At 42.6% G+C, this 144,179-nt stretch overlaps 7 protein-coding genes, 1 non-coding gene and 1 pseudogene across 8 annotated transcripts; 4 read left to right on the top strand and 5 right to left on the bottom strand.

Annotated features, from left to right (window-relative positions):
- Positions 1 to 9,767: 9,767 nt before the first annotated feature.
- LOC122032315 lies at positions 9,768 to 11,441 on the bottom strand. Its single transcript, XM_042591597.1, has 4 exons — positions 11,165 to 11,441; positions 10,555 to 11,079; positions 10,414 to 10,485; positions 9,768 to 10,335 (listed from the first exon to the last, which is right to left on the bottom strand). Exons 1-4 carry the CDS (start codon positions 11,307 to 11,309, stop codon positions 9,986 to 9,988), a joined length of 1,092 nt encoding a protein of 363 aa, XP_042447531.1. The 5' UTR covers positions 11,310 to 11,441; the 3' UTR covers positions 9,768 to 9,985.
- A 1,302-nt stretch (positions 11,442 to 12,743) lies between these two features.
- Positions 12,744 to 12,816, top strand: TRNAA-CGC. Its single transcript has one exon. It is a non-coding gene; the product is annotated as a tRNA-Ala (tRNA).
- Positions 12,817 to 28,116: 15,300 nt separating this feature from the next.
- On the bottom strand, positions 28,117 to 40,558 carry LOC122032110 (cysteine proteinase inhibitor 12-like). Its single transcript, XM_042591358.1, has 4 exons — positions 40,338 to 40,558; positions 38,338 to 38,557; positions 29,090 to 29,235; positions 28,117 to 28,431 (listed from the first exon to the last, which is right to left on the bottom strand). The coding sequence occupies exons 1-4, from the start codon at positions 40,545 to 40,547 to the stop codon at positions 28,294 to 28,296; spliced, it is 714 nt and encodes a 237-aa protein (XP_042447292.1). The 5' UTR covers positions 40,548 to 40,558; the 3' UTR covers positions 28,117 to 28,293.
- A 27,855-nt stretch (positions 40,559 to 68,413) lies between these two features.
- LOC122032109 (E3 ubiquitin-protein ligase SGR9, amyloplastic-like) lies at positions 68,414 to 69,625 on the top strand. The gene has a single exon (XM_042591357.1). It carries the CDS (start codon positions 68,478 to 68,480, stop codon positions 69,306 to 69,308), a length of 831 nt encoding a protein of 276 aa, XP_042447291.1. The 5' UTR covers positions 68,414 to 68,477; the 3' UTR covers positions 69,309 to 69,625.
- Positions 69,626 to 70,081: 456 nt separating this feature from the next.
- LOC122031497 lies at positions 70,082 to 71,092 on the bottom strand (annotated as a pseudogene).
- A 27,855-nt stretch (positions 71,093 to 98,947) lies between these two features.
- On the top strand, positions 98,948 to 100,276 carry LOC122031496. Its single transcript, XM_042590605.1, has 2 exons — positions 98,948 to 99,221; positions 99,358 to 100,276. Exons 1-2 carry the CDS (start codon positions 99,211 to 99,213, stop codon positions 100,274 to 100,276), a joined length of 930 nt encoding a protein of 309 aa, XP_042446539.1. The 5' UTR covers positions 98,948 to 99,210.
- Positions 100,277 to 133,745: 33,469 nt separating this feature from the next.
- On the top strand, positions 133,746 to 134,129 carry LOC122031495. Its single transcript, XM_042590604.1, has one exon. It carries the CDS (start codon positions 133,746 to 133,748, stop codon positions 134,127 to 134,129), a length of 384 nt encoding a protein of 127 aa, XP_042446538.1.
- Positions 134,130 to 134,406: 277 nt separating this feature from the next.
- On the bottom strand, positions 134,407 to 135,108 carry LOC122031494 (protein DMP2-like). The gene is made up of 2 exons (XM_042590603.1): positions 134,866 to 135,108; positions 134,407 to 134,761 (listed from the first exon to the last, which is right to left on the bottom strand). The coding sequence occupies exons 1-2, from the start codon at positions 135,090 to 135,092 to the stop codon at positions 134,545 to 134,547; spliced, it is 444 nt and encodes a 147-aa protein (XP_042446537.1). The 5' UTR covers positions 135,093 to 135,108; the 3' UTR covers positions 134,407 to 134,544.
- A 1,418-nt stretch (positions 135,109 to 136,526) lies between these two features.
- On the bottom strand, positions 136,527 to 140,534 carry LOC122031850 (BTB/POZ and MATH domain-containing protein 2-like). The gene is made up of 4 exons (XM_042591035.1): positions 139,944 to 140,534; positions 139,220 to 139,568; positions 137,275 to 137,551; positions 136,527 to 137,133 (listed from the first exon to the last, which is right to left on the bottom strand). Exons 1-4 carry the CDS (start codon positions 140,387 to 140,389, stop codon positions 136,958 to 136,960), a joined length of 1,248 nt encoding a protein of 415 aa, XP_042446969.1. The 5' UTR covers positions 140,390 to 140,534; the 3' UTR covers positions 136,527 to 136,957.
- Between the last annotated feature and the right edge of the window lie 3,645 nt (positions 140,535 to 144,179).

The following is a 144,179-nucleotide window of genomic DNA, read 5'->3' as shown; positions in this document are numbered from 1 at the left end:
AGCGGCAGCGTTCGCACGATGATCAACGAGATAAGGAGATCAAGACGGCGACCACTAAGCTCCAGCCATCTATGATATGGACCTGCGAGGATGAAGGTGGAATCCGGGGGTCAACGGCAGCAACGATCAAGATCGGATGCTGCGCTTGGGAGAGAGGCCGTACACGGCGATCTCAAGATTTGATGGAGACTTGAAGGATCTCGAGCATGCCAGTGGCGATGCTTCACGCCCGCGCTCAGAATATCAAGAGAGAGTCGGCGTTCTGCTGGCGTGGACAAGTGAGGCGATTCCTATCTCGAGATTTAGAAGAGAGTTCTGATCCGACAAGATATCCTCACTTCGAAAGAAGCGATCAATGGTGCTGGATTACAAAGAGACAGTACTATCACCGTAGAAATGGCCATCCCTCGGAAGGACCTCACCGGCCAGTGATGGTGCCATCACTCTCTTTTTGACTTTGATACCGAGGTGAAGTTTTCCTGTGTGAACTTTTTGTGTATTCTCCACTCCTCAACTTTTGGTTCACCCGCATAATAGATAATCTTTGTGTCCAACTCGACCATTTGGCGAAGGAAATTTTCTCCCCTTCGCTTGCTTTGGCATCCGCCAAATGTTCTCTAAAACTCTTAGCTCGGCACCGGCTTCCTTTACAGACATATGTCAATTGTTTTTAATGTATTTTATCATATCGGCCGACGACCGCGCATTAACGGTGCGAAAGCTGCTATCTTTTAACTTCTACGACCAACTTTTGGCTGGCTGCCTACCCCGAAAGGTTTTAGTACCGACACTTGATAATGCGCTCGTGCCTGGCTTGGGTACCCGGCGTGACTTGTACCGAAGCATGACCTCGAAGTAAGTCGGAGCTGTATTGCGACAGCCCCTCCACGCCGGATGTTTATAGACCATCGCGATCTCTCTCGATATTTATAGGATGGCGCCTCTCTCGGATGTTTAGCGGGCGTATGACTGGTTTCGATCGGCGTGCGGTTACTGCTTGATGTTTATAGATCAGTGCGGGCCTCGATATTCCTCGACGCGTCTTCCACCGGATGTTTATAGGCAAGCATGCCCTCCTAGGATGTTTACCATAATTATATTTACGGAGCTGTCCTCGTCGGATATTATAATAAACCATTTCATGTCGTGGGCCTGTTACCTGCGACCGTGTATTTACGGCAGGCGATCCCAAGTGATATTTTGGCTTTCGTTTATAGTATGCGTCGAACTCTCGTCGCCTGGATGTTTATAGACGATCGTAGCGATCTCGATATTTGGAGAGCTCGGCGATCTTCCGCTCGATGTTTATAGACCAGCGATGCATGCCTCGATATTTGATATTTAACGGCTTGCCGAGCTCGACGGTCTTCGCTCACCTCGGATGTTTATAGCGAGCGATATCGCGGCGGCGTCCTCTCGATATTCGTGGGCTCGCGGTCTTCTCGGATGTTTATAGCAAACGATCGACAGGATGTTTATAGGCTGATATTTAACGCCTGACTCGACGATATCACACACCTTCGGATGTTTATAGATCGACGATCGCGCCCTCTTGATATTTAACGAGCTTTCCGACTGATGATCGATTTCATTATAGGCTTGCACTACGATCTCACTTCACGCCGTCTTCCATGTTTATAGAGCGATCACTGTATTGTCCGCGCACCTTCAGACACGTGAACGGCGCTCGATATTCGCCTGGATGTTTATACTATCGACTCGGAGCTCGTCTTCCGGTCTCGAGCGTGCCGGGCTTATGACTAACTGGATGTTTATAGATCGCTCCTCGCGTGGATTTTAGCCGGAGTTCTGTCTTCCGCCGGACGGAGAACATCGTCGTCTGGTCACGATGTTTATAGCGCATCTGAGGGGCGGTCAGCCGCGCTTCCGGATGTTTAGATCTCGTAGCCCATTCAATTTAGCATCGTCACCCGCCTTCCGGACGGGAGCCTATATTTAACGACTCGACTCGATTTATAGACTCCGGGATGCGCGTCTCTCGATATTAACGCTTGACCGTTTCTTCTTAACTCTCTGTCTCGGTAACCGCGTAACCTTGCCATCCTTTGAATTAACTCTGCATGACCATTACAAGGACACGGCGACTAGCATATACAAAATTACATTCTGCACCTTTCATCCGCAGGAGATATATGTACTCCGCGAGCATCCCGAGCCGATCCTCTTCCGCCGACAACGGCTCGCCTTCTGGCTTGAGATAACATACTCCAACCATAACGAGCGACTCTATCTTCCTTCGCCATCACATCCGTAGTCCTGAATGCGTACAGCGTCTTCCTCGCTGCGTTTGGCTCCTAATATTATACCTTCTGAATGGCTTGGGCGCTGCGCCGTTTCGAGCCTTTGGCTCCGATGATATACGCCCGGCTGCGGAAAATTATGATGAATTCTATGCTAGAAAGAACTATATCTGGAAAACTAACGAATGTAAATAAGATCTAACTAATTTCTCAACTCCTAATACTGACCCGGGGCGGATACAATGTAAATTTATCAAGGCCGGAGGATGGCGAAACTCCCGTGGTCCGGTCCCCATGGTCGCCTTCGCCAGGCCACCCCACCGGAGGTGGCGGCATGCTATCCTTTACTTGATCGCGCCTCCGCTGCTTCCCAGCCGAGCCTTCTTCCTTGAGCGCTCTTGCAGCTGGATGAGCATTTATACCTCTCGATTTAGAGAACTTTCTGGCCATCGGCGTCATCTGGTCTATGAACATCTGCTCAATTTAGCGCGGCCTCTACGTGCCGAATCTACTTGCCTTTGCATCGGCCGCTGGATCTTATACTACCGTGAAGATAACCGCGTCAGCGGCCAAATTTGCAAATCGCACATTATAACATTTTGCCTTCTACATTTCAAATATACAACCAAACGGAAAATATACAACACATATTCTATTGGTGCACCTTTCACCCCGCCCCGGATAGGCTGGAGATAATTTGCACTTCATGGTGGATCCAAGTGTCAATCCATCTTCATCCGCTCGGCAGCTCGTCCACCCAACTCCCTCGTATGCGATCGATTCATCGCCTGACATCAAACTCCCGCTCTTGAGGTTCCAAAAGGAGGGACTTGCTATAAGTTGAATTCGGGAGATGAAGTATCTGCTTTTGAGGGAAATGGGGTATGGCGATCAGCAGCGGTCCGGTGCTAAGGATAAGCGCCCCACGGGGAGGCCTTGCCTTTTTTGGTCCCAGTGGTGTGGCTATTTCATCTCGACTCGAAGATCCCAATCGATTGCGATCATGCCCCCTGGGAATAGGGCACCTGTGACGTGCCAGTTGTGGTATTTCGCGACCACGGTGTGCGACCTGTTCCCTTTCCGTGCATTTAGCGCTATTATCGCTACCACGAACTTGGCGGCCCTATCTCGATCGCCGAGCGAGTTCCTCGCTTAATGCCACGGTGGCAGCCCATAGGTCCGCATGGTACGATCTGTCCATTCCATGGCCGGTGCAGAGCGCTGATCCGATGGAATCTGATCAAGATCGAACGCCGAAGATGAGGAACCAAAGATAGGGCGTGGAGCACTCTAGTCAAGGTGTGTAGGCCTCTGGTGTGCATGTCCCCGACGAATCTCAGAACTGAGCCTTGCGATGTAGGTCGGCCTGGGAAGGGTTCTCGTGACCTCTCTGACAGTTCGAATGATGTGGCGAGTGGTGGAAAAGTGGCTCCAAAGGCTTCAGTAGAATGCATTCTGCATTCCCACAACTGAACTCTTTATATAGAAGCGTGAAAGAGCCTCACACACGCCTCTGACAGAGGCCGCCGTCATTCCATGTATGCCCCATGTACTTGTTGGAGCTTACTCGATGTCATCTGCACCTATATCCGCCATCGCTTGATGGGACAACAAGAATCCTGCTTGTCGACTAGGTGTAAGGCTAGCCGCCATATGACAGCAGCGGTTGTCGAAAGGTTCTTCCTTACACACCCTTGCCAGACAGTGCCGACACCGAGCTGGGACCATCGTCCTGGACGGCCTATCATCTCATCCGCGCGTCCGACGTCACGGTCGTCCCCGTCGCATGCTTATATGCTGACATCTTGTGGCGTCAGTCGTCAGCTGCCTTCGCGCTCTTAGATATTGTTTCATTGGGCCTGAACCCAACTTTTGAGCTTATTGCCTCAGCCTATTCACCATAGATTTTATGTCGGCCATTCCGGGCCAGCATTTTGCTCTCTGCCGCGCACTGGTGAGACCCCTCGAGGAATGGGGGGGTCCCCTGATCTAGTTCGCGGGCGGCGAAAAGACTGGTGAAGCGTCGATACTAAAAAGACCGATCGAGCCGAGCAGAAGCCGAGTCAAGTCGCCGACACAAAACAACCTTGGCCACCACTCTAAAACACTGGTCATTTTCGATTTAGAAAGAAGAAACGATGGAGGGCTCTGGGCAACAGGTACAGGTCTGCAGTCAAGGTAAAGGAGTTGAGAATGATAGTGGAATTGGTGGGTCGCTCGGCCGACGCCACCAAGCATAAGGACGAGCTGACCACTTTGCAGGAATCCCTCGCTGCATCTCAATTGGCCTTCAAAGAGTACCAAGAGGTCGAGCCGAGTCGGGTTGCTGCTCTGAGATAGGGCTACATCCGCTCTCCCGAATTCTAGGAGAAAATCTGCGAGCGGATGTACACAGCTTTCGACTTGGCTATGATTGCCACCATGACATATCTGAAGTCTCAGGGCCTTCTTCCTGAGTCCACTACTATTCCGGCCGACGATCAGGTGGCGCTTCTGGATAACATCCCCAAGACCCTTTATGATTACATTGAGTATACGTCGATAGATGTAGTTAGGCCGCTAGGCCAAAAAGTGATCTTTTTTGTACTTAGGCCGCTCGGCCTAAAGTTTTAATTTTAATGCAACATTTCCCTTTCGCGTACTGTCCTTTTACTAGTTAATGTGTGTTGTACGCTCGCCTATTATGAGATGCAAGTATTTGGCGTTGCCCTTCCGCTCGGCTAAATATGTAATATTTCCAATATGCAACATTCCGCTTTGATAGCAGAGATCGCTCATTAGACACTGATGAAGTACCTTACCACGGGAGCTGGCGACGGTGAGAACGCGTGGGGCAGTGGCGACGAGCGATATGACACATTTTCTTGGACAATTGCATTCTTTTATATTGACCTCTTCCCGGAGGGTTTATCGCGCGCGGCTACCTCCTCTCGATATTTAACGCTGCTGGAACTCGGGCTTACTCGGAGGGTTTATTTAGCGTCGGAGCGGCCTCTCGTCCGATTTACTCGCACGGCGGTATGACCGGAAAGTTTATAGCGATTTCATCGTCCGTTCCCGTCCTGCCTACCGGACGAGCTCGTGTCTTCCACGTTGCCGGAAGTTTATAAGCTACGTCTCGCCTTCGATATTTAGATGCTTCGACGTCGGCTCTTCCCTCAAGTTTATACGCCCAAGATTACTCCTCACGCTCCGACAGTTCATGATCCGGCTCTCGGCGGTCTTCTTCTTCGGAAGTTTATAGGCGTTTATAGACGCCACTCTCTCGAGTTTAACGTCCGGGCTCTACGGACGTTTGGCTCCGTCTCGCTCGCCACCGCCGAAGTTTATAGGCGCTTTCTTCGATATTGCTCTCGACGTATTCTTATCGGCTCCGGCGGTCATTGTCCTCGGAGGTTACACAGCTCGAGAGCTCACCGCCTTCTCTTATCGGAGGAGGGTAGCGGCTGTCGCCTGAGCCTTCGGCCCGGCCCGTCCGCTTTGCCGGCATAGATCAAGTTTAACGCTCCGGCCCTGCCTGCTCGACCGCCTCCGCCTAAGTTTATAGACTAAACCCTATTTAACGCTCGATATTTATAGGTTGGCGTCCGGCCTGTGCCGCCGGAAGTTTATAGGCACTGGCCGACCTGCATGCGTATTTAACGTCGAGACGGCTCGATGAATAAGCGGCTTTTAACGTCTCGCTATCGAGCTCGAAGTTTATAGATTGCTTTCTCTCCGATCATTTAACGCCTATACTTCATCGATTTACGCTCAAGTTTAGCTCGATAGACGCCGCCTCGGCAGACTCCTCCTTCTCGCTACGGAAAACGACTGACGCAGTCTCGTCTCGATATTTTAACGGCGGTGGCGCGGGTAAGTTTATAGACTCGCGCCCGGCCGTCGTGCCGAGCTCCGCTCTCGCCGTCCCGAAAGTTTATAGATCTCACTTTCGCTCTCGATTTTGCGGGCAAGCTCACGTTCTTCTTTATAGGCGAGGCCGCCGTCGTCCGAGTCGACAACCGTCGAGAAGTTTATAAACGTAGGTAACTATATTTAACGAGCTCCGGATTTAAAGTCCTACCTAAGTAAACATAGGCAGCTCCGGCTCCGCTCATCTTTATTTAACGCCGGCTATCGGACGTTCCTGAGCGAACGGAAGTTTATACCGTGCAAGCTAATCGAGCGTCTCGATCGCCGAGCGACGGTCTTCCAGCACCGGGCGAAGTTTATAGGCAACAGCACACTGTCCCTCGATATTTAACGCCTGGGAGCTCGTAGTCTTCCGCCGGAAGTTTATAGCCGCTCATCTCGATATTTAACGGAACCGTACGCCGGTCTCCTTTCGAGTTTATGACAGAGATAGACCGCCGGCTCTCACTTGCCGAGATTACGGTACTCGCCGTTTATGATCGAAAAGTCGTCTCTCCGATATTTAACGAGTCTGTCGTTCTTCGGTCCGGGTTTATAACCGCCTCTCTTGTCGCCTTCTATTTAACGCGGGGGTCATGATCCTTCTCTGCGTACATGACAGGTCGGATCACTGCCTGCTTTAGACGTCGGGCCCCACCTTTCCTCGCATAGACCCGCTTCGAGAGGCCTGCGGCGGCTCGTCTCTCGACACGCGGCCTTTAGGGTTCTCGGGGAGTCTCTGTCGTCTCAAGGTAGTCGGCGTCCGGAGCTAACTCGTCTTCGAGTCGACGGTCCGCCGGATATTTGACGCCGGTTCGCTACCGCTGATACGGTCCTGGAAGTGGTCTTCCGGTCGGAGTCAACTTCCTGATATTTAACGTCCGAACTCGGAAGTCTCACGTTTCGATTATCGGATGACTGGACGCCTCGATATTTGTCTGACTTTCGTAATGCCAGCCTAAACTGGCGGTCTTCCGCTCGGACGGTCTGCCTCCGCCGAAGTGAGCGCTTATGTCGGAACCGCTCTCGATATCATTGTCATCGTCGGATATTTAACACCGGAAATTACATATTGGACCCTCACGCCCGAGCTCGAGGGTTTATAGACGCCTTCTCAGGATTTGCCATACGGCTTGAGCATCGATATTTGATCGTGCCGTCAGTTCTGTGTGGCTGTTGCGCGGTCATCGATCATTATATGTCCACCATTTAAACATATTGGTGCACCTTTCACCCTGCCCGAGATAATTTGCGCTCATGGTCGATCCAAGTCCCAATCCATCTTCATCCGCTCAGGGCTCCCCTGAATGCCAGGCTGATCATTGTCCGGGAGGCGTCGCGGGGATCATTGCCTCCTGCCACACCGATGACATTGTTTGTTGCTTCACCGCTCACCATGAGATTCTCTTTCGTGTTCCACGAGCTTAGCCGCTCTTGCCTTGATTAGAGCGTCGAGCTCCTTCGCGGAGAGCATCACCGCGCGGTCATGTCGAAACCGCCCATCGCTCGGCTGACGCAGAGCTGCCCCACGCACGGCGCCCCGATCCCCGGGTCCGAATGTCGAACCAACGACGCCAGGCACGCGAGCCGGGCCGACGCGGATCTTCGATTGGTTGCACGAAGCTCCTACACCCGTAGAAGTCGGGCGGGAAGGGGTTTCGGTGGTGACCTCCTCTCACGCTGTCGGGCAAGAGTAGTGAAAAAAGTGGATCCAAAGGTGTACTACAAGCATGAGGCTCTTTATATAGAGCGTGAAAGAGCTCCTGCACATCCACCGAGGCGCATACGTGTCCGTAGCCCATACCTTATATGTCTGTCAAATCTACTACGGCGCCGTACGACCGCCAAGATTCCCGTCTCCAAAATGGGACACCCGCTGTCGACTTGGAGTAATGGCCTAGCCATAGGACTTGGCCACTGTTAGAAGATGTTCTTGTCCTTCTCTACGACCACGTGCTAGGGCGTACAGTCCGTGAGCGGAGGATGGGAGTACCGACTCGGCGATACGTCCGACCTCATCTTCCCTGACGACCCTCGTCGCTACAGGAGGACACTCACATCACGTCCTGTATCCATCGCTATCTGGGATATTTTGGTGCTGCTATGTAAGACATTAGCAGTATGTCACATGATGCTTTGGCCGAGCGTGCAGCCCGATCGACCCTGCGATCTTGTCCGCTGAGCGCCGGAACCCTGACTTTCGACAGGGCGCCTTTAACCATCAACTGGACACCGACCGGAGATTCTAGGTCGGTCGAACCCACCCTTTTCCGGCCGACCACCTGCCACTTTGACTTCCACGTGGCGTTGACCCCACCGGACGGGGGGCCTTTGTTCTTACAACCGGATCAGGAGGAAAACCTAGGTTTTCTTTTAAAACCCCGGCTTTATTATTAACTACTCCTTAAATATGTTTTTCTTCCTATTAGGTTAACAAAACAAGCGTAGCTCGGCTGGTCGGATGCGTCCGGTTAGGTTGGGTTTGACCCGAGGTCACGGGTTCGAGCCTCGCCTTCAACGATTTTTGTCAAAACTTCTTTCTTTTTGTAAACATACTAAACGACCTCCAAAAATTACGTAAAAATACTCTAAAAATTTCTAAAAATCTCTAGAACAATTTAAAAGCATTTCCAAATATTTTTGAGGACATTTAGAACTCGAAATAAGGAAAATTGGGTCGTTACATGAAAAGTCCAAGCAGGTCCAAGGTGACTGAATGCTTGGCAGAAATCATGGAGGAGTGAACCATATGTGGTGAAAAGTTTAAGCAGGTCAAGAGTGTCCAGATGCTTAATGAAATCTTGGGGGAGTGAACTTTAGGTGGTGAAAAAGTCTTAAAGTACAGAAGCAGGTCAATAACGACTAGATGCTTGAGGGAAAGCTCGGAGTAGGTCATTATTGACTGGCTTCAGTCCTTTAAGACTTTACACCACCTGGAGGAGTGAACCCTAAGTGGTTAAAGGGCTAAGTAGATCGAGGGTGACCGGATGCTCGACGGAAATTATGGGGGAGTGAACCCTAGATGGTGAAAAATCTTAAGGAATAGAACAGATCAATAGTGATCGGATACTTGAGGGGAGGCCCGAAGCAAGTTAATAGTGACAAGATGTTTGAGAAGAAGTTAAGAGCAGGTCAAGAGTAATTGGATGCTTGAAGAAAGGCTTAGATCATGAGAATAATGACAGTCCTTCGTTTAAGGGGAGAATTGTTGGGAATACAATCAAAGTTCAACATTGAAAATACATGGAAAAGATTATGATTTATAAGATGAAAAATATCTTCATTAGTATAAGATCTTTTAAGTAGAAACTAAAAATAAATCTATAAGGTTTTAATCTAAATGGACAATATCATATTATTATTATAGAGATATATAATTTTTTTTTTTTCTGAATGAAACTAAGAGCTAATTTGGATAAAAATTAAATCAACCATAACAAATATTAAATTTTGTTTTATGCTTTAACCGAATTAAAAGTTTTTAAACCGAATTAATTCTCAAAATAATTATTTTTTTTAAGAAAATGGAAATTCTGAAATGACCTAATTAAAATTTTAAATTAGGTTTAATGATTAATTCGATTTAACTCTTGTATATAGATAAGACAGGAGAAGTAATATTTCACTTGAAATTTTATTCATAGATCCATTTTCATCAATTAAAAAAAAAATTACATTCTGCAATATTCACATCCAATAAGTGCTCAAGCAATTCATTTGGGTGCATGCAACTATAGAAGCGGAGTCTCTTCTATGTACCTGTATTTATTTTCCTCTATATTTGTAGGACTAATTTTAGAGGGCCGCTGATGTGACGATTCCATTTTTTTTTTTTAGAAGCGGAGCCTCTTCCTGCGAGTAGGCGACGACAGCTTACGGTTCCAGCCGAGAAGCTCCACGACAAGCTCCTCCACCAACTCGCCCAGCAACTGGGCCTCCACCCAAGCCTCCACCCGGCCCAACTCCCACCTCTCTTTCCCCACCCCCTCCCCCCACACCTCTTCCACGCTCTCCACCATCGCCCGGCTCGCGCTCCTCCTCCTCCTCCTCCTGGCTAGCCACCACGGCCGCAGACCGCCCAAGTCCTCCACCCTGGCCTGATCGCCACTCGGCATTGGTTCCATTATTATCCGGCGTCGTGTGGCCTCGTGCGCCTTCTTTTGATTTGTATTGATATCGTCGTCTGCACTAAGTAGGAAGTAAATATGTGACTATATATGTCGCTGATAAGCCTCAGAAAGTGCGAGTGTATTAGACTTACCCGTACAAAGAACGGCTATGCGGGATGGCTTCAGGATCCTACTACATTCGTCGGCAGGGCTTCCTTGGCTATCTGCATTAAGATTCGTGATAATACCGGTTCGCGACGGGAACAAATTCATCTCCGCAGACTGCTACGTACCGTCCGGGGAACGTTTCGACCGGGACCGATTCCGAGGCGACGACAACGCGTCCAGCACCGATACGGGGCTCGGCTGCTCCCCGTTACACTCGTTCTTGGCGGCTCCGCAGTTCGTCTCGATTTCGAGCAGCCGCTCGGCCGTCTTCCCGGCGGTGGAGACGACCGTATCGGCTCGGATCTCCTCCGAGCGGATCGCCTCGATGATCCGACTGAGCGCCTGGAGGTCCTCGTCGCACTTCTCCAACGCGCGCAGCAATTCCCGCCGCTTGCCCGCCGCCACCCCCTGGGGTGGCGAGTCGTCGAGACCCATCAGCCGCGCCACCAGCGCCGGAGGGGTGTGGGGACTGTACGGCGACGCGGCCGGCGGCTTCTTCCGCCTGATCTCTTGCGGGATCACTGGAATCCGTGGCGTCTCGCTGGAGCGCCGCATTTTCTTGGAGTCCTCGACAGCGGCCTCCGGCGGCGGCGAAGTCGTTAATCGCCTCAGAGTCAGAGGATGCGCGGCAGGGCTCTCCTTCCTTTTAACTGCAGCATAAAGGCGAATTACATATTTAAGAAGGAGCCAGAAGAAGAAGAGAGGAGAAGAGGAGAACGTGCTGGGCGCAGTTACCGGAGGTGATGCGCTTGCGAGATCGGTTGTGGTGATTGGAAAGGAAATGAAAGACGCCGGACATGCAACCGATGCTCTTGGAGAGGTTTCCCGGTCCGACTTCACGGCGAGACGACGACGTACGGGCCGTTTCCACGTTTCCCATCGGCGCCTGGTCTCGCTCTCCCTCTTAATTCGTCAGCTCAGAACTGAGGGGAAGGGAAGGGAAGGGAAGGAGGGAGCTAGCCGTGGAAGCTGGCTTTTATGCTAGGAGCGTCATAAATTACAGAAACGCCATTCTAATAAACATCGCAAATTCCAACGGCGAAATTGCCGTCCGGAATTCAATAAGAATGAATCAATCCGGACGACCGAAACAAAACGAACGGCGAGGATGTGGCGTCCAGCTTAGCTTTGTTGTCGCCTTCAATGGAGGGTGATTATACGTTCTAGTCCTTTCAGATTTTAGTAACTGAACAGTGAATGAAGTGCGGAGGTGACATGGCTCAGGTAGCATCCGATGACAGATATGCTTTATTTATTTACGCCTCTCCAACGGTTATGTTTTTTGTTAAGTAAACATCCAATAGAGAAGGATCGCTTTAATTAAAATGTCCGACCTCCACTTCGATGCCGATTGTATCACAAAGATCGAGCCTGAGATTGAGGAGCGAGGTGAACAAATGAGAGAAGGAAATCATTTTATTATATTACTTTTAGTCTGCAACTGTCGTCAACTGTGGAATTCAGTTTTCTTTTGGCCCCAGGCAACGTCCAAAGGGCAAAAGGTTAGGAGGCATCTAATCTAGTTGATTTATGATGAGCAAAAATCCTTATCCTTAATACTCGATCCATCCTCTACGGAGGAGAGAGATTGAGAAGGAAATTTGAAAGGTCAGAGAGCGTGAAGGACATCAATATTTGATTCCTGACGTCCACTAAATTTTGCCGAGAACAGAAGATGAAGGTGAGCGAGGAGATGAAGCTCACGTGCAATGATCTGTGATGAAAGGTAAAAGCTGTACAATAAAAGATGCGAGGAGCAACAAGGCATGCTACAAGTGAATGATGAGGCCTGAGGGCACAAAGATACAGAACATGCATGCATGTTTTCAGTTCTGTGGCATATGGATGCATAATTCACACTGGCAGTACGTACGTAGTGTGAGCTTTTGCCATAATGCAACTGCAAAGTAGTCCTTGTATGTTGTCGAGCATCACAAACTTGGAAGGTTCCTCGTGCTGAAACAAGCACATCCCAAAATTCCTGACTCATTGAAGCTAGATGCCAGAGGAGAGAGCTTCCATGAATTAGCATACCAGTTCAAAAGTTTAGAATTATTGACGGCTTGTGCGAAAGAGTTCCTCTTCGCGTCCATGTTTACGTGGCATTCACAGTTCATGGATGATCACACTGAAGAGCTAGCAAATGTGTGCAGGCTCAGCTATGAAGGTTGTCTCATGGACAACTCTCGTTTGCCAAAACTCTAGCAATGGCTTTACATTCCTTTATTGTCTACGTCAATGCCAGAGTATACCGATGTTTTATAAAAAGCAAAAAACTATTTGAATTATTAATAATTAAAGCAAAATATCAATTGGGGGTGTAGCTCATATGGTAGAGCGCTCGCTTCGCATGCGAGAGGCACGGGGTTCGATTCCCCGCACCTCCATTTTGAAAATCCGATTCAAAATGTTTTTTTTTTTACTATTTTTTTCTTGTGTATCAATTTGTAAGCTTGAATGAGACCAACTTGAGCTAGGGATTGGTCAAGCATAATTGGTGTTTTATTGTAAGCTTTTATTTTCCCCGTAGAAGTTTTCAACAGAAATAGTTGCTAATCAATCAAGGAAGAACAACCTTGTGCGTGGTAATGGGACTGGATTTTCCAAAGAAAGTAAAAATTCATTTTGGTCTGATGTTTTGACGAAATCATGATGAAATTTATAAAGCATTACCTTCTTAATATAGATAGTGTATCATTACATAAGGTTCTTCTTTATGAATTTTTAAACATAAATACAAGAAAAGAACTTAGAACATCATAGGAAATACATCAAAGGGAATAGAACAAAGCAACAAAGTAGAGAGAAGAACCACTGATTACATTGTCCCCAAGGATCAAAATAGATAACAAGTCCAACAAAGCTGAATGCCACATACAAACTTAGAGACTAATCATGATGAAATTTATAAAGCATTACCTTCTTAATATAAATAGTGTATCATTACATAAGGTTCGTCTTTATGAATTTTTAAAAATAAATACAAGAAAAGAACTTAGAACATCATAGGAAGTAGAACAAACCAAGTTTCAGTTCACTAAAGCCATTCCATTGCTTATTTAATTGCAATGAACAATGCAACTCAAGAAATCATACAACACATTGAACGAAATGATATTAATGATGATCCTGTGATATCAACTTAGCCAACTTAAGCTTTTACAAAATGATATTAATATAACACCACTGCATTTAAATTTTAATGGCCTACAACACTTGATTCTTATCAAGAACATCAGTATAATATTACTATACATACATCACTGCATTCTAACTTTCACAAAATGATAATAATGTTGATCTTGTGAGACCAAAAAAAATCCGTATCAACTCCTGTTGTTTCTCCACTTGCACTGCTTGCAAGAACTGCATTTCCAGCTTACATTATATTGCTGGTTCCTATAACATTATTTAGGCAATTTAAATTAGTAACATGTACGCAAACAAGAAGCGGTACTGGATGTAAACAAGAAGAAGTAATGTATTCAAGCATCCTGTATACAGAAAAAACTAATCCTAGAGCATATAGAAGTGATCCTTTTGGAGTCTCATCCACTGCACATTCTTCTGTAATTTGCTGACATACTTGATCAGTAAGTTCTCAGCCAACAGGTCATGAGCCAATATCTCACAATTCAAAATACAGTATGCAAGCATCGTGACATCAACAATCTTGAACTTTAGAATTCAAAATCACAACCCGCTTCTTATAGAGACAGAAGGAACATATATAATATGCAAGCATCCTAACATCCTAGCGTATGTTATTAGAACCTACAACAATAAAGCTAATTTATTAATTTAATTTTCTCAATAAACTACTATAATTTAACAAATTATAACTTTGATAGTACTAGCTATAGATCCCAAATCTAGTTCATATGTGTCGTCAACACTGTTATGATTATTATTTTCAGTTGATCTTCTAATTGACACATTGTCATATTTACAACATGTAATAAAATAAATTTGTGTTTATAAGTAAACTTATAATAGAAATGCATAATGACACGTACACTTGTTGTAAATTTAGACAGTTACGTTTGTCATGTGACACTCCTCGATATCTGCATCCATGTCAAAGCCTCAAATTTGAGGTTGTTTTCTCCTTTAATGATTTTAATCTCTTCTCACATCCCTTAGTTCTTACCGTAAAAGGATCAATAATATCAAGGCTCTCATCACTGGATTTTGTTCTTTGACTTCTATCACTGCATATTCTACTAGTATTCATCTCTTGAATTTTGTTGTAGATATAATCGAATTATTCATCCAAGAAGGTTGCCCCCTCATTAGTCAAAGATGCATCATCAACTAATACTGAAACTTTATAGGATAACCTCGAGTGTCTTGACATCAAAAATCTTTCTGAATCTGGATCATCAATGAAATTTTGCTCCCTAAAACATATATTGTTCCAACTTTTGTATCTCGTGTCGATCGTTTAAGTATATATGTATCAGGCAAATAAAACACTTGATTGATACAAAAAAAAAAACTAATATATGCCTGCATGGAATGCCTATGCCCTCAAACTCAAATTTCGTGTAGCTACACGATATGTAGTCCCTTTGTTTGTCATGTGTGAACACTCTTTATTTTGAGAAAGGACTTTGAAATTTCATCACATGGTAAACCACTAAAGCAACTCCTGTAAATGTCTGTTGCACAAAATAACTATGACTCTCGATTATTTCACTTTGAAACTTCAGTCATTTTTTTTGTGTACATCTTAACCATTTGAGTTTCCATTAGTCAAGTAATATTAACCTTGGAATGCTCATTTATATCAATATGGACCACAACTAATCCATTGTGTCTTTGGTGTCTCAGTGCTCTATTAAAATGGGGGATAAAATCCATTAATGAATTCTTATTTGAGACATTTTTCTAAAAGAAAATGCATGTAAACCTTCAGATATTTGACTACTTGACATTCCTACAGAAAATAGGCTAAAATATGTTGGCACCCATCTGTGTAATAATTCATACATCAAGGACAACCAATCATTTTTCTATAGGTTAACACACTTGATAGTCTCTTCCCATGACTTTTCAAAATCATCAAGTGTTGTAGAATTTGCAATATCATTCTTTATGCTGTGATAGTGGTTTCGAAAAGTTAAAGGGTCTAATTTATCTAAAAATTTGTTCAATATGTGTCATAAACAATATCAATGTACTCTTTAAGGAAAAACTTGTGCAATGATTTTTATCATAGTAGGATCCTAATCAGTGATAATAATAATTGGTGCACCTTTAAGTATGACTTATAAGAACTTTATAAGGAACCAAACAAAAGACTCAGTTTTCTCATCACTTATAAACTCACAACCAAAAAGAATTATCTGATGATGATGATTAACTCCTACAAATGATGCAAAAATCAAGTCATTTTTATTGGTGTTATATGTTATATCAAATACAACTGCATTATTAAATACACTGTATACCCTTCTTGATACATGATCAGCTCAAAAACAACTACTAAATATGTTATCTGAATTAGTCTCGTAATCAAAGAAAAAAGTAGAATTCTTCTCTTGCTCAGATGTAAATAACTCAATCAGTGTTTCGGCATCAATACCCTTTTGTTTATCCCTTAGATTGCTCTCAAAGTTTCTAATATCTTTTTCTGTGCAACCAACCCCCTTAGGGCCTTCATTCTCTATCTCTAATAATCGCATTTATTGACAAGTTGGTACATTGACCTCTAAAAATTATTTTGTCAATATTTTCTTTGTTGTCAAAATATTACGATGTGAACATAGGAAATGCACCTTTTATTGGTACGCCGTGGTTGTTTTGATGTGGTCAACCAAATTAAGTTAGGTCATATGTATTTGATCCTTGTGTCCAAGTGTGTAGGAGCTTAGGAACACAAGAAGTCGAGCGGATGACGCAACTAGCGAGAAGGATGGCACGGGAAGGGAGTTGATGGACTCGATGCATCTGAGGGACGAGGAGCTACAGAAGAGTAGACCGGTGGACGAGAAGGACGTGTGTGATGTTCGAGAGACGAGAAGTTGGGAAGGAAGCCTACTCGAGGAGAAAACTAGAAGATGGGTCCAGATGAGCCCAATTCATGATAGACGAAATCACCCAAGCGAACGGAACAGCGGAAGAGCAAAACAGAGCTGCTGGAGGCGCCTCCAACGCTGCTGGAAGTGCCTTCGCGCCTTTCTAGTGGAAGGTGACTCCAAACTATTAAAGACACCTTCAAGCCTTCATGGAAGGCGCCTTCAATCACTTAAAGGCGCCTTAGACTGGGCAAAAAGTGGTCGTTGGCGAGGATAAAGTCTTATCCTCACTTGCCTCGCTGGAGGCGCCTTCCAGCTTGTTGGAGGTACCTTCCAGCCTTGGATAGAATTTTCCAGGGCTATAAAAAGACCCCTCGAGTTAGGAAATCAACAACAACTCCAGTATTCATTTCTTAGCACATTTCTGAACGTTTAACGAGTGTAATTGGCTTCTCCGCCTATACGAAAGAGATCTTTTCAGTGCTCTGTTCTATCTTGGATTAACAACCACCTAGGTTATAACAAAGTAACTCCTTAGTGTCTTTAATTTATTAGTTGTTTAATTTCCTTTTTATAAAGTGTGCTACTAATATGAGTTGGGAGATTGAGAAAGGTTCACGTTATTTTTTAACAGGCAATTCACTCCCTTCTTGCCAGCCGCATGAGTCCTAACAAGTGGGTATCAGAGCAAGGATGTCTCAAAAGGATTAACCATCGACTAAAGCAACGAAACGATGGGCAGTGCAAGCATTCATCCACCAAAGTTCGAGGGAGATTTCGCGCAATGGAAACGCCGAATGGAGGTATATTTTAAAATGGACTTTGAGATTCTGTTAATTATGAAATATGATTTTGTAGCCCCTAAATACCAACGTGGAGCTAGAAAGGAAGAGTATTTATGGACAAAGAAAGAACAAGCTGACTTCGTGGCGAATAGTAAAGCAGAGTTTCATCTGGTGAGCGTCCTTCCGCCCCAGGAGGTCAATCGAATCAGCAGCTATGACTCCACTAAAAAGCTCTGGGAGAAATTCCTGGAACTCCATGAAAGTACTTCGAAAGCAAAGGTAGCAGAGCGAGACATCCTCCGAACCCAGCTATCAAACTTGTAGATGAACAATGGAGAAAAGATAGCACAATTCCAAGCACGAATCAAAGAACTCATGACCTAACTCAACAATCTCGGAGAATCGGTAACAAACCGAGATTCAATCCGATACGCACTCAACACTTTCCCGAGAACTCCAGAATGATCATCCTTAGTAGATGTATACTACATCTCTAGGGACTTCGTACACTAGAGAATTTGTTTTCTACTTTTGAACTTCACGAAACTCGATGTGCAGATTCTAAGGAAATTGAAAAGTCAAACAACAATCTTACCTTGAAAGCCAAGAAGGAAGATCTAGACTCCGAAGCATCAATCGATGAAGATGAAGCAACTCTAATGGTAATAAAATTCAATAAATTTATTAAATCTAATACATTTAATAAGTCACAAGCAAAGAAACAAACTCAGAGCAAAAGGAAAGTCCAGTGTTACAACTACAATGAAGAATGACACATCAAGGACGACTGCCTTAAACTGAAGAACAAAGGCAAAAGACCAACAAAATCGAAACTCAAGACCCTGAAGGTGACATGTGATGAAACGTCATCATCAGAATCCAAAGTTGAAGAATACACCGCACTAGCCCTATTGGCAGACCATCAAAGAGAAGAGGAAAGCAGCTCAGCAATGAGCCGATGAAGGGAGAGGATCTTTAGAAGAAAGCTCCAATGAAGGGGGAGCTTCTTCAGAAGAAAGAGTGATGAAGAGGGAGCATCAGAACACAAGGCAAGTGAGATACGTGTACTATCTCCCAAGTAATCTTTTGAGTTTATCAAAATACTTTTTAAAAATATGTACAAATTGGAAAAAAAAATTGATTTGAAATGACAATTAGCTAATGTATGCCCATTAGACTTGTTTGATAATCTAAAATTAGAAAATGAAAAATTGAAAACATAAATAGAAAAATTGAAAGATAACCATGCATGCTCTAACTCCTATAAGAAAACAAGATTTAAAAATTATGATAAAATTAACTGGTACATTAGAAATCACCGAGAAAAAATTAGAAAAATCCTTAGAAGTTATGTACCAACCAAATTTTTAGTAAATCTAGTAGATAGGAACCTATACTAGGTTCCAAGATTATATTTAGATTAAATTGATATTTTTTTCCTAGAAGTCTCAGAAAGAAAATTAAATATTTATTTTCTTTAAAATGCTTTGTCTAGAAATGGTTGTTGTTCCAATACCCAAGAAGATTTAGTGTCTCACCACAGCCTAGAAACTAATTATTGAAATTAATATTTAATTGTCTAACTGTTAAAATGGTTATAAAATTTTTTTAAGAAACCCCTAGAAAAGTGTTTCATATTTTTTCATATGATCAAAGGGGGAGATAAGTATAAGTTAAGGGGGAGTAAGCATATTTTTTACTATTATTCAAATTTTTACAATTTTTATTAACTTGGTTAATTCTCTATATTGCAAGATTTTTTTTTACAACTTATTATTATTCTGTTAGACCCTAGCTTTAACTTGGGTTGATGCATATAAAAAAAGGGGAGATTATTAGTACCCCATGATTGTTTTGATGTGGTCAACCAAGTTAAGTTAGGTCATATGTATTTGATCCTTATGTCTAAGTGTGTAGAAGCTTAGGAACATAAGAAGTCAAGCGGAAGACGCAGCTAGCGAGAAAGATGACACGGGAAGGAAGCCGACGGGCTCGGTTCATCTGAGGGACGAGGTACTGTAGAAGAGTATACTGATGGACGAGAAGGATATGCGTGACATTCGAGAGACGAGAAGTCGGGGAGGAAGCCTGCTCGAGGAGAAAATCGGAAGATGGGTCTGGTGTTGGTGCAACCTTAGGTCAAGGTTGACCTGGGTAACCCGACTCGAGGTATATTTTGATGTTTGACAAGAATAGAGAAGTTGTATTTTGATGTTTGACAAGAATAGAGAAGTTATATTTTGATGTTTGACAAGAATAAAAACTTGGGGGATTGTGGGTGCAACCTTTGGTCAAGGTTGATCTGGTTGACCCGACTTGTCACGAGGAAAGTCCAAGTATGGAGACTTAGCAACGGAAAAGCAGGGAGCTTGGCACGGGAAAAGTCCAAGTATGGAGACTTGGCATTGAAAAGTCCAAGGGAGCTTGGCACGGGAAAAGTCCAAGTATGGAGACTTGGCACGGTGGCACGGAAAAGTCCAAGCAGGGAGCTTGGCACGGGAAAAGTCCAAGTATGGAAGCTTGGCATGGGAGGTCGGAGAGGGCTCGGTGGCTCGCTTCTCCTGACTAGGTCGAGAGGACTGTAGTCGCTCTTGGATCGGGTGGAGAGGAGAGCCTCTGCCATTAGCTGCTCCGCGGAGGGCCTGGAAGTTCTGCTAGCCTGCTCCGGCGACGGGGTAGGGGGAGTCAAGCTGCTCTGGCGAGCCAGGCCGAGTTCTCAGCTCGCCTCCGGACCTGATGAAGCCTCTCGCTCGCTCTAGGCTTCGGCCAGGGCTCGCTCGCTCTTTGGACCCGGATATGCTCGGTCTCAGCTTCCACTCTAGGTCGAGAGGCCCAGATTTTGTTCTCTCGACCAGAAGGCTTTAGGTTTAGTGCCGGAGCTCTAAACCACATGGGCATCGGACGGCCTGATGATCGATCTGAGGATCGATGTGGCTGGTCAGTCACCGATCAGATCCAAGAACAAGAGCGCTTCGGTCCTGGAGAAAGGAGAGGAGGGATCAGTGACCGATCACGCAATGCGACTGGCTGAGATCAGTTTAGCGGCCCGATCGTCCCCGACAGGAATCCGATCGGTGGATCCTCTGGATCCGAGTCTATCGGTTCAGCTCAGCCGAGCACAACGGCTGATTGCTCGTCTGTCTTCTTCGCAGTTCATATAAGAGGGCCACGTAAGGAAGCGATTTTTATTCTTCCTCCTTGCTATCCGAGCTTGTTGAGCTCTCCGCAAGCTTCATGTGAGCTTCCTCTCCGGACTCAAATCGATTAGTCGCTGTTGTTGGCATCCGTGAAGTGGTTGCTTCATCACCATCGAGAAGGCAAGCAAACTAGTGTTTTACATTCATATTGTTCTTGGCTTCTTGCTTTATCTTTGTATCCGATCTTGCTTTGTAAGAGAGATGTAAGGTTTCTCCACCCGGAGTTTTTATTAGCGATTTTTGGGTCTCATCCACGACGGATTGATAGGATTCCTCCACCTTACTTAGACACGAGGTAGGAGTATCATCTCGAACCTCATTATATCGCTTTGAGGTTTGATATTCTCCTGCTTCGTTTATCTTTTCCGCTAACTCAAATTGTAGGAAGAAACGAGAATTTGGGGTCGGCTATTCACACCCCCCCCTCTCTAGCCGCGATCCGAAGATCCTAACAAGTGGTATTAGAGCGAGGTTGCTCTTCGTCGGATTAACACCCGGGGGAGCACAAGCTAAAGAATGGATCGACTTGGAGAAGACGTCACGATTCCACTCTTCTATGATCGCGATGACTTCGCGTATTGGAAGGTAAGAATGAAATATTTTCTTATGACTAACCTAGTAAATTAGAAGTGTGTACAAGTAGGTTTTATTCCTCCGGTGGATAAAGAAGGAGAACCTCTCGAGAAGAAGAAGTGGACGAAGGAACAAATCCACCAATCCATAATCAACGACGAGGTAACGAAAATCTTTGAATTTTCATTACCTAATGATATCTTGTGTAAGATAGGTGGATACAACAATGCCAAGGAGTTGTGAAATAACTTGGCTAAGTTCCATGAGGAGAGCTCCAATTCAAGTCATGAAAAGGAGTCAAGTGAGCCAAGTAGCTCACATCATGGAGATATGGAATTAGAAGTTGAGGGCTACTCAACATCTAAGGAAGAAGAGGAGGAGAGTTCTTCTTCAAGATTGGGGCAAGAAGAAGAAGCCTCTACCTCCGGAAGGGATGAAGGAGAGAGCTTATATCCATCCTCAACCCTAGGTAACTCAAGCAACTTAATCTTAAGTAAATTACATATAATGTGCTTTGAGTGTAGGGATTATGGGCATTACAAAAGTAAATGTCCAAAGAGGATTAGGAAGACTCCACCGGCACCAAAAGTCAAGGAAGCCGGAGTCCCGATACGCAAGGGCAAGGAGCACGTGGTGTGCTTCCAATGCAAGCAAAGGGGACATTATAGGAGTCAATGTCCAAGGGGGAGGCAACCTCACAAGGACAAGAGACCAAGCACATCTATGGGGGGAGCTAAGGCAAACCCTAAGGTATCCTTTAAGGCACATTATTGCAATTCTAATAAGACACATGCTAGTAGTTTTATTGCAATTGTAAATAATGATAAACATAGAAACCGATACATGTGCTTAGGTGTCAAACATGTTAGCCTAGATAAGGACAATGCTAGAAATGCCAACTCTAAAGTTAACTCTTCTAAGGTTAAGGAAAACCTAGATAGGAATCCCAAAACAACTAGACATATGCCTAGGAATACCTCAAAGAAAAATGGAAAATTAAAGCTTGAGGTATTAAAGAAGGAAAATCAAGTCTTAAGGTCAAGACTTGACACTTTAGAAAAGGCTCTTAAGAATTTGGAGAAGTCAACTCTAGGGTCTAAGGGTCAAAAATCAAAGCCCAAGGACATGAGAGGTTTGGGTCACAAACCTAAGTCTCAAGTGGTCAAGCCCGCTTATCATAATGTTCCATTCGATTATGGAACAAGACCTAGGGCTAAGAAGACCATCACCAAGGTCACAAGGGGAGTCTCCCCTAGAGTTGATCTTGATGAGTCCCAAATGACCAAGGCTTTAAAGCCTAGGAGGGTCATTAGGAGGGTTGCTAGGGAAGTCATCCCTAGTGAATATTTAGTGAACCCAATGAGCTCAAATAGGTATTGGGTTCCTAGGAGCGTGATTCCTTCACGCTAGATGGTTTAGGGTGTGCCAACCTTAATTGGATAGGTAGTTAACCTACTCATGGAAAAAGGTGGCATTTTAGGAATTTTCAAGGTGTAATCAAGCCTTGAAAATTAAATTAAAAATTATTCCTAAGGTGATTAGAATGTGCCAACCACATTTGAGGAGTTTTCTAGGGTCAATCTAATTGGCACATAGTGATCTAAAAATCTTTAGTATATGATTTTAGGTCTATTACACTTAAAAATATAGAATTTATGGTAAAATGATCAAAATTATCAAAAATGGCAACTAAGGCTAGAATTAGGTATTTTCTATACCGTTATATGTTATTTGTCATACATTGTTTGTCATATGTCATGTCATGACATCATATTTATTTTATTATCATTTGAAATGTCATAATAATGCTTAGGTTAGTTATATGTCATGCCTTATTTAAGTTTCATACTTGATGACATGACATCATGACATTGGCACATGTTTCCACTTATGATATTATTTTATGTCATGTCATCATCTCTTGCATTTATGATCAATTAATTTGATTTAAGGGTAGAAACACAATTTGATATGGAGATCAAATTGTTGTTTAGAAAATACATGAGAACTTAGCTTAAGATGACCTAAACCCATATCTCACATCAAAATTGACTTGGATGTGTTTGATACACCTTAGATGTGTGTGAGATATTAGGATTATGAGTTAGGATCAAGGTGCATAGTTCTTGTACCTAGATGAGCCTAATTCGAATTTGAGGATCATAGGAAAAACTTGTGTACAAGTCATGTACATTTAGCCCTAAGATTATGGTCCTAAATTGAATGGTTTAAGATCATTTCAAAATTGATTTGAAAAACCTTGATGAAGCTTTTCTAGTGATAGCATTCATCATTGAGCAAGTTGATACAAAGATGGATTAACCTTGAGCTATTTCAAAGTCTTTCAAACTTTTTATCAAGATTAAAAATTGGGAGTTATTTTCATGGAAAACTATTTTTCCATGATAATATATGTTATGAGGAATGTATCCTAAAAATTTTACAATTTTTGGAATTTTCTATAATTTTTTAGGGGTTTCTGAATTTCGGGAGAAAAATCGTAAATTTTATCGAGGTGAGATTGATCGGAGAAGATTCGAGGAGTCTGGATCGCCATCGGATCCAGTAGTGTGGATCGGTCCGGGTGACATCGTAGATCCGTCGGTGCGGTGACCGATCGTAGCGCTAAAAATGATTTTCAAATGTCAAATTTTAGCTATGGAAGTTGGTGCTTAGATTTCTAAAGGGTTGAAACTCCAAGACATTATTGGTGCAATGGTCAAGGAGGAGTTGACCTTTAGGGGAGTTTCACCTAATGGTCAAGGAGGAGTTGACCTTTAGGGGAGTTTTATCTATCGCCAAGGGGAGTTGACTTTAGGGGAGTTTTACCTACAAGATTTCGAGGATGAGTGATATGGGATTATCACTGTTGATTGTGGATTTTAGTATCAAGGGGAAATTATGGGTTTCAATGAAAGGTATGGGACTTTCATTAGGAAGAAACTCTTGACCTTGATTCACTCTTTTTGATGTGTGTCAAAAGGAGGAGAATGTACAAGAATGTTCAAGGAAGAACATGGAAGAACATCGAGTTTGGGGAGAATGTTCAGAATGTTCGAGGAAGAACATCGAGAACTATTGAAAACCCTGAGTTAGGTTATCGGGTTAACCTAACTTGATTATGGTTTTTGTCAAACATCAAAAGGAGAGATTGTTGGCAACCTTAGGTCAAGGTTGACCAGGACCCGACGAGTTGACCGACTCGAGGTATATTTTGATGTTTAACAAGAATAGAGAAGTTGTATTTTGATGTTTGACAAGAATAGAGAAGTTATATTTTGATGTTTGACAAGAATAGAAACTGGGGGATTGTGGGCAAACTTTGGTCAAGGTTGATCCGTTGACCCGACTTAAGTTGACTCGATTCGAAAAGTCCAAGTATGGAGACTTAGCACGAAAAGGTCCAAAGCTTGGATCCAAGTATGGAGACTTGGCAGGAAGTCCAAGCAGGAGCTTCAGCAAAGTCAGCAGAAAAGTCCAAGCAGAGCTTGGCAAGGGAAAAGTCAGGTCCAAGGAGAAAAGTCCAAGTATGGAAGCTTGGCATGGGAGGCCTGAGAGGGCCTGAACTCATTCTCCTGACTAGGCCGAGAGGGCTAGAGGGCTCGCTCTACCCGGATGGATGGAGTCGGGGCTCAGAGGTGCTCTCCTGACCAGAGCCGAGAGCCGGCCTCTCTGAGCTCGAGAGGGCCTGACGTCGGCCAGCTCGCTCTCTCTGGACTAGGTCAAAGAGGGCTCGTAGCTCGCTCTCCGATCGATGCTGCGTCAGTCTCTGAGTAGCCTCGGCAGAGGGCCTAGCCGAGAGGGCCACGCTGGACCGATATGGAAGTCGGAGAGGGCTCTGGCATCGCCGCTTTCAGAGAGGGTGAGCTCGCTCGTCTCCGCTTTAGGTTTAGGTCAGTGAAATCCACATGGGCATCGGATCGAGTTGACCGATCCAGCGATAGGATATCTCGATCGTCCACCGATCGACTGGCAACCAAAAACGAGGGTCGGTTCGGAGGAGAGAGGGATCGGTCTCGACCGATCCCATCGGCCGACGATCCACAAACCGATCAGGCCTCCAAACCAACTCTCTGAGAGTTGGGATCGGGACCGAGCATAGGGACTGATCGGTCGACCGATCAGATCCGGCCCCGATCGATCGTGGAGTTGATCGTCGTCACCAGGATCAGATTGTCCAGATTGTCTTCTTCTTCAGTGTCATATAAGAGGCCACCATAGGAAGCGATTTTTATTCTTCCTCCTTGCTATCCGAGCTTTGTTGAGCTCTCCACTCAAAGCTTCGTGAGGTTACTCCAAATTCATCGTCGTCATTGGCATCCGTGAAGTGGTTGCTTCATCAACAGTCGACGAGAAGGCAAGCAAACTAGTGTTTTTACATTCATATTGTTCTTGGCTTCTTGCTTTATCTTTGTACTCCGATCTTGCTGTTGCAAGAGAGATTGTGGCGAGGTTTCTCCACCCAGAAGGAGTTTTTATTAGCCGGTTTTCCGGGGTCTCATCCACCGACGGATTGATAGGATTCGTCCACCTTACGGACACACCGAGGAGTAGGAGTATCATCTCCGAACCTCGTTATATCGTCGCGTTTGAGGTTTGATATTCTCCTGTTTTGTTTCTATCTTTTATTTCCGCTGCGCTAACTCAAATTGTAGGAAGAAACGAGAATTTGGGGTCGGCTATTCACACCCCCCCTCTCTAGCCGCGATCCAATGATCCTAACATCTGGGTGAGGCCAATTCCAGATGGATGAAATAACCCAAGCGAACGGAATAGCGGAAGAGCAAAACGGAACTACTAGAGCTGCTGGAGGCGCCCTTGCGCCTTTCTGGTGGAAGGTGCCTTCAAACTATTGAAGGCACCTTCAAGCCTTCATGGAAAGTGCCTTCAATCACTTGAAGGCGCCTTAGACTGGCAAAAAGTGGCGTTGGAGAGGACAAAATCTTATACTCACTTACCTCGCTGGAGGCGCCTTCCAGCTTGTTGGAGGCGCATTCCAACCTCGGATAGAATTTTTCAGGGGCTATAAAAAGACCCCTGGAGCTAGGAAATCAACAACAGCAACTCCAGTATTCATTATTTCCTAACACATTTCTGTGCATTTAACGAGTGTAATAGGCTTCTCCACCTACACGAAGGAAATCTTTTCAGTGCTCTTTTCTGTCTTGGATTAACAACCACCTATGTTGTAACCAAGTAATTCCTTAGTGTCTTTAATTTATTAGTTGTTTAATTTTCTTTTTATAAAGTGTGCTACTAATATGAGTTGGGAGATCAAGAAAGGTTCACATTGTTTTTTAATAAGCAATTCACCCCCTCTTGCCTGTCGCAGGGGTCCCAACACCTTTGATGGAGTCGAGAGTGGATAATTATGAGTTTCTATGAAGTTACTGACAACCTAATTAGGTCCCATCTATTTCTTAGCAAATGCAATATTTGACTTACAACCTATTCTAATTATGTCACATGCTCATTCCCTTGTTAGTTGATCAGCGTTTGCATGTTTATTATTCTACATTAGATCTGTATGCCTTTTTTTAAAGCATACATTTTGTTTCCACGTTATTTCATTTGTCAGCATGTTTTTCCTGCTCGTGTTATTCTTTGAACTAAATCCGGCTTCTCATGCGCATTGGTTATAGAATGAATATGCATCCTCTAGTGATGCAAATTCCATTTCAATTTTTTACTTTCGATCATCTGCAACTTGAGGAATGAATTCCTGATCAATTCTATTTTCTTTTATTTCTGGGTGTCCTCGCATTATATTTTACAATAGATAAATAAATACTACATTTTATTTCAAATAAACAACAAACTTACGTTTTCTAATTAACTTGACAGAGACGCTAAACTCTAAACTTGATTGAACAAGTCATATAATTTCTAAAGCAATATAAATCATGCAATTTCTAAAGTAAAATAACAGAAGTAAAATAATCTATTTTCTGTCAGTATAAAATAGAAAAAATAGAAAAAAAATATCTGAAAAAGAAAATAAGGGGCATCATTAGGAACATAAAAAATTTCATGCATAAAAAACTAACAAACCTGAAAAAAAAGTTAAACAAGACATGATCAAGGACATTTTAAAAAATAGGACAAGGATTGATAATTCCAAAAAACGATTAACTTCTCTTGATATTTGTCCACTAAAATTTGGCCCTTTTATTTAACTCAGATCAAACAAATTCTAAAAATATTTCCTTTTCATTCCAAACAATATATATGTTAGGATTTCAATTACATTCCCATCCAAAAAAAAAAAATACAAATTTTGAAAATTCTAAACAATACTCATACAGCTAAGACTAATGTATCAAATATTTATTGAAATTTATAAAGTCATAATAAATACTTAACAAATTATATCAAGCTTACCATTTTAGGGAATAGTGTTGTCAACTTTTGTGAAATCTTCAACCACTGTTAAGTTTATGTTTGTAGTTGCAGCGAAACATCAATTTCTATTGTAAGCAAGGCGTGACCTACAACCCTGTCCAACTTGGAGAATTTAAGGACAACCTGATAGGATGTAGCGGTGGGAAGGAGATGAGCATGTCGCGGCGAGAGAGCTTGCGGGGAGGACAGGATCGCGTCGTTACGAGAGAGTTTACGACGAAGGAGCTCGTCGTGCAGAAGGAGCTCATCGCACATCACGACAGTGCGAGGCTAGGAACGTCGCGCATCGCGAGAGAGGGAGCAGTTGCGAAACCCTAGTTCAACAAGAGAGGGAGGCGACGGGCAAGCAAACCCTAGCTTCGACAAAGAGGAAGGAACACGTCATCAGCGAGAGAGGGAGTGACAGAAAACATTAGGTCACGGAGAGAAGTGACAGAAAACCTAGCTCGTGACGAGAGAGGTGAAGAAATGGTGCAGCACAATTTTTATTTTTATTTTTTTGGCTTTAACACATTTTACGCGGCGCGTCCAAATCAACAACACCGCACGATTCTGCATGGAGCATTTCGCAGGAGAGCAATTTTATATATATATAATTGCATATTTTATTAGAAAATTTTCTAGAAATGTTTATTGATGAAAAGGATCAAATTTGTAGAAACTATTCATTCAATTAAAAGTCGGTATACTAGGTTGCCACAACCATCAAATAATATAACAGCAAACTTAATAAAAGCACTTACTTAACAGAGCTGTCTTATTATTGTTGATTGTATTACTTCTCACTTTGTACCAGCAGTTTATTAAGGCATTCAGAAATATACACAACTATCAAAGAGTTAATATACACAACTATCAGTAGTTAAGGCTTGCTCATTTTTGGACTCCTAACCCACCGGCATCTGCATCTGACTCAGAAGAAAATTACCTTCCAGATTCTTGTGGACCTCGACCTTGAATTCCTCCACCTTGCTTCCTCTCTTCACTTTAAGAAGCATGTCAAATTTAGCAGTTTCTTCAATCACCTATTAGTTGAAAAGAAACAAGGATAAATCCATATAATCAAGGTAGTGATTGTTGTGTAAAGGATTTTTCTTTATAAGGGGAGAAATGCAAATTCAAATTATGTCAAGGCTCAGTAAATGAGATTTTTCTTTTTGGAAAAAGAGAACGCTCGATTCAAGCATTTCAAAAGTCTTGAAACAAAGATCGAGGGGGCTGTGTTCCTCGGTTCAGCTCAAGAAAGGTTGAGCTCCAAAAAAAAAGCAAATACTAAACTAAAAGAAATCAGGGCAGGGAATGTTTTAAGAGAAACAAACATACATAAAAATTACAAGAACTAAAGCATAGTAGGCAAGGTCACTGAAGGGATCCTCTGGTCCGCATTTAGCAGACCAGTTCAGTGACAGGTGGATTTAATGGACACCTCCTGCTAATCCACCTATCACTGTCCTTGATCCAGGAGCGGATCTGCCCTGGCAGGCGGGACCAGAGGATCCCGCCTGCTGCTAAATATAAGTACTGTTGAGTTGCTCTATCCCCTAAGCAAAGTCAACTTCTTAAAATTAATAAATATTCAGAATAACAGAAATTTGAAATCTTCCCTTTTTTTTCTCTTCGTAACTACATCTGCAACAATTTAAAAGTAGTAGGTAATCAAAACATAGAGAGAAGATTCCAGACCTCTGCCCTTGCTTGGAGGATATCCAACAGTTCGTAAGGAAACAGGGAATTGGACCTTCCATGAATGATCTTCAAAGCATGCTTTGCTGCCTCTTTGACTACAGGATCATTTGTAGGAACAGTACGCCAACCAGACCCAAGCTCCTCTGTCAAACAATAATTCTCAATCAGAAATGTGGAGCCATTCTAACAGTAGTTGATAGACAAATTAGCTATAAGGTGGCAAACGAAGATGATTGTATTAAGACTACTGGTACCCGTACTCCGTACAACTGCAAATTGTATTCCAAAAGAGCGACGAGATATAGAAGTGCATTTGGATACAAAGTCTATAAAATGAAGGCTGAATATGAACATTTGGATATTTTTTATGCCACAATTAAATTGCAAAAAAGGAGAAACATGAAAACAAAGACATGGAGTACAAGCGGATGACAAAAAGGAACAATAAATAGTTTGTTGTCTTCATGGTAGACAAAAATGAGTACTACCAGAGTTAGTGTTGCTGCAATATATACTGTTGCAATGGGAAGGATTGTCTTAGCTTTTGAAATAGAACTATCTGTAAAATAACGCACCAAAGCAATTGAATAAAATTCATGTTGTGTTAGAATCCCGATTCCTGATTAGAGGAACAATTGTAGGATTAAGGATTGGGATTAACATACGACCTTAATACAGAACGAATTAGTTAAATACCTAAATTGGAAAGATCCAAGAGACCCAACAGAAGAACCATGATATAAGCTCATATGTAATAGAAAGAAACCATATTGCTTAACCTAAAAAGACTTGAGTTTGTGAGAATCATGGGTTACTGTCAAGAAAAAGGGAAAGATTACTGAGATAAGTGTACAATCATACATGTATATGCACCAAAAGGATTGCATAAAATTCATGTTGTTCTAACACCCCAGTTCCCAACTAGAGGAACAGATGTATGACTGCCAATTGGAATTTACCTAAGATTTTTATTCAGAATAAATTAGCTTGGTACTCAAATTAGAAAGATCGAAGACACCCAATGGAAGAACCGTAATATAACCTCGGCAAAGCCATTAAGTGTTGCCACAATGAGGTCTGGAGTTCGAATCTCGGCAAAGTCGAGATAAATACCTCCCTTATGTGCTAGTCACTATTCCAAAGGCTAGTAGCCGCCCGTGATTTACCTCCTCCGTGTTGACCTTGGGACGGGTTGGCGGGGGAGCTGGGGACGAGCGTATTCGCCTTTTGCCACAAAGTAATATAACCTCATATTGGTTAACCTAAAAAGACTTGAGTTTTGTGAGATGTCACATATACAGTCAAGAAAAGGAGATTTTGAGTGTGTTGTTGGGACCTTGATGCCCAGCTAGAGGAGGGTGAATAGTCGATCATCCAAATCATCATTTCCTACGCTTGTTAGTGCACAGCGGAAATACAAAACAAAATTAACAAATAGAAAGTTAAACCTAGAGGCAACGACCAAGACAATCAAACCTCTAACATTTTTATGTAACGTAATTCGGAGATCACTTACTCCTAGTCCACGGCTGTCCATAAGGTGGATGATTTCAATCCGTCGGTGGATGATTCCCAGAAAAACTTCCGGCTAGCTCGCGTAGCACCTTGTGGGTGGAGAAACCTCACCACAACTCGCACAAAGACCACACTAAATTACTTGAGCACTTGGAAACTCTAATTAGGCTTAATCACCACTAATTTTGTCAACCATGCTCAAGCACTTCGAGTTTTATTAAATAGAGCTCGAGAGGAAAACACCATCCTGTTTTCTTGCCATCAGTCGACTGGTACAACCACCAGTCAACTGGTCCTAAGTGAAATTCGACCATTACAAGTTAATGGTCGGCAACCAGTCGACTTATGAAAACACCAGTCGACCGCTACACTACAATAACCTGGAATTTTACCCAAGTACCGTTTCTCATGCACTCGTCCTTGCTCGCACAACCTAGACCTATCATTCTAACCTCCTCCATCAGTCTCGTGTCCCTTGGAATGTGGTGGATCCAGGAATTCAAGCATGGAGGGGCGATTTTTACATGGAACAAGGGACGGTATCCTATATCTCCACCAGTGGAACCCCATAATACTAGGGGTTCCACCGCCGACATGGGGGGGGGGAACCCCCGATGCCGCCCCTCAGTTGGATCCGCGATGTCTCCCCATTCTTCACGCCTTGCTTTCTAGAGCTTCTATCAGTTTTGTCATTGTTATCGGGTCTTCCCTTGCCAAGAGGTTGCGCCTCCGGGACTTCATCCATTGCCAAGTCACACTTAGACTTACGTTGCCAAAACTACATGCTTGAACTTACACCGCCAAGACTCACCCTTGAGCTTTCCTCCTTTACCAAGATCACACCTGGACTCTCCTTGTTGTACCTGTATCCTACATGCTCACAATGTATATCAAATATAACAACAAACTTAACTTAAACCTTTGCCCAAAAATCAAAACCTAGGGCACTAGATTGCTCCAACAATCTCCCCATTTTTTATGTTTAGCAACCCGTTGAGATTAGGAAAACCTAAATGCAATTATAATGCAAATAAACATGCATATATACTCATGCATAAGTCATGAAACCTAAGCCTAGGCTCCCCCTTCACCTAAACTCCCACTTGAGCTAATATTTCCCGTAAAGTTAAACTTCTCCCCCTTTGCCAATAAATGAGCAATTGCTCTCCCTTCACTTAAGCTCCCTCTTGAACTAGGATTTCTTGCAAGGGTGTGCAACTTTCCTATTTAAACCCAACACTTCTCCCCCCTTGCCGTACATCAAAAAAAGCTCCAATAATATCCCAATTATTGGACTATTTAACCTTTAATGATCATAAACATCATATATTAATCTCCCATACATGTTCACCACTCTTTTGGTCATTTCCTAGTGCTAAAACATATTTTCAGACTGTATCAGTCGACTGTCATTAACCTCAGTCGACTACCCTCTTCAAAAAGAACTTACAGAGACATTATATGCTGACTGGTAACTGTATCAATCGACTGATACATTATTTTAGCCAAAAATAGGACTTCTGACCCAACTTCAGAAATGCACTAGAAATTCCACCTTCAAAAATTCCCAAATTCTATACAAAGATTTATTTTACCAATGTCTAGTTGGGAAAAATATATAAAAAAATATATTTATGATAAATCTCAAGATTGATATAAAATTCAAAACTAGCTAAATGGTTCATGACCTAAAGTCCTAGTTTTAGCTTCCTCTTGATGTATCCGCCCATACTAAACCATAATACATCCTTAACATTAATTTATATGATATCTATACATCAAAAATTAATTTTTATGCAATATGAACCTAAATCATATTTTCATACATGAAACTCAACCCAATTGTGTCAATTTTCTAAATTTGAGACTCAAGTCCGTCTCTAAAACTCTTTGGCACATTCCATAACTCTTCTAAACTCCCAAGTAATATCGACTTGAGATCCATTTACCAAATGTCCCAAAGACTCTTTGAGCTCCCCCTAGAGCTCTTAACCTTAGCTACCTCCCTAGGTAACTCATCCACTAAGACTAGGTCACTTCGGTGCACCTCAAGTGACACTTGACTTACAAAACTTACCTCTTTAACCCTAGATACTTGTCTTTAGTTAATTTCTTCTTGTCCTTAACTTTGGATACCTCATCCTTACTATAAACATATGCAATCCTATCATATTTCTTCTCATTGGCCTTAGATGATTTTTCCTTGTCCTTGGTCACTCCTCCTTTACCAATGTCATGTGTCACCTTAGCACTTGACCTCCTTTTGGTCTTGGAGGAACCCAATTTGACATTTTTGGGTTTTTGACCACCCAAACACATGTCAAGTCATTTAGGTCCAATAATGAACCTATCTAGGACTTTCTCCATTTCCTCAAGCCTTGACTTCAAGGCTTGATTTTCCAACTCTAGAGTTTTAACCCTAGAGTCAACTTGTCTACCTTGGACATTCCTAGACCTATCCACCTTCCTAGGTATATGTCTCCCCTTCTTGGGATTAATGCCTAGGTTTTCAACCACCTTCCTCTCCTTAGGCAAGGTAGGTTGTTTCATGTTAGGGCTAACCTTACATGATTTCCTAGAGTTATCTACCATATTAACACTATTTCTATCATTGTACCTAAATCCATAATTATGCATGGGTATATAATTTTCAATATTCTTAACAAGCATGAAGGAATTTGAACTTAGATTAAACTTCAAAATAGGGATTACCTTCCCTTTTACCTTTGAAGCTCCTACTTGACTTAAGCTCTTCTTCTTTTCCCATTTCTTCAAGTGCCCAAGAGCTCTGCTCTCCGGGCACTTCGTGGTAGTGTCCCACCACATGTAGCATGTGCTAATGCCTTCTTCTCCTTAAGTTCATCCCTACAACCCACGTTAGTTCTTAAAACAACTTTATCAAGTAATTACCTCCTTTACCTTTTCGAGCTAAGGACACCCATTCTTAGTGCCCCATCTTACCACACTTGATGAATATTCTTCTTGGTTCTTGTGTGCTATATGTTATGAATATCATTCTCCCGCACAAATTTTGTATGTCCAAGTCCTCATTTACTAACAACCTATTGTGTTCTTTATTAAATAATCGCAAACTAACCTAATTTAACTTAACTTATTCTTAGTGATTTAGACTTGATCGCAAACGACGCTAACATTATGATCCAACCCATGTTACAATCAATTAAATATTAATTCCTGCCTGTTTAAACCGAAAATCTAGGCCCTTAGGTACGGAAGCATCCACCACTTCCTAGACAAAGCCTTTCAATGAATATCCTTTTTATAACCCTAGATTTAACTAAAAGAACAATCTAACTTTCACAAATCAAAACACAAACAAACTCGAATCACAAATTCAAAATTACTAGAATCATATGCCTCTTATGGTATTTCAAAACTATACAAAGAAAACTAGTATGCGAAAACAATTACTAGTTATATCTTTCTTTATAATTGATTTTCTATAACCTCTGATTTTCATCGTATTCTCTTCTTATCTCAGGCAACATCTACCGAGATGAGAATCTACCACCGCTCCTTCTTCCTTCCTCCAAGTTTCAGCACCTTCCAAGACATTTCTACCACCAACCAAGCTCCAAGGGATGCAAGAAAAGCTCTCCTTTCTCTCTTTCTTCCACCACCACAAGAACTCCAAAAATGCACCGCCACTAAGAAGAAGAGAAGAGAGAGAAGAATAGGGTTAAATTACACACCAAGGAAGAGAGGGAAATTATAGAAGATATATTGTGGTGAAACACCTCACTCTCTTTATATTCCTTGGTTCTTGGCATATAAGGAAATTTAATTATAATTAAAATTCCCTTATTCTCTCGCTATTAGTTAATAAATAAAATTTAATTAAAATTTTAACCCTATTTTACCTTTACACGACATATACCTCCAATAAGACAAGTTTTAAACACAAAAAAACTTCCTTTATTTGTTTCTTAAGAAATAAAAATTTTCTCTAATAATTTTTCCCTTCACGGTCAAGTTAATAGGAAATTTTATAAATTAAAATCTCTCTATTAGAACACGTGGATGATTTCCAAAAAGGAAAGTTATCTTTAAAATTAAAATCTTTTTCTCAATCTACAAATAAAAAACATCAAATATTATTTTTAATCAGAAACTATAATAGGAAAGATTTAATATCAAAAGGAAAACACCAAAATTAAATCCTTATGCTACACAAAAGACATCCTTTCTTATCGAACTGGATCTATTCCTTACTATAAAAGGAAAGACTTTTGAGCTATCTTTTAGAAACCGTCTATCATCGGAAGATATTTAGGATATACGAAAGATAAAAACTATCCACATTTACATGGGCTCCATGCTGGCTATGTCCAACAGCTGTCTCGAAAGCACGGACCAGTCGAAAGTTGAAGATGGTTGCTACGGTGGTTGATGGCTATGTAAGGTGGAGTAAGTGTAAGCAAATTGACATGATCACCGAGCATGAGGACCAGGTGATTAATCAGTCATATTAATAATAATTTCGAATTATCTAAGAATTATTGTACCTACCAACTTATAATTTCGGCCCTTCCGTGATCGGACTTAAGCTTTCCGGGTTTAGATCAGCAATTCCAATGCTTAATAGTCTCGCCTGATCGTGCGACTCCTTATAAGTATGGGACTACCAAGTCTAAGTCTAAGTTAATTCAATATTTCCGAGCTTTAATGACTAGATTACTATTCTGAACTACCGATGCGTGATAATGTTTGGCCTTGCTAGCACCTATAACCAACCCCGTTGACAAGAAGATCTGCTATAATGAATCTAACTGCTCGAGGGAAACACTCCATGAGATAGATATACGTGCTTGTTATTATTTATCGTCGAAATATAGACACCACACACGCGAATTTATAATTCCACTCGACATGTCCAATTTTGAAGTTAAGAAGTTACAATCAATAATTATTATCCGATAGCTCGTCTTCTTCTTTCATTCCATTATGACTGACTACCGCTTGCTTTTATAATTTATGGATAACGAATGAACGATTCCTGTAGCACGACATGACCATGCGGTTATTATCTTGAATATAAATTAATCAACAACAACTAACAGCTTATAAGAGATATTCGACTACGACTTACAGTTCTTATTTAAGATAGATGAACGTTTATCTAAGTAGCTCTTAGGCTATACATTCCAACACACGAGTCGGAGGGCTTGAGGAGCTCTTTCTTCCTTTCCTCTTCTTGGACGACGACAGACTTCACACTTCTTCTTCCTTCAATACGTGGATGATGATACCTTCCGTTTCTCCTCCTTCCTAAAGGGATGGATTGATACCGCGTGTCATCTTCCTCTCCTCTCGGATGTCAGATGTCCTTCGAGTGAGTTGAGTTCGCTTCCGAACCTGAGTGATCCTCGACATGCACCTTACTCTAAAGGCCTTAAGACCGCACTGAAGCCATTCGAGAGGTAATCACCTTACTCTAAAGCTCATTTAAGCACCTCACCTCACCCCCGCTACATATCAGGAGGTAGGTAATAAATTAATTAAAATTTAATTACCCTTCCTTGGAGTCCGGGCTGAATGGCAATGGTTCATTGTGGTAGTTCGATCAACTTGCTTGGATCCAATACCCGTCAAGAAGGTCGCTTAATGATAATGTGGATGTGGACACATCCCGGTTCATCATCCATTCGACTTCGATCCCAAGCTTTCTAATTAGGAAAGACCATATGAGCGGCGAGCGAGCGAGCGATGTCCATCCGCGCTACTAAGGAAGGGGTGAAGGTCCGATATCATCATCCTTATTGCGTTTACCAGCTCGCTTCGTTAGCAGGCGGTAGCATATATAAATACAACACAAACTAATAAATAGCCCAGACCCCAAGACACTTGTTGGGACACTATCACCTTACACACGGCTTCGTAGTAGGCCAAATCGTTGCGCCCTGGTTAGTACTTTCGGACCCACTGGCGCGTAGTAGGGGACCTCACCATAACTCACTCAGACACATGAACTAGATCTATTTCCTGAGCACTTGGAGACATGGTTCGAGATCACTTTCTATCTCTAACGATGGATTAGGAAAGCGACCCCGGCCGTTCTGTAGGAAAGAAATGGTCGATACGAACACCGATATCCTGACATACACCTAATTTGAGAATATCAGATCAAATAATAAAACATATATCATCTATAGTAGACACTATAGTATATAGTAATCACTATAGCGCTTAACTGATAGGTAACCAATTTTACCTGTAGTAAATTCCTTATAGTCGACCTTGTCTCCTACACACACAACTAGCTTCGGGTCCACCTGCGTCCCTGAATGTCTCCCATGTCGTGGTCCCGTGCTCGCCCTGAGCTTCTCATCATGCAGCTGTGTCTTGACTGCTCATGCGGTCGCAGCACTTCGTTATTGCCAGTCACACTTAACTACGTTCCTCAGACTATATGCTTGACTTACACCACCAAGACTAGAGCTTTCCTTCCCTCGCGCCACTTGTTGTACCTGTATCATGCACGCTCACATTGCATATCAAATATAATAATAAACCTAACTTAAATCTTTGCCCAAACATCAAAACCTATGACACTTAAATTGCTCCAACATGTGTGTGTGTATGAGGAAAAAAAATGATAATCCCAATTAGCCTCATTAACTATCACTAGGGGTGACCGACCCGGCCTCACGGAAATTTTCCACCGGCCACAAGGATAAATCGGGAAGCGCATGTGGTGGCCAGCTCAGAAGCCCAGCATCCTTTGGTTGCGCCCCCCATGTGTGTGTGTGTGAGTGAGAGAGAGAGAGAGAGAGAGAAAGAATTAGGGAAGATAGGATGTAAGCGAGGAAGAAAGACTAATTTTGTTCATTCATGTCATTTAATAGGGAAAGAAAGGAAATAATAGAGAATGCAAATTCTATGTTGTCGGATTGCCCAAATGCAAAGAGCAGATGAAGTTTCTGGTCAGATGGGGAACATAGTGTTGTAAATCACTTTTTCACTTTTCTTCACAGTTCTCATATTAGAGATGATTCAAAGATATTAGTCTTACTTATCCGTCTTTCTATTCCACTAAATTCTCTCTAAATAAATAAGATATATTTTTTGTCACCTCACCCACTCTCTCCTATTATTTGTTTTCCTTCTCATCTTTCTCGCCTATGTATAGTGCAATGAAAGCAGGGGGGAAATCAACCAGTCACCATCTTGAATAAGGTCAAAAGGCTGCCAAAATCAACCAGTTTACAACCGCTACACATAAGCATGACTGACCCAAACGTAGTAAAAGATTGTTTGACCGACCTCTAATGAAGTAAAAGATTATTTGTCCTTCATGCATATCTGCTATCAGACATTGAGGCATACACAGGGTCCCGACTTTTTGTCCATATTTCATGTGCATAACACACCTTGTGCAGATCTCTTCCTTTTATAAATTATAGGGTAGGCCTGGGCCTTTCTTTTCCTCAAAGCAAAAAAGGGAGGTCTATATCATGAGCCCAAAGGTCAGGCGAGAAAGTGGAGGTACGTAGTGTGATAAGACTCAAGATCAAAAAAATTCATCTAAAATGGAAGTAGTTGCAGAAAAAGTGGACTTGGATTCTCTAAGCAACCAGACCATACAAAACAAAATAGGGAAATTTGCAGTGACAAGGGTTGGAAAAATTAAACCTTCTGATCACTATAGGCTGCAGCCATCATACATAGAACACCGATGTACTTCAGAATTAGGCACTATATATTATTACCTCGTTTAGCACCTAGGTCTGCACCAGTAAAGTAAGGAGAGTCCCCGACATGCTTAAATTCCTGCAGCTCTTTGAAGTGCAGCCATGGTTTGACCCATACCTTCGCTTCATACAACTTCTTCTTCCCTGCTTCAATTACCTCCAAGGTCAAGTGATGAAGTGTTCCAGCAACAACTTGCTCTTTTGCCTTTACGACACGTGCAAACTCCAGAAGTCCATTCTGTGTGAGCAGGAGGCAAAATTACCAAAACAAGTGTTAGTATTGCAAAAAATGCTCTTCCGTACTATCCAATTAGAGAGTGTGAATGACAAGCTTCTATCGATTATATTGGTTTCCAATTCTCCCCTTTTCACTTGGAACATTTCGTTTGAATGAAACAGGAATGTTGTGATCTCCATTAAAATTCAGTAGCAAACATTGAAATGTTATTTCATGATCTATTATTATTTTTGTTTGATTTCTCTCTTTTTATTAACTTTTGAGGTTTTCTTAGCCTAGCCATTTCCTCATTTTCCTTGTGATGAGAGTAGTAAAATAACCAAACAACTGTAACTTGAAAAGGAGAGCTCTTCAACAGGAATACATTATAAGGAATACATTATAAAACTATACAGAGTAATAATATCCGCTTAATTCCACAAGAAACTAGAACCTAGATATGACAAGAAAAGAAATCACACCGACCCAAAAATCTTCTTTGTAATGTGAAATAATCTAGCATTAACAGAATATAATCAACTTATTCATGTTTTATTTCCTTCTCTTCAGACTTGAAAAAAAAATACATTTAATCCAGAATAAAGTATTTTCTTTTACAAAAAAATGGATCTTGGAGCCCCATATGAGCAAGTAACTGTCATAGAGACTCAAATTATATACCTAAGGAGAAATTCAATAAATTTTAATAGGACTGTTGGCTTAAGGTTTCAATCCACATGCTAGCATCTTAATCTCTAATTGCATACAAAATTTTGGAGATAGCAAAATATCATTCAATTGATATTTAATTGTACCTGGAACATACATAGATGAAAAATCTAGATACAAGACATGCAACTGATTCTAACAATTGAGAATAATTCTATCCAAAAATATGGAAGTGCATATCATACAATTAAGCAATAGTTCCAACAGGATGATGACTTCTGACAATTTCTCAGCTGCAATTTTTGTTCATATCCCCCTCAAACTAATAGTGAGAGGGTACCAATTTGCAAATGTAAAATTCATGAAGTTGTTTGTTTGAGACAATTAAAATCAGCCAGTGGCTCCTTAAAATCCTAGATAAAACACCATAGTGAATCGGGCAGGTTCCACTAGAATCCTTCCTTTGATACCCTCCCTCAAGTTGAAAGAGTTGCAAGTAACTTAAATTTGCATCGAACACGATAATAATGATTGGAAATTGCAACTGCTTACAGATTAACTAAAGTCAAATTAGACACTATGACTGACCCAAAGATGATTTGCACAGCTTCAGGATTACAGATGTCTAAAGCACATCCACCAATACAAGAGATCTAATTAAACGTGTAATGCCATACTGAAAAAAGCCATCTAGCCTTATAGATGATTCCAAAGGTCCAGGATTACAGGATGGCCATAACACATCCACCACAACAACGGATTTGCAATTTTCACGAGATTATAATATGACTAAATATGAATACAAGAATTTTACATTATTGACCCTAGATCAAAATAACATCCCAGCCTATAAATGTCTAAGCATCCCTACAGGAGTACAGAATGACTAACAGAGATTAACATGCAATTCTTCAATTCAAGAGGAAAAATGATGAGATAGCTCGAGGATAGTTACTCCTTGGTCAACAAAGGTAGTAATAAGCAATAACAAGAAAGAACATGAGGAAGGAGACAACGAATCAGGTGAGAACCACTAAAAAGATCATTTAAGTCAAACAGTGACAAGAAACTTTAACAAAATAAGGAAATAAGCATAAGCTATGTCCAACCAAAGAGAAAAACACAAAGCGACCTCTTTTTTGTTGTGCTCGTCGACGGCGAAGCGGCCGAGCTCCTCGATGCCTGCGCTGTTCTGCGCCCCCTCCGTCTCTCTCACGTCTCCAACCATGGACGCAATCGCCAGCGAGAAGATCGGGGAAACGAAGATCAAAATGAGGGCGAGAAGAAGAGGGCTTCGCCGAGTGGGAAGAGAAGGAGACGCCATGTTTCGACGCAAGCCCATGACCACGACAATTCTTTTTCACACGTGTCACACAAGTTGATGCAATTGTAGCCGTCGGATCGACAGATCCGAAGTCGGTGCAAAATATCTGGAGAGTTAAGAGACACAAAATGGCTTTGTTTCCTGATTTTTTTTTTTTTTTGAAAAACAGCAATTTAGGACAGGCTTGGAAGTTAAGCAACTGACCATGGTGTTTTCCTGATAAAAAATGGTTATTTACTGAACTAATAACTTTAAAATTATAAATGATAATATTTAGAAAGAGACAATTGTTAATTATAATAATTATAAATCTATAGATTATTTTAAAGAGATTGTTTGAACATGTCTATTTGAATATCATAGTCCTTTAAAATAGCTTTATTTTCTTATATTTGTTTTTTTATGTGTTAATTTATATAAAATATGTGGAACAATGGACCAGTTGATATCTTCTTATAATAAAATTAGGATAGACAAAATAATTTTCTAAGATTCTTGCTTGAGCTTGAATATATATATTTAAAATTTCTCTAATGATAAAGCATATTGTGTGCATATGTATATATATATATATATATATATATAAGAGTGAATTTTGCATATTTCTTCATAAAAGATATTATATATATAAAAGAGTGAATTTTCCATATTTCTTCTTAAAAGATATTCTACATTATGTCTTCATATGCAATAATTATTGCACTGAGATATCTTATGATATCTTTTTGGTTGGGTAAAAATAAGATACAAAGTGCCCCTTTAAGAAAATTACTTAATGTTATTGTAGATAACGCTAAGCTATTATAATTTTATTCTCTTGAATGATGAAAATCGAAAAGGTTATAAATAAAAGAGGTTCAGTGATTTCATTATAGTGTTTTTTTTTTCTGGCGTCGATTAATTTTAAGAGGGTTGAATCAGTCCTATAGAAATTTATTATTTATCATTAGGATAAATTAGGAGATGTTCATAATAATATATTATCTACTATTTATGGGAGAAAAAATCCCTTATAATTTACCGTAGCCGAATATATCCATATTTAAAGATCTAATCACTACTTAATCCTGGGTGATACAACAACTAAAGTAGACCCCTAAAGTGAGGATTGAAATCAAGGAAGATAGTTGATGTGATGGTCAAAATTAAGGAGATGTCAACATTCGAGGCTAGCATGGCCACATTGTCGGCTTAGCAGCCGATCAAATCTTTGGTCCGATTGGATTCCGAGTTGAGGGCCGGTCAAGTATTTAAGTTAATCGGATCTTTCGTCTGATTGGATTCCGAGTCCTCTCGGCATGATTGAAGCTTCTAGCATATGGTCCTACCGGACTCCTTGTCCGAGAGGAGGCCGAGTCCTCAAAGAGGCCAAGTCCTCAAGATGGTCAATAATCCTTATCTGACTCAACCCTGTCCGAGAACAAGGTTCGACCAAACAATAGAGGGGACTCGGCCGGCTCACCATTAAAAGCATATTCATAATCCATCAATCTAACGGTCTAATATCCCTTTTTGGCATTTTATGTAACCGTTGTCAGAGAATCAAGGAAATATGCCCTGTGTAATTCGTACAGCGAAAGCTTCTACCCTGCAAAGCACAGAAATAGTGGGTCTATATTGGGAAAGTTGTCAGAGGGTAAGAATGATTGGATTTGTTTCAGTAATGCATCAATATTCATGCAAAGGGAAAAAATAACACTATATATGGGGTTCTTCATTTATAGGTGCAGATATACTTCGCTATCATATCTCACAATGTATCATTGTTGTTCTTCATTTCTTTTTTGAAGTTCTCGGTCTGACTTGAGTATCTGAATGCCTGTGTCAGAGACTCCTGGCCTGGTCACTGATGTTTTATTCCCTCTACATTTCATTTTTATATGTAGGATCACTCGGTGCCATCTTCCTCCAGCTCATAATCTTCTCACGATCAATTTTGAAAGTCATTCAACCTGTCGGTCATCTTCTTCGATTCTAGATATATCATTGGGGATAGTGTTTTTAATTATAGGTATTGCAATCAAGGTAATAGATGAATTTCTCTAACTGTCATTGATCCTGTCTGAGATCTGTGAGGATGAGCACTGGTTCCGATCGATGACAATGACCTTCGATGAAGATGAATTTCGACGATCTGAAGAAACTCCTCCACGCTCCTACGCACAATAAGACGAGCCAACAAAGCGTTAGCGACCTAAGACTGGGGTGGGGATCCCTGGCTAGGCCCTCCTACGCTCAAGTTAGTTCCTCTCACCGATGGAAGAAGAAGAAGAATAGTAATTGAAGTGAAAACATTGTTAAGATGCTAGAACTTGCGTACCTTGCCAACGAAGAAGATCCCCCTTTTTATACCACCTCACATGACCTCACATGACCTATGATCCGATGATAATCCAGGAGGACCCACCTCCAAGGAAGTTCAATGCTTAGGTGGTCGTCAAAGTCAAGAGGTGGTCAGCTAAGGGACTAGCCGAGCCGAAGTCCCTACAAGCCGGTCGGCCAGGCGGGCCGAATCTAAGGTGGGCCGGGGAAAGAGATACTCATGCCGATCAGAATAGAGATACCCGTCGAAGACCAAAGAGTGAGTCGGCCGGATAGACCCAAGGAAGTGACATCAGATTAACGGCTGACATTTAAGAAGGGAAATATGTCTTAACATCCTTTTGGGAGTCGATGCCGCCGGCTGACGACGCGAATGGACAGGAAATCGTACGGGAGAAGATTCCACCGCCTTGACAGGCTGCGGTTAAGCGTTATAGTAAGACATCAGGGATTTCCGATTGATCGATTGAATCTGGCGTCTTACGTCACAATGCCAATACACCACCAAGCTACTATATAAGGAGGAGGCGCCATGCGTGGATAGCGCATAAGTCCATCTTGCACCACCACCATTCACTTCGCTTCCTTCCTCTATTTTCTGATGATTTCTGTGACTTGAGACTCGGAGCCGTGTCACGGTTCTAACGAGCAAAGGGGAGGCCTCACTGCACAGCGCGCTCCCAGCGTATTATTTGGACCTTTCAAGACTAGAATTGCCAGTTCATGCTCGCACGTGCGTGGCACAAATGACTTGGTAGTGATTGTAAGACTCGTCGTTATGCGGTGGATCTGAGAATTGGAAATAGATTCAAGCAGGTTCAAGTGGCGGATGAACGAACACGAAATCCCCAACAAATGAAACACCCAAAACTGGCATCGTGATGAGCAGCGCTACCCGGGAGTCGGCGCCGAAGAAGACCATGGTTGACCAGAGGGGTCAAGAAAAAGTGTCGACACTGAGACACATACGAACAACAGCCGCTGTTCTTCACCTACCCTGGAAGAAGGAGGCCTAGGGTGGCACAGGCCTCAGGGCTCTCATCATATGAGGGCGAGAAAGGAAAGGGATGCTAGGAAAAGGGGATTCGGCACGCGAGGAGGATACCGAGATCAACGGAGGATCATCATTCTCAAGAATCACGAGAGGGATCCCCACCCCGACACCCGACACTACACTCCATTGTGAGAATATACGGGACACATCCGATCACTTCACAGAAAATCGACGATAACTTACGCGTGGGGTTATCTAGGTGTTAATTACAATGGTCTGGGGTTAACTCCGGATGGTTTACCATCGATACGTGAAGCGGTGCCATAACTCTAACTTTGATTTTTTCATGCGAGTCGACGTACCGTAAACAAGTGTCAACTTGTTCCCACAACAGGCGCGAATAATCCGCTGAGCATTCCAAATTCAGCAAGATCAGATGATGGCGGGCATGGGGGCCGGTCAATACGCATTCACCTGGACCTGTAAGGCGGCTTTTTTTAGATCACTCATCTCCATGATGAGACAGAGTTTCCATCTCCTGTATATCATGGAAGTACGTTCTGACAGGAAGCGCAGAGCCGAGCTGCTGCAAGAACAAATGAGATAGAGATAAGCGTGACAGCGCGCCACATGTGGGCCTTAAGGGACTTATGTGGTGCATGTGGCTGCTGGGCTCCAGCATGTGAGATCGCAGAAAAAATCCACAATGTTATAAATTCACGGGACGAATTCCAACACACTCGGTGACCCGTGGTTCAAGCCCAGGAATCGACATAGGCATAGCATCAAGCAAAAGGCCGATCCATGAGAGGGTCAGGTCAAGGTCATACCTGGCGAAGACTGACTCCCGCGGAGAGTGACGAAACCCGCTTACAGCCCGAGTTTAGAATCGAAGGAGGAAAAGATAAGAAACGTCACAGCCAGAGATGGAATGATCTCGGGCGCCCGGCCGATCCGACCGGACGAGGACTCCGATGGGCCGTAGAAGAAGAAGCATCACACCAGATGATACGATACGTGAAGCAAGCGTAATGGGCGTAATTACCACCCAAAAAAGAACTTGGAGTGGAGGAGGTGGGTTCTCTCGACGACGGCTTCATCAGCGCGGTGATTCTTGAACCTATCTCATGTTCGTTGCCGGACTTGTCTACGGGAGCCCGAATATCATTTTTAAACATTTAATTTATTATCGATTAGGTTGATCGGTGACCCACCTCGAGAGCTCTCTCAGCTATAGCTATGGCTTCGACCGCAATGCTTCGTCCCGTGAGCTGGGCTAGCTATCCCACTTGAGAAAGAAGCCTTTGGTTGCGCACGCGCACTGAATCAATAATATCGTCACATATGCTCATCCTCACACCACTGGTCGGCCAATTCGGGCACCTGCCACTGGGTCAAGTAGTATCTTAGTATCTGTAGTATCTCACCACAAGATCACCCGGGGATTCGTCTCGAGGACACTTTGGGGACAGGGCGGCAGCGCGAGGACAGATAAGATTCACGTGGTCGGAAGCAAAGGTCAAATGCGTAGCCAGAAATAACCCAGGGTCCGTAAAGAGCTCTCCAATCCGCGGCGAGCAGCGAGTGGAGTGGCTTACGATATAGCAGACGGCAGGAAGATCAAAGCGGTGTTCTCCTTGCCAGGCGTAAGAGGGGTTGACGATGTCTCGACCCAATGTTGATCGCATGTGTCTGCAACGGCAGCCGAGGAGGGCGGCCGATCGGCGAAACAGACACGATCATCAGCATCATCCGGCAGATAGTGGTCGGCTTCGGCACACGGGAGCTTCGGCCGGTTAATAAATTATTGCTGAGGGCGTTGACCTACGTTCATCTACCTACATCACAGGACCTCGTCAGTGACTGATGTCGTATGGCCTGACGTGGACGGCATGCCTATCAAGACGCCAGTTTTCTATTGCTTGACCGCGCGAATATTCGCGTTCATACTTCCCTTATACTAAGAACGAGTCGCCATCGTTCGGATTACCAACGTGGCTGTGGAATATGAAGATGATCGTCGTAAACGATCGGGCCCAAGTAGTTGAAGTCCATCTCATTAAGTCAACTGGTGTAAACCTGAGAACATCGGAGGATCAGGATCAAACTCGACAGATCCGTAACATTAAGCCCAGCGTTTCGCGTCTCTCCAAGAAGCGAGGACGAACGCGGCGTTTTCACAAGCGAGGACTAAGCCAACTCCAACGTTTAATTGATTTTATTTAAAGGTGGGAGGTTGATCTAGGATCATCAAGATTTATCTCCAATCATCCGACGATGAGTCCGTCTGCGAGGCAGCACACCAAGTTCCATGATGGGGTGACTGGGGCTGTGAAGGCGACTGAAGAACTCACCTTGGTTCTATTTTAGCCAAGTCGAGAGCTCCTCCGCGGATTTATTTATCATCCACGAGATTGGAGTCGGCATTTACTAGTTCGCAGCAGGAAGAGGAAGAATACAACGGTGTGCACTACTTTTGCTTTGAGCCACATATTAAAAGATGAAGTCACATATCGCGTAATCGGTAACGCTAAACATGCAGTTCCGCCGCGACTTACGGCTCTGCCTTGTTCACTTCCAATTCAGCCACTCAGACTCGCCTGAGGTGTGGGTGTATTGCTTAACACAGGGCATCGAATCGTCTCAATCAAGGGACTAATGGGAAGGGCCATGTGGTGATTACTGACGGTCGGCCATGTCTGGGCCGGCTGGCCTGCACTTGCCCGGGAATCGTGTCAGCCAGTCAAACATGTGTCTTTGGCATGCGGAGATATGGATCTGCCAAATGTCAGAATTGGAAGCAATTGGCATCTACTATCTTCCATCCACTTTTCCCAACATGGCCATCTGGTGCCGTACGCTTTCATGGTGCAGTTTGTTCGGTGCCATACTTCCAGGTGCCACAAGGTCATTCGTGGCCAGGTCCTCACATTCATACCATGCTGCTCAGACCATACCTTCAAGAATGTTATGTCGTGCTATCGGCACTGCGGGGGGCTCGAGGCCTCTCAAGGGAGATGAGAGGTTAGACGATCAAAAATTGGCTGTAGTGCCATTTAACTAGACGTCCAAATCGGTCTGAGTCTCCCGTGCGTTACCATGACGATGAGGAGGATACTATCAAAGATGAAAGATTGGGCATCATCATTGGAAGTTCCGCCGATCGACTCAGCGTCGAGTACTCTGACATTCTCGGCCCCCGTAAGACAATTACAATCCTTCATAAATGCATCGAAGCCCTCTCAAGCTCCACGGCATCCGCCATGCGGAGGTTCAGGCGCCCAAGCAGGACTGAGCCGCAGGAAGCGACGATTATTCCAGTGCACCAACGTGGCTGCCGGTATCAATCACACAATGGCGCGTCTCGTCGCGCTTAAATTTGACGCGTAGTCCATGCAAAAGAAAAATCAAGCGTGGATAAGCCCTTTTCATGCAGCAACCCAACTGCGATAGCGGGATTATTTCAGTGGTGGACACTCAAAGGTCATGGATGGGTGGATATGATAGGCGAGATGGAAGGCGATGAGGAAGAAGTTAAAGTGGCCTATGGATTCATCGCATATCATATCATGCGAATCTCTCGGGGCATGTCCGGAAGCCAAGGCACGGATCGGGGACGTCGGGCATGTGAGCCCGTTACGACAAGCAAGCAAACTTTTTATCTCGTGGGTATCCAGTAATGGGCGGTGCCGAGGTCACCAACCAAGTCCTCACTACGCAAGCTACTCGAGCGGCTCGACCATCTAGTAGGTAGTGTAAGGAAGATGCCAGACATGGCCGGCCCCCAAGAGCAGGAGCTTACTCCTTTCCATCACGGAGTGTATATGGAGGAAATTGTCCCGTGATGCGGCCGCGGTCGTGGTGCATATGCAATGCGGAGGAAGGATGCATAGAAGAAACCGATGATCGATCGAAACTGGCACACATAGAATCGGAAAGCATCGAACGAAGACGGCAGAATAATAATTGTCCATGAGCGAGTAAAATCCCGGATGCATCTTAGTTGGGCCATCTAGTCTGGAAAGGTTAAACCCGTTCCGATGAGATGTCCAAAAAGTATAAAAGTCGAGGAGACAATCAAGGCAATGCTAAAGAGAAGATAGATCACATGGGCGTAACCTCACCTGGAACTGAGGAATGTAGTAAATGAATACTAAATGGAATGTGCATGTGTGGAACCGCATGTATTCTTGTGGAGAAAGATAATTTGATTCCCGGCTTCTCTTTACGTCGAAGGAGCCCGTCATGTAAATGATCCATCGGTACGGGATAGGGCCTTAAGAAAGCCACTGAAGGCCAGTGGTGGTATAGGCCATGCTGACTCAACTCATAACATCGCTAATTTAACATGACTCACATCGTTTATAACGCCGTCGTCTGAAGTTGGCATCGCACACTTACGGCACTAAACGGCTAATTGATGTACCTACATAGTCTAGTTCATCAGCATCAATGCAACCGAGTCAGGCTCACATGATGGATCGACGCCAGGACAAGACGATCGACCACCAATATCAAGAAAATTAAAAGACCATCGAATACGAAGAAGATCTATAGATTAAAACAGCATCAATAACAGTTTAACCGAAGTCGACACACTAAAAGCACAAAAGCAAGCCAACAGCAGAAACTTCAAAGGGTTCAATCAATAAGTGGGGCATCGTTGGGGATAAGTCATGATCACACACATCAATCGTAACCACAGACTCTGTGTGCTGCCCCTTATGAGCCAGTGATCAAAATGGGCAAAAAATTGAGAACCGCAAGCAACAAACTTATCCAGTAGTAAGTTGAAGGACGGTAAGCCACCTAAGCTCTTCGCTTTAGCTAGTCCAGCAGGCAGGCCTTCGAAATTCGTCGGAATAGAGCGCAGTCTGACTTTATAGTATTAGCAGAGATGTCGTCGGCCGCTTAGGATTTTCTTGTGCTGCCGCCCAGATTGGACGTGGAAGGATGCCTGCAACACCATCGCTTCAACTTTGGCACACTTTAGTGACGACTACTGTTGGAGCACTTTTGATTTTCCTTCTGATTCAGCGATCCCTCCCCTAAGGAAGGTCCGAGCCCTTTTTTGTAATCCTCAATTGCATGGCTAGAGTGCCTGGGTCCTAGAGTAATATTTGCCCTCAGAGTCCAATCTGAATTTCGGCCAGAGAATGCTGCTGTTGGCATAGTTCACCCTACCTGGCCTTTCTTGCCTCCGCACCCTGTCACTTGTCACCATGAACTGAGGCAAGAGGACTGATGTCGCTTAGTTTCTTGCACACCGCTGAAAGCCGTTCTCATAAGGCGAGCCTGTGCTGCAGTGTCGCACCACCAAAATCGTCATAGGACAAGGATCAAAAACAAGGCCAAATTAACGCATGGCATAAGCTAAAAAACGCTGTACTATCTTATGCTCACATTTACATGGGGTAGTGGAGAGGCCAGATCTAATATCCTCGCCAAATGGCCACCTCAATGATGATCCTGTTTAGTCGACTCACGAGCCAGCACAGAGATCTTTCGTAAGAAAGGGTGTGTATGTATAGGCTAACGTTGCGCAGGTCGCGACCAAATGGGAAGAGGCTCATTAGGCATAGCGGCGCGGAAGAGAGCATGGGGGTGATGCTAGCACACTCAGGCACCGAAGCCGATCTAGCTTAAAAGGCCGCAAGCGGAGGCGGAGCGAGGCCTCAGTTTGGCGATCGGCGGCCTACAACGTCGCTCTGATCGACGCCGACTGGGCACGGAAGCCCATGCAAGGCTCGCGGGCCCCTCGCACCGTTGTGATCGAAGCTGGGAAGGCTCCGGGTCTCTTTGCCGATGAACACGAAGGTGCTGCTCACCGATCTGACGAGTCCCACCGACCCCTCTCGGTCGAGTGGCAGGATCACTGCTCCACTGACTTATTACGACTTCAACCACCACCTTGTCAACACTCCTACGAGAAGTTGCTGATTATTTCCGAGCAAGCACACGCGCTAAGCATCATGATGTCCTAAACAAGGATCGAAAGATAAAGAAGAAAGGTAAATTAACGTGTGTACCCAGGTTGATCTCGGGTTGATCGGACTACAAGACGTGCCACCTTCCAACGGCACTTGTGTTGAACCTGCGCCTACGGCAGTAAAGGCAGCAGGTGGAGGCGTGAAGTGTGTGAGTGGTGCCCATGAGGCCCCCGAGTAGTGCCGTGATTCAGGAGGGCTCTCTAGAATCGAGAGGAAGCTTAAAAAGGATTGGGCTCCGAAAAAGGGGACTCAAGCACCTGGCGGCGGATCGAGACTCCAGCTGAGCTGGTAATAAAGTGCCCGGCCGGATAAGGTGTTTATGCGTAGACTTGGCATAAAAAGTAGGGTTGGAAAGATAGGAGTAAGACCAACAACATCAATGGCGATGAGGAGCAACAGATTGCTCGGATATTCTGTTAAAATGTCTATGTATACGTATAATACACGTCGGTACTGGAGGAAGGCGGCTGGAAGGCGATCAAAGAAGCAGAAGGACATCTGTACGAGGGAGGATTGGCTGCTGGGTTCTCATCCTCGTCGAACTGGACTACCTACCAGTGGCCAGGGCCAAGGACTCTGTCGCGGCTGGCAGGCTGCGATGGATGTGAAGCCGCCCAGAGTGAAAAGCAAAGAAGCGTCGGAAAAGGGCAGAAAAGCTCACGCGGAAAATGGGAGGAGAGAAGAAGAAGAAGATAGAGTATTTCGTAGGCAATAGGCAGATTAGGAGCAAGGGACAAGCAAAGCAAAGTTTATTGGCGAGAGGGATCACGAGGAGAACGCAGGAGAACACGGGGAAATTAGAAACACGCTGATGGATGATACATGCCGGATAAGAGGACGCGAACGCAAGCGGAAAGCGGACAGGCAACGGCCAACAGCAGGCTTATAAACATCAGAAGACCTTAATCGATCGGGTGTCGGCCCGTCAGCCATATAATGGTCAAAATTCAAATAACCCAAGGTCAATACCACTTATACGTAGTCGACACGTCGCGTGTAGCTGCTGATACTGAAGGCAAAGACAATATACGTTCAAAGGGAAGGCGCGGGTTCCATAACACAACCAAACCAACAAGGATAGAAAGTCAAATTAATCCAGCTTAGACGTGCATGCTCACCGGCGGCTCATGTCTGGACCACGTAGCTCGCCTAAAGAAAAGGAGAAGGTGGGCATAGTGGAGGCCGGCCCATGGCACGATGAAATCACATCTTGGCAACAACAATTGCCATGTGTTACCTCCGACTAGATTTAAAGGGGCATGTGGTCCTGATAATCCAGGGAGGAGGACCCAAGGAAGTTCAATTTAGGCACAGATGAGTCGTCCACGAAAGTCAGGCACCATTTGGCCAGACCTGAGGACATTCCGTAGATCCAGGTCAAGCTGTGGCTAGTGTGGGCTGCGAACTCTCAACAACGCCGCCAGAAATTAAAAGGTGGTTGGACTACGCAAAGGAAAGGACGCCACTGTGAATACTATGGAATCGGAATTGAATCGTGTGTGTCATCAGTTCAGTGCTGACTAATGGACAACATGAGATGGGGATCATAACATCCTTTGGGGTCGGAGTATGGTGGCGACGGCCGTGACGCCAGGCTCGACGCTTATTCCACCGACCTCTATTTAGCATCCTTTCAATGTTAGCTTTAGGAAGTTTTTGCAGTTTGCAGAGGTATGTGCACAATCTATATAAGGGAGAGGCTATCATAGATGATGCGTCTTCACCTATTCTCTTTCCTTTCCTTTTCCTCTCTCCAATGTCACCAGGCCGTAATCAGCAGATCTAACCTTGCTTGGCATGACCAACGACTCTAACGACTTGTGATTGAGAGGCACCCTCACGTGAGGTGACCCATCGGCCCGTGCTCCTAATGACTATCTACTCAGACCCAGAAAAGGTCTGCAATATGTGATTTATGCCGTATACGAGAGAATCATAAAAGTGTCCTTGATTCACCGGAGGGACACTTATGAATAAGAGCTGATGAAGTCAAGTGAGAAAAGTAGCACAAACCACCATCAATGGGCTAATGAAAGAAGTGTTTGGCTATTCTTTAACCCAACAACAAAAGTCAGAAAATTTGATGTTGATCACGGTACTCGGCTACAAAACTGGATGCTCTTACAAAAAGGTTTGAGAATATAGGAGCTAGCTCAAGTACGGTCAATGCCATTGTGTCTTCTTGTAAAGTATGTGGAAGTTCTGAACATTCAAACGACTCATGTCCATTGGGGGCTATCACTGCACAAATCAATCAATTAGAGTAATGTGATGCAATCATGGTTTTCAATCAAAGGTAGAACAACTCATACTGAAATACCTACGACCCTGGATGGAAAAGTCATCCCAATTTTTCCTATAGAAATAATCAAGATCAAGGATCATCCATGGAGGCAAGGCCTAATTGTAACAACCACCCTTCTTACTACTACTACTACTCTCTAAGAGTGACCGTTACTTATCTACTAACTCTACTTAACCGGTTTATTAAAAATCTCTAGGAAAACCCTACTGAAAAATTTCGACAGAGTCTCCCCTGTACCGGTGACCATTTCCCATAATACAAACAAATAATAAACCATCAGCCACATGCGGCTGGTATAAATACTTCACAACCACGCAGTAATAATATCACAAATAAAAGAAAGAAACTACCCTATCAATAGCAACCATCAATATCACTCCATCAATAGAACCCAACTACAAACGCGGAATAAACTTAAATACAATATTGACTCATAATAGCATTAAAAGAAAACTAAAGAACTCTAAACAGAAATGTCTTAATAATTCCTTAGCAAACACTTGATCTCCCCATAGTCCAGCCATCACACACCTTCATCACCACCACCTTGTCGCCTTCCTTGCTAAATCTTTTCTTTTCCTTTATCTGCAGTAGGAGGAAGTGCAGTCTATAAGCATAAACTCGATATGCATGTATATAAATAAAAACATGCTAAAACTAAATGCTAACATATAAAACTACTCATGCTCATATATAGTAAAGGAATCATGCTAACTGAAATACTAAACATTTGTAGTTCATCATGCTCATAAACCAATAAAAGAAGCATACTAACTGAAATACTAAACATGTATTGTTTATCATGCTTATAAACCAATAAAAGAAGCATACTAAACATGTAAAGCTACTAAACATGTAAAACTAAACATGCTGGATAATCTAGTAGCAAGAAACAAATAAAACTATTACTGCATGCTTCAAATAACAAGAAACTAAACTTTCTAATTCTAAACATATTTGAAGCTTGTTTCCTTTGTTTCAAAACTTATACTTTAATACTTCAAAATAATAATAAACTTCTTTTGGGCCCAGCATTGTACCACTTTGCGCGCATTCTTAATAAGAATCGAGGTAGCTAATCCCGAAACTACTAAGATACTTCTAGGCCTTGTGCCTAGCCTAGGAGCCCATCCCTTGGACCTTGTGTCCGGTACATGCCCTTTAAAAGTAAAATACTTTTTATCTTAATTACTTCTTCTTTAAATGCCTTGGCATTTTAATAGACACCTTGTGTGCCAAAAATCCCTAAAATATTGACTTTGGGATTTACTTAAGGCCTTGACCTTACTCTTTCTTTTCTTTTTCTTTCTTTTACTTGTTAATACTTTTAAAAGTATTTAATAGGATTCTCATTTTTCTACTAGAATACATGGCTGTTCATGCATATTAAAATAGCAAATGAAAACAACTTTGAGCTTACTAATCATGCTATAAAATAGAGCAAAAGAAAGTAACTTTGAACTTACTAATCCTGCTATAAAATAGAGCAAAAGAAAGCTAACTTGGACTTTCTAAACATGCTGTAAAATAGAGCAAAAGAAAGCTAACTTGGACTTTCTAAACATGCTGTAAAATAGAGCAAAAGAAAGCTAACTTTGAGTTTCCTATACATGCTGTAAAATAGGGAAAGAAAAATGCAACTTCCAGCTACATTAATCCTAGCTAATGCAAGCCACATAAGCTAAACCAAACCTGCCATACTTCTTCTACTTATATAGGTTATTCCTGTCCGAAGAAATAAACCTGTCCAATCTGAAAAGCTATTCATGCTAATTGAACAGCAAAGAGAGGAATTGAGCAGCAATGTTAAATACACAGCTACTCATGCTAATTGAATGGCAAGGAACTAACACTGCATGTGTTATAATTGAACTATATGTTAAATACACAGTTACTCATGCTAATTAGAGGGTTGTTCGGCTGTTATAATTGAACTATTGAAGCATGTCTAACACGTGAACTATATGCTAGAATTAGAGGGCTGTTACTGCTAGTTAATTGCGAAGGAACATCTAACTACAATGCTAATCATACTAACATAATAAGAATATATTCACGCTTGTTAAACTAGCAAACTTCTTAAACTATCTACTCAGAATAAGGGGATGTTCATGTATGGTAATTAGCAAGGAGAAATCATAAGAAATCAAGTTTGCTAAACTGAAGCATAATAAACTAAGCTGCTGAGTTGAAACCTAGTAATCCAAGCTTGCCGAATTGAAACCTAACTATTTGCCAAACCCAATGAAACCCTATCCGATCAAAACCCCCCTCTTCCTTCTTTGATTCACGGCAGCAAGCACAACCAACCGGCTGCACACAATGACCCGAAAGCAGAGAAAGCAAGAAAGAAAGGCTCCAGCATAAACTCTTATTCGGCACAGTAAAATCCGAAAGCAAGGAAAGAAAATCGAAGCTCGGAGCAACTCCTACTGCAGGTGAGAAGCAACTCACCGACGATTCTTGGACTTACAACCGAGTGTTAGGGTGTCCTCCTCAACAAGGTGACCTTGCTTCTTCGCTGCCGTCGCCTGAGAGGAGGAGCCCTAGCCTTGGCTGCGCCTTCGCCCGAGAGGAATCGCTTGGAGAAGGAACACGGCGCCGTCGCGGGAGGAGAAGGGAATTTTGAGAGAAATTTTAGGTTTTCCGGAAAATAAAAACCTAATTTCTTTTCTTATACTCGAGTTATAATTATAACTATGCTTTAAATCAATTGATTCTATATTCGATTAATCGGTCGGGCCGAGTTCTGCTTGGGCCGAAGAGCTGGGTTCGAACCCCAGCTTCTACCAACTTATTTTTCTTTTATTTTATTTTATTTTTTTAAAACTTCTTCCTCTGGGTAAAAATACCAAACGAACTCCAAAAATTGCATAAAAATATTCTAAAAATTCCTAAAAATATCTAGAATATTTTAAAAGCATTTCCAAATATTTTTAAGGATATTTAGAACTCAAAATAGGGAAAATTGGGTCGTTACACTAATTTTCTGTCCGGGTAGCAGAATTTTCAGCAACAATCTTCTCAAGGCTTTCCTATGTCTAAAATTGAAAAGATGTTTGAAGAAATTATGTCCACTCAGAATGAAATGAAACAAGACATTTTAAAGCTCACTCAGAGAATGGATAATTCTGATAGACATCACAAGATTTTGGAAAGTCAGATTGCCCAACTAGCTTCCTCATCTTCTAAAGCACCAGGACAATTACCTGGCAAGCCTGATGTCAATTCCATAGAGCACTGTAACAGAATTGAGCTTAGGAGCGGACGGACCTTGGGAGATCTCCAAGTGACTGCTCCAAAAGGGATGCACACTGAAGAAGAGCTCTCTCCTCCAATACCAAATCAGATTCAAGATAATGAGGAGAGTACCATTAAGGTTGAAGAGACTCTTCCACTTAACCATCAAAGTATAGCAACCCCTTTTCCCCAAAGACTTATAATTTAAAGAAGGATGAAGAGTTTGGCAAATTCTTGGAGAAGGTAAAAGAAATATGTGTTGAAGTACCACTCATTGATGCAATTATTCAAATGCCCAAGTTTGCCAAATTCCTGAAGGACATCATGTCGAATAAGAGAAGGAAAGGAGATATAGAGACCATTGCACTTACAGAGGAATGCAGCGCTCTTTTTGAAAAGAATACTTCCCCAGAGTTAAAAGACCCTGGAAGATTTTATATTCCTTGCAATATAGGAACTGAATTTATTGAGAAAGTTTTTTGTGATTTGGGGGCAAGTGTTAGCCTCATTCCTTATTCTATTTGTAATAAATTAGGTCTCAAAAACTTTAAACTTACTACCATGGCATTGCAACTTGCTGATCATTCCTGCAGGTACCCTATGGATATCATAGAAGATGTGCCGGTAGAAGTGGGTGGGAGTATAATTCCCACCGATTTTATGGTTTTAGACATGGAGGAGGACCCAAAAATTCCTATCATATTGGGAAGACCATTCTTTGCTACAGCTGGAGCTATCATAGATGTTAAGAATCATAAACTTTCTTTGGTAATCGATAAGGAACGGTTGGAATATGATTTATCTAATGCCTCTAACCATGTCTCTTCTCTTTTAAATGCTTATTGTAGCGCATTTCCTTCAGGTATGACGGTGTTACGGAAACATACAAACATATTAATCTATTTCTAAGCAGCGGAAGGATTTATTTCAATATTAATAATCAAGGTGTGTGGAGCTAAAGACCTAAGCGCTTCTTGAAGGCAAGGGTTCTTTTTAATTAGTTTCATTTCATGTTTCTATTGTTCATTAATAGTGTTTTTACTTGAATTTTGCTTTGTTTTCAGGTTGAAATTCACTTCCATGAGTTGGCCATGACTTCTTCATGGGCATGGAAGTGTTGGAAGAGCTAGAAAGGAGAAATTTCATCAAGTGGAGCAAAACAGAGCATGGTCGTGTGCTGTACACGGCCAGACTTATGGTGCAGAGAAGGGAGATGCTTGTGGCCGTGTGGAGTCTCCAGAGAAGAAAAGGTGCATGGTCGTGTCCCAGACACGACCGTGTGAAGAATCCAGAGGAGGAGAACTTCTTGGCCGTGTCTCACACACGGTTGTGCGAAGGAACCAGTGCAGAAGCATGCACTGGTCGTGTCATCTGAAACGACCGTGTGCTGATTCCAGAGAAGGAAGCTGGTGAGGTCGTGTCCCAAGCACGACTGTGCAAAGATAGCCAAGAGGAAGAAGGATATGGTCGTGCCAATTGGCATGACCATGTGACTCAACCCGAGAAGGAGAAGGCAGGGTCGTGTAGATCTACACGGCCCGTGTGGAGAAATCTTACCAGGCCATGTCGCCTATACACGGCCAGATTCAGGCCATGTCCCCCACACACCCTCTTCATCTCAACACCCTCTTCTCTCCAAAACTCCTTTCTTCTTCAACCTTTCTTCTTCAACCTTTCTTCCAAGTCTTCTCAGATCTAGGTCTAAAATTCTTTCTTCTCCATAAACTTCATCTAGATATAGATTCTTCTCTTCTCCTAGATCCAAGATCTTCACTTTCATAACCCTAAGATCTATTTCCTCAAGATCTAGTAACTCCAACCCTAAACAGTACCCTTCCCCACTCAAGCATGACAATATGTCCAACCTATTGAAGAGACTTCACAAGGGTGGTGGTGGATCTAGTCGTGGAGACAAAGGGTAAGAGCCATCCAAAGACAAAGGGAAACAACTGGTGCAAGGCAAAGGAAAGAGGACCTCACGCAACGAAGGTAATGACAACGAATTCAATATTGTGTTTAGAAATGATGATCAAATAACTAGATTTGCAATTCTTGTCAATAGAAAGATCGTATGTACTAGGTATATGGACCCAACCATTTTAGATATGATGGGAATTAGGGATGACATAGATTGGATGATTGGATTTTTGGATTGGAGTGATATGTTGTACACACATCTACTTACTTATCCTAGCCTTGTTTTGGAGTTTCTAAGTTCACTAGATGTCTATTTTGTCAATGAGGATGATTATGTTGGCAAGATAACCTTTAGATTAATGAATCAAGAATTTCAATAGACATTTAGTGATTTCAACACTTGTTTTGGATTGTCTTTCGGTAGCTCTCGGAGGTTTGACTCTAGGTTTAATTGGAACAATTTTTGGAATTCTATCACCGTATTAGATCATCCCTATGAGCCCTCTAGAGCCAAGGCTTCTCACATGCAAAACCCTGTTTTTAGATATTTGCATCCAGTCATAAGCAAAACTATTTTTGGTAGAGGGGAAAGTGATGGAGTCGTTAAGAAAGTAGAACTCTATGCTCTATGGGTTATGTTGCATAAGGTCGATTTTGATTCCGATTTTCATTTTCTGCAAACCTTAGTGAGAGCTGCGAGGGCGTCTTCGAGATCAATAGTTCTTGGTGGGTTGATTACTCAAATAGCAATTAACTTGGAACTTGATTTAGATGGGTTGGAAGTTATTCATGGCAATGGTATAATCGATATGGATGCATGTCTTGCTATGAAAATAATTATTCGGGATGAGAACGGTTTTGCATTTCCTAAGAGGAATGGTTTTCCTTTACCTCTTCCTTGTCCTGATCGAATTTCAGTTCGCAACCCAGTTAATTGGGTAATCACTGATGTAGACCCTGAAAATGTCCCCTCCATATCCGGAGACACAGAGCCACACATTGAGCCCTCGACATCTGGATACCCGTAACCTTCCGGACACCCAGATCCTGCTAGGCATTCTTTTGCCTATGGTACGGGTTCCTCTAGATTTGACTTTTCTGATTTTCGTACTTCTCTAGAATCGCTTCATGAGAAGCATGATGCCCAACGAAGAATGTTGGAAGGTCACTTCTCTTTATCAGATAATCAGTATAGAGAAGTACAAGAGCACTTTCGATTCACGAGGAATTTTCAAGGTCAAGTGGTTGAATTTGTGCAGGATTATGATACGGATCAAGCTAGAATGAGAGATTTTATACAAGCATGAGTGTCACTAACCAACAAGTAGATGCTTTGTTTGAGTATCATATAATCCTGAGTGAAACTCCAGGATTCCCTAGTTTTTCCATTGGCCAACCACGTCGTAGGCATCCTTTTCCTCGTCCTCCTCCACCCCCACCTCCTCCACCATATTGATTTCATCGCGATGATGAAAAGTTTAAGTCTGGGAGGTGTCGAACTTTATTTTTCTTTTTACATTCTAGTTTTCAGTTTTTGCTTGTTTTCTGCATGTTTAATTTTTGTTCTGCATTTTATTTTGATTGTCTTGCTTGATTGCTTGTTTTGATAGTCACTTGACTATCCTTTGAAAATCTTGTGGCATACATTTTGAGAACATCAAAACTTCACTTATATGCTTTCTTGTCTTCAAGATTAAATGTTAGCACGTTCATTATCTAGATTCATGATGTTTTAAGTGATGCTAGTAGTATGCTTAATGTACTTTTTTTTCTCTATCTTGGGTAGCATGAAATAAGCTAAGTATCTTATGGAGATGAATTTTAGTCTTAGCTTGACCTTAAGGATCTTATCTTCACTACACCTATACTTGATACTTGAATGGTTGATATCATTGAAATAGTCATGATTCATCTTGTTTGTTTAGTACTTGGTTTCCATGGTGATTTCTCAAACTTCATTTTGGTTACTGGATGAGGCTCAACTCATGCAAGCTCATTGGAAAAATCAAAATATCCCAACATTTGTGCTAAAAATACATTTGTGAATAAGATTTGCACAATGCAAATCCTTATGGAAAAAAAAGAAGAGTGTGAAAGAAAAAAAAAGTAAATAAGGGATATAAAAAAAACAGTTGTCGTGAGTGGAATCTAGTAAGTCACCCCTTTGAGACCGAGTTTGGTTACTGGGGAAATGACTGCTTAGCTTCTCTTGAGATTGAGCACGCCTTTGAGATCTTGGGTTGATTGAGAAATATGAACCAAGTATGTGGCAAGTAAGTGTCTATCACTAGTTACTTGTCTATCACTGGAAACATTAGGAATTCAAACTTGATGACGACTTGACTAGGACATAGATTGAAACTTGAAGAGTTTTGAGTTATTTTTGCACTGTGCATAGGGTACTTATGCTTGAGCCAAATAAATTTGTTTTCATGATCATGCTTACTAATGAAACCTTTTGATAGAGTTAGGAGAATACATTAGGGATATGAGAGCATTGTAGAACATATGAATTTAGATTGCAGCATTTGAGGACAAGCAAAGGTTTAAGTCTGGGGGTGTGATGTGCATAGATTGTATGCACCTGTTTAGCATGTTTTGACGCACATTCACATACTTTGTACATGCTTTATCTATGCACTTTCGTACTTCTAGCTTTCCTTTTGAGCATATTTACTCTTTTTGTTCGGAGATATACTTTTGTGCATTTTGTGTACACAGGAGTAGAATTTGGAGAATATTTTGACACTTGAACAAGGAAGGAAGGCACAAGCCCTGTGAGCCACACGACCCTGCTATGGGGGGTTGCCCAGGTCGTGTGGATGCAGTAGAGATGGAAGTTGCCATGGCCGTGTGAACCTCACACGGCCGTGCAACAATTCCAGAGGCCAAGGATGCCCTGGTCGTGTGCTTCACACGACCCGTGCAGGGGTTCCAGAGTCGGAGGCAACGCAGGCTGTGTGGATCTACACGGCCGTGCAAGGAGTGCAGTGGCAGAGCCAGACATGGTCGTGTCTCACACACGGCCGTGTGAGACAAGCAAAGAGGGAAGTGAGCCTGGCCGTGTCCCACACACGGCCAGGTCCTGGGGTCGTGTGGCGCCCGATTTTCCCCCTCTATATAAAGGTTTCTTCTTCATTTCAAAGGGGATATTCTCCCTTTTGGGGGAGGATTCAAGATTTGGGTGTTCCTCCACCTTCTTGGAGGGATTCCGACAATTCTAAGGGTGGATCTTCAACGGTTCGACTCCGGGGAGCGAGGATTGGATCCGAAGACGGTCTTCATCATAGATAAGCTTTTCTTCCCTATCTTTCTTGGATTTGGGATCAAAATGTTTGTTTTTTTTTATTCTTTGGGATTCTTTTCTTGTTCCATGGATTAGATCTAATGTTCTAGGATGAAGGAAGTATTTATAATGGAAATTTGATGTAAACTCTTGTGGATTTGCCAACATTTCTATTTCTATGATTTTGCCATGTTTGTATCTATTCTTTCTTGTGTGGATGGTTGTGATTAGGGCATAATTACCATGCTTGATTGAATATTTGAATATCTCATAGATCTTGTAAAGGTAATTCCTCATTCGATTTTTCGAGGGACGTTCGTGAAAAAAACATGCCCGTGTAAGGACGTTTGAGGGGTAATCTTGAAGGTGAAATTAGGTATTTTAAGAGGGTAGGATAGATTGTATGCATTAATCTTTATATCTTAATGAAGTTGAGAAGTAGTGGATTTCTATGTTGATTTTCCGAGGGGCACACGTGACAGGCAAGCCCATGTAAGGACAACATAGGGTTCATTCCTAATTAATCGCATTTAGATATATTTTAGTCCTAGACCGATTGTCTATTGCAAGAGGAAACTAGCAACCTTCTACAAGCGGTGGACAATTGAGAAATAAGATTTGGTAGATAATTACATTGAATAACATTACAAAGAAACCAAAACTCCTAGAACATACCTTTATCATTGCCCTTATTCTTGTTTCCTATTCTTTTATTTCTTTGTTTACCTTTCATAGTTACACTTAGATTTTGTAAATCAATTGATTGGTGGTTTAGCTAACTCGCTTTGAGACATCTTTAGTGCTTATTCCAGTCCCTGTGGATTCGATATCTTTTATTATTACTTGCGACATATCCGTACACTTGCGAAGGTCAACAGTAGTCATCGGGTTTCCTGGAACCCCTGCAATGAATTACAAATATGATCAGTGGCTCCCATATCTACACACCAGTTACCGGTAGATAACATCGCTAAACATGTTTCAACAACTAATGAATAAGATACACCTTTATTGTTCTCCACTATTGCGAGGATAGTCCAAGATTTGTTTTCAATCAATGTAATAGGGACCAGTAAGTTTGTTCTCTCGATGTTACAGCAAGACATAGAAGTCAAAATGTAACACTGCGCCATCTCATCTGCCTTGACCCATTTCCTATGTCTCTCTATCTCCTCTTCACTAGAATCCTTATCAGGCATGCTAGGACAGACCTCAAGAAGTATAAACTTGTATTCTTCAGCAGTTAAGACAATGTCCAAGTTTCGTTTCCAATCAATATAATTTGGACCAGTAAGCTTGTTTTCTTTTAAAATAACAGCAAGAGGATTGAAAGCCATTTTGAAATCCTGAGAATCACAAAATAAAATATTTGAACAAAACTTTATAATTTAAAATAATATTGATTCTCGAACAATATAATTTAAATTCACCAACACCTCAAAACATCGTGAATTTCGTATGCCATGATAGTATGGACGTATACTAATTCAAATATTTATAAGAGGAGATTTTACCCATTAATTTTATTATCTTGTCAACCTAACTTTATGACAAATAAAATTAATAGTTGATTCATCTTTGGTCACACAAATAATAACAGTGACTCTAATGGGGAGGATACTATTCAATGCGCTTAAGTATATACCATTACTTGATACTTAGTCTATTAATTAGGATTGTACCCCTTCAGATGGAGAAGATCACACATACCTAAATAATTTCCTATAATCATCCATAAAGGAAGTTTGATTTAGTGATCCGCAAACAAACTCATCCGATATGGAGGAAGACGCTTAAAGCCAACGCGCAAGTTTGAATGTACCACTTACAACCAGTAATGGAGACTGTGGAATTTATTTAAATAATCTCTCTCCTATTTAGTTATTTAAATTGAAGAATTTTAATCATGAACACACATCACAGCACATAAAAACAGCATATAAGGCAATAAACATGAAAATAAAATTTTCAACTATTATGGTCTCAGCCAATGTTGTCCTCCAATATGTCATCAATGGATCGTTGTCCTCTAATGTGTCACTGATGGATCAAGCCATCGCGTTTATCTCACTTCCTTCTCCGCCGCGCCTCTGGTCCTCAAAATAGCACCACGCATAGCAAGGATACAAGTCGCAACAAAAATAAAATTTTATATTTATCGATCATATATTCCATAATGGAATTTATATGTAATATAGATCGAACAGAATGTAAAACAACAATAATAATAATACGGCAACCGCTATATTTAATTATTATAATCATGCACACACAACAATCTCGATATGCCTGAGGATTGAAATCACACACAAGCACACAAAAAGCCATAATAGTTAGATCTAAGATGCCTGCAACTACAGAGTTAATCTATCGAGCACATCCTACTATTATCCGGCCTAAACTTATGTATGAGTAGTGCATAATTTAATCAAAAACCAATCACACAATACCAAATACCAAAATCCCCTGTACAAAAATTTGTACAGGCATAGAACTTTTCCTAACAACCCACATGCTCGATCAGACATGTGTTTGATCAATCAATCAAGTTCTTGATTGATCAAAGCGCACCTTGATCAAAGCGCACCTTTTTCGTAGCTAAAGACCTCTTGATCTTCTGTCATATTCCTCTCCTCTTCTTGGGCGTCGTGTGGGCGACGATCTACTAAGACAAAACACCCGAACCTCTTCTTCCTTTCCAAGCCGCCTACCACCAAAGAATGCAAAGCAAAATGAAGCGCTTCCTTCTTCTTTTCCTCCAAACCGTCAGCCACCTAGGTGCTTCTTCTCTTCTTTTTCTTCTCCTCCAAGCCCCGGCCACCAAGGGGAAATGGAGCGCTGGCCCTAGAGGAAAGAAAGGGATGTGGGGTGCCAGCCCTAGAGGAAAGAAAAGGATAAAGAAGGATGTGGGGCGCCGGCCCTAGAGAAAAAGAGAGGGTTGTTGAGTTGTGGAGAAAAACAAAACTTATCACTTATGTTTTTGTGGCACAACCTCCTCTCCTTTTATAACCCTTGGTGCCAGATAAAAATGGAGAAAAATTAATAGATTTTTTTAGAATTCTGTTGAAAAAAAAATCTCCCTTTTATAACTCCCCTTTTTTTCTTTTTCCTTTTTTTATCTGGCATTGTTTTAGGCACCAAGCAAGGCTTGGCTTATTTTTGGGCAACAAACAAGGCTTGGTGTCCCTTGCTTGAGTAAGAAATGTGGCTGGCCTTCTTGGTAGGAAGCAAAACAAAATGAGTGAATGCGAGACCTGATAGAGAGGCTATAATGGAATGAGGAGGAATTAGTTTTGACCTCCTGATGGACTTGAGCTTCCTGTGTTCGATCCGAACTCCCAACTCAAGTTCATCAATAATAATCCATACCACTAAAGGGTCATTATTGAACTATCGCACCAATCCCATATTACAATATGAGCTCCTACTTATCATGAGTGCGTTAATCTCCCCGTGTTTAAGATATCGTATGTCCGTTAATTAAATGAGTTACTGACAACTCAATTAATTAACATCTGATTTCAAGAGTAGTACCACTCAACTTTATTATCATGCCGGACTAAGTCCACCTGCAAGGTTTACATGATAATCCTTATGAGTTCCTCAAGGGGACATCATCAACCTAACTAATTATGACACAGATTCCTTCTATAATCAACAATACATCATATAAATAGTACTATTTCCCAACTCATCGGACCTATTGATTTAACGAATAAATCTCACTCATTGATAAGTTAAAGAAATAAATACTAAGTATACGTGCTTGTTATTATATAGGGATTAAAAGGGTGTACATCCATAATAACAGAGGTTCTGTTCTTTTATATAGTCAGTATAAATCGAACAACCTCAAATGGTCCTGCTCAATACACACATAGTGTACTAGTGTAATTTTATAATCAAGACAGACAAATACCAAATTATACTACAACCGTTCCAATGGTTTGTCTTAATCCATTTTGGTTGTGAACTACTATTTATAATTTATAAGGAACCGATAACATGATCTTCTGTGTGGCACCACACACCATATTATCTATAATATAAATTAAATAGACAACTACATTGTCATATATATAAATATAAAATGCAGACATTTAACCAAAGTGATTCTCATTTCAAAATATTTCAAAACAGATGTTCATACAAAAGCTAGACTTATAGTATACATCCCAACATCAAGAGCATCACCCACTCGAGCTGAGGCATGCCACACTATCACGTGCTATAGTACTCAGGTGCTATGGTACCCAAGAAGCTATGGTGCTTGGGGATGTTACACACTTGGGCTCGACCATACAGGGATGTTACTATACCGGGATATTACAATGCTTAGAGATGCTAAGCACTCAAGAATGTCATCCCACTTAGGTATATGATCACTGTTGGAGGATCGGGCCAGAAGGGGTTGAATGGAGGCGTCAATATTAGTACGAAAGTATACAAATACAAATTAATTACTAACACTAAAGCTAAAGACAAAGAAAAGAACAAGCAAACCAATACGTCGATGTAACGTGGTTCGGGATGATGATGCTCCACTCCCTGTCCGTAAGGTGGACGATCCCTATCCGGTGGGATTAGTCCCAAACTCTTAGCTCAACTTCCTCAGGGTGAAGAAACCTCACCACAACTCTCCAAAAACACTTGGACACAAGGGAACCTTTGAGCACTTAGTGACTACTAATTAGGCTTTAAAGTCTAATTTCGTCCTTTGTCGGCCATACCAAGCTCCATTATAGGCAGAGTGAGGATGAGCTCCTGTAGGCGATCGGGTATCGCACGTCGACGATGCCACACTAACGGGTTGCGGCTAGATACACGATCCGTGGCCATACCACCGTCCAAGCTACCGATTGCCATAAGGTCAAAACAAGAAACCCAAAACTAGGATTTTACCCGAGTACAATCTCTGCACCCCCATCACGACTCATTTGACTCTTCTGCGACCTTGCCTTCAAGCCTACTTCCCTTCTCGCCCTCGGATGCATCCCTGCCTCCATCTCAATGCCTCATCGCGGCTCTCGAGTCCCCTGAAGTCCCTTCTGCGGATGTCCATCCTTCACGGATTCTCCGTCATGTCACAGTGTCCCGGCAACTTAAGATACACACATATCAAATAACAACCTAACTAACCCTTCGCCTAAACACCAAACACATGGTCCCAGAACTATGGATTGCTCCAACACCCTTGGTGTTTGGCAATACGCTTAAGTTAGGGAAAACAAATAGCAAATAAACATGCTAATACAATGGACTCGAATGCCAAGGCACTAGAGACTTCATTCACCGAATGGATTCTCGCCGCGGCCACATGAATCATGTATCGAAACCTATCCTAAGGCTCCCCTACACCGCTCCTCCAATGAGCTAGGATTTTTACAACGGCTTTTAAGAACCTATCCTCCCTCCACACAAAGGTACTAAAGGTTTTCCCAACTAAACCTTAATTCTCCCCTTTGCCTAACATCCAAAAAGTTCTCCAACAATATCCCAATTATTGAAAACTTGTCATCTAAATTGATCCTAAACTCATGTATTAATCCCCGGATCCCATACATCTAAGCGAGTTGACATGGTCACAAATAGTGCTAAAACACTTCTCGGTATCGGGATGCGCCTCTTCGCCAGACCTCACGTACATTCTGTCTGACCGTGAAACCAGATACCTCGTCTTGCGGTTTTGCATAATCTGTCTGTGCTCAAAAAATAATTACGCTCAGAATCATTCCGTGTATTCGCACCGACCGGACCGGTACTGATCCCTTAATGGCAAAATCAGCCTTTTCAACTTCATGCACTGAAATTCCCTAGACCTCCAAAATTCCCAAATTTTGTGGAGAGGTCTATTGTCTACTTGGGAAAAATATATTACAAAATATATCTATCACCAATCCCAAGATTGACACAAAATCCAAAACTAGCTAAAAGTTCAATTGAACCTTGACCTAAAGTCCTAGTTTTGGCTTCCCCATACCAACCCACAATGCATCCCTAGCATTGGTTTATATGACATCTATACATCCAAACCATTTATCATGCTATATGAATCAAAATGTCATATTTGCATGAAAACACAAACCTAAAGAATATGCTGAGACTCAATCCATCTCCAAACCTTGACACTCCATGGCTCCTCTAGACTCCCAAGTAGTATCCACCTGAGATCCATTTGCCATGGGTCCCAATTGACTCTTAGAGCTCCCCTCTCCTTCGCTTAGCCACCCGCCAGCTAGGTGACTCATCCAAATGACCAGCCACAACGGTGCACCTTACACATCATCCTTGCATGCCAACATGCTCTCTCTCAGTAGTCCACTGCTCCGTCGTCTCTCCGTTGACGGACCACGGTTGGACCTTGCGAATGAGGATCCTCTGCAATAAATTTCCAGAAGAAATGCAATGCTCTGTAACGCTAGTTCGCTCCACAGATTCTAGGTGATTAAGGTGATACAAAACAAATACTATGCAAGGCTAAGGAAAAAAAATACCAATACACTGTCCGTATGGTTAGAGGATGATGTCAACGCAGGTCTAGTGTGTGATCTATTGGTGGATTAGGTCCTCTGGAGGGTCAGGCAGGCTCCTCAGTGGAGAAACTCACACCACTCGAAACACTTGGACACAAGCAACACTTCATTAGACTACTGGCTGGTCAGGCTCAAGAGAGTCGTTCGCCTCGTCATATAGCTAGAGCTCTTGGTTACATATCAGAGGCTCGGCCGATCGCAATTTGACGCACTACCGCCTCCAGCTCCAACGCGGAGTTGTGACGCAACCGAATCGGCATTCAAGAATCTTGTCGTTACGATTGCACGACAGCTCCTACGGTTGGGATTTTAATTTTACCGACGTTTACCACTCCGAGTCATGCACTGTACCTGCCGCATCGCCTCATTGACACTGTGCCATGGCACCGCACCTGACGCCGACCTCTGAGCTCAAGACCCGATCATTCTTCTGCATCTTGAGCTGGCTGACTCTCGATTCGGAATCATGCTCATCGTCCACAGGCCCTATAATTGATGCAACTTGCCTCGCTTGCAACTCTCGTCGTGTCATGCATCGCCGTTACAACTTCCAGGGTTATATCCCAAGGGTCTCAAGGTACTGATCTGCAAGGGTAAACCTGACTGTCCACGTACACATATCGACCAATAACAGGGTAAACCAATCCTTGACAAGCTTCACATGATTGCTTGATTGCCGTCCAGCACTCCCTGTGGGAACAGGTAGCGTCCGTGCTAAGCTTCCGGGGCCTGGGAGCCAAGTCGGCAGGCTCGGGCATCATTGGGGCTTGGGCATACTATGGGTTGCATAATACAATATCTTGATCGATGAATTTATTCTGCATTTTAACCGCTCGAATTTATTACGGTTGCTTGCGAATTTATTCTGCGACTCATGAACTTACTTGTTTGAATTGATACTTTTTTTAATAGTCATCAGATTGAAATCTCCTATCAAAGAATATTAAGAATATCTTACTATTGACTTGACATTCAAAAATGAATCTTGATTTAGATTTTCTTTTACTTGATTATGGAGAGACCATTTAACGGTTCTTACCTAGATGATAATTGATTGACAGATCACGCCATTTCTTAATTTAATACTAACTTGATAGAAAATTAGACATTCGGACGATTGCTGACATACATTACATGAATTAATATATCATTAGATTTATTTTTTTCTATGGGTTTATATCAGAAATCATATTTAGATGCCATAAGCATGGAGGAGAAGATGCTAGAAAATAAATAAATAAATAAATAAAATGTTAATTGTTTGGTCGCTGAATGCTACTCTCCATTCCCCACGTCCATATATATTTGTCGATAGCATATTTGGTAGACCGCCAATCAGTAGCCCTGTTACGATCCCAATAATGGACTTCGCTTCCGCAACCACCACCACCGTCGTTTCCGCCGGCGAAGTCATAATGGCCGCCCTCCTCCGCCTTCCCGTCCACTCCTTCTCCGACCTCACGCGCTCCCTTGCTGACAATCTCGATCTTCACCGCCGCCGCCTCACGTTCCTCCTCCTCTCCCCCCTCCACTTCGCCCTCACCCTCTCCCACCTCCGATCTCTCTCGCTCCACGAGAAGACCCTCCTCCTCGCCCGCCTCCTCCTCTCCTCCCTCCACCTACTCCTCCCCACCGCCGCCTCACCGCACCCCCACCGCCTCAGCCTCCGCGACCTCGACGCCGCGCTCCTCCTCGTGGCTATGTGCGACTCCCATGACCCCTCCGCCCCCATCGACTCCTGGCGCGCCACCGTGTCCCGCCACGTTCTCCATCAGGCGCTCAGCCCCTCCGGTCTCGGAGACGGCCCGTGGCCCGTCTTGTGCCACCACGTCGACGCCGCCGCGAAGTGCCGGCGGCTGATGGAAACCATGGCAGGCGGAGGGAAGGAGAGATCGGAAGTGGCGGCGTCGGTGGCCTCAGTGGTGGCGCTCCCGTGGGTGGATCACGGAGGAGCATCCGGGGAGTGCGTCGTGTGCAGGGAGGAGATGGGGGAAGCGGGAGGGAGGATGGTGTGCGAGCTTCCATGCAGTCACCGGTTGCACTGGGGGTGCGCGCTGGGGTGGCTCCGGCGGCGGCACACCTGCCCGTGCTGCCGGCACGAGCTACCGACAGAGAACGTGGCGTGCGAGATGGGACGGATGTGGAGGGCAGCGGTCAGGTCAGGCAGCGATCACAAGCAGAGACCACTGTGAAGAAGGGAAAAAAAAAAGTAGACATCAATCATCCCGCGCAAGTGCGAGAGGCTACCCGCGAGATCGAATCGTCGTTATCTGTTTAGCAACCTCCTTACTTACATGGTTACATGTACTGTGTTTCATTCCATGGGAGCAGACAGTGACTTCAGTTCATGTGGCTTCAATTATTTCATGCTCTAGCACAAAACGGGGAGGTGCAATTGGCCACATCTCATGAAAATTATATAATTCGGATTGGAGAAGCTTGTTCGTTTTGCTATGTGCACGAAAATGTATGCCTCGTTTCTATTTTAATAATAAGATCAGTTATTCAATTCTCATAGGGAAAAGGCACTTCGATTTGTAACCTAGCAAGCATGCAATTAATCGATTTAAAAACAGGGGAGCAGTCGGCTGGAGGATGAGATCGATTTGTAATTTAGCAAACAAAATTGAAGTGACTAAGGAAAAGGAGGAGGCAGGGGAGCATGCTGCACGTTGTGGTAATTAGCCAAGTTGTAGTGTTGCGTGTGACCCATGAAGAAAATAATGTAAATTGAGCCCTGCCCTTCCTTGGCACGGTACTCCGTGGGGGAGACAAAGCATCTGGGAGAAAAATCGCATTCATACCCGCATCAATAAAATAACTAGTTCTAGAAAAGCAAAGGAATAGATTTTCCATGGTCGTAAATATTTTCTAAGTATGTTGTTTGTGAATAAATCAATCAATGAATCTGATGTACATGAGTTGTTTGTTTTTTCTTCTTTGTCTTTTATCTTATTTGGATGCGTTATGAGTTCGTCGCGCTCGCTCTAGTTCGATCCTGCAGTGGCGTAGCCGATCCAGCAATTAGCCTCGCCACTCGGGGCACTGGTCGAGGGGGCGCATCCTCTGTGACGAGCCCCTGGACCAGGCGACTTGGCACTACTCCCTGGCCAACCGCGGCCAGCTGCAGAGGTACGGTTCCCCAGAGCTGGTTGTAGCTCAGGTCCACCACCGGGATGGCCACGTCGTCCTGCGGGGGAACCAGCGGACCGGAGAAGGCGTTGCGCTGTAGGTGGAGCGCCGCAACCGGAGCGCTGTAGGTGGATCGGTCCCTCTAGGAAATTCGAGCTTAGATCGAGGAAATTCAACCGGATTCGCCGAGGAAGCACGGCTTCGACTCTGACGGTGAGTGCGTTGGAACCGAGCGAGAGGTACCGGAGCGAAGGAGGAAGCGGCGGCACTGGACCAGATAGCTGGTTGTGCTTGAGGTCGAGACGGAGGAGCGGGGAGGAGGCCGGGAATGGAGGGATGGAGCCGGAGAGTTGGTTGTGGCAGAGGATAAGATTGGAGAGTTTCAGCAATGAGAGACGATAGACGCCGGGAACGAGCCGGAGAGCTGGTTGTAGCTGAGATCAAGGGTACGAAGGCAGGGGAGACCACCGAGGCTAGTGTGGACGGAGCCAGAGAGGAGGTTTTTACTGAGAGCGAGGAAGCGGAGCTCAGAGCAGCCGGAAAAGGCGTCAGGAATGGGACCAGTCACGCGGCCAGGGACGAGGGAGAGCTCTACAAGCTCAGAGAGGCGGCCGAGGCGCAGGATCAAGGCGTCCCTCGAGACCCGGCGCACTGGCACGTGGATCTCCAAGCACCAGCGCTACCACATGATCCCGGCGAAGAACACGCCGGGGAAGGTGCAGGGATCGGCGGTGAAGTCCCAAGCGGATAAGAAGTCAGAGTCGGGCTTGTCCCTCAGGCCCTTCCGGATGGCCTGCAGAGCTAAGAAATCAAGTGGGTCCAGAAACGCCGTGTCACGCCGTTTAAATCAAACGATGCCAGATACGAAAGACCCTGTAAATTTATGTACAATGAATGAATAGAGGTTCAAAACTGATTATAGATGATTCAGAAATTGATCACCCAAGAGCATCTTAGAAAAACAATTCATTTGGACATTCGGTTTTCATTAATGGATATTTTATTAATTATAATTTATATATAAAATTTTTAAAATACTATATTATAGTAATAGTTATAAATAATGATGTGGATATGCTATAAGGGTAGGGGAGCAAATAATAGAAAAGAGAGGGGCATGTTGGTCATTCCACTGTAGCAGCCCTATTAGGGCACTGTTCACACCCAAGCGAGGGGAGGTTTTTCCTGGGTTTTGGGCTTCCGTCGCCAGGGAAGAAGAGAGCCAACTTCTCTCCCCCGCGCACAGCTCCTCGCCGGCGTCGGCTATCGACTCCTCACACGAGCTCTCCTCTTCCTCCTCCTCGCGACACCGGCGATGACCGCCTCTCCTCCTTCTCTCTCCCCGCGGCCAGCACAACCACCGGTCCTCTATTCTCCTCGCACCGTCACCACTGGACCGTCCCCGCATCTCCAAACACCTCTCGTCGTCGGTCGCCATCTCCTTCCTTCTCCTCGCTGACGCTGGCTTCCCCTCCTATTCCTCATCTCCTCTGCCCTTCTCCTCTCGTCTCCAACTTCTCCCGTTGTCGCCTTTGCCAGAGATGCCAACGTCGCCTCCCTCTCCTTACACGCGATGGCACAACATACATCTCTCTGTGCCTTTGTCCACAACCGTCGTCGGTAGTCTTCACGGTGTCGGTAGTCCATGCACCGACTCCGGGCCGGTTCCGATTTTGTGTCATTGTAAGCCGACCCCTGTGTCGATCCAATTTGTGTGTCGTGTTCCAGAATTTAGGTCGTCATTGTGTTCCAGCCCATGATTCGCGGTCGTATGTCGGACTGTGTGTCTTGGGTCTAGTCTTCTTGTTGTTGTTATTTCTCGACCAGTGTGCCAATCTTTTATCCCGACCTGCGTGCCAAAGTCATATCCCAGCCTGCGTGTCGAAGTCATATCCCGACCTGCAGCTCATCTTCCGGTTCCGTGCCGCGTCCGGCTCCGCGTCGTCAGATTCGGCTCTTCATCTAGCTCAGAGTCATCTACTCTTCCGGGTCGCGACAACTCGAGCAGCGTCCCACCTGAGGGCGCCCCCTTGGACCAGAGTACGTTTTCCGTACTCTTCCCTCATTTATTTCACTATTATATTATTAGCTTGTTACTTATATATTCGTCGGATCTGCCTCAAGCCTCGAGGTACCAGAGACCAGGGCGACCCGATCGCTGGCTGCAGGTAGCGTTGACCAGAGGACTTTTGAAAACTTGGTTAACACGGGAGTCATCTCAGCACACCCCCACCCCCTCCGAGACGTCGCGATTGTTAGAGTGTATACTGAAAGCCTAAGCTTTTGTAAACATTTATTTTGAATAAAGAATCACATTTGGTCAAATTGTCTACTGATCCTGTCCGAATCGCTGAACTAGCGGACGCTGGGCACGTGGTGCTCTCCTAGTTGATGACGCGGGCCTCTGCTGACCGCTGGAGCCCGACTCAAGAAGAAGTCGGGCCGGAAGGGTTCCCCATGACGACCCTCAGTCGTGCTGCAAAAAAGTGGTTTCAATATGAGAAGTCACTCTAAGTCCAGGAACTCTTATATAGAGTGAGGAAGTTTCAAGACACCAATCGAGATGTACACGTCTGTGGGCTACACCGGTACGACTTGTCGGATGACCTTGCTTGACGCCTACATCGCTCAGTCTGACCACCTTCCGATGGGACATGAGGACATTCTCATCCCAGGCCGCCTATCACATGTCCTCTGACTATACTTCCCTGCCGTAGGATGTCATTGCTTCCGCTTCTGAGCGCCCCGCCGATCGGCAATCCCATTCCACCCGCACTTAAATGCTAGTGCCTGGGAGAATTTTGGTCGCGGTGGCCGGCTCCTATTCAATCGCTTTTCATGTCCTTGTTTATCAGGAGCATCTGAACCACACCCTCTATGCTTCTCCGCTATGCTCGGTCGTCACTTCTAATACCCGATCGGTCGCCTTCCCCAATCGGCCTATGGCCCCGGTCCTCGAACATGCCCTGTCGCCAGTCATGGGTTACTAAGATGACGTAATCTGCTGTCCCATACTTTTTTGACTTCCTTCCCGGATCGACCATCAAGCTTTCGCCGTAATATTCCGCCTTTGTCCGCGAGCGTAGGTCATCCGGAAGAAGGTTTTGCTTGCCGCCGCCGTTCCGGCCTCATTGCCTTCGGCACCATTCCGCTCGCCCCAAGATGCTGCTCGCCCGCATGACTGCCTCGCCCGCATGCTTCATTATTTCGCCCGCATGCTTCCGCTCGTCCTCGGCCGCGGGCCTCATCCTTTCCGTTCGCCCGCATGCCTGCTCGCCTGCATCCTCCGCCTTCCCGTTACATCGCCCGAATGCTTGGGGTTGAACTCCACTTGTTTTTTTGACCTCCCTCATGAGGGGTCCTGTCCTTACCACGTATCATCTACATTTAGTTGTAGTTGTTCAATTAATTTATATCAGAGATAACATAGTACGTGGTGTCACATACGGAAGATGATGTTATCAAGACTTTATAAATTATAACAGTAGCTCACGACCAAAATGGAAAGGAACAAACCATTGGAAGGTCGTAGTGTAATTAGGGATTAGTTTATCTTAACTATATACTTAGACTAGTACACTTGAGTGTATCGTAGATTCATTGAGTCGCTTTATAATCGACTTTATAAATGAACAAAGACCTCAGACATGAAGTGTGTGTACTTAATCTCATTATAATAACAAGCACATATTTGATATTTATTTTTAATTCATCATGAGATTTAGTTCGATGAATCAATAAGCCCGATAAGTTGGGAAATGATATCACTTATAGTGTGTGTTGATTGATTATAGAAGGAAACTGTCCTAGTAATCTAGGTTGATAATGTCCCTGGATTTAGCTCATAAGGATTGTCATGTTAAACCCTGCAGGTGGACTTAGTCCGATATGATGATAAGGTTAAGTGGTACTATTCTTGGATTAAGATATTAATTAAATGAGTTGTTAGTAACTCACTTAATTAGTAGACATTCGATATCTTAAACACAGGGAGACTAACACACTCATAATAAGGTTTCCAAAAATGTAATTTGGGATTGGTGTAGTTCAATAATAGTTCTCAGTGGAATGAATTATTGATAAAATTAAGTAATGTGTTCGAACACGGGATGTTTAATTTTATCGAGACCAAAACCAATTCCTCCTCTCCTCCCTATCGTAGTCCCTATTTATAGTAAGTACTATATCCACCTACACCCCATACTCTTTCATGATATAAATGGCCAAGCCAGCTTGTGGATCAAGCCAGGGTCGGGCTAAGTCTTGGTTCATGGTCATTTAGTTTCAACCTGCTTAGGTGGTCGGCCCCCATTAAATTAAAAAAGATTTTAATTTTAAATTTTCTTATGAAGATATAATTTATTGGAGAGATTAAAAATTAAAATATCTCTTTTAAAAGGATCTACAAAAGATTAAAGAAAGAGATTACATCTCTTTCCTTATTTGTAGATTGGAAAGATATTTTATTTTTCTTCTTTGTAAATTATTCACATTTTAAAAAATTAAAATTATAGAAATTTATTTTTATCAACCATGAAGGGATTTTAAAGGAAAATTTTATTTTTTAAAATTTCCGAAGACAAATAAGGAGTTTTAAATTGTTGATTGAAATTGCCTTGTTTGCTCTTAATGATGTGGCCGACCATGATATGTCTAATTGGGAAATTTTATTTTATTTTTCTTAATTAATTCATGTCAAGGAAAGTTAAGGAAATTTTATTGTAATTAAATTTCCTAATTTACCAAAGCTAAGGATTATAAAAGAGGGGTGACAATGACACACTTTATATTATTCTCTTCTCTTTCTTCCTGGTGGTGTGTCGCGGCCACTCTTCTTCTTCTCATCTTTACTGAGCCTCTTCTTCCTTGGAGATCAAGTGGTGGATTCTAGCTTAGAGAAGAAGGAGAGAAGGAGCTTGGCTGGTGGAAAAAGATCTTCATCTTTGGAAGCATGGCTAAGAATCTTGAAGAAAAGAGAAGAATGGTGCTGGTGGTTTCATCTCGTAGAAGATCGAGTCCCGTCAGTCAGAGGTTAGAAGAGGAATATGGTAGAAGATCAAGAGGTCTTTCTAAAGGTATAACTAGTATTTTTTCCTTTCCGCAGCGTCATACTAGTTATTTTTGGAAATAATACCAAATAAAAGAGGCATGCGATTCTAGTTTTTTTTTGTTGATGTTGTGTTCTTTTTTTTTTCTTTTTCCTTGTGATTTGATTGTTCTTTTGGTTGACCTAAAGTTATTTAAGGAATTAAATATTAACTTTCCTTAAAAAGGCTTTGTCTAGTAGGCGATGGTGGTTGTTCTCATATCCAAGAAGGTCATGTGCCTCGCCATTCAGTCCTGGAAGCCAATTTGGAAACTAATATTTAATGAAATTAATAACCTATGTGATTTGGATCAAACGTGTTCCGCAGGAGATCCAAGTCAAACCTAAAAGAACAAATAGATTAAACTTTGAATCAAACTAAGTTCCGCAGAAGATCCAAGTTTAATTTAAAAGAACACATGGTAGCTAGTAAAGGTTTGACCTTTATACAAATTTTTTGTATGTAGTCGTGGAACAATTAGGGTTTTCGAGAAAGCAACCATGTAGCTACCAACATTCCAGCTCACCCTCACGGCCACCGGCCGGTCCATTCTGACTTCGATTCCGTGTATAAGATCAATTTACTGCAATCTTGATGGGAACCTTCTCCATGTTGCAGGAGAACAGTGAAGATGGACGACGACGACCGAGGGTTCTACGCCGATTATCAAAGTCTCAGGATCGTGATTAACTATCTCTCACCCTCACGTGGTTGATGAGGTTGAGGAACTGAGTTGACCGGTACAGGTGAGTTAGTTTTTCCATTACATGTTTTCCCTGACTCTCCACGGGTATTCGGGAGTCAAGGGATCGAGACCAACCCTCAACCGGTTGGCACGACTCCTCGATCAGGTACACTATGAGATCTGCTATAGCCCCCTGATAAGAGAGTAAGATCCTAGTTCCTTGATCAAAGACTAGAGTCTTCGATTTTGATCGGACACTAGAATGGGGCCGAGAATTGGCCTTTCGCATACACTAGGGACGATGCTCACTGTACACACTACACTAGGGACATAGGCTCCGCTCTTACTGCTAGGCTCTTACCGGCTCGATCATTACGACTTTCCGATCATGATCTGGGGTCTCGCTGATTACGCATGCTTAATCGTGACCTGTGTGGACCAAAAGCTCAGCAGCTATTTCCGTGTATTAGGCTCTCACACCCCTTCACACCATGAGGCCATCCTCTTCTTACTACATCACCATGGGGCTCAAGCATTCTCTCGCAACAACTTCACCATTAGGTCTTTCTTACTACTATAGGCACTTTATTACTATTATAAGCTACCATCCTCCAGCTACCATATTGCATCCTCCATGCTTGCTTCCTGCCTTACACAACTCCGTCGCTCGAGTTCGGACTGTTTCACTATACTGGGCTTCACTCGCTTGGCGGATCAAGGTTGATTATTCTCTCACACGACACACTCATTGAGAGTCAAGGGATCACTACTATTTCCTCCCACCTTGGTACCGTAAGCAAGATGCTGGGATTCGAGTTAGCCGTGACATCCTACGATCGACGTAGTGATAAAGTTTGTCCTTGTGAGGCCATACGTGGGCAGGCACTTATCCTCCCGAAATACGTGGTCGGGTGAGGTGGTAGCCATCTGCCATTATCACATCGGCCGGATCGGAGTATAGCCAATGATCTTTTGCCTGCACGTGCTTCGCCCAGCACTCGAGGTGTCAGGCTCGTTCTGGCGAGTTTCATCAAGATCCGCCGGATCCGGGTTGATCTGAGATCAATTCCTAGTCCGCCTAGTCTTGTCGACTCCGTATCTTGAGGACCTAACCGACCTCGAGACATCCGAGGAACCAGATTTTAGGTCAAGTGCTTGAGGACAGACCATTTCCTCACGGTCAAGGGCGCGCATTATAAGTGAACCAAACCTTTCTCCTCTTGGCTGGGTCTAGCCGGTGAGAGGGCATTGCTCATGCACTTTCCGGAGACCTTGGTTGGGTCCCGACGGTGCAGATGATAAGGAAAGCAAGAGTTATAAATGCATGCTCACTCACCCTTAGAGACTTAGCACTAGGCAAGTATAAATGAGCATGCCACTCGGCTAAGAGGTCCCGCACTTGCACTACTCTCCACTGCTCCCAAGATCTCGAGTTATAAGTGAAAGGTTATAGGTAAGCTAACCACCTCCTCCTTGCGAAGTGTCTCGCCGCAGGTGCCATGGTGACCTAACGTAGCCTTAGCTAACCTACAGTACCCAACCGTCACTGACGGTGCTACTACCTACGGATGTGGCTGGCTTGCTCCGCCCCTATGCTCGCACCTCATTCGGTCGCCGCATGCACTCATCATGGCTCAAGCTTCAAGACTACTTGCCGGGAGTCCGGGTCCACTCGCCGTGCGAGGCCGATTCACGCCCACTGTCGTCGTCCCTCAAGGGTTTGTGTTCTCGCCTCGATCTCATTGGCTCCATGCTCGCGTCACGAGGGCTCGCTTCGTTACATTACTACTTCATTTTCGACCATTAGTATCCATCAACCTCTTGGTTCACCACGACGATTGTCTCTTTACCCGTAGACATTTTTAGCCATTGTTATTACGTCATATAGTATGGCTGCACATACCGGCGCTGACCGACGAATTTTCACGGTATTTCATTCTACTCGTCCCGGCATTATCGTTGTTTCCCGGTCATTATTTTCTGGTTCATTACACATTGATACGTTCACCGACCCACGACTTCGACCCACCAAGATCAAGATCGATTACTAGATCGACATTCGATGGCCGATCGGCGATTTTATTGTCGATATTTTCCTATGTGCAACCCAGCCGCGGTTTACGTGTTGATCCATCTCTATTGCCTAGTTGCAATTGTCGGTGCCACTCGGTTCACTGATCTACACCGTCCGCTAATTACACAATCTCTATTTGCTTGGGTCACAATTCCATCGTCATTATTCGGTAAGACTCGGTCGACGATCATGACATTCACATCATTCTCTGCTGGTTGCATCAAGACACGCTCGCCACCAAGCTGCTCACACGATCATGGCATTGCTAGTCCATCATCTCTCTCTCTATGTCAGTGTCAGAGTCCGCGAGTTGTTGATCGTCATTTTTGGCTGCATCACGATCTGGCATTGCTCCATCATTCTCTTTGTTGCTGTCACGACCGCTTGCCGCTGTCGGCGAAGACACTAAGACCGCTGATTAAGGTTTTCAAGCTTTCGCATGGCGGCTCACTACCATGTACATTACTATTACAGACAGGTCCTAGGTAGCGATGGTTGGATTTCATGTCTGACCGGGTACTACTATTGGCTGATGATGGCAGGTGGGTACTTTCGTCTCATCTTGCCTATTCATGGACTATTCCTCGTTGCGATCAGTTTATTTTATTTTGGAGGTATGCCGCGCGCATGCATGACATGGCCATTCCATAGTTTCAGTGATCGATCATCTTCGCTTCTCGCGACTGCATGTCACTGCGCGCCTCATCCGTCGCCTGCTCTTGTCGCATTGTGTTTGATTATCGCTTTCGTCCTCCTAGCTGAGGCCATTGTTTTACTAGTCATTTGCATAATCACCAATCACTCTTGCCGCTCACTCAGCATCTTCTCGATATCACTCACCCTCATTTGACGCTTGCTCGCGCCCCTACTATTCTCTCATCCTGCCGACCAAACGACTACTATTGAATCACTTGTTGGCACATGCCAAGCCATGATACTGTCACTCGACCGGGATAAAGGCCCGTGATTAATGATTCTGATTCCGTGCGAAACAGCTGCCTCGCTTTCTGGTCGGGACTGCTGCCTTGTCTCGCCTCCTTGCCTCTTCACTACTTGAGTGGAAGCTTGCTTGAGGCTTGTGTCAGATGTCGTGCTTTGAGGGGCATAATAATAGAAGGAGAGGCATGTTGCATCATTCCAACATGTACAGTAGCATCCCTATTACTGCGCTGCTTCCTTGATGGAAAGAGGGGAGGGAGGTTGGGCTGGGCTGGCCTACCATGCCAGGAGGAAGAAGACCCAGCGGCATCAGCAACCCTCCTCACACACCTCACCAATTCTCCTCTCTGACGCTGCACCAAGGTTGTGCTTCTCTCCTCTCCTTTTCTCCATGACAAGACGCCGCTGCACTGTCTCCGCTGCCGTCCAGAGCAAGCCTCATGCCGACTGCCTCTTTCGCCCCCTGCTGACCGCGGCATCCTATCCTTTCACTCCGCCGGCCCTCCTCCTGGCCCCTCCTGTTCTTCCTCACTCTCTCCCTCGTCTCCTTGCTCTCGCCTCTTTGCCCGAGTTGTCCCACGCCGCCCCCTTCGCCTACCTCCTCTGCCAATCTGTCGTAGCAGCTTGCAATTCTATCGTTCTTCCGTCCCACTCATCGCGCATTCACTTAGCAGGAGCACATACGCTCAGAGCCCTGCCTAACGCTTTCAAGATGGGGCTTCAAGTCAGCCAACCCGCCCGCGGCCTCCACGCATAAGCCCTGCGAACTTGTACAGACGTGCGCTTACCCCCTTGAAATCGGACTGTGATCCGGTGCGATGTCTGTTTCAGACTCTCGAGACACAGCCGAGGTCGTGAGCTTCAGCGCTTATAATCATGGCTTGCTAATCGTGGTAGTCCTGTAAAGACCGCGTTATCATATCCCTATATCGTTGGGTGTCAGCGCAAAGTCTCGTCGCAACGAAGTCGACTCGTGCAGAAGCTCTTTAAATCGGGTTAGACTCCTCACACAAGGCTGACTTTATCCGTTCGAGTCGTTGGGTTATCAAATTTCACCCACATCATTCAGAAACTTTCGTCACTTGGGGTCCGAGAGCGGTGCACAGGGGGTGTCGGCCTCTATCACTTCATCGACTCATTTCCTCATCCCTCACTTACTACTTATTATTGTCCGGTATTATTCTGATGTGGATGCGGTTGGCGGACCGATTGGACCCTGTCGGGTGGTCAGTCACCGACTGCTTTTAAAGGCTTTAAAGGTGACACGGTCATTCGTGCGGATCGTCGATGATTCACACCCTTCACTTATTCTACTCGCCACACCTGATCCATTTATGTTTCAAACATGATCAAATAATATATTAGTAAAATTTATTTAAAACATAAGGAACTATTATTATAATTTTATATAAAAATCACTAGCCTTGGAATAAGATTGAGTTGATTGAAACATAATTGTTATTATAAGATAAAATCTTAAATCTCAACAAAGTAAAAAAATATATATCCTCTTCGTATTAATCAACTATATTTTTTTCAATTTATCTTTTCATTAATCAACTATAACTTTTCGATTAATTTTATCTAACTCACAAATGACCCTAGGTCGATAGCCTAAGGCCCAGGGACAGCTGCCCCCTTGCCTCATAGTGGAGCCGCCCCGCCGTCGAGAATCCCACAAACGAGGGCACCCAATCCCCTCCATCATCGCCGCTTCTCTGCTTTTGATTGTCGTCCTGCTTGTCGTTGCTCTCGAGGTTTAAAAAAAGGGTGGCGACCATGGAGTGAGTGTTGATTCCTGTGAAAGGTGGGGAGGCGAACACAGCTAGCCTTGCTCACTCTCATTCTCGTGGGGAAGTGAGTGAGCGCTTTGATGGCGTAAAGAGAGAAATAATGAGATCACTGAGAAAGAGAGAGGAAGAAGATCTAAGGAAGAAGCTTAGCTCTCGCCTTCTCGAGCACTTCTCCTCCTCTTGTTGCCATTGGCATTCGATGTTCGTCTTTTATGAGGTGATCATTGTCCCAGATTAATTATTTTTTCGATATTCACCCATCAAAGAGGGAGCGGAGGGGTGGTCGGTGAGTGATCTATTTATGGGCCGCATTTACCTTTTATAATTTTTTGGGGGTTCAGGCTGGGTAACGGCTTTACGAGTCATATGCTTCGGTGATAAGGTGGGACCAGGATTGCAAACGGGTCCCAGACGAAACTTGTGGAAAGGTTCATGAATCATGCGTGACAGAGTCAGCGAAGGAGGGTAGTGAGGTGGATAGATGAGAATTGTTTTTCATTTTTTATCATTTTGAAAGGAATTTACCTTTTAAAAGGGAAAAACAAATATAGGGCAATTTAACCAATAATGTTCATCGGATAAAAATTGCATCAAATCTCTTTCCTATTTTTTTCTCTTCCCTCACTGACATGCGTACCTGCAATAAAAAGAAAATATATCCAACATAAACTATGAATCTTTTTATTTTGTTTTTTAGTGTTCATCAAGAAAATTTGGAATCTCTCTCATTGTTATTATCCATAAAAAAAAAATTCTGAATCACATTTTATCGCATTACTGATTTTTAAAAATAAATAACTTGATTTGAAGTTCAAGTTATTTATCGTATTACTTCTTAATATTGATGTTGCTGGAAATCAACAACACAGCGAAAAACTGATGCTACTAATTTTTATAAATCAATAATATATGGTTAATTTTCTGTGTTATTATGTTGTTGATTTATTATATTATGGATTTAATGCACAACAATATAGAAAATCAACCATGTGTTCTTGTATTTCAAAAATCAGTAATATAGTAGTGTTGATTTAAAAAATCAACACTATTGTGCTACTTAATTTTAAAAATTAACTATATAGTGGTGTTGATTTTTGAAATTTAGCAACACAATCCAATAGTGTTGATTTTCAAGAAATCAGTAATAAAGTTGTTGCTGATTTAAACTTTGAGAAATCATAATTTTTTACTAGTATTGAACCACAATGTTGGTACAACCTTAGGTCAAGGTTGACCTGGTTGAGACGGACTGACGTCACTGACGGACAGTGCTTGCTCCTCGATTGTTTCGTTTTTTGTTTGCTTCGTGTTTTGAGCTGTTATGTTTGACAATGACACGGAGCGATGTTGTGATCTTGATGTTTTTACAAGGATACAAACTTGAGAGATTGGCGGTGCATGCTCAGACTGAGGTACTCGGAAGTAAGACCAAATGAGACGTGCAGCTGGTCAAAAGCCATTCATTGTCATGGGAAAAGCAGCAGGAGCGGGTTTCATGGTGAAAAGTCCAAGTCAAGCAGCGGGTGCGACACGCGCGGGAGCTTAAGCATCAAGGGAAGGAGCACAAGGAGGAAGGTCCAGTACAGCTGAGGAAGCTGCTCCTGGATGCCGTCCTCCTGTGGTGATGCCTGGTGAGATGTCAGGGAGCCTGGCCCGTCAGGAGAGAGTGGCTCATGCTGGTAAGTAAGTGCAGCTCTCCGCCTCCGAGCGGATATGTGGAATCCTGGTGAGTGAAGCGACGCGGGCCTGGACTGGAGTGTGGAGGTGCTGAGTCGTAAGGCGGAGGCTCTAAGGCGGTCGTACGTCCCGGGCAAAAATCTGTTCACAGTGGAGAAAAGCGAAGAAACCTAGCGCCAGTGAAGGTGGGGAAAAGATGGTGACGGTTTGTGCGCAGAAAACATGAAGCTAGGTCTGGTGAGGCGGTAGCGGGCGATTATCATGAGGGTGCTTGTGTGATGACGAGATCTGGGCGGGACGGGCGAGGATGATCCATAGGTAGACGATCAAGTACACGATACTGACACGAAGAAGGGAAAATGGATCCAAGAGAGAGTGACCGTGACATACTTGCGGGCTAGGGTAGTACTTACCTGACACTGTGACGCCACCACTGATGAGTGACTATTTGGGCAAGAGAAGATTAGAGAAGAACATCCCGATCGGTCTGGGTTTCGGAGTGTCATCGCAGGCTGACCGCTTGTGAAGTTTACGGTGCTTCGTCGGTTATCAACCGGGAACTGGTGTTCTCTGTGATCCGATGCCTCTGCCCGCACGGGGACTGGTGCATGACACCGATGAACTTCGGTACTCGTGGGCGACCGAAGAAGAGGCACCGGGGTGGCAGACGCATCGAACAGTTCGGGCAGGCCGTCTCCATGGCCGATGAACTGTTGTGAATCGCGCTACCAGGTTAGCGTTCGCACTCAATTAATTTCCGTTATTTCCAGGTTAAGACGTCGTTAAAGGTTAAGGAGATACAACTTCGGCAGTTAAGGTCATATTCGTCCATATCACGTGATCGCCTTTTTGTTCTGCAAGTCAAGCTGTCATCAGTCTTCGCCTAAACTGACGTCGAAAGCTTCTTGCGAAGATGTGCTGTTCTACGACGAATGACCGTAAGCAGACGATCAAGCTCTGTGATTACCATACGAGACCTGCACCCAAGACGCAGGTTGTTACATTCATCTATATCTATATACAGACTCAAGAGTTGTCAGTACGAAGAGTGCTTGGAAGTGTATAGTGAGAGTAGCCGATCACGAAGGACTCGACTGTCCGATAGGACCATCCCAGTTTGACTGGACTTATCCATCGCCGAGTAGAGTTTCATCATGTACATCGCCGAGTTCAAGTTCGAGGTTTGATCTTTCCTTTTGCGTTATTCTATAGTTATTTCCGCGCTGCGCCTAACCTATTAGGAGGCGAAGAAGAATATCGACTTCAACACCTCTCCCGATCAAGTGGTATCGAGGCAAGGTTGCGATTAACACCCTAGGACACGAGCTAGAGAATGGAGTTATTTGGAGAAGACGTCACGATTCCACCCTTCTACGAGGCGCTTTGGAAGGTAAGAATGAAGTACTTTCTTATGATTAACCTTGAAAATTGGAGTTGCAATTATGTTTTACTCCTCCATTGGATAAAGAAGGAGAACTTTTGGAGAAGAAGAAGTGGACGAAGGAGCAAATCCACCAATCAACCATCAATGATGAGGTAGCGAAAATCATTGAATTTTCTTTACCTAATGATGTTTTGTGTAGGATAGGTGGATATAACGATGCCAAGGAGTTGTGGAAGAACTTGGCAAAGTTCCATGAGGAGAACTCCACTTCAAGTCATGAAGAGGAGTCAAGTGAGCCAAGTAGCTCACATCATGGAGGCATGGATTTAGAGGTTGAGGGCTACTCAACATCTAAGGAAGAAGAGGAGGAGAGTTCCTCTTCAAGATCGGAGCAAGAAGAAGAAGCCTCAACCATCCTCAACCTAGGTAACTCAAGCCATTTAATTTCAAATAAATTACACATATAATGTGCTTTGAGTGTAGATTGGCATTAGGTAAGTGTCCAAGGATGGAGGAGAAGACTCGGCAAAGGTCAAGCATGGGTACATACGGTAGGTGACGTAAGGCCGGGGCTTCCACAAAGGGACACTATAGGAGCCAATGTGGTAGGTAATAACAGGGATGAGGAGCAAACTACGTCACGTATAGGGAGTCGAGGGCAACCCTAAGGTAACCTTTAAGGCACATTATCAATTTGAATAAGACACATGTTAATAGTAGTTTTGTTGCAATTGTCAATAAAGATAGGCACGATAACAATAGAAACCAATACATGTGCTTAGGTGCCAAGCATGTTAGTCTAGGTAAGGACAACATTAGAAATACCAACCCTAGGATTAATTCATCTAAGGTTAAGGAAAATCTAGGTAGAAACCCCAAAACAACTAGACACATGCCTAGGAATACCTCAAAGAAAAATGAAAAATTAAAAATTGAGGTATTAGAGAAGGAGAATCAAGTCTTGAGGTCAAGACTTGATACTTTGGAAAAGGCTCTTAAGAACTTGGAGAAGTCATCTCTAGGGTTTAAGGGTCAAAAACCAATGTCCAAGGACAAGAAAGGTTTGGGTCACAAACCTAAGTCCCAAGTGGTCAAGCCCACTTATCATAATGTTCCATTCGATTATGGAACAAAATCTAGGGCTAGGAAGACCATCACCAAGGTCACAAGGGTAGTCACCCCTAGAGTGGATCTTGATGAGTCCCAAATGACCAAGGCTTTAAAGCCTAGGAGGGTCATTAGGAGGGTTGCTAGGGAAGACATCCCTAGTGAATATTTAGTGAACCCAATGAGCTTTCATCACGCTAGATGAGTTAGGGTGTGCCAACTTACTTGAATAGGTAGTTAACCTAATCATGGCAAAAGGTGGCACTTTAGGAATTCTCAAGGTGTAATCAAGCCTAAAATTATTCCTAAGATGATCAGGATGTGCCAACCACATTTGAGGAATTTTTCTAGAGTCAATCTAGTTGGCACATAGTGATCTAAAAGTCTTGAGGATATGATTTTAGGTCTATTACACTTAGGAATATAGAATTTATGGTAAAATGATCAAAACTATAAAAAATGGCAATTAAGGCTAGAATTAGGTATCTTTTATACCTTTACATGTTATTTGCCATATATTGTTTGCCATATGCCATGTCATGACATCATATTTAATTTAGTATCATTTGAAATGTCATGATAATGCTTAGGTTATTTAGATGTCATGCCTTATTTAAGTTTCATACTTTATGCCATGACATTGGCACATGTTTTTACTTATGATATCATTATATGTCATGTCATCATCTTTTGCATTTATAATCAATTAATTTGATTTAAGGACAAAAACACAACTTGATATGGAGATTAGAGAAGCGCGAATCTAGTTTAAATCCAATATCTCATTGACTTGGGGTAGCAGATACACCTTAGATGTGTGAATGAGTAGTGAGGATCAATTAAATTGGATCATAGTAGGTTGTGTACAAGTCATGCATTTAGCCCCAAGATTGTGGTCCCCAAATTAAAGGGTTTAAAATCATTTTAAATTGATTTGAAAAACTTGATGAAGCTTTCTAGTGATAGCATTCATCATTGAGTATGAGTTAACTTTAAGCTATTTCAAAGACTTGTGAACTTTTCAAGATTGAAAATATAGAATATTCTATGAAATAATTTTATGATAGAATTATGCAGATGTGTATCCTCAAAAGTTTACAATTTTAATTTTCGAAATTTTGACGGAAATTTCAATTTCAATTTGAGTCGATATGGACCGATATCGAGGAAGGATATACCGAGTATCAGATATCGACGGTGATTACGTCCATCAGGGAGGATCTGAGGAAAAAGATCCGGTAATGGGGGGATGCGGTGGCAGTGACTGGATGGTGCCGCTAGGTGAATTCGAGTTCTGGTATGAAGTTCACGGCCGTGTAGTTCTTGAAATGGTGCGTCAGCTCGGGAATCAGTGTTATGCACTTGTTGAAGACCAATGGTCAGGGGTTTGAGTTGACGTGTCGTCAAGGAGGAGTTTGAAACCTCTCAAGGTCATATCGTACCTAGTTGAGTGGGGTTTACCTATTGGTCGACCTTTGTTGTCGAAATAGGTGATATAGGGATTAGAACTCTCTTTGACTATTGACAACTAGTCGGAGGTGTGTTGAGGATGAGAAGGTATGGGACCTTCACATTGAAAACTCTTGACTTTAATTCCTCTTCTTTGACTGTGTCAGATTCACTCTTTTTGTGTCGAAAGGGAATTATAGCGAATGTTCGAAACGATTATGAGGTTTGCTAAAGACACGGTCCAGAACTTTGTTGTTTGATACTAATGAGCGTTATTGATTTGATGACGCGATGAAAGTCTTGACAATTGATGTTACAAGGGGCATGGTTGGTTGGGGTCACAAGTGAGTCGACCCGGTTGGACGACTGTCTTGAAGGTCAACGCAGGAGAAAGAAGACGTCGTTCCTACGGTGAGGAGGGAAAAGCAGCAGTGTGTACGCGTGGTGGATGGAGAGTCACATGTGTGCACGAAAGTCCAGTAGTCAGAAAACCAAACAGTTGGTTTGGCACAAATTGCACACAGCATAAGTCTCAGGGGCCTGAGATGGATGTGCCACATTCTGTGAGTTAGTTCCGAAGTCGTGTCCGCGAAGGTGGTGGAAGGAAGTCGCGCCTGAGATGTGGATAACGTCGTCGGTCGAGAGGGAAGCCGCGTCGGGGGTGAAGAAAGTCTCGAGAGTTCATCTGAGGACTTGCGGTCGGTGAGTAAGAGTTCGACCGGTCGTCACAGAGGAAAGTGGCGGTCGGTAAGGGTTGCTAAGGGTGAGTACTGAGGAGCTTGTGTTGTGTGAAAGTCCGTTGTGAGGCAAGAGCGACTTGGGAAAGTTTAGTGAGAATCCGTCCCGCGCAGAGTCCGGGAGTGCAGTGGGCAATCACGCAGAGGAAGCAAGTGGGTTGTTGAAAGTCCTGCAAGGTTTGCAGGTGAGTGTGTTGTGCGGTTGGATTGAAAATTAGAGGACAGGTGGTCCTAGGAAGGTCAAGGTGAGTTGTGAGGAGAAACAGTGGTCAAGGGTGGTCAAGTGAATAGACTAGGTCAAGTGGTCGGGCCAGTGTCCATGCAATGGGACTTACTGACTGTGGGGAAGAAAAGTTACCGAGAGAGAAAAGGGATCCTTGCGGGTCCTTGAAAAGTCCGCGGGTCAAAGTGTGGGATGTTATCAACGAAGTGATAGGGTGACATGAACCGGAAGGGGTTTGACTGAATTGGTGACCGCGCACTTGGTTTGACCTAGATTGACCATGGGCCACTGATCTGTGGTTTCCGGATCCATCGATTCGATTGATTCAGTGTACGCCAGTCGAATCACGTTCCGTGACCGATCCATCGATCTTGATCGAGTCAATCGTCAGAGCGAGTGATCAGGCTCAAAAGGCCGCAGTGTACGTACCGATCATTCGAGGTCGCTTGACTGCCCCGTCTCAAGATAAGCGGTGCTGGGCCAGGTCTCAACTCTCAGAGCCATTCGACTCACAGTGACCAAACTTCGAACTCAACGCAGTTTTGCTTGGGTGTTCGGTTCGGTGACCTTCCGCAGTCGAGTTCGGATTGGCTGGTTGCAAAGAAGGATCGGGGCCATGTCCACAAAGTTTGCTTCTGCTTTCGTCAAATCTCTGCTGCCGATCAGTTCTTTCCTGTGTGTTCTAGATCCTATCTTGCAGTTAAGCTGCTGTTCGTTGCGACTTTCCTTTCTTGATTGGTTTTAATTGCTTGCTTTGTGATCGTGATTCAGTTCGACTCGTGCGAATATTTGTATCTTGTCCAGCTTGTACTTGTACTGATCTTGTCATGGCAAGAGTTTTGTGGTGAGGTCTTAGTGAGTGCTTTGCTATTAGTCGTGGACTCTCATTTGTTGCGACTGATTGATAGATGAGGTTTCATTCCACCGCACGGAAGGACTTAACATTAGGCCGAGTTTAGAGTAGGAGTTTCATCTCCGAACTCGTTAAGCGACCGAGATTCGTTATTCGCACTATTTAGTTGTCAAGCATTAATAAGGACATGGGAAGTTCTCTCGACGCCAAAATCGTTCGATTTGATCGGCTATTCACACCCTAGCCGAGTCGATTTATATTACTCACCCCCTCTCTAAAGCAGAATCCTATAGTCACAACAGCTCATTTAGTAAATCTCTATCATTGATATATTATATATATCCCATGATTCAATTTGAATCAAAAGTTATCACCTCTTAAAGTTTACCCAGCATAATTGTATAATATTCTTGTCAATTCTTTTTGTTGTAATTCTAATTCTGCATTGTTGATTCTAACATTTTTTAACACTTCAGCAGAGCTGAGGCGAATAAGTGGAAATAAGATAATGAAAGTTTGGACTCATTAGACTATATGTTCAATATATGAAATTAATGTGTTTCGATGAATTCTAATAACATTTTAGCTCCTCTGGAGAAGCTAAAATAAGCAATGGAGAACGTTGTTGGACTTTTTGCAGCTTCAAAAATTTACAAGACCTAAAATGGGTCCAATCAGACTTGTCTAGGTCCATTAGTGAGTTTTGACCAAAACAACTTAGGTGATTCCCCGATCACATATGTGGTTTTGAAAACGTTCAAACAACGTAATCTCTCTCTTCCTTTTTATTTATGTCACTTTCTTTTTACTATTCATCCAAAAAAAATTCTAAACCATTTGTTTACTATATTGCTGATTTTCGAATCAGCAATGTTGTTGAAAAATCAGTAACACAATACATTGTATTACTGATTTTTCACGGGAAACACAATATATCAAATCAAAACTTGTTTAGAGATCTTGATTTGATATAATTTGCTTTGGAATACCCGAGGAGATATTTGCTTCCGAGACTGGAGTCGAGAATCGTTATTAACCAGCTATGGCCTGGCTCTGGATGTCTAAATAAGTGCTTACAACTTGCTAAGATCGACTTAGGGATGCTCCAAAAGCTACATCAACAGGAGATCGCGTCGCTCGAGCAGTGAGTACTGAAGTTCCGAAATTTCTCACATTGTAGTTGTACCAGCTACGGTTTCATATCTACTACAACATACATGCTGAGTAAATTTTAAGATTTCATAACTTTTGACTCAGATTTAACAATGGGATGTAGAATATATTAAATCGAAGATCTCTAAACAAACTTTGATTTGATATATTATGTGTTATGTAGTTTAACCCAAATCAAAGTTATGACATCTCAAAATTATAACTTATAGTTGTTGCATTTACGATTTCGTAATTACTACAACGTATTGTTAATCTTCGAAAGACCAGCAACAACGTTGTTATTGATCTTCGAAAGACCAACAACAACGTTGTTGTTGATCTTAGAAAGACTAGCAACGACGTTGTTGTTGACTTAAACTTTGAGATATCATAACTTTTGATTGAGATTGAATCATAAGATATATTGTTGACGATAGAATTTATATACTTTATTAATGAGAATATGTGGTATATAAATACCATTACAAAATGAAAAATAGGAAAACACATAAAATAGGAAAACATATAAAATACTATAGAACAAATAAGTATTTATTAATAATAATTATTTTCTAATACGCCCCCTCAAGATGGTGTCCCAGAAATGACACCAATCTTGCTACAAATAGCAAACAGCCGAGGTCGAGAAAGTAACTTGGTAAGTACATCAGCCAACTGATCCTCAACAGGAATATGAGTAACTCGTAGTTCGAAGGCATATACCAGATCACAAACAAAGTGATAGTCAATAGCCAGATGCTTCATCTGAGAGTGAAAAATAGAATTAGCTGAAAGATAAGTGACACCCAAATTATCAATGAAGAGCACAGCAAGCGTGGTAACCGGAAGAAACATGTCTGTCAAAAGTGACTTAATTCATTGGATCTTAGATGTCGCAGAGGCAATGACGCGATATTCAGCCTCAGTCGAACAGCACGCAACCGTGCACTGTTTAGTAGATTTCCAAGAAACCAGATTAGCACCCAGAAAAATAATAAATGCACCCATAGAACACTGATCATCTAGATCTTCTACCCAGTCTGCATCGAAGAAACCATGAAGGGTAAGAGGTGTATCTGCAAGAAGACGAATGTCAAGATCCCTAGTACCATTAAGATATCGAAGTAGACACTTCACAGAACTCTAATGTGTCTCTGAAGGAGCATGCATAAACTGTGAGAGCTTATTGACTGCAAAGGAAATATCAAGATGAGTCATACGGAGATGTTGTAAGCTCCCAACCACTTGTCAGAACTTAGTCACATTAAAAAATGAAGACCCATCATGTAAAGTAAGATGAGAGCCAACAGCAATAGGAGTGGAGGCCGGCTTGGAGTCAAGCATGTGGTGTTTGGAGAGAAGATTAATGACATACTTTTTGCTGAGACAAGAGAAGACCATTTGAAGTTGGGGGAATCTCAACACCGTAGAAGAGGGAACGAGCCCCAAGATCCTTAATCGTAAATTTTGCATGAAGTTTACATACTATGACGTCAATAGAGAAGCATCACTTCCTGTAATGATTAGATCATCAACATATATAAGGAAATAGATAAGAGTACCATCCCAAAAATAAATAAATAAGGAGGTGTCAGCTCGAGATGCGACAAAACCAAGAGAGACTAAGAAAGCGTAAAGCTCTAAATACCAAGCGCAGAGCCTGCTTCAGGCCATAAAGTGTCTTATGCAAACGACACACATGATCCGGAAACTCAACACTGCACATACCCAAAGGTTGCACCATATAAACCTCCTATTCAAAGCGACCATTAAGAAACGCATTGTTGACATCAAGTTGGCGAAGACACCACCCCCGATTCACAGTCAGACTAAGAACAATGTGCATTGTTACTGGATTAATAACAAGGTTGAATGTATCATGAAAGTCAACACCACGACGTTGATAAAAACCCTTAGCAACAAGGCGAGCCTTATACCGATCAATTGAGTCATCAGAATTACGTTTAATGGTAAACATCTACCTGTTACCCATAAGATTTCAGTCTGGTAAAGGCGGGATAAGAGTCCAAGTCTGATTACGGAGAAGAGCATGTGAGATATTACAATAATCTTGGCTAAGATCATTCAGGACACGAATGGAGAGCTCATCAAAATCAACTTTGACATTCATAAACGCAAGAGCGTCAATATTTCTTTTGATGTCTTGCATATAATCAGTGATAGATATGTTACCCTGTTGAGGGTTGACAAGATTTTGACAATGAGTTATAATCCTGCCACGTGAGGGAGTAGCATAGGTTCTCTCCAGTGTCTATCATGCATCTCTAGATGAAGTTGATGAAAAAATAAACTGCACAAGAGTAAGAGACATCGAACCTATAATAGCGTTGAGAAGAAGTTGATGTTGACGGAGCTAAAGAATATGATCAGGATTCGCCTGAGGGAGCGTGGCGTCTGTAGACATGATCTGCTTAGGGGGGCAGGGATGTAAGCCATCAACAAAACCAAGTAAGTCATATCCGAATAGAAGAGACGTGTGTTGATACAGTCTGACCTGGATGTTGTTTTGATGTTGACACTGATTTAAGTTGGGTGACAGGAACATTGGATGACAGATCACTTGGTCGGTTCGGAGCATCACAAAAAGGAAGAAGGTGGATTGTGGCTGCATTGGCAGGGTGATGTCTCGTCAGGACGGTGGCTTGCCGAGTAATGTGAGGTGTGAGTCCGACGTCCTCGGAAAGTGGTACGACGGGGTTGCCGTGCCGTTGTGGCCAAATGATCAAGGTGGTGGTGGAAACGTGGAGTCAAGAGGAGTGTGCGCGGGCAGGAAATCTGGCAACTCGTGCAGATCGGGTGATCGGGAGGGTAGTGAGGACATTCCAAGGTGAAACTATTGCAATATCGAGGATTAAGGTGCTTTGGTGAAAGCTTGGACTGATGGAAGCAACAAGTCGTCTTCGCGATTCATCGATCGATAGGGCGCCACTCGAGATATCATGGTCCAGTGCTAGTCCGCCTATCGACCGATGTGCGGGCAGAGATCGACCGATTGAGGACGACTTCACGGACGGTGACCGCTCCGAAGTGAGTCTTAAAGGGTGACGGTCGATGCCGATGAGATATCGATTGGCAGAGTATCAGTCCCTGTATTCGGCTCGACGGTAACTGGTAATCGGGTTAAGGGCTGACGCTACATCGGTCGACACCGGATCGCAGCTGCTCGATGCACAAAACCATCAGAGAGGTGAAAAGACCGATTTGAACGTTCCGTCCCAGACTCAAGTCGGTAACCAACTAATCGATCTGATCATTGAACGTAGTCTCGTCCAGAAAGTCCTTGCATCACCTCCATTAAAGTTCGACTAGAGAGTCTCGATGGTGCTTTCTTACTCCAATTGGTTTCCGGGTGGTAGATTTCAGATGCTGTGAAATGTTAGCACTGCTTAAAGCGCACCTTTATGCGCAGTAAACCAGAGACAATTGTGATTAAAGGCCACACATTTTGTACGAGATCCCGCAAAGAGCTACCATTAGGCTTCTTGTTGGAGGGCGGCGATGGCTGTGATGCGTAGAATTGTCTCGCGATGATCTTAAGTATTCTGTGATCTCGCGAGCCGGAAGAGAATGACACATGGCAAAAGACATAAAGAGGTGCGCCGCAGAGAGTGTTGTAATGTTTCTTTTGGGACATACATTCGTCAGGTTGAATCGAGCAAAAGCTTGGCCTGCGAAAGGCATAAGTCGATCCTGTTTCTGCTTGGTTTCATTGCATATAATATTCTAAAGTGGCAGACCACTAATGAATCACCAAGTCATAATCTCCAATTCAGTCAGCGGACGTACATACCTTGCTATCCCAGCTCACCCACCGAGAAGGAGAAAGTAGTGCTCACTCCACCGTATTCCGGCAACGTCAGAAGTCACCTGTTCTCAAGACCCGGGGTGTCTGTGACTTTGAGTACCAGATCGCTAGGGGGTTTAGACCGAGTAAAAGTTACTTGTATCGAACTGTAGAACAACGCGGTAAGGCTTTGGTTCTTACTAAGCTCTTACGTCTGCGCTATGTATATCTTGCTGCTTAACACCCCCCTTTGAAGACCACCCCCTCCAGTATGATCGACTTCTGAATCCGGGCCAAGCCATTTCATCGATCTTGGCGCTATGGTAACGACAATTGCGACCAGCGGTACTAAGACGGGGACGATGTACGAACGGATTTACATAAAATGGATCGAGCTAGTAGATTACCTGGAGCTCATGAGTCTACGTCCGATGAAAGCCTCCGAGATCGTCCAGCGTGCCAACTCCAAAGCCAAGCCGATGCTTAAGGCCAAGGCCATACCTTGGCCCAAGCCATGTGAGGAGATCTCGAGTGGGTGGGTCCTGATGGTCTATGGGGCATCGGAAGCTTCAAGGAGTTTCCTCAACCAACTCCAGAACCTCACCATGAAGGAAAATGAGAATGTAAGTGAACTTCATGGTAGGTTTAAAGAGATCATTAACGGTCTCCATTCCATAGATGAACCTGTAGAAAACCGCGATCTTGTAAGGTATGCACTTAAAGCTTTTCCTAGGAATGCCTTGTGGTCATCTATGGTAGATGCCTACAAGGTATCCAAGGATCTTTCAATTGTCAAGTTAGATGAATTTTTCTGTGAAATGGAATTACATGAACTTGCTAACAAAGGCCAAAAGGAGAAAGGTATTGCTCTTGTTGCAGGAGAAAGGAGCAAGGATGGGAGAAGGAAGAAGGAAAAGAAGATCTCCTCATCCACCTCTTCCTCCGAGTCCGATGACGAAGGCGAATCATCGTCATCAAGCGAAATGGCGAATTTCGTGAGGAGGATCATGAGAAGAAGCCGAAGATACAAAGGTAAACCTAATGATCCGAACATTGATAAATCTAACGTTACGTGCTATGAATGTAGTAAGAAAGGGCACTACCGAAGTGAGTGTCCTAAGCTCAAGAAGGAAGAACGAGCCAAGAAGAAGGAAGAACGAGCCAAGAAGAAAGAAGAAAGAGGGTACTTAAGGCCACTTGGGATGAGTCATCTTCAAGCTCATCCGAGGAAGAAGAGAAGAAGGAGAAGAGCACTCGCCATTTAGCACTCATGGCAAGGGAGGACTCCGGAAGCGATGGCAACTCAAGTGATGCTTCAAACGCGGCCTCATCATCCTCGGATGATGAAGAGGTAACCTCTTCTCATGTAGAAAAATGTTATAAGACTATTACTCATTTATCTACATTGCTTAAAAAGTCGAAAACAGAAAATAAATTGTTAAAAGAAGAAGTAGAAATGCTAAAGGCTCTTAGGGAAGATGAGGTTGATGACCTTCATCTAGAGCTTCTTGAAGATGAGAACAAGGCTTTGAAGAGTGAGGTTGAGAAGCTCAAGAAAATGCTTGAGAAATTCTCAACTAGCTCTAAGACATTAGACATGATCTTAAATGCCCAAAGGGCAGTCTACAACAAAGCCGGGATAGGTTATCAACCCAAAGAATCGAGTTTTATCTCATTAGTGTCTAGGACCCAATACCATAGATCAAATGATTCTAGGGTTCATGGAACTAGGAAGGGTATGACCAAAGCATGGGTTCCTAGGTCACTTCTTGTAGATGCATTAGGTCCCAAGATTTGGGTACCTAAAACATCTATCTTTCGTATCTTGTAGGCATTGATCGAGGGGGAGCACCTATCAACTTGGTTTGTTGATAGTGGATGCTCCAAGCACATGACCGGGGACAAATCTCTATTTGCTTCTCTTCAAAACAAAAGTAGAGGTAATGTGTCCTTTGGTAACAATGGTAGTCTTAAGGTAATAGGAGTTGGAGACATTCATATATCCGAATGTCTTCATATCAAGAATGTCCTTCTAGTCAAGGGAATGACTTTTAATCTCCTAAGTGTCAGCCAATTGTGTGATACGAGTTACACAATTGAATTTCATTCAAATCAATGTTTGGTTAAACACATTGACACACTTGACACAGTACTAGTAGGCACAAGGGTAGACAATATTTATCAAGTATCATTTAAAAGTGCTACTAATGCTTTGATTAAGTGTTTCATGTCGAAAGAAGAAGAGTCTTGGCTATGGCATAGAAGGTTGGCACATGTAAACATGAAGAACATCCGGAAGCTAGCAAACAAAGGATTAGTGCGAGGCTTACCAAGCATCAAATATCAAAAGAACAAACTATGTGATGCATGTCAAAAGGGTAAGCAAACAAAAGCGGTTCATAAAGGTAAAAGCATTGTAAGTACTTCTACTCCGTTAGACTTATTGCACATGGACCTATTTGATTGCAGTAGTGTAATATCTTTGAATGGAAGTAGATATTGTCTTGTGATTATTGATGATTTCACTAGATATACTTGGACCTTCTTTTTGAAACATAAGGACCAAACCATAGATATTTTCATTTCTTTTTGTAGAAGAACGGAAAATGAAAAATCAACCACAATTAAAACCATTAGGAGTGATCATGGTGGTGAATTCCAAAACCATAGGTTTTTAGAGTTTTGTCAAGAGAAGGTATAGAACATGAGGTTCTTACTCCAAGGACCCAGCAAATGGGGTCAGTTGTGGAGAAGCAGAAGAGTCAGGTCCCCACGAGAAGCCCTCAGTAGAGTACTCCTGCATACAGGTGGCTGGTACACTGAGTGATAGCTATGTGCATCGGTCCCTAACACGAATTTTAGGAAGGCCCTCATGAACTTTGGTTTGGGAAAAACCACCTACAATTAAACATCTTAGTTTTGGTGTTTATATCTTGAACAAGGATCATCTTGGGAGTTCACGTAATGAGGGATCCGTATATTCACCCAAGAGAGAGCATATTTATCAGTCTAACATAGACTAAATTGATTGAGGTCCATCGAGCAAAAAAATCCTAATTTAAATGATCAATCAAGGGATGTAGAACAAATTCAATTCAACTTGAGAAGCTAAGTTTGAATGAAGCTCGAAAAGTGAAACTGCGATAATGATGAGCACAACAAAGAACTGTGGTGGATCCATTGCTCCGATATTGTGAGACCACTCCATGAAGTGAGACTCATGGCATGCAAGCGAGTCTGACAATAGTTAGACACTAGTCACCCCCAAGACCAGATTGTGGGAGACATCCATCAAGGGGTTAGGACTAGGTCATTCTTTAGAAATGAGTCCAATGAGGTCGCTTTGATCTCAGAAATTGAACCTAGATTAATTGATGAGGCATTGCATGATCCTGAGTGGATCATAGCTATGCAAGACGAATTAGGTCAATTTGAGAGGAGCCAAGTATGGGACTTGGTTCCCAGACCTAAGAAGACCACCATTATTGGAACCAAATGGGTCTTCAAGAACAAATTGAACCAAAAGGGAGAGGTAGTTAGAAACAAGGCAAGACTTGTAGCCAAGGGCTATAGTCAAGTTGAAGGCCTTGATTATGATGAGACATATGCTCCAGTGGCCCGATTAGAGTCCATTCGCTTAATGCTAGCTTTTGCTGCACATAGAGGTTTCAAGCTCTATCAAATGGATGTAAAATCGGCCTTCTTAAATGGTCTCATTAAGGAAGAAGTTTATGTTGAACAACCACCGGGATTTGTGAATACCGAATCTCCAAATCACGTGTACAAGCTCAAGAAAGCACTTTATGGGCTTAAACAAGCACCACGAGCTTGGTACGAAAGGTTGTCAACATATCTACTAGAGAAGGGCTTTGTTAGAGGACAAATAGACCCAACACTATTTCTACGTAGAGATGGTGAAAATATTTTTGTAGCCCAAGTATATGTCGATGACATAATTTGTGGCTCAAACAACAAGGGCTATTTAAATGAGTTCATCACTCACATGGAGAGTGAGTTTGAGATGAGTCTAGTGGGAGAATTGACTTTCTTCCTTGGACTCGAAATCAAACAAACTAGAGATGGTATTTATGTCCATCAAGCAAAATACACTCAAGAGATGCTCAGAAAATTCAATATGACTCTGGAGTGTCCAAATGGCGACAAACACTGCATTGACAATATGATGGAAAACAGTTGATCTATATAGAAGCATGATCGGGTAGTCTTCTATATCTCAGCAAACATAAACGAGATACTTTGCTGTGGCATGCGCAAGTATCAAGGCAAATGGAAAGTCTCATTTAATTGATCAGAATTTTGAGATATCTTAAGGGCACAATTAGAGTAGGTCTTTGGTACCCTCGTACCTCGTACGGAGTCTTTTGACTTGATAGGTTATACCGATTCCGATTATGCTGGATGGGAAAGCACTAGTGGGGGTTGCCAATTTTTAGGGTCATCTTTAGTTAGTTGGTCAAGTCGGAAACAACATTGTGTTGCTCTGAATACATTGTCATGGGAGAGAGTGTATCACAATTGTTGTGGATGATACACACCTTAGAGGATTATGGATTTTCTTACAAGGGTGTACAAGTGCTATGTGATAACATTAGCACGATTAACCTAACTAAAAATCCAGTCCATCATTCAAGGACAAAACACATTGAAGTGCGTCATCACTTCATTAGAGATCACGTAGCTAGGGGTGACATTGTGCTCACATATGTGGAGTCAAAGTCAAACCTAGCTGATATTTTCACCAAACCCCTTCCGGAGAATGAATTTAGTCATTTAAGGAGGGAGTTGGGAATGTGTTTGGCTCCTTAGGTCATTAGAGTTTCACCATGATCAATAAGGACTATTAAAATGACAAGAGTAATTGGGACAAAAATTTGGGCAACTTGGGAACATCTCACATACACTATAAGGTTTAACAAAATGTTTTTGTTTGCTAGAAATGGGGTGAGATGCTAGGATCAACCAAATTATTCAAAATGTATCATGCATCCCTTGAATAATTAGGTTGAAGAGACATTAATTGAGTTTGGGGAACACCATTACACAATTCATGTGTATTTGGTTCCTAGATCTTACTCATACATTCCAACCAAGGAATCTTGGTTGGACTTTTGTCTAGAAATTGTCTAACATAGTTAATGTGTTTGGTTGATACTTTTTGCTTGATACATTTCATGACTTTGATTGATGTTAGGACAAGTTGATAAAGAAGTATTAGGAACTAAGACTTATTTTGACAAACTTGAAACTAATCATAGAAAGGACGAATTTTGGAATAGGTTACAGGTAGCCTATGTCAGTTTTGGGACTTTGCTTCACTACAGATTGTAGTTTCAGCAATTTCCTAAGTTTGTGGAGATTCACTGATTTTGAAGCTAAGAATCGAGAAGGTTTAAATTTTGAATTTCTAAGCCTTGAATGAGTTCAATTCTTGAGAGCAAATCATTAGGAATTATCCATCTGATATCACTAACCATAATCTATGGGCTTCTAGGATCCTAGGAAGTTGTTGGAACAAAATTTAGGACTTTTGATACGAGTTTCAGATATCAGAAGTCTGAAGTATCAGACACTGATCGGTCGCTGGACCGGTCAGGAGACTCCCTGATCGGTCCACAGTCCGGTCAGGGGCTCTCTTGCGACAATCATATCTGAACGGTCTGCAGACCGTTCAGATATCGAACAGAGAGGTTGCCGACCGATCAGGAAATTTCGATAGGTTCTGTTCGCGTTTTGAACGGTCCCGGGACCGATCTGAAGGATGCCTGATCGGTCCAGGGACCGATCCGCTATCTCCGATCCAAGGATCTGATCGTTCAATCCTTCTCCTGATCGGACGGCCGTCCGATCGGGTTGGTCACCTACCCTCTTAAAACCTCCCATTCTTTGGCGTCTCACGCGAACCCTACCTCTCCGCTTCTCTCGTTTCTTCTTCCCAGCGCCGGCCGACCCTCGTTTCTTTCTCCGACGAACGAAGTAATGCCTCCAAGGTAACTTCCTCTTCCCATTCTATTCATCCTTAGCATTTTTTTTTCTCACTGCATTTGCGTTTTTGGGTCGGTACTCATCTGTTGTGGTCTTGTGCTCCCATGTGTACCCCGGTCATGTCCCATTTCCCATCCTTAGGAAGAAATCTGCAGGGGAGGGTACCTCTAAGTCGGATAAGTCCAAATCTAAGGTTCCTACCTCTTCCCGACCTCAACCATCCAGTTCGGGGAGATTCCCGAACCAACAGTTTGAGAAAAACTTTAAGGACAGGACTTTCAAGTTGCTCCCGTGTAGGTCGGTTGATAAGAAGTACATGAACGAATTTTGTCCGTCCATAACCGAAACTATCGACTACTACAAACTTGACACCTTGGTATATTTGGAGAGAGACATCAACCTTGACTTAGTCTCGGAATTCTATAATAATCTTCATCAGACTTTGGATGGTAATTATAGAACCCGAGTGGCTAAGCAAAACGTTGATTTCAATATGATTGACTTCTTGGGTTATTTGGCTTGTCGTGTAAGTACGGGGTTGCTCTCTTTCTACCCTGATTTGCCAGACCCCGTGCCTCCTCCTCTCGATGCCTCACCTGACTCAATCTATGAGTATTTCTTTGGACACCCCAGACAGGATGGATTAGATGAGTTGGATGACGACTTTCCCACATTTCCAGCCCTTAGCCTTTCTCCTCCTGACTATATCCTTTTTAAAGTGGTCACACAATGTCTTCTACCGATCACCACTAAATCGTTGGCAGAGATTCGCCCGTATCACTGTCTGATGCTTTACGGGTTACGTCGGCGTCTAGATTTTGATATCATGTCCAATATCTATGCATCCATCGTATTCCATAGCACGCCAAGCGGCGACAATGTCTATATGCCTTATGGGCATGTCATTACTGATTGGCTCGAGACTTTGGGTATAGATGTCTCTAAGGGGAGGTTGGTGAAGATGGTTCGCCAGGATTGTCGACTTGGGAAGCGTGCGTTTTCCAAATCTGGCATCCTCAGTCAGGATGGGACCATTAGGTGGATGGATGGGACGCTTTGAGACCCTACAGAGACATCAGCTGGCTACTCATCAGGCGTTTATGGGATGGATGGCCAGCCACCCACCACCTCAGCCTTCTACAGACGATCCATCTTCAGGCAGCGGCGTGCCCCCTCAGGGATTCTCTTATCCTGTTGCTGATGACACTGCTCCTCATGATGAGGATGCGAGTTGATTTTGATTATGTGATTGATTGTTGATTGTGCTACTTTGTTCTAGATACGATGTTGATTACCTGTCCTGGATGGTTGCTACTTTAGACATTATGTTTATTTTCATGCGTTTTGTACTCCTATGATATCTTTTTCATGCTATGTATATGACATTGCTTGAGTTCTATCATATCTTACTTCTGTTTATGGATTATGATATGGGTTTAAGGGGGAGGTGTTTGTCAGTCCTCACATTTGTTTTTATATATATACATTTTCGGTGTTTGACAAAGGGGGAGAGAGTATTTGAAGTTTAGAGACGAATTGTAAACTCAATATGAAAAAGGGGAGAAGATATTTTGAGAGATATATCAAATGCTTAGGGGAGATCACGATTTCCCTAAATTATGGATATGGCGTTCCCCGATCTAAACTTAAGTGTGTTGTCGAAGCAACCAAGGAGATTGTTGTCTGATCGACACACGGATATTTGTTTTTTTGATGTTGACACTGATTTAAGTTTCAATCAGATATTGAATGCTTTCGAAGGACAAATCAGGGTTGACGTTGACCTGATTAATCTGATTGGGAAAAGTCCGAGGCGAGGCTTGGCATTGGAAGTCACAGTGAGTGGCCAGGGCAATTGGAGAATCACAGTGGTGAGCCGGGCGTGGAAGAGTCACGACAGGTGAAGCCAGAGGCTGATTAAGAAGTCCTGGTGGGTGAAGCGAGCAATTGGAAGAATCACGGTGAGTGAAGCCAGGCAGTGGAAAGTCCTGGTGAGTGGGGCAGAGGCGATTGGGAAAGTTCTGGTGGTGAAGCCGGGCAGGGAATCAGGATGGATCGGTGATCGGACATCTGGTGGTAGAATCCAAGTATGGAAGCTTGGCATGTATAGTGCGGAAGAGCTCGGTGGCTCGGTCTCTGGATGATGGGATTAAGGTATGAAGCTTGGAAGCTTGCCTCTTAAATCACAGCCTTGGATTCGGTCTGATGACCGATCCAGTGCTAAGTGGCACGGGTGATCGGTTGACAGACCGATCGAGTGACACTAAGTGTGCCTGATCGGTCTACAGACGATCAATGTTAACCTCAGTAACATACTGTGTTGTGCGATCGGTCCGCCGACGATGATGAGCTCGGTGGCATACTACTACTGTATCGATACTGACCGGTCTCAGGGACCGGTCAGATTAATGCCTGATCGGTCGGAGACCGATCAGGGTTAATAACGCGGAAACACCTGATCGGTCTGGGGACCGATCCAGGTTATCTGATCGGTCGCCAGACGATCAGTAACGATTGAAAAGAGATTTGAACGTATGGATCGGTCTGCAGACCGAGTCTGTTTGCATGCACTTTCTCTGATTCTTTCTGATTCAAAGTTGCTTTTGCCTAAATATTTCTAACCATCTGCTGCAAGATTTTGAGGTGCAGGTTACTGGTAATTTGCAATTGGTTGATTTCAAATTGAGCTTCATTAGTAGAGGATACCAGAGAAACTTTTGCTATGTTCCACTGTAAACCTGTTAAAGCAGCAAAGTCGTGGCTGCGATCTGGCGGTGATCTGGCATCGATCAGCTCAACTCATGGTGATTGGGTGGAGCTCAGAGACACCAGTGAAGACCAGAATTCCATTGGTGTGAGCTCAGATGATCAGATGAGAAAGAAGCGTGATTGGCGATGCTATGGCTGGATGCAGAGATTTGCTGCAGTTTGGCAGGGATCCGTTGCGGGCGAAAGGCAGAGATGGCAGAGACATAAAAGGCTGGTTGAAGAGAGGGTTAAGAAGAAGTTTTTCTGGAGAAAAGAAACTCTCTGTCGATCGGTGCAAAAGCTTTGACGCTCGGGGCTGAGAAGCGGCTGTCTCGACTTGCTCTCTGTTTCACTGACCTTCGCGTGACTGTAAGCTTAATTTTCATTCTCCTAAGTCACCAAGCTCAGTAAGTCTTGTGCTATATTCTACATACCTGTTGAGATTTTGTTGAGAGGTCACTCCACCGAGAAGGAGAAAGTTCATAGCCGGGTGTTCACCGGGGTTGATCTACCGAAGATCGGCTTGTCCACCTTACGGACACCGAGGAGTAGGGGCAAGTTATCCCCGAACCTCGTAAACACTTGAGTCACTGTGGTTTGCTTTGGTTCTTCTCTTATTCTTATTCTGTTCTTAACTTGTTTTCCGCTGCGCTAACCACTCGTGTGAGTTTTATCTTTGAGTTTTAGCTTTTGAAGAGGCTATTCACCCCCCTCTAGCCATCCAGGATCCTAACAACGTGAACTTCAAGCGCCAGGCAGAGTAATTGGAGGTGGTGAGTTTCAACGGTGCTTAAGCATTGACGTTGAGAACCACAAGAGTGGAAGGTGAATCAGGAGTATTTGTGAGAGATAGCCGATGAGTGATGCCGTCGATGGCAGCCATTGTAGAAGGGATTAGCGCTTTGATACCATGTTGACGATATAATTCATACATTTTATTAATGATAATATGTGGTATATAAATGTCATTACAAAGTGAAAAATAGAAAAATACATAAAATATGAAAACATATAAAATACTATAAAACAAATAAGTATTTACTAATAATAATTATTTCCTAATATATACAAGATATTAAATCAAAGATCTCTACATGAGTTTTGATTTGATATATTTGTGTCCCATGGTTTAATGTCAATCAAAAGTTATGTTTTTTTTTTCAAAATCAACAACACAATATAAAATGGGCAACACAATGTATTGTGTTACTGATTTTTTCACCATTGTGTTTTAGATTTTACTACTGATTTTAAAAAGACCATAACTTTTGACTGAATTAAATCATGAGACACGTAATATATCAAATCAAATCTTGTTCAGAGATATCTGATTTGATGTATTGTGTGTCTCGTAATTCAATCTCAATCAAAAGTTATGACCTCTCAAATTTTAGGTTAACAACAACGTTGTTACTAGTCTTTCGAAGATTAGAAATATGTTGTAGCAGCTACGACGACAAGTTATAACTTTGAGATACTATAACTTTTGATTTGGATTAATTATAAGATGCACAATATATCAAATCGAAACTCGTTCAATTATCTTCGATTTGATATATTGTGTGTCTCATGATTCAATTTGAATCAAAAGTTATCATCTCTTAAAGTTGAACTTGTAGTTGTAGCAGCTATAGTTTTATAGCTACTACAACATGTATGTTGAGTAAATTTTAAGAGGTCATGGTGTTGGAAGCAATCTTGAGAGTCCAGTTAACTATGAATTTTGGGTATGTATATATTTGATATGTGTTTGAGTTATGCGAGTTTGAGGGATGCACATTTGACTTTGCTTGATGCTTGCCAGATGCAGTAAGGATAGAAGTGTTGGTGCGGCTAACACTAACGATTTCACCTAGGTTTTGATGAATGACAAATGAGTTAAGTTAGTCTTGTTTTGTCGACACTGATAGGTGTGCGGAGAAGTCTGACTAGAGTCGACGGGCTGAGCGGATGCGAGAAGTCAGCAAAAGCCTGACGGACGCTTGGCGAGAGATCCGGCTAGGTGTGGGCTGACGGATAGTGTAGTCGAGCGGTGTCCAGGCTGACCGGGCGCTTGGCGAAGTCAGGAGCAGTCAGTCGGCGGTGACAAGCTGACGGACGTCTGGTGAGTAGTGAGGTAAGTCAGCAGAGGTATTGTGAGGGCAGATTCAAGGAAGGACATTAAGCGTCGATCGGCTTAGATATTTCGGATGTCCCAAAGTCGGATCGTGTAGATTTCGTACCGAAGAGCGGAATCTAAGTCATACTCTTTATCCGCTCATCATTGAACTTTACTAACAATTTGTTTCTGAGATGTATATTTACCTCGGACTAACTTTGTTTTGCGGGAAAAGAGTCTTTACGGAACAAGGTGAGGGCGCGAGAGGATCAGGCGCCAGAGGTCAGGCGATCTTATCCCGTGAAGTCTCGTGATCATCTTGATTTGAAGATTCGTCCTCGAGCGGAGATCAGGCGCCAGACAGCTATCAAGCTGACGGGGCTTGAAATCGATAATCTTCTTCTCTGCTGGTCTTCTTTGCTCCGACGCGTCAAGTCTTGTCCAGCGGCTCGACAAAAGTCTCCTCCGGTGTTTATTTAATTTCTCTTTGTCGGTATTGCTATTATTTCTAGCATTTCTGTTAGCGATACGTAATCATATTTAGAACTTGTTGGTGATTGCCCAGCGAAAGTGGTCAAGACCACGGGCACTTGATGGGGAGTGCGTCCGATCGACGAGTAAAACATCTGTCTACTTTATTTTTTCATGCGTTTATACCGTCTTTTGAATCGATATCACCCCCCTCTACTCGAATCGCGGTCCTACAAGTGGTATCGGAGAAGTAGTGCAGCTACGATTTAATCCTAACTCCTGTCAGGGTGAGGGTGAATTTCTTTTGTTCGGCGGTGTTTTGTTAACCAAACATTCTCTAATCAATTTAAATTAATTGCAACACGAATCTAGTTTTCTCTCTCTTCCTTTTCTGTCAAGACAAGTCTGGATATTTTCTGATTTGTTACTGTACACGGAGAATGTCCCAACAAGAAGGATTCGGCTGACTAGAGCCTCCACTCTTCATGAGGACTGACTTCCCTTCTTGGAAGAAGCGCATGGAGTCTATAAAACTGACTTTGACCGGTGGATGAGCGTACGAGACCTTACAAAATTCAGCGAGACACCTCGGAATATCTGGATCTGAAGATGGATGACTTGAAGAAGGGCGTCATGAGCAAGCGATCAACACTCTGGTCACCGGACTAACAGAGAGAGCTAGCGGTGGTCCACACAAAGCGCTAAAGAAGCGTAGGACAAACTGGTCGAGCTGCGAAGGAACAAGCGGCGCTAGGTAACAAAATGGACCTGCTTTTAAATAAAATTTTAATATAAAATGCGGGGAAGGAGAACAGCGAATCAACTCACCTTGAGGATCAGGGACATCCTCAACGGGCTCCATCGATAAGCCACGGGATGGAGAGCGAGACTTGATAGATGCGCATTCGCCTTTCCGTAATAGTTTGGCAAATCAATGGTGGATGCCTAAAATTTCTAAGAATCTTTCTAAATTAAAATTGGATGGGCTTTCATGAATTAGAAGATTGCAGACAAACTAATCTGGAGTAGGGAAGGCGTGAAAGCTTTATTTCTGATTCCTCAAGAAAAGCAAGCTGAATTTGAAGAAGGCATGGGCAGACTCGAGATGAAGGGTACACAGTGAACTTGGTAAGAAAAATCTTCACCAGGAAAAGAGGAAGCAAGCAAAAGGACCTTCAAAGATCGGCTCTTACTCCTGAAAACAAAAGAAACGTCACTTACTCTTGAACATAGTAAAAGGACACTACAGGCAGATACCCCAAAGGCAAGTGCGACAAATCAAAGCCAACAAAAGAAGGCACTCAAAACAGCGTGGGACGACTCCTCGAGACGGATCGGGAGGAAGAAGGCGAAACATCAGAGCCACCTGTAGCAGTGGCCATGAAAAGGCTGAAAGCAGGAAAAGCAGGCTCGGGAAGATGAAGGCGGGGCGAACCAGAAACAATATGAGGAGGTCGTTACTTTCGTTTCGAAGGCCGAATAAATTATACTTTAGTGCAAACAAAAATTTTTGTTCTTTGCTTAAATAGTAAATTAACTAAATTAGAAATGAAAACAATCACTTCTTGAGAAGAAATCAAAACCTCAAGGAATAAATCATAATTCAAAATACAACTCAAGATCTAACACTTGAGGAAGAAATTTATTACTAAAAATGAATTAACAATTTACAAAAGAAATATTGAAAATTCACAATAAGATCAAAAATCTAGACTTAATCCTAAATAATCAAAAGCATGTTATAATAAAGCCGGACTAGGATATAGTAAAATTCAAATAAAACCTTCAAATCATTAATAACTTAATACCGATCAACCAATCTGGCTTGGGTTCCGGCGATGTCGACCACATAGTAGAGACTTAATCAATATGTACCTAAAGAAAAAAATACATTATATAAATCGAGATAAACCAAACCAAAATCCAAAATACAAACCTAAATCAAATTCAAAATCTAAACGTTTTAAAAATCATAAAATTATCACCAAATTCTTAAGCTAACTATAAAAATAACTAAAAACTCTAAATTAATCATTCTGAATAATTCAGGAGGCTGAATTAATGTGGGGCGGAATACCGCATATAGGGATCGCATAGTGACCTCCACAACTAACGGCACCTCACCCGACCCAGGTAAGGCCGCACTCAAACAAACTGAATTAGAGTAACTTGACCCATTACACTAAGGCGGGGTACCAGGTGAAAATGAGTGCTGGTTGTTAGAGGGCCAAGTTTAACGCTGATGCTCGATATGTCTAATGGCTTTGACTCGGTCTCGGTCTTGGCCAGCATACTTGTTGAGCATGTTAGTTATTATCAGACCAGCTCGTAAGTGGGCCGTGGAGTACAAGTGTGATAGGACTACGGTCCAAGAAGGTTAACCAGATGTCGTGTGGATAAGATGACTCTTGGTTTAAAGAATGCTTATGGATATGGTGGGTAAGAAGCCATTTCGCCGAGCTAAAACCAAGTGAATGAATAAGGCTTAATTCACACGGGTGAGATGATCATTCCATACACAGAGACTGAGAAATGAGAGGCGGTAATCTTAAGACAATTTCATTTCACTCACTTAATCCATAGAATGATATTAATATAGATTTTAAACTCGGGTGAGACTAACTTTTTCAATTATTTTAATTTATTTCTTAAAATTATTTTACTTTCACTTATTAATATTCATTTAACTTAAAAATTTATTTCAAAATCAATTTATTTTAATTTCCAATTTAATTTACTTTATTTAACCAAAAAAAAAATTATATAAACACACTCATTACTTTCAAAATATTTCATCCAAAAAAAATACCCTACATTTATCAATAAAACTTAAAATTTATTTTCACCTCCATCTATCAATCATTTTCAAAATCTTAATTTTAAAACTTATTCTTTTAAAACTTAATTTCAAAATTTCTTTCAAAATCATTTTCAAAATTTCAAAATTTCATTCAAAACTTTTATTTTCAAAATCATTACTACTCTATTTTATATTTTAATTTTAAAATTACTTTATTAATTTTATTAAAATTATTTTCTTAAATTAATTTCAAAATTTTATTTTAACTTAAAATTAATTTCAAAATCTTAATTTTAAACTTAAAATTATTAATAAAATTTAATTTTTTTTAAATTTTATCATTTTAAATCTTAAAAATTTATTTTCAATAATAATTTTACAAAATTCTTAAAATCATTTTCAATTTTAATTATTTTCATAAAATCTTCAAATGCCATTGCCATACGACCGGAGATCACACTTTTCAAGTTCACTCAACTCAAACCTACAAAGCCTTAGGAACAGCTCTGTTCTTGGAAACAACGGCAATCCTTAAATCCAAAATACATTTTCAATAAAAAATTATTTTCAAAATAGTGATTTAACATAATAATGTTTTAATACTTGTTACTTAAGTATGCTTACGTTTGTGCTTAAACTTATTATTTTAAAGCATGCTTATGTTTATTTATGCATTATGTTTTACTTAACTTTTAAAAATTAATTCCAAAATTTTAATTTTAAACTTAAACATTAATTATTAATTTCAAATCTTAATTTTAAACTTAAATTAATGTAACCTTAAGATTATTGCGACACATCAAATTACAGCTAAATGCTTGTCACTTCTTGGACTCAATTACTTGTACACGGCAGGCAAAGCAGCACGAACTGAATCTAACTTTATGACATGCTGTTGTTGAAAACTAAACCCACAAACAAATAATCAACCAAGTAACTCAAGTCAATAAAGGATAATAATATAAGGTCAAGTGTGTATACTATCTACGTTCCCATGCTTTTCAGATATGTAATGGTTTAAAAGGTTTTATATTGACATCAATGTTATGTCCACTCATTACTCCATAGGCTACTTGGGTTGGCAAAATTCTTAAAACATAAAGATGAAACTTTGACTTAATTCAAGGTACAAATTTTTGCAAACTGACGAAAAGATATTAAAATTAAACAAAAGCTAATCGTAACTCAATAACAATTTTTGTTGTCTCCCTGGACGAAAACGGTAATCATGAGGCGACGATTCTCATGCCCTAAACCCCCATTTTAAAATGGAATTGTAGAAGAAACTTTGAATAGAACCTATAAATTTTTGCTAAGATAACAACGATGTTTAAAATGGGTATTTCCTACCTAAAATACACACTTTAAGTGGTTAGACCAGACACTGCCATGTACGTAAACAGAAACAGATAGAAATAGAAACCTTATACAAAACTTTCTTCAAACAATATTTTATAATGAACAACCAAACTTTTAAGCGTTTGAGGTATACTTCGCGCTACCGTTTAGCCGACTTTAGGATAAACAATTAAATACAAGAACACTTAGGAAAATTCACCTACAAATTGAAAATGGAATTTTGTGGATATTCCTAAATAGTAGAAACTCTGAATTTATAATAACGTTGTAAAATTGAAGAACTACTAATGTAAATTTGAAAACTAAACAAGACATAGAACTACACAACCAGGAGTTTGACCGAAATCGACGAACTCTAAGTCGTAGAGAAGAGGAACAACATCGAGAGAATTAACCTTCTAAAACAATAAGGTAAATCATCCGGCAGTCGAATAATTGGTGACCCCAGGACTTAAGAGTTCAAGCAGGATCATCTTTGAAACCTAAGTCAAATTCGTTAATTGAAAATTGAACCTAAAGCATAGATGAATCCCTACTAGACAGTTGGATTATAGCTATGCGAGAAGAACTAGCCCGATTTAGGCGTAATGAGGGTGGGACTGGTCCACCACCTAAGAATAAGAAATAATGAAACAAATGGGTATTGAAACAAACTAAGTGAAATTAGAAATAAGGCTAAATTTTGGTTTGCGAGATTTGAAATCGAGTTGAAGGACTTGACTGTAATGACTATATGCCCGATGTGATTAAAATCCGATGGAATGTTATAATTATGCGACCCAGCAAAGTTTCAGCTATACGAATGGATGTTAAGTCTGCCTTTCTTAATGGACTAATCAAGATAGGTTATGTAGGTGATATCTGGTTTTGAAAGCTTAGAACACCACAGTTATGTTTTAAATTAAAGAAGCCCTATGGACTGAAAAGCAAACTCCGGGCGTGGTGTAGAGACAACATCTTACCTAACATCAAAAGGATTCAAGCAGTCAGGTGTTGACCTTGTTTTGTTAAATCGTCATCTGAAACATATTATTACTTACGAATATACGTGGATAGCGTATCTTGGCTCGACAAATTGAAATTTTTGAAGAATTTAGTAATCTAATGGAAAAGAATTTGAAATGAGCTTAGTGGGAAAATAACCTATTTCTTAGGATTACAAATCAATGAGACAAATGAAGGAAATATATTTTTAATAAATACACGAAAATTACTTAAAAAATTGAATGGAAAATATAAAAGAAATAAAAAGCAGATGGTACATAAACCTGATCCCAGATAGTAGTCAGTGGAAAACCAACTAATTTAAAATATTATAGAAGTGCGATAGGTAGCCTCTTGTATACATAATGAAACTGATATCTTTATTTGCGAGTTAGTATGTGTCTTCAGATACCCGAACTTGTCTTCCAAGGAGATCCCATTTGACACGAGGTTAAAAGAATTTTAGATATCTTAAAAGGCAACCAAATGTAAGAATCTGGTATCTAGAATGAAATGATTTTGAACTAATAAGGTATTACATTTCAGTTATCTTTGGATGCAGATTAGGCTGTGAAAGCCTGAAGTGGTGGATACTTGATGTCGTCGTGGCTTATTGCATTTGGTTTTAGTGAAACAACGTGTGTTGCTCATCTCTTCCTGGCGGGTGAATATACATAATACAATGAATGTGTTGCCTGATATTATGGATGATCATACTCTAAGATTTCAACTTAAATATCACAAATGTAAAAAAGTATTAATTGACAATATAAAGTTCAATTAACTTAACCAAGAATCACATTGCATCATTCAAGAACCAAACATTGAAATTAGACACCCACTTCATCAGGATCATGTTACTAAGCGATGAACTCAAGTACATTGAGTCTAAATCAAATTAGCGGACATTTTACAAAACTCCACAGAAAGCAACTTCACACATTAAAGTGGATGTGCTTAATAGACTAGGATCTTTCAAAAATTCAAAACATTTTACCAAATTATAAGTCAAATTTATTTGTTTTCAAAACTTACCATTTTAGATTTTCAAAAAGCAGTTTTGACTAGTTTTGAATCCCTTGAAAGCATGTACCCATAGGACTAGTGTTTGAGCATCTCACCAACACCCTAGGTTTACCTTGCTTGTGTTTGTGAACAAAGAAAGGGTGAAACGCCGTTTATGCGGACTTGAATACTTATTTGATTGCATGACGCTTACGGGCGTTAAATACATCGAGACTATATTGGATTAAATTGTCGATTAATCGATCAGTCAAAAAAGGTGATTGCTAATCCTTCGTCTGACTAACCATGCTAGCTATCTTACGATAGCTAGTTAGTACCTAAGTGGTTAGGCGGGCAATTTGGTTAAGGAATTAAATATCAAGTTAGGGAGAGTAACTCAAATTTTGTGTGTTTGAAAAATGTCTTTTAAAACCTAACCTATGTTTGAACATTGATTTACAAAATTTAAATTTAACTAAGTATTTGAAAAATGTGAAAGTTTAATCTCACCCAATTTTCAAACCTGATTTGAAAAATTAACTATTTCCAAATTTAGCCTTTATCAAATTAGCCTTAAAAATTAATTTTGGAAAAATTTTATTTCTTGAAAAATTATTTAATTTTTGCTTTGTTTTGAAAAATCAAAGTTGAAAAATTTACCTTTTTGAAAAATAGATGTTACCTATTCCACACGCTTGAGAGTTAAACTTGATTAACCTTAAATTTATACTTTTCAAAACTCAACTTGTCTCCCCCAAGTCAACTTGACTATTTTTTTGACTTGGTGTTAAAAATTGCACTTTTATCTTACAAATTTTGAACCAAACTTAGATATCTTTCGGAATTTGATTACCTGTTACAGTAACTCTTCACTATGATTATTTACCTTTGTTCATTTTTTGATGAATGCCAAGGGGGGAGGTTAGGTGGTTAAGTGAAAACTCTGAAAATAACTTTAAAACCACACAAATGCATGTTGTTTCTTTTATTCTTTCACCAACCGAGTTGTCATTCCATCAAAGAGATTGTTATTGCGGCTAGCACTAATTTTCACCTAGGTTGAATGACAAATAGGTTAAGTTGTCTTGTTGTTGTCACGACACGATCGAGTGCGGAGAAGTCCGAGACGGGCGGCTGTGGGATAGGCGCGAAGTCGAAAAGCGAATTCGGGGGCGGCGGCGAGAGAGAAGTCGACTAGGTCGATGGGACGGATAGTGCGAGAGATCAAGGTCGACGGCGGCCGGACGGCTTGGCGATCGAGGCAGTGGTGGGGGTTTGGCGGAAGTGGTAAGGTAAGTCCTTTGGAGGTATTTGTAGGGCGGCGTGAAGGACAGGCGTCAGACTTAGATCCATTTAAGTCGAGAGAATCTCGGAAGAATCTAAGCATACTTCTCTCTTTATCCATCTGTTGAACTTTAAGCGTGCTAACAATTTGTTTCCCCGGGATGTATATTTTCCCTCGGACTAACTGGCTGGGAAAAGAGGAACAAGGTGGTCGGCGCAAAAGATTGGTGGGGCGAGCGAATCTTGTATCGGCCCAGTCGTCGCGTGGAGATCTTGATTTGGCGATTCGTCACTCGAGGCGCTCGGAGATCCAGGGGCGCGCGATACAGAAGAAGGAGGCTTGAAATCAGCCATTAGAGAACTCTTCCTATTTGGTCTTCGGCAGTTTCACGGCATAGCTCAAACAAAGTGCTCCACGGTGTGTTTATTTAATTTCTCTATATTGTGCTTTATTATTCTGTACTATAATCATATTTGACTTAGTCCTTCTTCGAAAGTGGTCAAGGATGCAGCCAGGGAGTCAGTCCACGAGGCCGAGCAGTAAAAACATCATTTACACTTTATTTGCGTTTATGTCTTTTTCGAGATCGATATTCCCTCTCTCAGATCCTTGGTGGCATCGAGGGCGTGAGGGCCGTGGACAAAGCGGCAAGGATAAATCAAGGAAAAGCATTATGAGAGATCGTGATAGCAAGTAGCTTGGATGCATTGAGGGCGAGAACAAAAGAAGTAGACTTGAAGGAAGAGGTCAAGCCTACGAGGAAGAGTCAGTGAATCGTGGGGTCCAAATCTTGAGAGATTATACTAAAGGTAAAACCCTAGGTTTAAGATTTACCCGATTCGGTGGTGACTTTGCCATTCGATGCGACTGTAAGTCGATTGGGAGAAAACATAATGCTTACATTACTACACGACCAATGTGGGCGATCGATTGATAAAGTTATCAACCGACTAGTATCGAGAGTTAATGGGGTGTAGGGTGTAACGAAATGATGATGCGATTGATATATTTTGCAATCAAGGTGGAGGTTTTCTAACGTAGCCTATATAACCAAGTTTTTGCAATTATTGCTCGAAATATGGGGTGGGGGAAATTTGATCGTCGTCTTGTTTCTTGGTGATGATAGGCGGTGGAAAATACAAGAAACAAAAATACAATCTTGAAAAGGTTTACTTGGTATCCACCTCGAAGAGTTGACTAATCCAAGGATCCACATGACACACCTCTCCACTATGAAACACTCCTTCTTGGTAATGGAAGAAAGAATCAAAATACAAGTAAACCATACGAGTTTACGGTAAACCTAGCTAGCTTCCCTTCTTGTTTGGAGCCTCACCTTGAGAAGCACCTTGCTCTTTAAGATAAAGGTGAGCTCAAGAGAGAAAGTGTGCCTAAGATGAATCGGGGCGAAAGTCTCTAAAGAAAGCTGACGCGGCTTTATCTAGCCAATTTAGATCAATCGATTGGATTACTCCAATCAGTAGGAGGCTTTGGATGATCGGTTGATCAATCCAGTGCCCTCTCTCTGGAACGGTCGATGCTTGATCGATTGCAAATCGATCGCCAGCATTCCTACCTCTCAATCGATCGATTGGGATCGATTGGGTGATTGACTCTCAATGGTGGGTGTGATTGATTAGGAGGCCTGGCCATCGCGAGCGATACGTAGATAGATTGGAGGCTCGATCGATCAGTGATCGATTTGGAGAGAGCGTGGCACCATCGTGGCATCAACGTCGATCAGCGGACATAGATTCAATCGATCGGTGATTGAATCAACTTGATTTTCATCAAATCTCGCATAACCCAATATCTCGGTCAACCACTGACCTCTTGGGACATCATGCTAGCATTCGGTCACCCCGACACCGGACTTCCTCACCAAGTGTCTGGTCAACTTTGATCCACTTGACTTTTCTCCTCTCCGGTCAAACATTTGATCTACTTGTACTCTCAATACCATGTGTCCGATCAACCTTGCCCCACCTGGATTTCCCATGCTCGGCTTCACTCACAGGGACTCGAAACCTACCGACTTTCCAGTTTCACCAAGTATCCAGGTTAGTCTTGGCCTACTTGACTCTTCTATCTAACTAGTTAACGACCAAAGGAGGTGTAGCAATCTCCCCAAATGAACGCATGGCACTGTAATCTCCATGTATTGTCAAACATCAAAACCAAAACATCAAGACTCAGCTTAGCCTCAAGCTTAGTCAACGGGTCACCTTGACCTAGGGAATATTATAACAATCTCCCTTTTTGATATTTGACAATACCTTTAAGTTGAAATTAAACTCATAGCCTCAAACTTACGTTCATGTCAAGGCATGAATGAGGTTTTTTCTTCCCCTTTCCTGAGATCAACTCCTCTTTAGATAATGAAGGTCTAACTTAAACCCTACATTCTTCCCCTATTGGCACACTCAAAAAAATTCTCCCCTAAAGTACTCATCGTTGTTCAACTTCACTCAACACACGATAATGAAAGTTTCATATCCTTGTTATCTTCAGCTCGCCTTGAGCGTTAATCAATCGAATGAAGGTCTTATACCTTCCTTTCATCGTATTAAATGCTCACCTTGAGCATTATTCTATGCTAATGAGCATCTATAACTCCCGAATCGGATATATAACTTCATGTTCTCAACCTAAGAGTAACTCCCCTAAAGATATGCACGTATACGTCATTACCAACAATAACGTCCAAATCTAGAAACCCAAAATTTAGAAGTTTTGAGGTTCAAAAATTCAATAATGAAACCAAACTTCAACCTAAACTTCTGCTTAGTCTTCCTTAACCAATCCAATCTTATTTTCATCATGAAAACTCCCCCTAAATGTATATAAATGTGTTTCAAGGGGTTAGGAATGGTTACCTAGACCCAACATGGTCTAAAATACTGAAAACAAGCTTTCCCAACCAAATTCAGCACTTCAATCGATCAATGGATCGATTGAAGCAGTATGGATCGATTGGTGGATCGATCCAGTGAGTTTCTGCTCGCGAGAAAACCACTCTCAATCGATCACCCGATCGATTGAGGCATTTCAATCGATCGGGTGATCGATTGAGACACTGAAATTCTGAAATTTCATTTAAGTGAATTTCAGAAACTCCCCAAAAATTTTACAAAATTTTAAAAATCATGAAAATTCGTGTAGACATTACTTAGGGTATACACTATCAAGGAAAAATAGTTTTCTATGAAAATACTTTCTATTTTCAAATATTGACACAAACTTGAAAACTTGTAAAAACTTTAGTGTTTTTTTTAAATTTGTGTCTAACTTTTCAATGATGATTACTATCAAAAGATAGTCTTCACCAAGGTTTTCCAAAGTGTATTTAAAATCATTTTCAAAACCAATATCCAACCATATTCTTTGGGCTCAATGCACATGACTTGTACATTAGCTTTCCCAATGATTGGAAAACACATAACTATGTGTTTTGATGAACCTTAAACTCAACTAGATGCACTAAATCAATATCTTGAGTTTTGTTCATCATCCTAACATCACACTTGTATTTAATGTGCACTAAAACACATACAAGTCACCTTATAAGTCTTTGTGAGATGTAAAGTTTGGTTTTTCCCTAAACTAGGGATCATGCATTTCTATCTAGGTATTTTAAGAATTTTGAACATCCACCAAGGATGTTACTTGTTAATAAATGTCATTGTCCTTAATTTCAAGGAATTAAAAATAATGCATGATGTGCTATGGAATACATCAAAATAAATAATTTACAAAAGAAAATTTGTTATAACTACATGATGTATGTATGACATGACATGGTATTTTTATGTTTTTCATAATAAAGCATGAATGCAAAAATGATGTCATGGTATATGATGTGCAAACAAAGCATGGTAGTTTAGCTTAAATAAAGTACCTAGATTATCTATCTAAGTGTCCTTAAATCCTTATCTAAACCTAAAATTAACCTAGATTGCCCCTATTTTCTTAAAAAAATGCCCAAGCCCAACTTGGCGTTTCTTTTACTCTTAATTTGTTGTGCCAATTCAAATTACCCATAATTCCTCAAATTTTTTCATGTTTTACTCTTCCAAAGAGTAAACGCTTTAAATTAAGGCTTAGATTTGCCTTTAAATCCCTAAGAAAATACCAAAACCCCAACTTGATATTTCTTATGTTTTCCCAATTTGTGCCAATTTAAAATAAAATCAAAATTTTCAAATTGTGGCACATTTTACTCTTTTTAAAGAGTAAATGAAAATCCACTTCATTTTCAAAGGTTAATAATAACCTTGAAAATGCTCTTTGAGTGTCAACTTCATCAAGGTTGGATTAACTATCCTTCCAATTAGAGTTGACACTCTCTAACTCATCTAAGGGGTAGAGAAAATGCTACTAGGAACTCAAAACCTATTTGTGCTCCTTGGATGCTCTAGGTGCTCACTAGGGATAACTTCCCTAGATACCTTCCCGATGACCCTGTTAGGCTTCTTAGAAGCCTTGGTCACCTTTTCTAAGTCAACTCTAGAGATTTTTTTCCTTGTGACCTTCTTAGTGATTTTCTTAGACTTCTTTGAAGTTTTAGTCATATTTGTCGCAAAAATACTCTTAGGGATAAATTCCCTAGTATTTTTGACTTGACCACTAGACCTAGACTTGATTCCATAACTATATGGAACCTTATGGCAAGAAGTCACATCCTTCAATTGGTTTTAGGTTTGTATCCCAAACCCTTATGACCATTGGATGACACTTGTTGTTTTCCTAGACCTAGTTTATGATTCTTGGACCCTTGTGTTTCATTTGTAATTCTTCTAAGGGTCCTCTCCAATTTTTCAAGTCTTGATCTCAAGTTGATTTTCTCTCCATAATACCTCGACCTTAGATTTTTCACTAACACCTTAATTTTTCTTTTTCTTAGGCAAATACCTAGAATCCTTAGAGTTATTGCCTAAATTATTTTCTACCCTTCTAACCTTAGGTTGAGTGGTTTTAGTATGATAGGCTACATAATTAACTTTAATTCTATCATGCTTCCTATTTTTATGGTAAATAGCATTAAAATGATATAAACTAGAATTAGCATGCTTTTTACCATAATTCAAAAGGGTAGGTTCAATAAATGATACCTTCAGTTTTACCTTGGAAGCTCCCCCTTGACTTGTGCTTCCTCCCTTGACTTTGACCGTCTTCTTCCCCTTTGGACATTGGCTCCGATAATGTCCTTTTTGTTGACACAAGAAACACACAATGTGCTCCTTGCTCTTCTTTGTTGTGGGGACGGTCTCTTTGGGTTTCTCCTTGCCCTTCGGTGTCACTTGGCCCTTCTTCTTGGCCAATTTGGGACACTTGCTTTTGTAGTGCCCATATTCCCTACACTCAAAACATATAATATGATTTTTATTTTTAATTGAACTAGTTATACCTTCGTGTGTAGGGATGACACTTAATCCTCCATTTGATGTCTCTTGATTTTTGGAGGATGCATCATCTTCTTCTCCATTTGACCCGGATGTAGAAGCTTCTCCTTCTTCTTGATCCGGTGTCAATGAAGGTCTCTCCCCCTCAATCCTAGAGGTGGAGGCTTCTTCATCTTCATCTTGTACATGGAACAAGGAATATACTCATTCCTTGCTCTTTTCATTACATTCCTTTGAAGATGAGGCATCTTGGACTTCCTCTTCGGAAGTTGAGCATCTCTCAACTTCGGAGTCCTCTTGCTCTTGACCTTGATCCACTGAGTCATCCTCTTTGGATTATTCTTGATTTGGTACGGGAGGGATCTCATGAAATTTGCTTTAATTTGCGCTCCAAAGCCCTTGGCATCCTCAGAATTCTCAATTTGTGCCAAAATATTGCTTGGTAATAAATTGACCAAGAGTTTGGTCACTTTGTCATTTTACTCCTTTGAATTTACTCTTGGCTCCACTTGTAGAATCTTGCCTTTTGAATTTCTCTCTGAAGGCTTCTTCATTAGAGCAAACTCTCTATCTCCATCATCAAAAATTTTCGATTCTTGATTTCTAATCGAAGTTAGTGAATGGTGGAGGCACTTGTGGTCGAATCCGAGTCCATCTCGAATTCCATCTTGAAGTTGAGCCTTTTGATGAAGTCTTGACTTTTAATTTGCTTCAACTTCTTCACCCTCTAGCCTTGTTGCCCTTCCGACGATGATTCCGGTGAAGAACAACCTCACTCGATACCACTTGTTAGGATCGAAATATGCTGAGGGGACGACGGTTAATAGCCATCTTCTCGTCTTGCTTCTTGAGTGCTCGTCTTGGTGCTGATGCTTCAGCGATGATACAAATACAAAAAATACAAACAAAAAATACAACTTTGGTATTCACCTCAAGAAAATGTGACTAATCCAAAGATCCACACGCGATATACACTCTCCACTATGACTCCTTCTCCTACTTCATAGTGAGGAGGTGGAAACAAACTCACACAACAACAAACACAAGTAAATACAAGAACCTACAGCTAGCTTCCCCTTTCTTGTTCGGAATGCCTCTTGAACTTAAGAACACCTTACTCCAACTTCAAGCTTCAAGACGTGGTGAGCTCTGTGGAGAAGTCGTTGTGTGCCGAGATAGCGAGCGAACGATGCAAGTCTCTGAGAAAGCACATCGCAGCATCCAGCGTTGGATCCCGATCTGTTGGATTGTCCTCATTGGAGGGAGATGATCGTCGATCGATCCAAGCACCTAACTGTCTCTGAAATCATGAATCGATTGCCCAATCGATTCAAGATTCTTCATGATTTCCTGCCTCGATCAATCGATCCTCGATCGATCGATCGATAGTCTCCCACCTCATCGTGATGAGCGATTTCCTGCGATCGGCAATCGATCGCTCGATCGATTGAGGCTCCCAATGCGATCGTTGGAGACTCAAGACAACCAATCGGGTTTGTTTGGCCGCAATCGATCAGGATCGATTACACCTTCGATCGGCTGATCGATTGAACCAACGATTTGCCCCAATCAAGTCCCAAACCCTAAAACCCAACATATGGTCAACGGCTGTTGGGACATCAGACCCGCCAGATTCCCTGTGCAATCCCGCCTTTGACCTCACTGACTCCTCAATAAGGTCATCCCGACCAAACTCGACCCCAATACTTCCTGATGTCTAACGTTTGCGACACCGACGTTCGCTTCATCCACCGGTGACTCTTCTAAAGCTTCCGTCCGGGACTTCCTACTACCTTCACTCATTAGGATTTTATACTTCCTAGCTTCACTCACTAGTCTCACTCACTAGGATTTCCTAAGCATGCCGCTTCCCTCACTGGACTTCTCCTCTTTCACCTGACTTCACTCACCAAGATTTTCCAACTGCTTGGCTTCACTCACCAGGACTTCTCAGTCAAGTATCCAGTCAGTCTTGACCTACTTCACTCTTCTTCACATCTAACTGGTCAACCTTGACCAGAGGAGAATTGTACCAACAATCTCCCCAAATGAACGATTGCGTCTGCAATCTCCATGTATTATCAGTTTTCATGTATTATCAAACATCGAAACTCAAATATCAAGACTCAAGCTTGAGCCTTCTTAAGCTTAGTCAACTAGGTTAACCTTGACCTAGGGAATATTGCACCAACATTTGAAGCTTGGTTAGAGTTGACAAAATTAGTAGTAGTTAACCTAATTAGTAGTCACTGAGTTCTCAAGTGCTCTTTGTAATCCAAGAGGTCTTTGTTGATGTTGTGGTGAGGTTTCTCCACCCACAAGGAGACTTGAGGTAGCCAGAGTTTGTTGAGGGTTAATCCACTGATAGATAGGGATCGCCCATCTTATAGACAGTCGTGGAGTAGGAGTAAGTTTTCTCTGAACCGCGTAAATCAACGTGTATTGGTTTGCATTTCTTCTCTTGTCTTAAGCTTGAGTATTCATATTTGCATTATTTATATTCCGTTGTGCTAACGAATACGTAGGAAAATGTTTTAGGATAATGAGCTATTCAACTCCCCTTTTAGCCGATCCAACAATCCTTAACAAAAAGTTATGGTCTTTGAAGATCAATAGTAAAATCAATAACACAATGCTAACAAATTAGCAACACAATACATTGTGTTGTTGATTTTATACTGAAAAATCAACAACACAATGATTTCAAAAAATTAGCAACACAATTCAGCAATACAACATTGTTGACTTTTTTTAAATCAGCAATACAATATTGTGATATTCAAAAATCAACAACAACATTGTGTTGCTGAAAATTCAGCAACAACATTGTGTTGCTGATTTTGAAAAATCAACAACACAAGTATTATGTTGCTGATTTGTTAGGAACACCATTGTGTTCCTGATTTTTAAAAATCAACAACACAGTAAAAAAAATGGTACATAATTTTTTTTTGGATAAATAGTACAAACAAAGAGAGATCAGTAAAAAAGGAAGAGAGAAATAAGTAATATGAAAAAGAGAGAATACGTTGTTTAGACATTTTCAAAACCATATACGTGATTGAGAAAAACGCATAATAACCTATGATGTTTCGGTCAAAATATACTGATGGACCTAGACAAGTCCGATTGGATCGTTTTTAGGTCATGTAAATTTTTGAGGTTGCAAGGAGTCTTACAGTGCCTTCCATTATTTTTTTTTTGGCTTCTTTGAAGGTGTTACAATGGAGATCAAATCCTCTGTCCCCAAATTTCTCTGTCCCCGTATCTCCTTGTCTATCGGACGGACTAGATTATATCTCAAGGATGTCTTGCACATCACGAGGATACTGCCCACATCTTAAAGATGTCATGATGCCTTAAGATGTAATCTGGTCCGTCCGATCGACAGGGGACACGGGGATAGGGAAATTTAGGGACAGAAGATTTGATCTGGTTACAATGTTATTGGAAGAATCAACATTAAATCCCTAGTGTTTCTGATATGAATCATATCAGACTCACGTTTGAATTGTTTAGCTAATTATTCCAATAATATTTTTACACCACCGGAGAAGCCAAAATAAGTAATGGATGATATTGTTGGACTCCTTGGAACCTCAAAAATTTATAGGACCTAAAATAGGTCCAATCAAACTTATCTAGATCCATTTTAGGTTCTGTAGATTTCTGAAACTACAAAGAGTTCTATGGTCCTCTTCATTATTTATTTTGATTTCTTTGGAAATGTTAAAATGTTATTAGAAGAATCAACATTAAATCCCAACGTAGGTAATGCTGCGCATTAAATCCCAATAGTTTTGTAGCTGCTACAACATGTATGCTGGATAAACTTTGAGAGGTGATAATTTTTTATTTAGATTGAACCATGTGACATTACAATATATCAAATTGATGATATCTAAATGAACTTCAATTTGACATATTATATGTTTCATTGTTCAATTCCAGTCAAAAGTTATAAAAATTAACACAATAAATTAATAACACAGAAAATCAATCCTGTGTTGCTGATTTTCAAATATCAACAACTCCACTTTTCATCGTGTTATTGATATTAAACAACATCGTGTTACTAATTTTTAACAACACCGTATTATTGATTTTTAGAAATTAATAACATTATAGAGTATAAACTTTAAATTATTTTTTTACGATGTTGTTAATTTTTAAAAATCAATCATATAAAGAATGATTCCAAATTTTTTTCTGATGAATAATAAAAATGAGAGAGAGATTCGTAATTTTTTTTTCTTTGAATGAAATTTGTTTTTATGCATGTAAAAGAGGGAAGAGAAAGATTACATTCAATTTTTTTGTCAGATGAAAGGAATAGAGAAATTATTTTGTTTGGACATTTTTAAAATTATATATGTGATTAGAGAAAATGCATCTTCACTTACGTTATCTGGTAAATCACCCACAAATATATATATGAAAAAAAATTATTGAATATTTCATTTGCCATTTAACTTCCATGTGATCTTCTCTTTCTCTGAACTCAACACTCATCGTTATTCGTTTTTCACCTTTTTCTTGGCGTTTTCCTTCTTCCCTGGATAACTGAGGGGAAAAGGAAGCCGTACCAAAAATCTCCTTCACTATAAAAGTCAGTGCAAGTCTGATTAGAAATACTAGCACAAAGTCATGTTTCTATGCAGATGAAATTTTCTGTCCTAAAAATATAGTGTTTCCATGTCCATCGGACAAATTAAATCATTTCTCAAGCATAATATAGATCATAAAAATATCATAATCATCTGATTAACATTGGAATATGGGAATACGATATTTTCGAGATAGAGAATCCCATCTCGTTTTCATGTGCGTTTTGTCAAAAATCAATTTTGCCTACTGATTGAGACGTTTTTTTCAATTGGTATTAGCACTCCACCCAAAATTTTCACCCGCCAAAATGACCGAGACATTTTTGACTTCCTAAATGTAAAATTGATTGAAAATTAAAAAAAATGGAACCAATTAGTGACTTTCCCCATATAAATTATAAAAAATAAATTTAGAGGTTCTTTTAAATAATAATATTAATAATAATGATAATAATAATAATAAATAGATAAAAATAAAAAAGGACAAACCAAGTTATATAAATAATTACTCATTAAAAAAAAATGAATGCACGCTATATTCCCGATAATATTTTATCAAACATTTTTATAGTTGATCCGGCGGTAAGAATGGGGGGCCCACCTTTTGAAGGGTCCCAGCCTAAGGACGGATGGAGGGCTGGCGAGATCCCATCGCGTTGCCCGGAGGGTCGGCGGGTGACCATCCATGGGCTTTTCGCAGACGGAGGATGGAGCCCAAAAGGGCCGAGTGAGGGTCATGCCGGCCTAAGGCGATCCTGGCGAGTCGCCTGCCAAGATCTCCGCAAGAATGATGGAGAATAGCATGGATAATGCATCATTGATAGCATCAGATTCACGGCTTGATACCGGGAGAGCATAGCCCGGCAAGGAGAGGTGGAGAGAGTGGATCCAGATCCTGCTCAGCTCTCCGCGGGGCACTAAGCAGATTATCGGCCCGCTTGACGTACGATTTCTTCCGGCTCGCTAGATTTGCAAGGCTGGGCACTCTCTTGTTCCACTCCATTATAAGCAAGGCTCTTCGTGTCACCGCGCACGCCTCTGACTATTTCCCTACCGAATTGGCACAGACCCTCAACACCCCGGCTCATAAGCCAGTCAGACCCATGGGCTACTTCGCACTTCTGTGCCGGCGCCTGCGTCTGGGCCTAGCTTGACTCCTAGTTCTGACTTACCGTCTCAAAATGTGACCGGCGATCGGCGAAAGCTGCAGACGAAGAGACGAGGCGAGGATACATGATGGCACTCTACAAGAGAGGTGAGATGATAGGTCTCGCCAGAGTGAGGAGACCTTGCAAAAAGCGACGGTGCGGTAGACATCTCGGTCTGGCCGCGTGGTGAGCGGGGCACCGTCGCACCCTCAGGCAAGCACCAAGAGCACGAGCACTCAAGCCATGGGCACTCCGTGCATAGAAATAGAGATCTTCCCCGATAAATACGATGGCAGGAAAGAAAGGGAAAGGCGACCCCTCCATCAGGATCAATGCGCCAATCTTGGAGAAGCACCTGCTTAAGCACTGCACTCATCCTACCCCAAATACGTGGTCCATGACAACAACCATGCAGATGATATATTGACATGCACGCTCCGTTATACATGCCCATAGGCACGATGTAGAGAGAGTGAGTCCTACCAACGGTGTGGTTTCTGGGCTGGGACACGACGCGCCTTCTCTCGCGAGCGCTTTGGGCTCCATCTTAAAGACGGCACTTGCCTCACCTCGCCACTTCCAGGAACATTGCAGATCGAGAGAAAACGTTGGCGTTTAGCACATCCGGTGATTGACCACCACAAGTGGCGATATGGATATTCAGCGCGTAGACAATGATGAATGCGATGGAGCCTACGTGTGGATGGGGACTTCGATCGCCAGTCGGAGGCTTGCGCCACCCGAGATGACATGATCGATGTCGACCAGCATATATAAATGTGGAAAAGCGCATAGCTTCGGACGCTGGATTCGGACGGAGGCTCGGTAAGGCGGGCACCTAATAGATGAAGTCTCAGAGAGGCAGACAAGATGACGGCCTGCAGATAAAGAGACACTAGCAATCCGGCGCCAGGACGGTGTCCGCCATCAGGTGTGTCTGAATCCCCAAACATAGACAAGGTGTGGATTGCTCCCACCACTCAACTGCTCCCATCTCTCCCATCGGCCCTCATTCTGTAGGAAAGCACATGACAGTCCTATGGTCACAGTCGATGTCAATCAACCCGGCCGAACTTATAGCACCGCGAAGCGAGACCACATCCGAGCCACCTTGGCTCGTCGCAGGGCGGGAATCAGGCCCAGAGAGAAGACTTGCGAGAACGATCCAGACCATCCGCAAGCGAAGAAGAATAAAAGCAACACTTCGAGGCGTGAGATCGCAATGTCATCAGTTCGGCGCGGGTCAACAGGAGAGAGACTCCGAGGCAGAAGGAGAAGGGTCTCGAGAATGGCCGGTTTGGCACAAACCGTGACCCAATCCCCCCCGAAGGGACTTAGTGTGCCCCGGCCTGCTGCTCTCATCATTAGCACCATCACGTCGCCGATATATTTGACACTGGTGGGCTGATCATCATCATAGGCGTTGATCGAAATTGATCGAGATCGATTTCTGCAATGCGAGTGCTTGCAGCGAGCATTTCTGAGCACATGGTTCGGGGTGGTCCGGACAGTCGGACAGTTTACCGCTGGCCAAGCCCTACTGAGAGACTCAGCCTCAGAGGAGGACGTGAACACAAAAACTTGTGGTGGTGACGACTCTCCCTCATCCTACGTCATTTTACCACTGATTAAGATGACCATAACGAAATTCGTATAGAAGCTGAGCTATTGTAACAACCTTCCACGAGATAAAGTTTCCTGTGGAGGACAAAAGTAGAGAGAAGCGCGGAGATCATTGCATGACTGTGGTGCGCTGTGCTATAGAGATGATCGCATGAAGTGAAGGCCAAGGCTGCAATTGAGGTACATCAGACCAGAAACCTCACGCTGCTTTAATTTATGATGATGATGAAGGAGAAGGTCAGGACCATCGACCGATCAGCCACTACTACTTTATAGCCTCGATCGGAAGATGAGGAGAAGTGAAGTCATGCCTCCGCGAGACGAATCATGATTAGTCATGTGGTGACACATGCACACGGTATTTCAGGTGTCATATACAGTTGCATGCGGCGACGTGGCTGATGAATTGCTGAGATAGGATGACGGAACGCCGCCAAAGTATGAGGAGGACTTGTTGGCGAACAGCGGAGTGTAATGCTCAGTAGAGACTGCTCGACCCATAGTGCAGCGCGAAGCTGGAGCTCGAGGTAGGCGTTCTAGGGGCCAGATGCCAGGGTCTGTGCACATGCTTCTTTGCATCGTTGAAAGAGAGCATGCACCCCATGTTTTATCCTCCGCTCCTGGAGTAGACAACAGTTGGTGGACTTCCATTGGTTAAACGCCTATTGCAGCTTGGCTGGGGATGCACTGCCGGAAGATCAAAAAAATAAGTAACAGCAGGACCCATATTGCACATTAATATGTTATGTTACATGCCGATCGATTAGCGGTGCGCACCTTAATTTATCAGCTTGATGAACAAGGTGTTCGAGCGGATGATCGAATCCGCGGAGGAACGGAAGAAGTTTATGGGATCGAGACGTTCTTATCCCGTCGTCCGACTCCCCAGCGCCGATCTTTTCTCGAGGCGAAGAGGATATGGAAGAAACCTTCCGAACGCTACGTATGGAGTCAAGCTAAATCCCCAAAAGTGCTTTGGACGCGAAGCGTTTCGTGTAGCATGATGCGGGACATAGGCAGCAGCAACCAAGAAGACCTCCCCAAAATACAAGCAGGGCATTGGTAACGCCTTATCGAGATTCATCTCCTCCACCACCGAGTCCAGCGATCCAAGATCTTACGCAAGGCCATCAGCCAGTTCTTAAGCGCCAGCATTGAATTCTGCGATACATACATCTTCGAATCTGCACGGGCAAGTTTGAGGTTTTATATATGTATATGTCAGTCCGTGAGCGCCTCAAGAAGGACTCGCTCGGACTTGTGGAAGGATTGTATTTCTAGCATGCACATTTAAAATCTTTGCTGAAGATTCTAGTCCTATGGGCCTAGTTGGCATCCGCGCGCTCGGCTACCGCGATTTTGCTCACACCATTGGAGGTACAACCAGCAAATCACGTTGGAAGTGTCGTAATCGAGCGTCGAAGGACGGTCGGGCTCGTCAGTGCGAGACACTATGTGACATCAGCCCGCTCGTGAATTAAACTCCAATTTCGCTGCGATGATGTTGGTGTGCATTTTGTGCTGCCAGCCAAGCTGAGAATATATGGATGGATCCTCACTCCTACAGGTAGGACTCGTGTTACTACACACCCGAAAGAGCACCACCATACACTGGGCAATTAAAAGGAATCAGTATGGCCCTTGAGATCAGATGTGCACACTCCACGGCATGGGGAGAGAGCTGGTGATTCATTAGTGCTATTCTATTCTTTGACACACCGCTCGGTCTAGCTGCGCTAACTCACGGCCTCGAAACTCCAAGCTACTCCGGTGCTTCGGGATCCCAGAGTATAGGCCGAGTTAGTTAGCCACATAACCCAGTAGCCAAGCTTGCTGCTTGTCCGCCATGAGCAGCGCCGTCGCGTTCGCCATAACCAACCAATTGCCGGGTGGTATGGTATGCGTTGGATGCCGGATGATATGCAAGGCCTCAAGCGCGTTTCAAGTGATTGGAGGACACCTATTATAGATCTCGTGCCAGACACGTCATGAGCCTTGACCTCGTAAGAAGAGCCTACACTCGGCCCACTATTAAGCCTCTCCTGCCGAAATGTGTGAGGACTCCAGCAGGAAGTACCTCCGTGAAGTACCGAAGTACATCAATAGATGCGGCATCAGCCTAGATCCTCGTCTTTACTTTGCACAAAACAGATGATTGCTTCTCATGACTACATGCCTCACATCTAGTATCGAATGCTTTCAACTCACACCGGACGGAGCGTGAGAGCGAGAGATAGATCACATGACATCATATTTCATGCTTGTTCGTCAATGGGAATGGATATGTGGGTCCATTTGGACAGGGATTACACCACCCACTGTGGACTATTTCTCCAAGTGGGTGGGTAGGGCAGCAGAGATCATCGAATGGTTAAAAATTTCATCGGCAACACATCATTTTGTTCCTCCTCACGACGCTCGCCGACCAGTCGAACAGCAACAAAGGACAACCGATGGGTGGAGAGATGTTGGTTGGGCAAGGATCTGACATGATTGAGCAGCAACATTTCACGGGGCGTTATCCTCAGTAGCCGGAGGACATAGGGGGTAGGAATTCAGTATTCTCGGCTCTCCGATCATTTGGGAGGGAGAGTTGGAAGATGCTGGGAATCCTTGTGTGCCATCGCCAAAAAGGGACACCATTTGAGGAGTAACACATATGGTATACATGTGAAAACTCAGCAGTACCGAGGTCGGCTGCTCGCGAGTCTGTATCCGAGCTATGATGATGACCTTTGAATCGCCAAGAATGGTGACTTTGGTAGAAGGGAGGGCAGGAGGGCAAAGTCCACTGCTGCGTGATGAAGCTAACAAGCACTACAAACCATACCTACTGTGATCGTTCAAGTTCAAGTCATCTTATTCCGAAATCAGCAGTCCGGTACGTACTGTAGGCGCAGCGGCAGTGAGCTAAAATCATCGGCTTCGCGCCACGCGTCGGTCATCCGGAGGATGAGGACGACTATGCTGAGCTAGAGTAGCGCACCACCGACTAGTGAAAGCCCAGGCAGTTGTAGTGTCACCTTCCGTTCGTTTTGACCCGAAATACTTGAAGTCAGAGAATCGTATGAGATGAAAAGTCAAGCGTAAGGTATCGATCCCTGAAGACCCCAGTCGACTCAGAGCTCGCGTTCGGCGTGCGAGACGCTCAATACACTGGGCTCCCGATCGGACATTTCTAGACGTTTCATTTACATTTTACATAGAGCGGCTACCTACCTCGAGCTGGAAGCGGTGAGTTTTAGATTATATGTGGAAGGTTTTAGGGCGGTCAGATGGCGACGTATATATTTCAGGTGACCGGTATACTGCCCAGCCAAGGCGACACGGATCTACCGTAACCGCTCTGGCGGCGCCTAAGCGGAGCAGGGTATCTATCTGATCTGATATATTATTATCGAGCGAAGAGAAGATACTTGTGATGTGATGGATGAGTCGGCCGCAGTAATTATCCAGCTAGACTTGAAATAAGGCCCAGGGTAAACCAGGTTAACAGCCCACGCAAAAGAGCCCAGGCAGGGCTGAGGCGGCAAGCCCGGCAAGTTCCAGACGTCATATCTGAGCCGCGCGCATGTGAGCGAGCGCACAAGGCGCCATCACCGCTAGAGATTCGCCGACCGTCAGCTCTATACGAGCTGGCGATGGCCGAGCGAAGTGGCACCCGTCGGCCCGGCTAATTTATCCGCTAAGCCGAGCATTGCCGAGCAGAAGACGTACGCGGCTGCGTTATTAAACGAAGAGCCCGGGCCTTTAAAGACCCTCTACGGGAACCGCAGTCTAAATCCGAAAAATTACGCGGCACCGATCTAGATCCCGGAAAACCCATAATAAAGGCTAAGTCGGTTAAAGATCGCGCATGGCCGAGAGCTAGGGCTATTACCGCATCCATCCGGAGGCGCAAGACGTAAAGAAGGAAACGGACAGAACGGCAAGCTTGCCTAAATAATCGCGAATCGGTCTGGCCTGCCAGGAGCCGGCCCGAGAGCACCGTCAATCGGCGGCAATCCGCCGGCCGTTAATCTAGGCAGCGTCTATAACCCTCCAGGGCGAGCCGAGACACGCAGAAAATAAAAATTATAAAAATCCGCTAAGCATCGTCCGTATCTCGATCCGTCCGCGCAAAAGGCGCTGAGCAGGCAAATCTATCGCGCAGTCAGTCTATCAGCACGCTAGACCGGCGTTATAAATAACGAAAGCACACCGTCGAGATCATCAAATCCCAAGAGGACCGGCAGCAAGCACCGCCAAGCGCACCGCCTCAAATAATCGATCCTCGCAGCTGCAGACGCGATCGATGCCCCACCGACACCGATTGTCACCGTACCGTTATTGGGTAAGGTTATTTAGTGATTGAGCATCTGGTTTGGCATTCCACAAGGCGCCGCAATGATGTCACAAGTTACGATTAAGAGGTGTCAATCGACTTAACCCGGTAGTTGGTAGTAAGTAGAGCTCAGCGATCGCACAGAAACCGGTAACACGCGACGCTACGCTAGGCACAGGATGGGGCAAACAGGGGCGTTAAGAGAACATATGGCGATGATACAACGACAGACGATCGCGACATCACGGTGAATACAACAAACTTGACTTGAAAAACACAACCCCTCGGGGTCTTCAAAATTAAAGAAGGTCGTCAGATGTCATCATGTTTCCGCCAATCGGTGCGGATGCTTTCCTTCAGTGTAAGTCAATGGCCGCCGCCTTGGCGAGAAAGTCGAGGTACGAATCCGAACCGAGTGAGGTATTCGAGATGGCGATTCTTAGGTTCACTGCAGTTCGCGACTAGCTGGCGCTCGCTCATAGCTAGTGTATAGGCTACCGAGATCGTCAGTGGCAGCACACCTTGCGCCAGCCTTGGCGCACGTGCGTAGCGCGGTTCAGGCCTTGGATCAGGCTCACTTCAACTTTCATTTTGTCCAGGATCGACGCGATCCGCCTGGGCGCGCCGCGCGTGCTCACGGCGCAGCAGACTCAAGTCTCATTGCCATTCGGGTGGCATGTGGACTTTCGCTGCCCTCGTGTTTCTCCTTTCGGACTGACGACTTGGGTTTCTCAATCCTCGGCCCGGCGCGGTGTGGTGGCGATTTCAAAACTTTGAATAATAAAAATGAGGAGAGACGTATAGAAACCTGAAAAGATGATCCCACGGAGGCATCACGTCCGATATCGCAGCTCAGGCGTCACGCAAGGCCCACCCACTGGCCCGAATAACGGTCTGGTTATTTCTCGTTCGAGGTTCGTGTTGCCGCTTGAGGCTTGCGGAGGAGAAGGCGAAGTATATCCTCCCGACCGGGAATCGGGGAGTAGTTTTGATGGTTGAGATGGCTCCGAGGCCGGGCTGATTCATGTCAGGCCGGACCGCCGAGACAGAGACTCCCATGGTGGAAGTTCGCCAACCGGCGCGACCGGCCACTGCGCGGCACGGAGCCGGCAAGGAACCGAGTCAAGCGAGACACGCCCATGCAGCTGTGCAGGCGTCGTGATCGTCGGCAGGTCAAGCCCAAGGCCGGGTGGGGTCTTCGACGCTGACCGACGTCACGAATGAAGGGGACCTCTCTGCGAGAAGAGCGGACCCCACGAAGCTTCTTGGATGATCTTCAATGCGTAGGATTTCACATTATGTCCCCCCTCCCGTATGTCGACAGTGCTTATGAGTCGGCCAGCCATGAGGCCAATGGGATACTCTTTATCGCCGTCGCTGGCAGTTCGGATAGATCTGGTGAGCATGACGGAGGTATGAATTAAAATCAATTAGACAAAAAGGCTGAAGGTAGAGAATTACACTATGGGATGGGGGTTTGTGAAGTCAAACAATAACCACACCCTTGAAGTCGATAGTGAACTTAGTAACAGATGAACCAGGGTAGATTCTTGCCCATTCGTTGTTGTTGCCCGCAGTGCTGTGTTTGACAGGGTCATTTGCGTGGCGCTCGCTGCTAGAAAGTGGATTCCAAAGTGTGTTTGTTGGAGTAAGATATCAAAAAATCTAAAGCCTATTCTACTTGAGACAAAGCTCGCCCGATATTGTTTAAAGTGTGGAATATTTTTGGGGTGAGGGTGCACGTGTCAGTTGAAAGACTGTATCACAGTTGACTCGGCAGGTCGAAGTGTCGCAGTAGGGGGCTGAGGCAAGCGAATGCCAATTACAAACCTCCAAAATAAAGGGATGGGTAAACCGTCCGAAGAGGTTGGTCAGAGACAAATGGTGCCGGTGCAGACGTGGTCGGTGCTAAACAACTATTTCATAGTCATGGAGGACTCAACGAACGTGGCCGAGCTACTCCCTCATCATCCCGCTAGTCTAAGTGCACCGGTGCACAATGTATCAGACGGAGTTGGAGGAGGCTGCTATCTCAAAGAGAGCAAAAGTGACGGTAGAAGGAGAGGAATGAGAGAGCAAGAAAGTAGAGAAGGGAGGGTGGGGAGGAAGGCCGGAGAGGCAAGACACCATCACAGGAGCCGACGAAAGACACGAAAGAGGCAAAGCTGCACGAGCTGATGCGGAAATCGGCGTTCGTGGAAAGAAGTCGCTGATCTCGCGAAACGACGATAAGCCTCAAGTATTTAAATGTAATCTGGTCGTGCAAATGGGGGCTATTACGGGGCTTGGCCCGCGGTTGGATCGCTTGGTGGAAGTCCGAGGCTAGATCGAGTAATAATCGTGGCGTCCGAAAATTGATCAACCATTCAGCGATCGTCGTCCGATCATCGCTAAGCAAAGGCACCTGCCTCGGATCGTACGGCCGCGTACGAGCCGAATGAAAAGATTTATGTGATGATTGAAGATCTAGACTAGAGCAAGCAAACATCCATGACGACAGGAGGATAAGAAACTGCGGAGAGGAAGGCCGCGTCTCTGTCGAACGGCTGTATTATGTATTTATTTATGCGGCTAGGCCCCTACATTTGCTTGACCGGACGCGCCTCCTTCGACTAGACTTCAAAGGGAAGGCAAGTGATCCGCGGTAAGAATGGGGGCCCACCTCTCAAGGGTCCCACCAAGGACGGCGGAGGGTCAGCCCACGTGATAATGGTCCGGAAGTGAGTTATAGATAACCCACCCACGGGTTTGCTTCACGCCAAGGCAGAGGATCTAAGGCCGAAAGGTATCCATGCAATATCAGGCCGGAGTGTGGTCCGCCGCCAAGATAAGGGCGAGGGTACAAAGGCAGCCGAGCACTTGGCGCGCTTGTCTCGAGATATGGGATGTCGCAGAAGGCACGCTCGATGATACAGCCGATACCTAGATTGCACGATGGAAGTATCCTTACCGCCACATCGTGTGAGAGGTGGATATGTGAGCAAGATGACCTCATATATGTTTTCCTCGGCTGTGCCCATACTTGGGTATGGCCTAAAGCAGATGATCGCTTCGGACGACGTGCTCCGGCTCTTTCGGATAGTTCTATATGCCCATTTTCTTCACTGAGGTACGCTGCCTCGATCTCCTGCCACTCTTTTGTTATTTCGCTGACTTGAGCTGAGGGCCGCCGCCGGGACACCCCCCGGCTCTGGCTTCATGGTGTCACTGAGCACTCAAGGGATCCAACAGTGAGCCATGCCCTCAAATATCTCATTACCGTATGATCAATAGTAGCTATTGAATAATTACAATAATATTATTCCTCACTTTTAATACTATCGTAGCAGCTACAATAAACTACTGTAATATTTATAAACTATTATATAATTGTTACAATTGTCTTAAAGTTATTTGATTAATTTAAAATGATTCCGATTTAATTTTAAATAATTTTGACCAAATTTATAAATTATGTTTTAATATAATAATATTGAGAGTTGGGGTATAATTATGTAACAACTATGCTTAACTATACGATACACAGAAGCTATTCGATAATTATATAACATGTAGAAGCACTTCGTAATGATTAAAATATGAAAAATCAACTATTTCATTTTAATCAAAATTATTACGTACAAATGCTATTATATCAAAATATTTTTTATAAACTTTATCAAAATTATTTTAAAATTCAGTTAAAATCACTTTAAATAGTTGTATTTAAAATTCTAAACCCTAAAATCTTAAATCATAAAATCTTAAACTCTAACCATAAACTAGAAATACTATGATATCAAAATATTTTTACAAACTCAATCAAAATTATTTAAATTTTATCAAAATTATTTTAAATTAATTAAAATTACTTAAAAATAATTATAACAACAATTTAATAATGAAAAATTTAAAAAAAAAATTTAATCATAACTTTAACTTTGTATATTATAATAAGAGTAAATCTTGTTGGCCAGAATCTGGCCAACTAGAAATTTTTATCTCTTAATTATAATGCATGTAATTAATATCTACATATGATATTATTAAAATATTCACATATATATATATAAGGATAATCTAATTGGATTCATTAATCGTTAAGGATAAGTAGGTGTGTGTAAAATATATATATATATATATATATATATATATATATATATATATATATATATATATATATATATATATATATATATATATATATATATATATATTTTGTGTGTGGTCAGATTATGACTATTTAACATTATGGAGTAGTTTTTATATAAAATATCCCTGAATGGCATGCTCTTTATTTGTTTTTTAAAATAATATATATTTTTTTTTGATGATTTACAGAATTTGTGTTCTTTTATTTTTGCCCGTAATAAATTGAACGCAGGTCGCCGGTCTGCGAAGGCGATTCTGAAAACGCCGATGCGTGGGGTCCGCAGCGACCTCCTCTTTCAGCCATCCACGCGTCCCTCCAATTGGCACCCACGAAACCCACCCACCTCCATTAAAGCTCGTCACCTCGACCTCGACCTCGACGCATTGCTCCTCCCGTCGCGACTCCCTCCTCCACTTCTCCTCCTCTCTTTCGATGACCAAAAGAAGAAGAATCGAAGTGCTCGTTCTTCTCGTTTCCCCTTCTTCCATATCGAATTCGTCCCCCCCGGGCCGGATTTTTAGGGGCATTGCAGCGATCTCCGCCATGGGAACCGAGGTGGTGCGGCCCCATGACTGCCTCCTCCGCCGGACCAGAAACGCCTCCTCCAGGCGCGTGGTTGGCAGAAGAAACGATTCTCTGAAGGAAGCGAAGCCGAGGAAGCGCGAGGCCACGCTCGCCGGCTTTAGGTCGGAGTGCGTCTCGGGGCGGATGGCTCGGGATGCGGCGGCCTTGAGAGAGGTTCGGGCGAAGACGTTTTCGACAACGCCTCAGGACGTGTACGCGGGGTCGGCGTGCGCGCTCTCACCTTCGCCGCGAGCATTGCCGCTGCCGAGATTCTCGAGGAGGAAAGAGGAGTCGTCGGCGGCGGCTACATCGGTGGATCCCTTCGCCACCAGGGACTTGAGGCGGTTGCTTCGGCTCGAATGACATGACCCTGATCGCGATTCATGGGAGAGAAAGGAGGAGGAATAACCCTAAAAATCAAATTTTTATGACCCCTTTTCTTCTCTTCCTCGATCAAAATACTTCTTTTTTTTTCTTTTACCCCGTGCGAGTTTTATTAGCCCGGATAGGCATAAATCTGGATGATATGCGCTTAAAAAAAACAGAGAGGAAACGCGAATGAAATAAATGAGGAAAATTGAGGTGTGTGGAAATTTGTTAGTCTCGACTCGAACTCTCTTTCATGCGTAGTAGAGAATCTATCAATAATCATAATAAATTGAATTGTAAAAAGTTTTTGTTTTGATCACACAATCAAATCATTTTTTGAGTGACATATAAAATAAATCTGATCAAACAAACTTCTACACTTTTTTCCCCTAGCTCTGTTTCAATTCCTTCATTTAGCAGCAGCAGTGCCATTCGGTGGATATCCAATTCCATGCCTATTGTTGGGAAAGAGCATGAAGACGACACCGGCGACTGCGCCGATCACCGGCGGCAGCACCGTCACCAGCGTCTTCTCCTCCACGAGCAACGCCGGATAAAAGCACGAAGCCGTGTTGTTATCCAGCAGCGCGCCACCTGCCCGAACAGGCGGCGGCGCGCGCGCCCAGCTTTACCAATGTCGGCAAGGCGATCCGCGCGGGCGAGATCGAGCTGGCCCGCAATCCGCGCGCGCGATCGGCGACGCTGCGGTTCGCGACACGAACGGAATCACCCGCCTGGTCGGCGGGGCACGGGACGGGCTTGGGACGGGCGCCGGGGGGCGAGTTGGGTCAGGAGTTGGGCGTTGGTGAGGAGCGGGCTGAGGAACTGGAAAAGGAAGACGGTGCCGGTGGGGAGGAGCTTGATGAGGTCCCCAACGCCCTTGAATGCGCGCTCACCCATCGTCGCTCCACTTCTGGAAGAGGGTCGCAGTATCCCAGCTTCGAGCTCTTTGGCCATGGCGATGGGAGGTAGCTATAGGCTGTGAGTTTTCGTCAAGACTATTGCAAGAAGGTATTTATAGAGAGGTGGCGGAGAGAGTTTGCTTGCAAGTATTCAGCAACGAGGGCGGCCGGTGCATGACTGCATGAGCTAATGCATTGCTTGCACTCTTTGGATGCTTCATCTTTAGCTATTTCTTTAACTTCCACTCTATACTCATAAGTGGGGATGTGAATGCAATTATCATGTCTTTTGGATAGATGGAGCATGCGATCTAAGGTCGACTCTCTTGAGCTAGTTTCTTTGTGAAGGGCAATGATCTTCTCCAAAACCTGGGAAGATGGCCGGTTAGAAACTTGGTTCTATTATTAACTAAATGAAAACTTCAAGTTATCTTCAAAAGCTGGAAGGATGGCCGGCTAGAAACTCGGTTCTATTATTAATTAAATGAAGACTTCAAGTTATCTAGAGTGTCACATAGAGTGTTAGTTACTAGATCAGGGAAAGGATATCGGTGTTCTTTTCCGACGTTCAAAGTAATAATCAATTTTAAGAGGAATACTTAAAAAAAACTACAGCAATGAGTGTGTAAAAATATATAATGTCACGTCCTTTCGTCCGTGGATGAAAACTTCCTTTTATAATATTACTGTTGTGTCTATGCATAAATTCCACTCGACCCCCAGTCATCCCTCCTGCCCAGCTTAACCGTGATTTACCCTATCTGAATATCTGTGGGGCCGGATCCAGGGGGTCGCTAAGGTGGCGGTTCCACCTTTTGCAACTGTTGTGTCTATGCATGCCCCCATGGGTTGTATCAGCTGGAAGGGTACCTGACGCTTGCAACAGAGGTTCAGGGGTCGAGAGTCGCCAGTTGCACACGGACATAAAATCTCAGTCGGACCCAGGGAGCCGTTAAGGTGACGGTTCCACCTTTTTGCAACTATTGTGTCTATGCATGAATTACGAAACACTTCCAAAAGGATATACCATAAAGTGACTCTAATATCTTTCCTAAAATGAGCCCACAAATTTCTATGATTTAATATACTGGAAACTTTGAAAGTACGATTTACCTACAAAATATCCTCTTTTCCCTTGGCAAAAAAGCCAAAAAAAAAAACGTAATAGTTTGTTGGACTACGGAGCCCATAATAGACTACTATGACAAACTGAAACCCATAATAGACTACTTTGATGAACTGATTGAATTACTGATATAATCCAACTGACTATTAAACACTCGATCAGAATAATTAATACTTGACTTCATACTTCATTGTTAATTGTGAAATTAGACTTTGAGGCCAAACCGATCGGAGAGTCCGATCGAGCAAACCCCTACATTAACACTCCATGATTGAAATCCGATCGGACCTTCTCTTGTTCCAAATAATGTTGACCATCCTCATAGGCATTGATCCCACGCAATAGGCCATCTTAAACACAGTATCAGACAAGATCAGCACAATTTATGTATCCTAATCATTCTACTTTTACATCAATTCCAATAAAAAAAAATTATTAGAGCACATAACGCTTATCCCTTAATATCGAAAGAAAGCACATCAAACTGTTAACTGACGAATAATTTTCAGTCCTTGACTGAGACAATGCAGACAGAAACGTTGGCACTTAAATGGTGAAGGATCCGAACTTGAATTCTACACATTGGAAAACATTTCCTCTCTTCTACAGAATGCCCTTTGGTCACAGTGCAGGATCCAAACTGGGCTCTTGAAGAGTAAAGCTCGGCTCTTCTGTGATAAAGTAGGACCAGCGATTTTGTAGTGCAACTAGAATACCTATAAGTTGACACCAAAGAATTGCAACCCTACAAATAGTGGGATGTTAACTATACTCATCCTGCTGCAGTACAAACATCATATCCGTGGTTTCACACGCCTTCCATTTGTGTCACTGCCATCGAGAGCATCATCCGCATACACACTGGATATCACAGAGTTTTCTTGAATTCTGGCAACGTACTCCAGAAGCTCAGATAGAACAGATGGGCAGCTGAGCTTCAAGTAATCGAATCCCTCTGTTTGCATCACAGCTGCAGAATTCATCAGACGAGATAAGACTTTTGCAGTGGAGTAGCATGTCATACTCTCTAGAAATCAAACTCCAAAAATAGTTGTGCAGTCAAGATGTACTATGAAAATGAAATAAGTGGGAGATAGGATACAAATTGCACCTCGCAAGTTCTCTGGTAAGGCAACAAATTTGAGGCAAACTGATTTAAGCTGAAAACAGTGGTGCTGCTCAGCAAGTGCTAGAGTCGTGGCCACAGTATGTATGGCAACATCCTCACACAGCTTGACTTCGCATTGTAGTTTGAGCCTATCTAATGCATAGCGATCAGCAGCAGCAAGCAAATGTTGAGCCACTAGAGTGGAAGCATACTTTGTGTTCAGACCAGCAAGCTCTTCCATGTCAGGTACTGTATCCCAGTAGATGTAATATAGTAGAGCCTGAAAATGAAGCAGAATTTTCCATATTGGTGTAAATTCGAATGAGGACAATACAATGACCATGCACAGATACAAAACACTGGTGCAAAAATGAGCAAGGAGATAAAAAGTTACACTGAATTTATGTACCCCCTTCACTAATAAATTAAGCATGCATAAAAGGTAAAATTGAGGCCTCAATGTCATAGAATATAGAAACATACTAAATGCTAACATACAGATTGTTTTTTTTAAAAAAAGAGAAACTTAAATAACAAAATATAACCTGTACGCCAATTGATTGGGGACTATTTGAATGACTACCATTCACAAGGATAATAGTTAAGAAGATAGAATTTAAATTCTGACTTGGGAGTGAAAATTAATATATGCTTTCTCCATTTTTTTTCCTTCATTGACTTATTTTAGGAAATTTGGAATTAGTTTAGTGTTGAATTGGGATCAAGGATCAAGGATCAACAATTACGGTACTGTGAAAAGGTAATATCATTTTCCCCCTCAGGTTGTACCTGTTGCGTGGTTCTGGAAGATTAAGAGCAGAAATTTGCAGACCAACACCAGGAACTAAGGACAATGATTGCATCCACTTCAGCAGGTTATCAATTCTCAGGAAACTGACGGCATACAGTGCTGTGCCAGCAGAGGGCATGGCCATGAGACTATAAAAGAGGGCCAAAGGATTTGGGGAGCAAGAATGGGGAGAAAATGCATCAGTCCCAATGATTAGGTTAAAAATGGAGTTATTTTGGTTATTTTTAAAAAAAAAAAAAAATCATACACGCTAACATCAGTAATTGTTTTGATAAAAAAATTATTCTCCAATGGGCAATGTGATTTAAAAAAAAAAGAAACTTGAAATAGGTACCGTATATTGGGTAGGAAATTGCAAATTTGCCCTTGACTATTTGAATAAATCCATCCAGCTCAAAACAGACCACAAACTTCATCTTAAGAGAGTAAACATCTAGGGATGTAAATTTCACTTCATCCATAAATTACCTACCCAAATTTTCAATGCTAACGCAAAGAGAATCAAGAAGTAAAGATGACATGGCTCATCATCATGCCATTTAAGGACAAACTATTTGAGGTCTACAGATATAAGCAGAGGCATACATACACAAATAGTACAACTACAACCTCACAGCATGTCAATCTTCATAAAGGTTTAGTGCTATAAGAAAATACACACAAGCAATTTATAATCACTCAGCTAAGTGATAAAAGGAAATAATGCAATACTTGACAAACAACTGAGAAGATATTTCATCATAGTAAGGGGTTACAAATTCTTATTGCTTTACATTGTTCCTTACTTATGTAAAGTCGTTTATCTATGCATTCTCATGATATCTATCTTCATTCGAGTCACACTCAGAATAACTGTGAGACAGTTGCCTTGGTGCAGTAAAGATGAATCAAATATAAAATTATTTATCATAACTGATGGAATTAGCACGGATAAACAACATTCATTGTCCATGAAAATTAAAGATATTAAGAAAGATATAGAGATACTCTTATCACTTTCATTTTCTAGAAAGTGCATCGACTTAAACAAAGGGTAAAAGCAAGGTGCTAGAGCAAAAGATCATACTTGATCTTGAGCAAGTTAAGTAGTGTAATGGCAACAAAGAATTACAGTTAGAAAGTGAAAGAGACTATAACCTTAAAAACTGGAGCTTCCATGTCTTCAACTTTTATGCAATGCATGTTTCTGTCTTTCATTGGACCAAAAAGTTGGGCCATGAACACAGGTGATCGAGCTGCAAGTACCAATTTGTGAGCACTGAAAATCTCGCCATCGACCTCAAAACTCACATCAGCTCCCTCTCCACTTTCAAGAAGCCGACCAAAATGGTGGGCTATATCAGAAGGTGGCACTGGTATGTTGTAGGTTCTGGGTGCCTCAGTGTGTGATCTAACAACACCAACGGTACAATTAACTAAGAGACAATCATCTTTGAGGTAGTCTGATGTCTCTAAGGCAGTTCTTTTGAAAAAACGTTTATAGCCCCTGCACCATGACAAAAAATTGTATAGCCTTGTAAGTCATCCGAAGTAGGCACTGTTACAAAATTAATTTTTTTTTATCAGTAAGAGGCATGTATGAACAATTGAAATGCAAATAAAATCATCATAAAGAAGAAAAGGAAGGTATATTACCTACCAGATGACCCCATTTCACTAGCTAGTTCTCTAATTATCGTACTTTAGATTGCTACATAATTTCATTGGATGTTTAAAATTTGATGACTGTCATGATATTAAAACAGAGGAAAGAAGCAATTTGGGAAAAATATAAAGTCAAATTATACGAACAAAGGTGCAATTAAACGATAAAACAAAAATGGAAATAAAAATTGCAAGCCTTGTAATCGACGAAACTCACCACATGCTGCCTCGATACTTGAGCGTGTAAGGGCCGCTCTCAAGCCTCCTCCCGAAGTGGCTATGTACCTTATGCCGCTCCCTCCCGCTCTGATCCAGCAGCGTCAGCTCGAACAGCGCCCTGACATCCGCCCCCTCGCTGGCCAGCGCGATAAACAGCGACACGTACGTCGCAGCGTCCTCCGTGCTCTTCCCGTCGGGGTAGAAGTAGATGGCCCAGTCGTAACCCCCCACCGAGAAAGTGTCCGACGTCGTGTATTTGCCGATGCCCATCCCCTTAAGCAGCGAGTATCCGGAGACCTTGAGGTGGTGCGATCCGTCCACGGTGTCGGTGACGGACGTCGAAGCCGTCTCGGTGGGAGGGGCCGGGGGCTGCGCCAGAGAGGACGAAGCGAACAGGGACGGTCGGGCAGAGAAGCCGCCTCTGCATACCCCGTCGGCAACCATCCGAAGAAGCGCGAGATCGAAACCGACGGTCGCGGTACCGATCTAGGGTTCCCGAAGCAGGAAGGCTAGAATCTGCACGGAAGGAGAAAGGAAGAGGCGATAGGTGAAGGCTATGAATTGCTGAGAGGGGGGGCACAATTGACCAAGCAACGCTCTTGTAACTCATCGATGAATGCTTGGGTCCCACCATAATCGGGTAAAGGAAACTGCGGGGACGGCCGATGATGAGCATCGCAAGGTCAGGAAGCACCAAATTGGATTCCTCCGCTTCCGCGTTTAATTTTGGTGGCCCCAGCGCCGTCGGTGATTTGACGAAACCTCACCGGAGCAACAGTTCGCCAACCTAATCGAATGTGAGACGGTAGGGCCACGTGGTGAGCCCAACGTACACTTAATCAATCTAACTCATAGTCGAGTTCAAGTCAATTCAGATCGACTTAAGATCTAGTTCGGGTCAAACAAACGGACCAAAAGGTGGAGCTACGCAACCATAGTCCGATCTGAACTAAGCTCGACGAGCCGAGAGACTGGGGGAAACGGTGACGAAATGTTCGGAGGACGTGTGCGGGCGTACAAGACATGACATGGATATGTTATGAGGACTTGACAAAAGGTGATTCGCTCGTCTCAGCGCTCCCGTCAACCTGTCTCTAGACCAACACGGAGGAGGTAAATCACGGGTGGCTACTAGCCATTAGTGCAAATGGCCAAGACATGGACGAATGCATAGGACGTGGCATGAATAGAGGGGGGTAAATGAATAGAATCGGGTTAAATATGTAGAAAAATCTAAAGTTCGAATTCGACTTAAAATAAGTATATTCGAGTTCAAGTTCATTCAAAACTCGAAAATTTTAAAAAATTTTGTTCGAGTTCAGTTCGAATTAGGGTTCGAATTCGACTCAAAAGATTTGATCATGTTCATAAACTATTCGAATTATTTCTCGAAAATACCTATTCGAAGACTCGAAATTTATTTATTTAATATATATTTAACTTATATTAACAAAATGTTAAGGCTCGCGAGCGGCGTGCGAACATTCGAACAATATAATTTGGATTCAAGTTCGATTCAAAAAAATATTCATGTAGTTAAACGCTTATAGTTCGCGATAATATCATATTTTTCAATTCGAATCAACATAAAGAACATGGGTGATGACATAACTCGATCAAAACCATCAAAATTGAAATGAGACGGGGATCCCCAATTTATTCGGGGATGACAACAGGTGCGGAGGTTTTTTTAGGGATGGGGTGGGTATAGGCTGTGAGCCAGGATTTTAGACCAGGAGGGGCAATTTTATAAAAATTCTAAATATTAGTGTAGATCAATTTTTATCCTCCAAAAGTCTAACTTTCAAATTTAAGGAGTTAAAAATGAACTTAAATTTAAATTTTTTTGTTTAGCCCTTGATTTTAGTTGAAACAATGATTTATGGATCCTCAGACCTTATCTATGACTTAAAACCTAAGAATCAATTTAGGTGGAAGAGAGAGAAGGGAGGATGTAGTAAAGGGGGATGCCTATTTGAAGTAAGTATATCTCATATTTTTTTTAAAATACTTCGACATTGTTATTTCACCTAATTTATCATTAATATAATATGTTAGACACATAATCACTTAATTTAATGACTATTTTTTTTAACCATTCAAAAATAATAATAAAATTGATAGTAAACAAATAAACATGAATATGAAAAATTGACACTATATATTTTTTTGACACTTATATCCATAACGAAAAATAATAAATAAGAAAACTTTACTTCAATCAAAAGGTGTTTGTTGTGGAGTATTGGTGTAGCGACAACGATGACACTGGTAGCAAACAATGGCGGCACTAGTAACAATATCGTGCGGTGACAATAATGTGTATGGTAGTGGCAACGATATGAGATGAAGAATTTTGAGGATAAAATTAGGGTTAGGAAAAAAATAAGAAGGGGATTAGAGGAGAAAAAAAGAAAATATGGTGTGAGAGGAAAAAAAATAACATACAATATTGAAGAAAAAAAAAATGGGAGAGAGGGAGGGGGAATCATGGGAGAGGAAAAAATATGGTTGGTTTTCATTGGGTTTTTTTTATAAAAGTCCATAAAATTTAAGAATTTATAATTAAGTGTTTTTCTGAACCCGCCTCGAAAATAATAATAATAATAATAATAATAATAATTTTATTATTACTAATATAATAATAATATTTTTTTAAATAATAATAATAATAATAATATTAAAAAATTTAAAATATTAATAATAAAATTATTACTATTACTATATTAATATTAATAGTAAGATAATAGTAATATTAAATTAATTTAGGGATTATAGCAAGGATGAGGCCAGAGATGAGGATTTGATTTCAATGGTTCGGGTTCGGAGATTCCCCGAATCCGAAAAAATGAAGATAAGGACGGGGATGAGGATGGCAAACCCGTCCCCGCCCCATCACATTATCATCCCTATATGGGTGGATGAACAGGAAGTGCATGGAGTGCTCAGTAAAAGACTACTCCACTCTTCTAAGAGCATCTCTAGTACCAGCTCCCATTGGCGACGTGTCCTCTCTAGCCCTGTGTATCTTTCTCATATCGTTTTTTAGTAATTTAATATAAAACCCACTATACAGTTAAAAAAGAAAAGAACGTTGAAGATAAAGCGTTAGCGTGATTAATTTGATAGTTGTTGTTCGACGTTCAATTTTTAATTAAAAATTTTCTATCATCTGACTGACTCTTTTTTCATTTATCTCTTCCTTCTCTATTTTTCATCTATACATTTCTGTTGTATTAGAGATGAATGAAAAATAATTCTTTTAATCAAATCTTTGAATTCTTCAAGTGCGGAAGAAAATAAATGATGTGGTTAAGCGGTTACGACTCAATTACAGTAGTTGATGATGACGAATTAAAATTTTGTTGTGATCTAACACTTTAGCGGGTGTGTGAAATTGACTAGGTAAAGCCGGCGATATGCAAATCGAGATAGGTTAATGGGGTGACGATATCGAAGCCCAACTAGGTGGGTCGACGAACAAATGAAACTTAGCTAGATCGATGGGCTAACCGGATAGCTTAAGTCAGAACTGATCGACGGTCCGGATGAGTTGAGGGATGTCCGTCTAGGAGGAAGTGACGCGAGATCGTTGAATTGAGAACGGTAGGCGACCTTAGTTGGTTGGTCATTTGGAATCTAGCGAGACCTTGGTTCTTAGTCTGAGAGGGGCGAACTAGTACTTCATTTATTATATTTGTGCTAACACTTGTCTTGTATTTTGACTAACACATTTGTTGCGGGCAAGAAAGTACAAAAGGCTGCATTCGGGTGAGCGATTGCACGAAGGCGCCTTTGGGCTTTTGGAGGGCTGCCTCGATGCTGTTCATGGGCTTGTTCTATGATTTTAGAAGGCGTATTCATAGAATTTGCAGTTTGCAAATAAGCCTTGATGGGGATAGATTATCTTGGGCGCCTTGAAGGCCTTTGGAAGCCTTCGAGCATTATATGGGCAGTTTGGAGATTTGGGCGATAGATCGATATATACGATGGGGAGAATTGAATAATGGTACTCTTTTAAAACTTTCTTTCGTGTTCAAAACAATTTGAGTAGCGGAGCGGAAAATATAAAGGGACAAGACTTTGTTTACTCGACTTACTAGAAGGCCATGATCCTTGATCATGAGTACGACAAAATCACTATAGCTCTTCTTTCCGAGATCCTGGGAAGAGGCAGAATCGACAAAATGAGCAAGATAGTAACAACCTATCTTGCGTGAATACAATGCAAACT

The sequence above is a fragment of the Zingiber officinale genome, chromosome 11A (genome assembly GCF_018446385.1).
Source record: "Zingiber officinale cultivar Zhangliang chromosome 11A, Zo_v1.1, whole genome shotgun sequence".
In the NCBI taxonomy this organism is placed as follows: Eukaryota; Viridiplantae; Streptophyta; class Magnoliopsida; order Zingiberales; family Zingiberaceae; genus Zingiber; species Zingiber officinale.
Note: the sequence above shows the minus strand (reverse complement) of the source record. Positions and strands in the feature narration are given on the sequence as shown.

Coding starts and splice junctions, on each gene's coding strand:
- LOC122032110 (XM_042591358.1), bottom strand. CDS start 40,547: ATGGGCTTGCGTCGAAACATGGCGTCTCCTTCTCTTCCCACTCGGCGA. Junction 29,236..38,337: donor AGACCTAGGTGCTAAACGAG/GTAATAATATAT, acceptor ATTGTTTGACAG/AGGAGCTTGGGTCTGGTTGG. Junction 28,432..29,089: donor TCCTCCAAGCAAGGGCAGAG/GTCTGGAATCTT, acceptor TTCAACTAATAG/GTGATTGAAGAAACTGCTAA.
- LOC122032109 (XM_042591357.1), top strand. CDS start 68,478: ATGGACTTCGCTTCCGCAACCACCACCACCGTCGTTTCCGCCGGCGAA.
- LOC122031850 (XM_042591035.1), bottom strand. CDS start 140,389: ATGGTTGCCGACGGGGTATGCAGAGGCGGCTTCTCTGCCCGACCGTCC. Junction 137,552..139,219: donor TGGAAGCTCCAGTTTTTAAG/GTTATAGTCTCT, acceptor CTTCATTTTCAG/GCTCTACTATATTACATCTA. Junction 137,134..137,274: donor CTTACCAGAGAACTTGCGAG/GTGCAATTTGTA, acceptor TGAATTCTGCAG/CTGTGATGCAAACAGAGGGA.
- LOC122032315 (XM_042591597.1), bottom strand. CDS start 11,309: ATGGGAAACGTGGAAACGGCCCGTACGTCGTCGTCTCGCCGTGAAGTC. Junction 11,080..11,164: donor TCGCAAGCGCATCACCTCCG/GTAACTGCGCCC, acceptor TTTATGCTGCAG/TTAAAAGGAAGGAGAGCCCT. Junction 10,486..10,554: donor GTCGAAACGTTCCCCGGACG/GTACGTAGCAGT, acceptor ATCTTAATGCAG/ATAGCCAAGGAAGCCCTGCC.
- LOC122031495 (XM_042590604.1), top strand. CDS start 133,746: ATGGGAACCGAGGTGGTGCGGCCCCATGACTGCCTCCTCCGCCGGACC.
- LOC122031494 (XM_042590603.1), bottom strand. CDS start 135,092: ATGGCCAAAGAGCTCGAAGCTGGGATACTGCGACCCTCTTCCAGAAGT. Junction 134,762..134,865: donor GTGCCCCGCCGACCAGGCGG/GTGATTCCGTTC, acceptor ACATTGGTAAAG/CTGGGCGCGCGCGCCGCCGC.